At 45.9% G+C, this 144,179-nt stretch overlaps 1 protein-coding gene across 1 annotated transcript; it reads right to left on the reverse strand.

Annotated features, from left to right (window-relative positions):
* Positions 1 to 1,047: 1,047 nt before the first annotated feature.
* Positions 1,048 to 55,013, reverse strand: DDX23 (DEAD-box helicase 23). Its single transcript, XM_082245103.1, has 17 exons — positions 54,904 to 55,013; positions 50,147 to 50,357; positions 41,021 to 41,104; positions 15,980 to 16,079; positions 15,265 to 15,330; positions 14,779 to 14,917; positions 11,882 to 12,015; positions 11,069 to 11,181; positions 10,076 to 10,219; positions 9,526 to 9,751; positions 8,269 to 8,414; positions 7,042 to 7,219; positions 4,820 to 5,062; positions 4,585 to 4,736; positions 3,261 to 3,369; positions 2,817 to 2,991; positions 1,048 to 1,384 (listed from the first exon to the last, which is right to left on the reverse strand). Exons 2-17 carry the CDS (start codon positions 50,338 to 50,340, stop codon positions 1,161 to 1,163), a joined length of 2,427 nt encoding a protein of 808 aa, XP_082101229.1. The 5' UTR covers positions 50,341 to 50,357; positions 54,904 to 55,013; the 3' UTR covers positions 1,048 to 1,160.
* Between the last annotated feature and the right edge of the window lie 89,166 nt (positions 55,014 to 144,179).

Genomic DNA, 144,179 nt, shown 5'->3' on the forward strand with positions numbered 1-144,179 from the left:
CTTTGTAGCCAAAGACTTTGCCATCTTAGCCTTGATTTAGAGCAGTTACTATGGTGCTGCACATGTGATCAGCTATAACACCAGTCATGTGAGGAATTTAAAGTCTGGCTGACATAAGCAAACTGGCAACCGTGACAGTTTCCAGCAGAGGTATGCAATGAATGTAGTATTCACACTGTACATGCATTTAGACTGTAGTGCCACACATTAGGGGCTTTGGAGGAGGAGCCTTTTTGTGAACGACTCAATCCAATAACCTTCCTTCATTACATAACTTAATTGTTGATTTGCTCTAATCTTACACCCAAAGTAACTTCCACACATGATAAAAAATGACAAAGTAGGGTGATTGCAACAAGTGGAAATAAAAGGGCAGCAGATGATCCAGTTGGGACCTACAAATTGTTTTATTGTCCATGTTTTATTTAAAGGAACGTTCATTTACAAAGGACATATTGGGTTTGCCCCTCCTCAGCACACCAGGCTGGAGAGATTTATTATCTTACCAGCATGTCAGCCCTTCCATAAGTGAGAAGACTTGGATGAAGGGCTCTTTAGGGTGTACTGATAAGTACAGGCATACCCCGCTTTTAAGTACACAATGGGACCAGAGCATGTATGTAAAACGAAAATGTACTTAAAGTGAAGCAATACCTTTTTTCATTTCTCAATGCATGTAAATACACTAGCTCCATAGGAAATCTTGGTCAGCTTGACATGGCATTGCTCCCAAACCATGTGACAAGGACACCAAGCTTGGGGAGCATGTTAAGGGGATCCAGAACTATGACATAGTAGATTACCTAGGCAAGCTGGCCAGCCACAAATATGATATGTTGTAGTCCTGGGTCCCCTCTCAGTGCTCCCTAAGTTTGGTATTCCTGTCACTTATGGTTTGGGAGCAGTGCCATGTCAAGCTGACCAAGATTTCCTATAGACGCCAATGTTAAAAACCGGGAGTAGTGTCATGCCAAGCTGAACAAGCTGTGTCCTTACTCGCGAGTGTACTTAAAGTGAGTGTACTTAAAGCGGGGTATGCCTGTAAACAAGTCACTGTCATTAGTCTCTTATGTTCAGGGCACATTTTATCCATATAAAACTCAGTACAAAAAAGCACTGACAAGTGCTGACCAACACAAGATACGGTCTTTAGATACAGTTCAAGCAAAGATGGTCTCTTCTCTTCTCTTCTTGGTAAGAATGGTGCCAGGCTTGTGCTGGGCATCAGGATGATTAGCCAGCTCAGGTGGGCATGAGGACACTGGACTCTCAAGGATGGCTTGTTTGAGGTCATAGAAGACAGAACAATCTTCTTTTGTGAGGAAAGTGATGGCAACACCACTCTTGCCAGCTCTTCCAGTTCTACCAATGCGATGGATATAGTCTGTGGAAACAGAAAACACAAGTGAGCAAAAAAAGACTGACTGTACAATGCCATTTTGGATCACAATGTTCCTTATATTACACAATTAAACTCGGATAAGAAAGTTTTGGTTTTTTTTTAATCAGAAAAGCAAAACTTTCCTATGAAAAATTGTCATACAAAGATAAAGCACTATTAAGTACAGATTGAACCAATGACGAAGTAGTAACATTAGCAATCCAATAGAAGAACATCCAAATGGACACAGTAAAAAAAAAAAAAAAAAAAAACTATTTGTCAGGAGTAGGCAACATAAATAAAAAAATAGTATGATCCACGTGTAGCAGGAGGAGGACTTTGCACCTCAGGTAGTAAAGTCACAAGAGAGATGTCTATTCTCACAGTCCATGTACCATACAAAAAGACAACCATACATTAGTAAAAATGGAGACTACCCCAGGTTCTTATTCAACAAAAACATAGCTAACAAACTGAAGACTACAGGTTTCAAGTAGTTGTAACCAGCGGTTCCATATCTTGTTGTATTTAGTAGAGAAACCCTCATTTACATATATCCGCTTTTAAGAGGTATTATTGACTTCAGTTCTCCAGGTTTGAAGTGTCGGGGAAAAAGCCCTGCATTCAACTGCGGGCTGTTAACATTCTAGCGGTGAATAAGGTTTCATGCAAGAATATGGTCAAAAAATGTGTCAGTGTAGAGCCCCAACAGGCACTGTTTGGGGCTTAGGGACAGCGGTGACCCCATTCTGTCATGTAGGAATTGTATCATTAGGGACCAAAACCTCTGAATCTTAGGGAAAGCCCAAAGGGAGATGACAAAGTGTCAGGTTCAGTCAAGCACTTTGGGCATAGCAGGCTATGCCCAAAGTGTCAGGTTCAGTCAAGCACTTTGGGCATAGCAGGCTATGCCTAGGATAGAATTTTGTCATGCATATTGGGCTTAATTTGCTCCTGTGTAAAATATAAAGTTGAGTGAGGTGGTTAGACAGCTCCGCCCACACAGCTGCGTCATTCATTCAGTTTCTTGTGAATGAATAAACTACAAGTATTGTCATCCTTTTGCGGCAGATGGTACTTGTCATTTGAATGAACTGATCAGAGCGCCTGTAGTGTATTTACACTGGCTACAGCTCTGCAAACTCAGCCCATAAACAGGTACAGGCAACAGAGTTGTTGGCAGTGTGTGCGCAGAAGCAGGACATTGCACTTGCGATCTGCTGAACGCGGGTGCAATGCTTTCCAGGCTTCAGTTTTAAAACACTGCGTGCAAAAATTTTTACCTGCAAAAGGATGCCCATCTATAATTTTTTATTTAAAGGTGAACTAAGCCTTTACATAGTAAAATTCATGTCCCATCTTGCCAACAACAATTATGTTAGGCCATCAGTAAAAATATGTTTGTACTATGACAGAATAAAGATAAAGCACATACCTTCAATGTTTTTAGCCATATCATAGTTCACCACCATGGACACATCATGGATATCAATACCTCTTCCAGCCACATCAGTGGCAACCAGAATATCTTTAGCTCCAGCCTTCAGGTTAGACAGTGCAAACTCTCTCTGTTCCTGGCCTTTACCACCATGAAGAGTACAAGCATTGTACTAGAGAAGAAAGCACACACAGTCAAGAGATTTACCATTCCTTAATACGTCATCAAAAAACTTCCCAAACCCCTACTGTATGACTTTTACTGAAGCCATTGTGTGTCCTCAAATATGATTTGATATTGGAGAACACAAATGCAATGATTAGACCTAACATTTATATGTTAATTTAAATGCATTAATGAGCAAAAAGTGATCCAAGCAATAACCGTTAGTACACATACATATGGCATTTGATTCCCTGTTGCTAATTGTAATATACATACCCCCATCTTCTCAAGGGACTTGGCCAAAACATCACAACCTTTCTTCTGGTTGACAAAAATAATGATTGGTGGGTCAAATCCTTTCTCAAGGATGTTAAGAAGCTTCTTCCTAAAATGAGAACAAACACGAAACCATAAGCAAAAACATGACATATAATGATGGCAAATGAAAAATGCCATATTTTATTTGTATACTAAAACCTTAAATTTTTTCACTAACTGAGAAATCAGATTTAAAAAAAGGAGCGCTCAAAACCCAAATCATAGTCATATATGATATTCATGTTTTGCTATTAAAAATTAGTTAGGCTATGTTCCAACACAGAGGGGGGCCTAAAATAGGCATTAACGTTTAACTACTTCAATACAGGGCACTTTCACCCCCTTCCTGCCCTGGCCAATTTTCAATGACAATTACGCGGTCATGCAACACTGTACCTAAACCAAATTTATGTATTTTTTTCCCCACAAATAGAGCTTTCTTTTGGTGGTATTTGATCACTGCAAGGTTTTTTCTTTTTTGCTAAACAAATAAAAGAAGACCGAAAAGTTTGAAAAAAAAAAAAAAGTTTTGTTTATGTTATACAATTTTATAAATCGATACGTTTTTTCCTGCACTGATGAGGCCGCACTGATGGGGTGGCACGAATATGCGGCACTGATAGGCAGCACTGATATGCAGCATTGGTGGGCACTGATAGGCGGCACTGCTGGGCACTGATAGGCGGCATTGATAGGTGCCACTAATGGGCACTAATAGATGGCAATGATGGGCACTGGTGGGCATCACTGATGGGGAGGGCACTGGAGGGCATCACTGATGGGGAGGGCACTGGCAGGCTCCCTGAGCCCTGATTGCCATCCCTGGTGGCCATCCCTAAGGTCATGGGTGGGCATCCCTGGTGGTTCTAGTGGCGCCCCCCCTAATGATCTGCACTGGTAATCAATGCTCTGATTACCAGTGCAAACCCCCCCCCCCCCCCCCGTCAGGAGAGCTGCAGATCGACTCTCCTATACTCGTGCCTGTCAGGCACGAACTAAGAAAAGCCAATCAACGGCTCTTCCTGTGTACTATGTGACCAGCTGTGATTGGACACAGCTGGTCACATGGAAAAGAGCCTACGTCAGTGTGACACGCCGCCGCACCGACATTATCCTGCCGCCGTCATATGACGTCCGGTCAGGATAATGCAACCACTTTCCCGCCTTTAATCGCCTATAGGGGGGGCGGGAAGTGGTTAAAAGCAAAGCCCGCAAGATGATTCTAAATGTTGCTTCATGACCAGGTGTCTCAAAATCATTTTACTCATGAAAAAAAACTCACCTCTTTTCAGGTTCAGACATGAGGAACACTTTCTGTTCAACTCTTTCATGTGGTTTACCAGCAGAGCCAATGTACACCACTGCAGGGCGCCGCAAATAGCTTCTGGCCAGCCGCTCTACAGCTGGAGGCATAGTAGCTGTGAACATGACAGTCTGAATAAAGAAAAAAAATATATATTATTTTGAGGACGTATACAAAAAAACTGAAATTCTATTTGACTTCCACATGAACTCACTTGTCTGTACTTGTGCTTTCCAGACTCAAAGTTGGCAGTCATTTTTTCTGGGTCTTCTGCTTCATCTGTGTCTGGCTTCTGGTTGGTAACTGGCATATGTTCCAAGATCTTCTGGACATCTGGCTCAAAACCCATGTCAATCATACGGTCAGCTTCATCCAGTACTACGTATGTACAACGGCTCAGGACTAAGTAGCGATTTTCTAATACATCTATCAGACGTCCAGGAGTAGCAATCACAATCTTTAATTTGAGAAAAGAAAAGTCACTTGTGAATTAGTTAGGAAAATAAAATACTTACATTAGTTAATACCGATGTTTAGCTGTGTCTTCAGTTATGTACAGGGTGGATAAAAATTTGATTATAAAAAAAAAAAAAAAAAAAATTGAATTTTTTTTTTTTTATTTAAATCAGATTTTTGTTTTTTATCAAATTTATTTTATTAAAATGCATTTGGAGTAAAAAAAAAATATCTGAAAATAGTTTTCTATTTAGGATACATTATTAATTTGAAGTTCTTTTGCTTTTTCAAAGATATTTTGTTAATGCACTTCAGTTACTATAAATTGATGTTTAGGCAAATACAAGAATATGTAATATAATGTTATTATTTATTAAATAAAATAATTTAAGTATTTATCCAACTATGTGTGATTAACCTATTAATTTAAAGTCGGTTCCGATATCGCTGTTTTATTAACCTGACAGCATATTATTCTAAATAGGAAACCTTAGTTTTGTTTGCAAATATTAAAGATTCTAACTACCAGTAAGAATGAGTCCTACATTTAAAGAGCACCTGTCATTTCAAATCCATCATGGGAGCGCCTGTTAGCGGGCATCCACTCACCTGCTGCCGCCACACCCCTCACCTTGTTGTGTCAATGCTGCATCACCAGCCATCCCATTAAAATGAATGGGACTGTCGGTGAGTCAACAGTGGGTCAGAAGAGGAGCAGCTAAGGGAAAGATGACAGTTGCTCTTTAAAAATTATGATTTAAATCAAGCCTTTTTACTAGTTTAAAATCCACTGATTTAATTCAAATCCACCCTGGTTATGAATTACGGAGTACGAGAAAACACTCTTTGCAAATAAACATTTTGCATTTAAAAGGACAACTGCACTTTCTGTACAAATCATCTGATCTTGCCCTTGTAGTCTGTACAATAAATTAAATGCAATACCTGTTGTACTAGGATTAGTGTGTTCAACATATTGCAGTCAGCAACATTTCTCCCTCTTTAGTCTACCAAGTGCACACTCTAGTGGCCGGTGGGAGCAAATGCAGGCTGCACACATGCCAGGAGACCGCAGTATATGTAAAATAATCCTGGCAAGACTGGTAATGCATTTAGCTGACTTTTTGTACAGCCAGGCCAGGAGAATAATATGTACCGAAAAATGCAGATGCCCTTTAGTCCTTATTAGTGAATGGCACTAATTCTTTTCATAGTATTCTCCGTGTATTCATTCACAGGGCGTGGACCCAGACTCTGAACAAGGAGCAATGAAGGCCAGGTTGTAGAATGGATCATGCGCTGCCCTTTTTCTGCCTCATTCCCCCCATATTGTAGTTTATTTTAAAACTATAATTATTTATTAAGCACTATGTGGATCTTTTTGGCAGAATTACAAGGATGCAAAATTTTGACGGTTCCAATTCTTGCAATACATTATTGCACACGCTCCCACTGGAAACAACTGAAGGAAAAAAGTGTTGACTGAATATTCTTTTGGCGAACATTAGGAGAGCTGCCGCAATGCTTTCTTTACCCCTGCGACAGCTCTCCGTTGCTGGCTGCGCTAGGGGGCAGTGTGGTGCGCGATTTTACGCATCGCACTGAGTCTTTTTTTCCCTTCTGTAGGAGCTTTATTTGAAGTGTACAAAATGTAAACATCATTCACAGCTGTGCACTGTGCTGATCGACACTGCAGTGCGACTCGGGACTGTGCACTGTGTTAAAATGTTTTGCACCGCATATAATGTGAATTGGCTCTTAATTATTTCAACAAATTTCTTTATTTAAATATGTGGATTTTAAAGTAAGCAAAGTTCTTCTTGGGCAAAAAAAATGCAAACCCTTAAAAAGCAGTTCTAATATGTAGCCAGAAATTGATTAGCTCTACACAAATGCATTTCTATGTACATACTGAAACATAGTTGCCTTACTGCATGGTAGAACACTGAGAAAATGCAATTATACCAGTTAAACACTTACCTCACACCCCATTCGCAAGCGGAATCCTTGGTCCTCACGAGAAATACCACCTATAACAGCCACAGTTCGAATACCCAATGGCTTTCCAAATTTAATGGTTTCCTCCTCAATCTGTTGAGCCAACTCTCTTGTTGGAGCCAGAATAATAGCATATGGTCCCTGGTCTGATTCCTCAATCCTAAAAATCAGAAAAAAATAAGTAATACTGACATGTAAGGCTGCATATGTCACTGCTACCTCTTGGAGACCCACTGCTGTCTGAAAATTAAAGTGGTTCTAAAGTTAAAATGTTTTTTACCTTAATGCATTCCTTGTCCCACTACTTGTTGTGACTCCCCTCCCCGACTCCTCCACTGATCCGGTGCTGTCCCGTCTGCAGAACCACTGCCCCCTCTTCCTAGTCTCACAGGAGACCCTCAAAGCAGGGGAAGCCACAGACTCCAGCTGCTGTCAGTCAACTCTTGTGAATAGGGAGCATGGGGGCGTGGCAGAGCATGCTGTGTGTGTCTATGGACACATACAACTCTGTTCAGGACCGTGCCTACACAGGTGTCCCCTCAGCACTCCACTCAGCTTGCTTACTGAGGGAGCACCCACAGGAAGGAGGAGCGGACACAGTGCTGACAGGAGACCGAAAAAGAGGAGGTAAGCCACTGCTTGCAATACACACTGAACAAAATCATAGACGCAACACTTTTGTCCCTATTTTTCATGATCTGAACTCAAAGATCTAAGACTTTTTCTATGTACACAAAAGGCCTATTTCTCTCAAAAATTGTTCACAAATCTGTCTAAATATTCATGCAGTCAGCATGCCAATTGCACGCTCCCTCAAAACTTGCGACATTTATAGCATTGTGCTGTGTGATAAAACTGCACATTTTAGAGCGGCCTTTTATTGTGGCCACACCTGTGCAATAATCATGCCACAGCTGTGAGGTGGATGGATTATCTTGGCAAAGGAGAAGTGCTCACTAACACAGATTTAGACAGATTTGTGAACAATATTTGAGAGAAATAGTCCTTTTGTGTACATAGAAAAAGTCTTAGATCTTTTAGTTCAGCTCATTAAAAATGGTGGCAAAAACTAAAGTGTTGCGTTTATAATTTTTTCAATGTATTTGTACGAAGCAGGTAAGTATAACATTTCTTATTTTAATAAACAAAAATTATAAATAAATAAGAACTTATAAATAAGCTTTAGCATCACTTTAGCAGTCACCTAACCTGTCAATCTTGGGCAAAGTTGTGATCCAGACCAGTAAAGGAATAAGGAAGGCAGCAGTTTTACCACTACCAGTCTCAGCTACACCAATGATATCACGATTCTGCAAACCAATAGGAATGGCTTGTCTTTGAATAGGTGTTGGTTCCTGTAAAATACATTAAAAAAAAAATTCAGTTTTGATCATTGTCAAAAAATCCCAGTGATACGATTATACACACTGCCTTGTGGTTTGTAATTTTGCAAAAATAAAAGTGCTTCCTAATGAAATTTTTGACAATTTTTTAAACAAACTAACACCAATAAGCTTGTATGAAGTTTAGCTGCAGGCAGATTTGCACAGTGGCTGTCTGCAAGTGAACAGAAAAGGGATGGCCAGTCAGGTAAGCAAATTAAAAACATTAAATAAGAGATGAAACAATGGTCTATTAAAGGCTACGGAACAAGCTCTAAGGGCAGGTTCACACTGGGATAGCACAGAAACGAGAGAGAGAAGAGAAGGAAGAGAGAAGAGAGAAGAAGAGAAGAGAAGAGAGAAGAGAAGAGAAGGAAGAAGAGAAGAGGAGAGGGAAGGAGAGGGAAGAAGAGAAGAGAAGGAAGAAGAGAGAAGAGAAAAGAGAAGGAAGAAGAGAGAAGAGAAGAGAGAAGAGAAGAGAGAAGAGAAGAGAAGAGAGAAGAAGAGAGAAGGGAGAGAGAAGAAGAGAGAAGGGAGAGAGAAGGGAGAGAGAAGGGAGAGAGAAGGGAGAGGAGGAGAAGAGAGAGGAGAAGAGAGAGGAGAAGAGAGAGGAGAAGAGAGGAGAAGAGAGGGAGAGGGAGAGGTAGAGGGGGAGAGGGAGAGGGGGAGAGGGAGAGGGAGAGAGACCAACCACATCAACCTGTACAGAGGGAGGTATGTGGCTTCCATTACTGTGCTCTCCTTTTGAAAATACTAGTTGCCTGGCTATTTCTATGGTTACAAAAATGTATTTTCTGAAGCCCAGACATGGAGAAATTACACAGATAAAGTTTTGAAGTCATTCAGAGTTTCTGTATAAACGTGCCGGTTTTAAGTCAGTTTCTCAGAGTATTGATGTCCGACAAACTAGCAACTGGCATTTCTATATCAGCAATAACAACCTTTGCCTTTCCTCACAAAAAATGTACTTTACACATTACAAAGGTTATCACAAACCACGCATGAAGCGCTTCATATGTATGGGCAGGTATCTGTATTCACACTTAAAGATGTACAGTAATACTTCCTACTGGTGATAACACACCTTGTATCCACACTTGTCAATAACTTCCAGAATATGTGGTGGCAGGGAGGAGTCAATCCAGGAGCGGATCGGATTGGGAATTTTACCACCTTTGGTCGTGATACTGTAGTCCTCCCTGAAGATACGCCAATCCCTGTCTGTCATCTCATCAAGCTTTTTCTGAGACCAATGTCGGTCATCCCAGCGCTGCTTGGCTTCTTTCTTTCGCAGCTTGCGCAGACGAACTCTGTAAATGCACAATCACAAGTCACAATGACACCTTTAGAAATTGAGAAAGGGGGCCATTGTGTTCCTGAAACCCTATATTGGTCTGTATGGAACTCTAGTAAACTACTTAAGTGGAACTGGGTGTGCTGATACTTTTTTACCATTAGCAGTGATGATGTATGGGCTTAAGATTAATATAGTGAATATTGTAAATTACCAGTTTCAACTGGCACAGAAATACACAAATGTGATGGGTGTGAGCTAAACAAGTCTCATCATTGTGTTGTGTGCTGGATGGCATATAACTGTTCATAATATTTTTTTTTCTTTGTAGTCCACTTACTCCTCTTGTTCTTTCTCCTCCAACGTCCGCCTCCTCTCCATAAGGTCTCCATAAAACCGAGATTGTTCACGCTTCTGCTGTTTCAGGTCTATACCTGCAATGAAGCCTCGACCTAAAAGCTGGACATGGTGTCGTTCTTTGTATCTAGAAAAGTACAGACATGTAGTTGTTAATTCGATTTTGAGGTAAGTATGATATGGTGAGAATGAATTAAGGACATCAAGTGTTTGGGCAGCAAAGCACCTGCCGCTGAATTGCTCTAGAAAAACATAAGTAGCTAAGCCTGCAAACCCATTCTAGGGTTTGGGACGAAGCACCACAGCGCCCGAATGACAGGGCGTCATTTTAAACCACTGTTGAAAGGGCAGATAATGAGGGTCAGAACAGCCTGCCAAGAAAGTCCATGAAGTCCCAGGGGGAAAAAGCCACATCTACAAAAATTGTGAGAATAGCTTGTTTAGAAGTTTCTATTTAAGAATTCACGAGATTGAGACATCATAAATATGAAGTACATTGAATACATTATGCTAAATATTTTTTCCTCTAGTTCAAAAGCAGCAGTGAGCTTGTTTTATTGAATCTAGAAGTGAGCAGGGAGGCTGCACAGCACAGCAACTCAATCACTTCTACAAAACACAAACTGTGGGTGAGGGGGGGGGGGACGGGGTCAGGATGTTGATCTCCCAAGTTTACTTCTGCCTTGCCTGCTCTGCTGGTACTATCAGTGATGACTCCTTACCTTCTATCCTTTTGTATACAGGAAGACAAGTGGGGTAAACTAACACAAAGTCTTAAACAATTGCTAGTTCAGGGTCATGATTATCCTGGATGGCAGGGAACTATGAGATTGAGGACAGTGCCCTCAATACTCTTCACCCAGCCCAACTGGAGAGGCATTAGGAATCTGATCATTTATCAATCTGAACACACCAGTATGAGTTCCCCTCCCTAGTAACCATCACCACAGCAAAACATGGACCAGTGTTCACTTACAGAGGGTTGTAATCAATAGAAGTGTCTTCTGATGCATCCCATTCAAACACAAACTTCCTGTCGTTCAAATGCCGTGTCCGCCTTCTTTTCTTTATTCCTCCAAGGTAACGCTCCTAAAGAAATGTTAAAAGGATGGCTTTAAAACATTGCAGACCATTCTCCTCAAAGAAATGTGTTATTTCTCTGATAATCCCAGTTTGGGTATTTGGCTTAGAGAAATTCTTCTTGAAATCTGTAACAGTATTCCAAGATCAGTATAGCACACAAGTCTAGATTTTGGTTTATAAACTCACTACATATATACAAATTTATTTTGGTCTCCTGCACGTCAGGGACAAGTAAACACTCCCTGGTAATGCTCCCAAGCAACATTGTGCCAAGCATATAGGATCTGAAAGTAATGGCATCCTGAGAATCAAAAGTAAAATGATCAGCAGCATTTATTGACAGTGCAGAAGAATAACTTTACAGCTGCTGTGGACCCTGCATAAGCCATCTGAAGGACAGGCTATAAAAGAGCTTGGATCATAGCGGTCAGAGAAGCGGTTTTGGGACTCTCTCCTATGGCACATCTTGGACATTTCAGGGGAGCTCAATGCTCTTAACCTTTCTGTAAGTGAGAATTTTTTTTTCTACATTAAAACTACAGTTTTAACACCCTGCCTGTGCTTTCCTGTTTGTTTTCTTCTGCTTCAGGTTGGATCACTCCCAGACCGTGGAGAAGCAGCAGGGTTATTGTGCGATTCCTACTACTATTTCATACACCTATGTGTGCCGTTATATGTTATACTATTGACCACAGCTTTTATTTACCTTAATAGCCTGTAGCTCTTTGGTTTTATCCTTCTCTTCTCTGACTTTTATCCTTCCCTCATCATCCTCATTACCATTATTTTCCCGATCCATGCGCTCTCTCCGCTCTCGCCTCTCTCGTTCCTGAGGATCCTCTACAAATTAAAACCAAAGAATTTTAACAATGGAGATAATTTAAAAGATTTACCAATTACTAAAATTTTTACAATGCCAAATCATTATAAAAATAACAAAAACAAAAGTTGTTATATTTTTATAACATACAGGAACAGCTAGGATATATTTTAAAGTTGTGTTAAAGCCCGCTTTGTTATTTTTTTTTCCTACAGGTAAGACTATAATAAGGCTTACCTGTAGGTAAAATAAATATCTCCTAAAACATGCACCGTAAAAGAGGGCTCCTGGACGCATGCGAAGGAGTGACATCATCGCGGCTCCGGCTACTCACACAGCCAGAGTCCATGAACCCAGAAGGAAGACCAGGGGAAGATGGAAGCCCTCTCAGCGGTAACAGCGCACTGCTGGAGGGCTTTGTTTCAAGGTAAGTATTTCATAATGTGCTGGTATGCGATGCATGCTAGGGCATTATGCTTTTTTGCAGGGAAAAGGTTTTTGCTTTTCAATTGCAGCCGTTTACTACGGCTTTAACAGTCAAAAAGTGCCCAAAGAAATAAGCCAACACCAGACCAGAACTTCTGTTTTTCCTGGTGGTGTTGCTCTATATTGCTGTGATCTAGTGGCTCACTGGTAGAAAACCTTTCCCCTTTCAGTTACCCACTGCAGCAGGTCCCTGAAGGGCCCAGAGGCCATGTCAGAGATTGTGACATCATTTGACTGTCTGCCTGCCTCAGCCAATCAGGGGAAGGTTTGTATTGATTCACAGAACACTAAGCTCCCTTATGCATGGCTGAGCATAGCCCAGCCCCACTTTATTTGCTCCTGAAGCGGGACAGGAAGCTTGACGCTTATTTTGGGCATAACATAATTACACCATTTTAAAACATGACATACATGTAGAAATAGTTTTTTTGTGGCTCCTGGAGTTGGGCTTTTAAGCAGTGTAGCAGCAATAAAGACTAGTGCAAGAAGATAGATATGAACAAGAGAGGTATGTATAACAGTGATTAATCTGTCTTTTACATTAAGCACAAAGCTAAAATGTGTAGTCCTGGTCTTAAAGTGGTTCTAAAGCCTAAAGGTTTTGTAAAAGTGGTTGTAAACCTCAGACATGAAATATGAAAAAAGCATATCCTTCTATGGTGTGTAATTGTCTCAATCTAGAGAACTAAATGTAATTTCTGTCTGCTGCCTTGTTCCTCTGCCATCAGCATTAATTACTTTTGACATGTTTTCCTGACACCAAGAGAAAAAAGGTAACAAGAGAGGAACCTCCAGCTGATTGACAGCCTCAGCTATGTGCATGTGTAATGAGGGGCGGTGTCCTTCCCTCCAATTCTTTTTCAGAGCTCTCCTCGCTGAGCCCTGTAGATTGTAACTTCAGCTCTCTGCCCCTTGTTTCTGAACACTCAGACAAGATTTTAAAATTCTGGACTTTGGATGTAGAGAAGATAATATTGCAGATAAACAGGTACAACTTATGTAGGACGATTTGTTTCATCTCCGTGTATCACCTGCGACCAGTCACTTCACTAGGTATATGTAAGAGTTTACATCCCCTTTAATGCATTCTCTGCACCCAGATAAATAACCTTTCAAGTTTTTCTCCCCCCTAAATACTTACCTGAGCCCGATCACTATACAGTACTGTGCCTGAGAGCAGTAGCTCTCTCCTCTCTAGATATGGAGGCAGCAGTAGGAGCCATTGGCTCCACCTGATGTCAATCAAATCAAGAAAGGGAGTGGGTGGCAGGGCCGAGCTGCACTTGTGTGTCTACAGAAACACACAGCCTGGCTTGGTAGTGAAAAGAGAAGAGAAAGAAGCATCTCTGAAGTGCAGTATAAAAAAAAAAAAAAAAAAAAAAAACATTTACCAGGTCACAATTAAAAAAACACTCATGAGATGTGTGAAGATAAACGCTCGTCACAAGGAAGGAGGGGGCACTACTACTGATCCCAGACCTGTAGGACGCACCGATGTGCTTGCGTCAGCCGCAGATGCAAGGGAGAACACTAGGACGCTTTGTAGACATCCAAGTCCCTGGGGACAGCTTAAAATGCACATGTGGGCGGATGGGACACCACAGTTGGGGACGGACCAGTGTCAAAGCAAGGCTATGCACTCAGGGTTTACTGTTCCTTCTAAAGGCCTCAGCTTCTGCCCCATAGAAGTAGCTTGCTATGGGGGCAGACACTGAAGAGTGAGAGTGGACAGCGCTGGCAGGGGACCCGAGGAGAGGAGGTTCAGGGGCCGCTCTGTACAATACCATTGCACAGAGCAGGCAAGTATAATACATTTGTTATTTTAATTGAAACGGGGGGGGAAATTGGTTTAGTAAAGCTTTAACAAGGATTTACACTAATAGAAAGATAAACAATTTTTACATCTCTGCACCTAAAGTGCATTTAAGAACAAAACCAATATAGTTTTATACGTGGTGAGAAGTTAGCACCCGTGTCATGATTTTCATTATTCCTGGTGAGCAAAGCCACAAAGATTGAAAGTGAAGGACAAGCCAACATTTGAGTTTTTACCAGAATAGGACTAGGAGGAGAAATATTCCAATGCTCTTGTGACAAATATATTTAAAGGATTTTCTTAACTTTGTAGAAACAACAGGAAACTAAAATTAATATCTGACAGGAAGTGAAGGGAAATCTACCTAAATGAGACACAGATGCCAAAAAGGGATTTTACCTATTCCCTACCCTAGACAAAAAAAAGTTTTAAATACTGTTCAAATAACATGATACTGAACGTTATCGGTAAAGCACATTACCTAGCATCCGCCTGCCCTGCTCCTGGAACTGTTTCCTCTTTTTGCGCTCTTCTTCTATTGATTTCTGTCTGTCTTCTACCTCCAACTTTCTGCGTTTCAAGGCTTCAGCTTCCCGTTCTGCTTTGGATAGGAATTTTGGCTATGCAACAATGAAGACAGGCTTAAATGTAGAATTCAATGCTAATGTTAAAATGTCAGAGTATGAATTGGTGCTAATTTTGCTAATAAGTATACACTTCTAAATACATATTCGCAAAAAAAAAAATCTTCGGTGTAAAATATTTGCATTCTAAATATATTATGCTTTAGTACAGCATTAGTGAAAAACTAACTTATGTGGTTTCATATGTGAATTCTTGATTGACCATCACCAAACTGTTTTGTACAAAGGAAGATTGCCACAATAGTGTTCTATTCTGACACACCAAGACAGTAATGATACCAGTAACATTCAAGTTCTAGCAAACATCAGATGCATTTGTTTACCTTAGATTCAGCCTCCTCCTCTTTCTTCTTCTTTGCCAACAACTCTTCCAGTGAAAGTGGTTGTGCCTTGGATGCACAAAAACAAAAAAAAATGCTCAATTTGCAATAAAGAATTCAGTACCTATAAAAGGTCACAGTTTTTGAACAGTAATTTATGGCAATAGGTTTTCTTTATTAAACAAGGTATTATTAGCTTTAACTACCGTGTGCTATCTGAGCCCTCGGCTATAGCAGAGGAGGGACATACTTATTATGACCCAAACTACGGCGTTTACATCCATGCCCTGTGCAATGGCATGTTTTATCAGCACGGGAATGCACAGGTGTCGCGTGCATCCCCACGCTGACAGTCGCATTCATGTCTATTGGGACACAACGGCTGCACAGACAAAGCTGCTGTGTCACTGTATGACATCTGTGCAGGTGCATTCAGGGCGTGCACCTGCATGAATGTCATTTTGGGACACAGCGGCTGTGTTCGTGCAGACACTGTGTCCCAATAGACATGAATAGGACTTACCGTCACAGGGATGCACGCAGCATCCTCTTGCAGGTAAAACACTGCCCAAAATGGGGCACAGGTGTAATCACCCCATATGAATGAGGCCATACTCTCTACGGAGGACACTCCATTCAGAATTATACAAGACAAAAATTTTACACGTCTAACCCTAAATTACTGCTCAGGGAAATGCTGCATAAAAATGAAGCTCACCTTTAATTTCTTCTCAGCTTGAGATTCCTCCTCTGATTCCTTCTTTATATCCTTATCTTTTTTAACTTTGGCATCTTTATTGCGGCTAGGAGATGGGGACCTAAACAAAAAAAAAAACACAATATTGCACTATGCAAAATCAGTGATATCTTCGCGCGTGCGCGGTCCCCTTGGCGGCAACAATTTTGTCCAATGCCCTGAGTGGATCTGCTGCACAGGTGCATGATGTTCACCCCTGTGGCCAGTGTTATATGACGTCATCTATCAGCACCCGCGCACTTTTGAGGGTGCGGTCCATGCATTGGGGACGCCGGAGGGGTCTCTGTGTGAGTGTGGGTGGGGGGGTGATGTGCCCCAACAGGGAGTAATTGACACTTCTATATAAAATACTTAGATTTTAAGGCAAATTTAGACATCTATTTTGTGGTTGCCTCATTTGGTGGCCCCCGTTCCCGCTTACCCTTTGTGAGATTATGGCTCCACCATCCTGGGTTGGAACCTCTCTGAGATGAGCCGAGTAACCCTATACCTTAACTATCTGGTCTCTTTAAATATGCAAATATGTTCTGAAAAAGGTCTTGCTATCGTTATTAGCTATGTACTTTTATTAGGCCTATATACTCTGTTAATTGTACACTGCTCAAAAAAATTAAAAAGGAACACTTTGAAAACACATCGGATCTTAATGGGGAAAAATATCATGCTGGATATCTATACGAATATAGACTGGGTAATGTGTTAGGAGTAAAAGGATGCCACATTGTTTGATGGAATGATAATCGTCAACTTACAGAGGGCGAAATTCAGACACCCCGAAAATCAAAGTGAAAAAATGATGCAGCATGCTAGTCCATTTTGCTGAAATTTCATTGCAGCAACTCAAAATGGTATTCGGTAGTTTGTATGGCCCCCACGTGCTTGTATGCATGCCTGACAATGTCGGGACATGCTCCTAATGAAACGAAGGATGGTGTGTCCTGGGGTGTTTCCAACCAGATCTGGGCCAGGGCATCACTAAGCTCCTGAACAGACTGAGGTGCAACCTGGTGGCGTAGGATGGACCAAAACATAATGTCCCAAGAGGGGTTCTATTCAATTTAGGTTAGGCGAGGGTGGGGGCCATTCAATAGTATCATTTCCTTCTTCCTCAAGGAACTGGTTGCATACTCTTGCCACATGAGGCTAGGCATTGTTGTGCACTAGGAATCCCTAGCAATCCAGCTCTATGGTGCTAGGCAGTGGGCACAGGGCCCTCTAGAGGAGGTCGGCTCCTCAGGCCACCCTCATGAAGTTGGTTTCTGATTGTTTGGTGAGAGACATTCACACCAGTGGCCTGCTGGGAGTCGTTTTGTAGGGCTCTGGCAGTGCTGGTCCTGTTCCTGCTTGCACAAAGGAGCAGATACCGGTCCTGTTGAAAGTTTAAGGACCTTCTACGGACCTGTCCAGCTATCCTAGAGTAACTGTGTGTCTCCTGGAATCTCTTCCATGCTCTTGAGACTGTGCTGGGAGACACAGCAAACCTTCTAGCAATGGCACATATTGATGTGCCATCCTGGAGGATTTGGACTGCCTGTGCTACCTCTATAGGGTCCAGGTATCGCCTCATGCTACCAGTAGTGACACTGACCCTAGCCAAATGCAAAACTAATGAAAAACAGTCAGAAAAAAATTGGATTTTTGACTTACCGTAAAATCCTTTTCTCTGAAGTCTGACAGACGCAGCTCCATATTCTTCTAAAACCATTGGGTTATGCTGCCCTCTACAGGAGTAGGACACTAGGCAGGAAAAAAAAAAAAAAACCAAACAAACACTTTACCGCGCCTATGGGGCAGTCCCTGCAGGCATACACCCACTCACCCCATGCACCCGCTCCATATTCTTCTTAACCATTGGGACGTCCCAAAGTAGTTATGTGCATAAGGGGTGGGAAAACAACGCAAAGAAAGAACGTAATACCCCAAAGGCTAAACTTAACCAACAAGGTAACATGGAGCTCAACCAGGATCAACTGGAGCTCACCTAGAAACAACATACATCCTCAAAGAAAAAATGTCTATTTTAAAACAGCAGCCTACAAAACCTTGCGGCCAAAAGAAGCATCAGAGGATGCCAACACATCTAATTTGTAGAATTTAGTGAACGTGTGCACAGATGACCAAGTTGATGCCTTGCAAACTTGTATTACTGACGCCTGATGGCGAAAGGCCCAAGAGGCACTCAGCGCCATAGCAGAATGCGCCTTCACAGGGAAAGGTGGAACCTGACCCTTCAGTCAATATGCCTGTACCACCGTCTGCCTGATCCATCTGGATATGGTCAAAGCAGACGCAGCCAATCCCTTCAGAGGTCCTTCCGTGAGGACAAAAGGAGAGTCTGATTTCATTAAAGACTCAATAACCGCTGGGCAAACCCTAATTGCCTGAGCCACAGCCAAAGAATGCAAGGCCTTTTCCTTGGGCTTAGGACAGAGTGAAGGCAGCCTAATGTCTTCATTCAATGGAAATCAGAAACCACCTTAAGGAAGAAACGACTGATTAGGTCGAACTACCACTTAATCTCTGTGGACCACCAGAGAAGGAGAACGGCAGGACAGCGCCGACAATTCAGACACTCTGCGGGCAGAGGTAATAGCCACCAAAAAAGCTACCTTCTGTGACAGTATAAGCACAGGAATCTCCCTAAGTTTTCAAAGGGAGGTTTTTGAAGAACAGACAGTACCAAGTTAAGATCCCACAGGGGTAACGGGGACCGTAACGGGAGGAGCCACATGACAAACTCCCTGGATAAAAGTGCAAATCAAAGAATGCGTAGCTAGAAAAAAAAAAAAACACAGCCAAAGCCAACACCTGGCCTTTAATAGTACCAAAGTCCAACCACTGCTCAACCCCTCTTTTGAGGAAAGCCAAAATCCTAGCCACTGAAAAGGAGCGTGAATGCACCCTAATCAATTCACATCATGAGATGCACGATTTCCACGTACAATGATAAATCTTCCTGGAGGTAGACTTTCTAGCCTTCAACAGTGTAGGAATCACGGAGTCAGAAAGACCCCTATGCTTCAATACCTGGCTTTCAACAGCCACGCCGTTAAAGCCAGCGACTGTAAAGCAGGAAGATTGGACCTTGAGACAATAGATCTTCCCTGAGAGGAATTCTCCAAGGAGCATCGGCGCCCAACCTTACCAGATCTGCATACCAAGACTGGCTAGGCCAGTCTGGGGCCACCAGAATGACCGGAATCCCTTCCACCACTATTCATGCAGAAGCCTCGGCAGAAGTTTTAGTAGAGGAAACGCATAGATCAGCCGATACTGACCCCAAGGAGCCATCAGTGCGTCTGTGGCATCGGCCAGAGGATCCCGAGACCTGGCCACAAACCTCTGTACCTTCTAGTTGAGCCAAGAAACTAACAGGTCTACATCGAGTGTCCCCCACCAGACACTTAACAGGGGAAACACCTCCAGGTGCAGGGACCATTCCCCCTGATTCAAAACCTATCGACTCAAGTTATGCGCCTGCCAGTTCTCCACTCTGGGTACATGTACGGCGGAGAGGGCTGGGACAACATTTTCTGCCCATATTAAGATCTTGGCCACCTCCTGGGCTGCCAGGACACTCTTGGTGCCCCCTTGATGACCGATGACACAACTGTGGCATTGTCTGATTGAATCCGAACTGGACAACCCTGCAGATGATTTGCCCAGTGACTCAAGCAAAGCTTTATCACTCTGAGTTCCAGAATTTTGATCAGAAATCTGGACTCTTTCAGAGTCCAGGTCCCCTGGACACACAGCTTTCCAAGTACTCCCCCCTCAGGCCATGCTGGCATCCGTGAATACCATGGTCCAATATAATGGGAAGGCGGGACTTGCCCTGACGTAGGGCAAAGGAACAGAGCCACCACAGAGGAGCACTTCTTACGTTCAAGGCAGTCTATATGGCCATCCCCCCCAGGAGGGGGGGGGGGGGGCGTGGACGCCCATCCGCTGCTCCAACACCTTGGTCAGCAGCTCAAACAGCCTGGTCAGCAGCTCAAACAGCCTGGTCAGCAGCTCAAACAGCCTGGTCAGCAGCTCAAACAGCCTGGTCAGCAGCTCAAACAGCCTGGTCAGCAGCTCAAACAGCCTGGTCAGCAGCTCAAACAGCCTGGTCAGCAGCTCAAACAGCCTGGTCAGCAGCTCAAACAGCCTGGTCAGCAGCTCAAACAGCCTGGTCAGCAGCTCAAACAGCCTGGTCAGCAGCTCAAACAGCCTGGTCAGCAGCTCAAACAGCCTGGTCAGCAGCTCAAACAGCCTGGTCAGCAGCTCAAACAGCCTGGTCAGCAGCTCAAACAGCCTGGTCAGCAGCTCAAACAGCAGCTCGGACAGCTAGCCTCGAGTAGGCCACAAAGCTGCGGCCTAAATTTGGGGCCCAATCTGGTTGCAAGTCCGCCGTCAGCTCTGTCCACTTGATCAGCAGCTCGGACAGCCTGGTCAGTCACCCGGAAAGCTTGGTCAGTCACTCAGGCAGCCAGCTCTGTTAGTCGCAAGCCGCGACCTAAAGTTTTCCTCGATCCGGGCGTGCGAGGCACCCGCCGGTCAACTCGGTCAGGCACCTCATCTCGGTCTGCTTGGTTAGGCACCTCATCTCGGTCAGGTACCCGGACAGCCGTGAGTAGGCCGCAAAGCCAGACTAAATTTTCGGCCTGACCCAGACACGTGAGGCACAGACCCGCAGATGAAGAAACATCAGCTCCCCCAAGCCTATAACCACTGCAGGGAGCCCAAAGGACATCCCTGCCCCAGTCACTAACCGCCAGGAATTTGCTCAAAGGACCACCGTGTGCGATCCGGACAGCCAGGTCAGCAACAACCGCATCCACCCCCCTTACTGGAGCAAGTGGCAAAGCCAGCTGCTACTAACCCCGGGGGGGGGGGCATGGGGGTAGGTTTGAGCCAAAAGACCACAGTGACTGTTAGAGGGGCTGGGGGAAACGGAAGGGAACACGGGTGTCCGACCATCCCAAGGAGGGGCCTATGTCCACCCCGAGACCGCAAGAGCTATGGGGGGGGACACTACTCACCAAACCAACGACAATCGGATGGGCACCACTCCGGACAGACTACCTCTCCACTCGGGGTGGGGGTGCTGACGGCCAAGGGGCATGCTGCGACTCAGGCTGAACCAGGTCATGTGCGTCCCAGCAAGGTGTTTTACTCATGGGCCAGCCCCTGTCCATTGGGGCTCTGTCATGGCAAGGTCTAACGCTGGGCTATAACCTGCACACGCTCGCTGGCCTGACTGGAAGACCTTAAGGATCTGGAATATACAGTCTGAAACCCAGTCTCGCTGTCGATTGCAGTTCTCTCAGGAACATAACTTGCTAAAAAATTAAAATTTTAACAAAGGTTCCATTTAAAAGAAAAACAAGACCAAAGTCCCAACCAGAAACTAGGTACTACTCTTAAAAAAGCCAGGAACAAACTGAATCCTATAGCAGAATGAGTGGGTGTATGCCTGCCCCATAGGCGTGTTAACGTTTTTTCCTGCCTAGTGTCCTACTCCAGTAGGGGGCAGAATAACCCAATGGTTAAGAAGAATATGGAGCTGCGTCTGCCAATGAACGATAGAGAAAAGATGAGAAGCGAAAGAAACATTTTAGTGGCCTTCGCCTGTAAAATCATTCCCGTTTTGGGGTTGTCTTATTGTTGCCCATCTAGTGCATCTGTTGTTAATTTCATTAACACCAAAGCAGCTGAAACTGATTAACAACCCTCTTCGCTACTTAACTGATCAGATCAATCTCTCAGGAGTTTAATTGACTTGATGCTATACTCTGATTAAAAAGTGTTCCGTTACTTTTTTTTGAGCAGTGTGTATTTAAAGGGAGTTCCACCTGATATCCCCTGAAGAAGATTGTTTGCAATTGTAACTCTTTGGGAACAACTGGTGGCAACCAATCAGACATCTTTTTATGGTGTACATTTTTTTTGCTCCCCGTTGAACAAAATCGGTAGTAAACATCTTATTCATTGCTGTATGCTGTATACTATATCTACTCCAGATGTGAGAACAGTAGACCATATTGTCCAACCAATAGACCAGATTATTTTAATGTGAATATGGAATCTTTTTGTACAAAAAAACGTTTCTTTTAAAAGTGTTGGTTATAGCTTTTTTGCTGCCATAACGTCCTATGAGAGAGATGCTTTATCTTGTATATGATTGAGGGACAGAGCCTTCAACCCATGACTTACCTAAATTTACTGTATGCAAAAATCAGTGTTCAACGGAAATTTACAGGCAACAAAACTGAACGTCCTAACTGCAAACATCCAATATCAAGTTTGACTGCAGACTAGGCTTGTGACGGTATCAGATTTTCATGCTGCGATTAATTGATTAAGGTTTTGCCACGGTATACGGTATTATCACGGTATTCTATTATTAAATTTAAATTATTAAATTTCCACCTCACTTCAATTTCATTGCTGAATTTAGGGGCTTTGGTTCACTTATGCACATTATTATATAGTCAGTTAGTACAGACTCTGTGAACCAGGCCTAAAATAGGTCATCAAGCAGTGTCTGGCCTAACTGGTGATAACTGGTCCTGGCGCTCGGCTCCGATCCGATGGCCTGGTCATTAAGAGGGCAAATCCTTGTGGTCAAGAAGTGGTTAAACCTGAAGGAGGTGTTGTTTATAAATGACTTTACTATTGCTTTAGGCCTGGTTCACATGTATGCGGGTTGGTGGTTCACATGTATGCGGGTTGGCGGCCCACATTTGCACAGGCATAGCAGCCCATTGATTTGAACGGGCTGCTATGCCCTCATTTTCCGCAGAAAAAAGGTGCATGCAGCATTTTTTTTAAAATTCAGTGGCCTTGAAATCCATCCTGCTTTTGCACCATGCGACTAACCTGCAGTTCCTGCTCTGGCAAGCTTTCTGCATTTTTTGTAGACACTGCTTGATGGCTATATAATAATGTAATGTGGGCTGCTATGCGTGTGTGTGTGTATATATATATATATATATATATATATATATATATATATATATATATATTTATTAGAGCTGCACGATTCTGGCCAAAATGAGAATCACGATTTTTTAGCTTGGAATAAAGATCACGATTCTCTCACGATTCTCTGTGTAACAAAAAAAAAAAAATTGGGATAACTTTACTGTTACGTTTTTTTTTTTTTTTTTATTCATTAAAGTCTAATCATTGCGTTTGAAAGACTGCTGCGCAAATACAGTGTGACATAAAATATTACAACAATCGCCATTTTATTCTGTAGGGTCTCTGCTAAAAAAATATATAAAATGTTTGGGGGTTCTAAGTACTTTTCTAGCAAAAAAAAAAACTGATTTTAACTTGCAAGCAACAAGTGTCATAAAAAGATCCAGTCTTTAAGAGGTTAAACTTCCTTTCTCCCTGGCAGAGGGAAGGAAAAGATACAATGTAATCATTTTTGTTTATAGTTAGGAGACTTAATGCTGAAAGGGGTTAGCTGTGTGAGTGAATGAGTCATCCAGCTCACTGAAATGTATCAATTCACAAGTCAGGCAGACTTGACAGATAAACTCGGTATTTTAAAAATGCCACAATAACAATACCGTGGCTATGCAATACCGCGATATATCGAATTACCGAAAACCGGCATATGTCTACTGCAGACTATAATAATATTAAACTTTAGTTATCTTCTGCTTGTAATTATGTGTTTATTTTACAGTACCCAAAACTTTGTCTTTGGATGCAGTAGAAATGGCTTGGAAGCGCTGTTAAGACTTATTTTTCTGTCCTTTTACTTCTGCAAAAGGAATGAGGGGGAAATCTTCCCCAAACACAGCAAAAAACAAGTTTCATCAGAACTGGAATTGGCCTTTAAAAAGTATTTAAAAAGTACATTACAAGGCTTGCAAAAGGGCATTGATATCCTAGGTAAATGTATATTTTTTCCTGCCAGCAGACCTTAAAGCCAACATAAGAACAATATTAAGTACTGATACTAGTCAGTGGTGCAAAACAGCCCTTTCACTTTCTGTGGTAAAGAAAAACGGTCAACAGAACACACTAACAACGAGTGCGTCATCACACTGTTGGAACAAACCTGTAAGTATGTATCTGATAAGGTGCACTGTAGCACTAAATACTTTTGTTGCTCCTAAAACGAAAGCAAAATTACTTGAAGGTAGGGTTTTTTGTAGAATGCGATGCATACTAGTACAGCCGTGGCCAAAAGTTGAGAATGACACAAATATTAGTTTTTACAATGTCTGCTGCCTCAGTTTTTATGATGGCAAGTTGCATATACTCCACAATGTTATGAAGAGTGATCAGATGAATTGCAAAGTCCCTCTTTGCCATGAAAATAAACCTAATCCCATAAAAAAAATTTCCACTGCATTTGTGAAAAAGGCTTCAGGGTGCCCAACAAAGGCCAGCAAGCACCAGGACCATTTCCTACGATTGCGGGATCAGGGCACCACCAGTGTAGAGCTTCTTCAGGAATAGCAGCAGGTAGGTGTGGCCTGGTGTCAAGAAGGGGGCGACAAAGAAGCCACTTTTCTCCAGGAGAAACATCAGGGACAGACTAATATTCTGCAAAAGGTACAGGATTTGGACTGCTGAGGACTGGGGTAAAGTCATTTTGTCTGATGAATCCCCTTTCTGACTGTTTGTGGCATCCAGCAAAAACCTTGACAGGAGAAGAAAAAGATGGACGCTACCATCAGTCCTGTATCATGCCAACAGTAAAGCATCCTGAGACCATTCACGTGTGGAGCTGCTTCTCAGCCAAGTGAGTGGGCTCACTCACAATTTTGCCTAAGAACACAGCCATGAAGAATGGTACAAAAACATCCTCCAAGCGCAACTTCTTTCAACCATCCAAGAACAGTTTAGGGATGAACAATTCCTTTTCCAGCATGATGGGAGCACATTGCCATAAAGGAAAAAGTGGCTTACGGAACAAAACATCAAAATTTTGGGTTCATGGCCAGGAAACTGCTCAGACCTTAACCTCGTTAAAAACTTGTGGTTGGGGGGGGCGTGGCCTGGCACGGCATGCAGCGGGACGTGGGTGAACAGAGCTCCGCCGGACCATTATCCTTAACGGCCGATCCAGCAGCCCTACGGGTATTCTATTCTTCCTTGCTCCACCTCCCTCTGGTCCCTGGCACTCGTACCATCATGTCCCCGCTGAAGGCGGCCTCCAATGCCGCGGCGAAACTGGCCTCATTCCGCCAGCAGAAGGAGTAGGCCTCGTCCCAAGATGGCGCCGATCAGACCCAGGAGGCGGGGGCGGCCGCGGGACCTGACACAGCCAGAGTCCTGAAAGCTATTTCAACCTGTCAAGCCACACTGACATCAAAAATAGAGGCAGTAAAGGTAGACATTTCCTTAATCCGGCAGGACATGCAGAAACTAAGGGACAGGGTCACTGAGACTGAGCACAGGATTAGTGGCATTGAGGAGTCCCTCCCCCCCCCCCCCCTTGCAAAACTCCTCTGATAGACTGTAGCAGTAGGTTAACTTGATTCTCCAGAAACAAGATGATATGGAGAAAAGGCTGCGTCGCTACAATCTGAGGTTCATAGGGCTCCCAGAGGGGTCTGAGGGTGCCGACCCTTCTTCATACTTGAAACATCTGTTAATACAGACCTATGGAAGGGAGTCTCTCGCCCACATTTGTGGTGGAGCGAGCGCACCATCTTTCTGGATGTCCACCGCCACAGGGAGCCCCTCCATGTACTTTTATTGCAAAATTCTTAAACTACAAGGATAGAGAGGCCATACTGCGCTTGGCTAGAGAGAAGGGAAACATTCCAATTGGGAATGGCAGAGTTGCTATCTTCCCAGACTTCTCTGCGGAAGTCCAGAAATGCCGCAAGAGCTTCTTGGAGGCCAAACGCCACCTGCGAGTCAAGAATATCAACTACGTCATGATGTTCCCGACCAGCCTCCGGGTGGAAGGGGAAGACCGGGTCCACTTTTTTAAAGGACCCCAAATCCATTCTCTCTTGGCTGGAACATCTGGAAGCCCAAGGCTGAACAGGCTGCCGGCATCCCTCTTAAACTGGATGCTGTTGTTACCATCTCCCAATGTCCCCCTTCTGTACTCCCTACCAAACAATACTGTTAAGAACATCTCTCTTGGTTAACAGGGATTTTGTCTCCTTTACCATACCTACATCTTACTGCTGGATTACCCTTGTGCGCTTGAAGGCAGGAGTGGACTAAGGATCCTTCTGGAATAGTCGGTGTGGATTTACCCTCTCCCCCTGTCAAGACCTGTGGGCCCCTCTTTGGCCTGACATACCGGCGGAGCATGCCGGCTCCACAGTTGGGTTTAATCCCCCTTCCCACATTGTTCTCAGCCTTCCTACAGGCTTTGCTGCCCAGCTAAATTGTTTTTATTTTTTCACCCCCTGTGCCTGCTATGTGAGGTGTAAGTGCCCTGTTTTTTCGTTGCTTACTGCAGCCTCTGTTTTTATTTTACTCCGTGGCTGCCATACATTTTTCAGCCATGAGTCCTTTTGTACTTTGCACCCCTTGTGGTTCAGTCAGGGTGCCCTTTTCACTTCTTTCACTTATCTTATGGACACATTAGGGCCTTTTTTGCACAGGGTTTTTAAGGGGATCATGACCGCACAAGTTGGGGTTGGAGATTTTAAGAATGCACAAGTGTTACTACGGTGCAAATACCAATTAACTTTTACTGTATGCGATTCAGACTCTTGGAATGACCTTTTTCATGTTTATTTCTGCATTTTACCACTGGTGTTTTATGGTTTTACTGTTATTTTTGGAGGGACGGAGACTGAGATCCTGGGAACTTCAGCCACATATTTCCCAATACCCTTGACATGGCCACCCTTAAGTTGTTGACGTAGAATGTCCGGGGTATGAGAGACAAAATTAGGACGGCTGTCTTCAACAACCTAAAAAAATTAAGGGCAGACATATTGATTCTAGTAGAAACGCATCTGGAGGGCCGCATGCAGCTTTTCCCTCAAACGCCCTTGGGTTGGTTGGACGTATCATTCGGCGTTCACTTCCCACTCCAGGGGAGTGGCAATCCTAGTGGCCAAGACGGTACACTTCCAGCTCCTAGGATTTCAGGTCGACCCTCAGGGCAGATGTGTTACTCCGCGCCTCTATTTTTTGGGAGCCCTTGCAGATTATGGCCTTTTATGTCCCCCCCCCCCCTTTTTTTTTCCAGCACTATTATCCTGGATGGACAAGCCTTCATGTCACAGCACCCAGCACTGCCTGCGATTTGGTTAGGGGACTTCAATAATGTCCTAAACCCCGCTCTAGATAGATCTCATAATCCTCCTCAGCAACAGCCACTGACGTCACACACCAGGTTTGCTCGTCTACTAGAGGGATTCGGGCTGGTAGACACTTGGCGCACTAAATTCCCCCTGCAGAGATCTTACTCCTGCTTTTCTGCGACACATCACTCTATGTCCTGGATAGATCTGATTTTGCTGTCCCGGACCCTGCTACCTAGACTACAGACGGCGGGTTTCTCCCACCAGGACCCTGTCAGACCACTGTTCGTACTGGATTCTCCTGTCCTTGCCCGTAGTAGACCTTCCCCAGCTTGGCGCTTGAAGGCATTCAAATTATATGCTAGAGCAACATTAATATCCCGTGTCAAGGCCATCAAGGCGTGCGCGAGTGAGGCATACTATAGAGCAATGACAAATTTGGCTACGGCCGAACGTACCTATCTCTCTGACCCAACCCCGGCAAATGAATCACAGTACAAGTTGACCTCTAGTGTTGTAACCCAACTGGATTATGAGAAGGCAAAGACGAAACTATTCTTCCAGAAACAAAAACTTTTCGCACACGGGGAACGAGCTGGGAAACTACAAACCCAATTCCAAATAAGTTGGGACACTGTACAAATTGTGAGTAAAAATGGAATAGACTAATTTACAAATCTCATAAACCTATAGGTTATTCACAATATAATATAGAGAACATATCAAATGTTGAAAGTGAGACATTTTGAAAAATGTCATGCCAAATATTGGCTCATTTTGGATTTCATGAGAGCTACACATTCCAAAAAAGTTGGGACAGGTAGCAATAAGAGGCCGGGAAAGTTAAATGTACATATAAGGAGCATCTGGAGGACCAATTTGCAACTTATTAGGTCAATTGGCAACATGATTGGGCATAAAAAGAGCCTCTCAGAGTGACAGTGTCTCTCAGAGGTCAAGATGGGCAGAGGATCACCAATTCCCCCAATGCTGTGGCGTAAAATAGTGGAGCAATATCAGGAAGGAGTTTCTCAGAGAAAAATTGCAAAGAGCTTGAAGTTATGCACAAGGGTCAAGGCCGGAAAACCATACTGGATGCCCCTGATCTTCGGGCCCTTAGACGGCACTGCATGATATACAGGAATGCTACTGTAATGGAAATCACAACATGGGCTCAGGAATACTTCCAGAAAACATTGGTCGGTGAACACAATCCACTGTGCCATTCACCGTTGCCGGCTAAAACTCGGCTATAGGCCAAAAAGGAAGCCATATCCAATCATGATCCAGAAGCGCAGGCGTTTTCTCTGGGCCAAGGCTCATTTAAAATGGACTGTGGCAAAGTGGAAAACTGTTGTGTAGTCAGACAAATCAAAATTTGAAGTTATTTTTTGAAAACTGGGACGCCATGTCATCCAGACTAAAGAGGACAAGGACAACCCAAGTTGTTAGCGCTCAGTTCAGAAGCCTGCATCTCTGATGGTACGGGGTTACATGAGTGCGTGTGGCAAGGGCAGCTTACACATCTGGAAAGGCACCATCAATTCTAAAAGGTATATCCAAGTTCAAGAACAACATATGCTCTCATCCGGACGTCGCCTCTTTCAGGGAAGACCTTGCATTTTCCAGCATGACAATGCCAGACCACATACTGCATCAATTACAACATCATGGCTGCGTAGAAGGATCCAGGTACTGAAATGGTCAGCCTGCAGTCCTGATCTTTCACCCATAGAAAGCATTTGGCGCATCATAAAGAGGAAGATGCGACAAAGAAGACCTAAGACAGTTGAGCACCCATAAGCCTGTACAAGAATGGGACAACATTCCTATTCCTAAACTTGTGCAACTTGTCTCCTCAGTCCCCAGACGTTTGCAGACTTTTATAAAAAGAAGAGGGGGTGCCACACAGTGGTAAACATGGCCTTGTCCCAACTTTTTTGAGATGTGTTGATGCTATGAAATGTAAAATCAACTTATTTTTCCCTTAAAAAGGATACATTTTCTCAGTTTAAACATTTGATATGTCATCTATGTTGTATTCTGAATAAAATATTGAAATTTGAAACTTCCAATTGCATTTTGTTTTTATTCACAATTTGTACAGTGTCCCAACTTTTTTTGGAATCAGGTTTGTACTTGCATATCTAGTCCACTGAGGATAGACCGACCACCAGTAGTAATTACCCTTAGGGATGAAACGGGCACCACGATAACGAACCCCGGGGAGGTGACGGAACGATTTTGCTCCTTTTCCAGTGCTCTTTATACCTCTAGGGCCCCTGCAGACTGCACGGACATGCACGACTCCTTACGGACATTAGACTTTCCGACTTTAACAACTGAACAGGTGGCACTCTTGGAGGCACCCCTCTCCAAAGATGAAATTGCAGGAGGCCGTGTCCAGGTTCCCTAGATCCAAATCCCCAGGCCTAGATGGCCTCCCGGTTGAATTTTATGCCCAATACTCCAAGCTTCTCCTCCCCAAAGTACTCTCTCTGTTCAATTCCCTGTATGAGGATTTTACCCTGCCCCCCTCCATGCGAGAGGCTTTAATTGTCCTGATCCCCAAGCTGGGCAAGGACCTCCATCTCCCGGAGTCGTACCGCCCTATCTCCTTATTACGGATGTAAAAATCCTGGCTAAAATCTTGTCCCTTCGCCTTAACCAAGTGATTCTTTCACTTATCCACTCTGACCAGGCAGGTTTTATGCCTGGCAGGAACACCTTCTTTAATCCCTGCCGGCTACTTATGAACCTTCAAGCTGAACATGAGGGAGCTGGTAGAAGGGTGGTGGTCACCTTGGACACGGCCAAAGCCTTTGACTCGGTAGAGTGGCCCTTCTTGTGGGCATGCCTTGAAAACTATGGATTTTGCCCCAATTTCATAAAGTGGGTAAAATTACTATTTAGCGCTCCAGTGGCAAAAGTCCTAGCTAATGGCTGGACGTCTGCAGAGTTTCCTCTCTCAAAGGGCACTTGGCAGGGGTGTCCTTTATCCCCCTTGCTCTATGCTCTGGCGGCAGAACCATTGCCCATCGCCATTAGGGCTCATCCTGAGATCCACGGTCTATGCAAGGGATCTCTCACGGAAAAGATCAGCAAGTATGCTGATGATACTCTACTTTATCTGGAGGACTCAGACACTTCATTACTCACGGCTTGATCTGTGATTGAATGTTATGGTCGGTTCTCAGGCCTCCAGATAAACTGGGACAAATCTCAGATCCTCCCCTTAGATGAAAATCCCGCTGCCGTAAATCCTGCACACCCAACCCTGCAATGTGTGCCCAGATTTAAATACTTGGGAATTCATGTGAAGGCGAATCCTCAGGACTATGTCCCGGATATTATTCAGCCTTTATTCCCGCTAATCAAGACCAAAATCCAGGTATGGGCTAAATTGCCCCTGGGGGTGATGGGACGGATAAATTTAATTAAAATGGTCCTCCTCCCTAAAGTCCTGTATGTTATGTGGCATTCTCCAATATACTTACCGCTTAAATACTTTAAACAGATGGAATCTCTCCTTAAGGCCTTTGTTTGGGGATCTAGTAGACATAAGATATCCTGGCGAAAACTTAAAAATCATCGACTCTGGGCGGTGTAGCTCTCCCCAATTTTAACTTTTCCTACTTAGTGTCGCAGCTGTCCCAATTATTTCATATTGATAAAACTGATGGGGAGCGGTTTCTGACCCTCTTGTGTCCCAGGTGGGCCCAATCATCTTGAGACCCTTCTATCAGTCATGATGTCACGTGGCTCGGAGGAGAGGATGGACCCCTGGTCCCTTCTGTATCACTATAGTCGGGTCAGGAAGGTACTCATGGACAGACTAAAGAGTCCTCCAATACATGATCTCACACCCCTGTGGCACAATCTGGTCCGTCGGGAGTTCCTCTCGATCCCTGACCCGTCGTTGTGGAGTGGGAGGGGTATCTTCCTGCTACAACATATATTAACAGCAAACGGTCTGAAAACGTTTGAGGCTTTACAGGATAAATTCTCACTTCCCAGCCACATGCATTACAGATACCTACAGATCGGACATGCGTACCGCTCCCAGTTCCTGGACGGTTCACCCCGACCTGAATCTATCCCGACACTGGAAATTTTTTAAGTACACAGAACCCAAACATCTAATCTCCATATTCTACTCGGAGCTTCACACGTCCCCCTCCACTGCGATTGCATATGCTCTTAAGGCTCGCTGGGAGCAGGATGTGGGAGCTATAGAGGATGAAGAGTGGGAGGATGCGCTCGAGACATGTCAGAGGGTCTCTCCTAAACTGTCAGATAGACTGACCCAGACTTTCATAATACACCAGGCTTACCTCACACCCCTTTGAGTAGCGAGATATAAGACTGACTCTGACCCTAATTGCCCGATGTGCTGCACGGGGGAGGGCACCTTTTTTCATCTGCTCTGAAGTTGTCCTCAGCTCCAGGGCTTTTGGCGACAGGTTGTCACTTTCCTTCATGACAAAATGGGATCTCCTCTACAGCTTGCCCCTAAGGAGTGCCTGCTAGGCATATACCAAGATGCTGATATGGATAAATTCACTACTATATTTTTGCAGGAGACATTGTTTATGGCCAGGAAGCTAATTGCTAGAAGCTGGATGAGGAATCACCCCCCTACATTTGGGAATTGGCTGAGAGTTCAATAATGTTCTTCCCATCCACAGACTCTTGTACAAGCACAGAGGCTGCCCCCTCAAATTTGACAAGATCTGGGATAGATGGGTGCAATGCCCGGACACAAACTTGTAGTACTGCAGTCACCTGATTTGTTGCTCACCTCCGGTTCCCTTATGAGACTGGTCTGGTTGTTCCCATATGCACATTGCTGTTCTCTGTATTGCCGTCCACTCCTTTGTACTTGTACAGTTTTTTTTTTCCATTCATTAAACTGTTTTTCCCAAAAAACTGCATTTGAAAGATTTATGCGCAAATACAGTGTGACTTAACGATTGCAACAACCGCCATTTTATTCTCCAGGGCCTCTGCTAAAGCTATATATATATATATATATAACGTTTGGGAGTACTAAGTAATATTCTAGCAAAAAATACTGATTTTTTTTAGATTTACCTTCAACTATGTGGTGCAATTCCTGATTGCATGCACATTGAAAGGGTTTAGTTTTGGGGGCGTGGCCTGACCGTGATGGTGTGAGGACGCATCTCGTGCGAGCTCCTGCTTCCCTGAGCCTGCCGCTTGACCTGTAGCGACCACCGATCATCTACTTACCTACTGGCGATGCCACCGAAGAAGCGACCGTCCTCCCAGCCCCCCGGAGGGCTCTCTGCACGCTCCACGGACCTCCGCGATCTCTTCTCAGCAACCCCTCGGAGCCGCCGCGAGGCGGCCAAGATGGCGGCGCCCCGATCCTCCCCGGCCTCCACGCTGCTCCCGGGACCACCTTCCTCCTCTGGAATACAGCTATCCCAGGTACAGGGGCGCAGCCCCAACCCCTTCTTGCCATATGCTGCGGTGTCACCTCACTCCACAGACTCTGGAGACACGGAGGAGGACTGGGACTGGAAGGCCCACATTAAGGCCTTGCCGACCAGGACGGAGATTGTGCACCTGATCACCACTACGGTGGAGCAGTCGGTCACTCGGGCATTGGAGGGGCTGAGGGCGGATACTGAGGCTCTGGGACACCGGGTGGCCTCCCTGGAATCCGGCCAGGATGATATACTGCATTCTCTGTCCTCCTTTCAGGAGGCTGCTAGCACGCACGACACTGTCCTTAATACACTTATGGATCAGCTTGATGATTATGAGAACAGGGACAGACGCCAGAACATCCGCATTCAGGGGCTTCCTGAGGCCACCAGAGCTCCTGACCTGGTCCCCTCTGTTCAGGGTATTTTCCGCCAAATTTTGGGAAACAGAGCCCCTGATACCATTGACATTGACAGAGCGCACAGGGCCTTGCTTCCCCCACCGAAAGAGGGGGAGCCACCCCGAGATGTCATATGCAAACTTCATAAGTATGCTGTGAAAGAGGACATTATGAAGGCTGCACGGTCTATGGCTGTGATCGACTTTGATGGCGCACAACTTTCTCTGTTCCCCGACCTGTCTAGGCGGACACTTATGCAACGGCGCTCCCTGCGCCCCCTACTGGATACCTTACGCTCTCACCAGGTGGTGTATCGCTGGGGATTCCCCTTCCGTCTTACTGCCTCCAGGAATGGCAAGTCGGCCGTTCTCCGCACCAAGGATGACTTGCAACGCTTCTGTACTGCCCTGTATGTCCCCTTGACAGACTTTCCTGACTGGAGACTGCAGAGTACTCTTCCCTTGCCGCAACGCCCTGAGCGGTGGCAGCAGGTCGCCTCGCAAGGTGGGAAGCGTCGCAGAGGTTCGCGACGGGGCTCCGCCCGGGCCTCCCAGCACGACTGAACGTTGCTCACTCTCGCTAGAGACTTGCCGGACGGTGGGCTCAACTCAACTTCTGCTGCTATGGGGGACTTGTCTGGGTCCCTCTATTGTTATGGTGGTATTCGCACTAAGTTGTTAAATATGCTTGACTTATATATTGGTGGGTTCAGGGTGGGATTTTCCCCCCTGCGGACTGGGGCTGACCCGGGGCCCTTAGGGGCCGTGGGTCCCCCCCAGCCTGGCTACAGGTCATGTTTACTTCATTGTTGATGTTCAATGGCTCGGAGATGCATTGCTCCTCTCACTGGTGGTTCAGTCACTACCCCACAGTAGGTGGCCCCGTGGGTCTGGGTAATCCCGAGTCCTTGAGGGTTTTTTTTCTCCCTTTTTTGGTTATGGTTAGTTGGAGCTGCCCCCCCCTTTTTGGGGTTGAGGGGGCGTGTCCCTTCGGGATGGCTCTCCATGCTGGGGATGGTTTTTGTCTCCTGCTCTCTCTTTTCTACTCATCGTTTCCTCTGTCCTATGTTCTCTGTCTGTCTCCCCCCTGCCCTCTCCCCTCTTTTTCCCATCCCCTTCTCTCTTTTCCTTTTCTTGGGTGGTCTGGGGGGGGGCCTGAGGCCCACGGTGGAAGTGTGGAGCAATGCGTCTTGGAGTTCTTTTTGCTTCCCTTGCTGATCGGGGCGAGGCCTTTGATCGCATGTGGTTTACCGGTTCTTGCCGACTGCCCATCGCTATCTTATGGCTGATGTATTACGAGTGACCTCGTACAATGTACGGGGACTTTGCTCTCCCAATAAGAGGGGTAGGATGTGGCAGGAACTGCGTCACTTGCGCCCTGATTTGCTTTATTTACAAGAGACGCACTTCACTGCCTCCTCCACTCCCCGCTTACCTATCCAGATGTTTTCCCAGTGGTATCATAGTGTATCCCCAATTGCCAAAGCCAGGGGGGTTGCCATAGCCATCCACAAACAATGTCCCTTTGTACTCGTGGACTCCCTAACGGATCCTGAGGGGCGCTTCCTATTTCTGAAGGGTACGATCCATGGCCACACGTACACTCTTGCTAATGTGTATGCACCTAACTCTAGAACGGTCTCCTTTTTGTCCTCAACCCTAACCAAGCTCAAGGGGTTTCGGGAGGGTATTGTTCTCTTTGGGGGGGATTTTAATGTGGTACTTGATCCCTCCCTGGACTCCTCCTCGGGATGCTCTCCTCTTTCTTTTCGAGCTCAGAAGCACCTTCGGAGGCAGTTCAGGGCCCTGCATTTGGTAGACTGCTGGCGGATCCTCAATCCCGGGGTTAGGGACTACAGTTACTACTCCAAAGTTCATGACATGTACTCCAGACTGGATTTGTTCATGGTGGATCAGTACCACCTGGACTCTGTCCTTGCCGCTTCAATTGGGTCCATTACCCTCTCTGATCACTCCCCGGTCTCCCTGACGATCACGCCCCCCGGTGCTCACCGTGTGACCCGGACGTGGCGCCTCAATGAAAACCTCCTGGATGACCCCTCCATTTTGGATCAGATTACTGGAGAGGTTCGCTCCTATTTTGAGCTTAACTCTTCGCCTGATGTCTCCCCGTCCGCTGTCTGGGAGGGCCATAAGGCTGTGATCAGGGGGGTCCTTATTTCGCACGGTGCACGATTGAAGCGGCAACGACAGCAGGAGATTTCTGACTTGCTGGATCGTATCCACGATTTGGAAATCAAACATAAGCGTGCCAGGGCTCCTGAGGATGCTCGTTCCCTAGAGGAGCTCAGGAACACCTTGTCATCCTGCCTGGACAGACGGGCCCGGGATAAGCTGCGCTTCTGGGCACACCGTTTTTATGAGCATGGGAACAAGTGCGGTCGCTTGCTGGCCCGAATGCTACATAAAAGGTCGGAAGCCCGTCATGTCCACGCCTTGGAGACTCCTGAGGGCAAAGTTGTCAGTTCCCCTCGCATAGCCACTTGCTTCCAACGCTTTTACGAGTCCCTGTACCATCTCCCTCGGGCTGGGGGGGGTCAGCCGTCCGACATTCAAGACTACTTGGCAGACTCCGGACTCCCCAGGCTCCCGGATGGGGTCCTGGAGGAGTTGGAGGCTCCCATTACCGAGACGGAGGTGAGCGGGGTGGTATCTGGCTTGCCTGCAGGCAAGAGCCCGGGCCCGGATGGCTTCACAAACCACTATTATAAGTCCCTGTTCCCCGTTCTTGGCACCCATATGTGTACCTACTTTAACGCGGTGTCGGGTGAACGGCCCCTCCCACCTGAGGCGCTGTTGGCCCACATTGTTGTACTTCCGAAACCGGGTAAGGACCCCCACCACTGTGCCAGCTATAGGCCCATCTCTCTCCTCAACGCTGATACCAAGATTTTGGCCAAAATTATGGCGCTTCGCCTTCAAGACCATATCGCGTCCTTGATCCACCCTGACCAGGCGGGATTCATGCCCCTCCGAGAAGCCCGGGACAATACGGTCCGGGCTCTCCATGTGCTCCACTGGGCTCAGCATGGACCGGACAGACTTCCCTGTCTGGCTCTATCCCTGGATGCGGAGAAGGCCTTCGACAGGGTGGCCTGGCCATACCTGTCGGGGGTTCTTCGATCTCTGGGGCTCGGGTCCCGTATGTTGGGGTGGATCTTGGCCCTATATCACGGCCCAAGTGCCAGGGTCAGGGTGAACGGGTTGTTGTCGGATCCCTTTCCCATTTATAATGGCACCCGACAGGGTTGTCCCCTGTCACCCCTTCTTTTCGCCCTGGAACCCTTTTTGAGGAGAGTGAGGGCACTGTCTGACATTGCTGGTGTTACGGTGGGTGGTACGGAGCATAAGGTGTCGGCTTATGCCGATGACCTGCTGTTCTATCTTACCCGGCCACAGCTCTCCCTCCCTGTACTGGTACGAGAGCTGGATCTGTTCGGGCGACTTTCCAATTTCAAGGTCAATTATGATAAATCTGAATTGCTACCTATTCATGTACCCCCCGACCTGGCTTCGACTCTACGGCGATCCTTTGGCTTTAGATGGCGGGAGGACTACCTCCCATACCTCGGCGTGAACATCTCCCCTGACTTGAAAACTCTATATGACAAGAACTTCGGCGACCTGCTGGCGCGTATCCATCTTGACCTGGAATCGTGGGCATCCCACTCGGTAACTTGGTTTGGCCGCATCAATGTGCTTAAAATGACCATACTTCCCCGGCTGATTTATTTGTTCAACACGGTCCCCATGCATTTACCGGTATCCTTTTTTAAACGTCTGCGGCGGGCTTTTCTAAAATTCGTCTGGAGGGAGGGGAGCCCCCGCCTGGCCTATGCTGTCCTCAGGCGGACGAAAGCCGACGGTGGCGTCGGGCTTCCGGATGTTACATTGTACTATAAAGCTATGGCATTAGTTCGTATGCTGAATTGGGCGCACGACGGTCAGTCTAAACCTTGGGTCCCCTTGGAGAAAACGCTGGCGGGCCGGAATCTTGCGGGTGCCCCGTGGATTCCTTCGGGCGATCGTGGACTGTCGGCCTGGACGTCACCCCTGACTGTGGCCACACTCCGCATCTGGGATGGCCTTAATGCGTCTGGCGCCATGTCTTCCGGCGTGTCCCCTCTGGCTCCCCTGGGGGGGATTTCCCTGGTTCCCCCCGGGGGAGGATGTACGCTTTTTTCGCTCTTGGAACGCTGATGGCAAACTGTACTGCGGGAAATTTGCCCCGGCAGGCACTTTGCTGCCCCTTGCGACTTTGCGCGATCGCTTCGGCGATTTTCCGATGTCTGACTGGCGCTATAGGCAACTGACTGACTTTTTCGTCACACTCCCAACTGCTCCACGCCCGATCACTGGCCTCTCGGACTTCGAAAAGTGGTTTGTCGATCCTCCGGAATCCCGCCACCTACTGTCGCACATGTACAAATTGTTATTGAGCGGGGTCTCCTCCTCGCCTCCCTATTTCATGAAGGAATGGGAGAGAGAGCTGGGGGTGGAATTTTCCCCTCCGCAACTCTCTCGCATTCTGCGTTTGACCCATGTCTCCTCTATTAGCACCAGGATACAGGAGTCGGCCTATAAATTTGTGGCCCGCTGGTACAGGACCCCTGCCAAGTTGGCTCGGATATTTCCGGGCTCGGACCCCCATTGTTGGAGGGGCTGCGGTCAGGTAGGCACTTTCCTCCACATTTGGTGGGAGTGTCCCCTGCTGCAGCCCTTCTGGGACGCTGTACATCTTTGGGTATCCAAACTGTCGCTCACCCCTCCTTCCCGTGCTCCCCTTCAATACCTGTTCCATGATACACACTCCTCGATTAAACGCTACAAACGTAGTATAGTTCCTTTCCTGCTGAACGCCGCCAAGTGCCTCATACCGAGGCATTGGCGGAGTTCCGCCTGCCCCACGCTCTCTGAGTGGAAAAAGGAGGTCAACCTAGTGATGGAAGCCGAAAGACGTGTTCTCACGTCACAGGGTAGGGAGGAACGCTTTAAGGACACTTGGACGGGGTGGATGTATTACTCTGATGAGATCTCGGATGAACACACTTCTAATATTAGCGGCTGAACTCTAGGACTCCTACCTGGTCTTCTCCAGCCTGGGGCCCGCGCCCCCTCCCTGGACCTCCCTTTCCCTCCCTGTTTTATCCTTCATGTTTGTCTTTTCCTCTATACTATCTCTCCCCCCCCCCCCCTTTTTCTTTTTTCCCTTTTCTTTTCTTTTCTTGTCTCTCTGAGGCCAGTAGTCGATTCTGCGGCTGTATAAACTGTAACACGGACGTTAATGTGTACAGATGCTGGAATTGTGTGTGGTGTCTGTCGGGCCCTCCGGCCTCCTCTGCGGGGATCCCTTTTTTTGGGTGGCACTGACAGACACAGCGCATCCTGGGGGTCCATAATTGTATTTGCTGTTTGGCCGATATTGGCACACGCTTTCACAATGACTGATTAATTGATCCCTATGGACTTTTTCTTTTTGTTTCACTAATGATGTCCGGACTGAACATAATGCCGATTGTGCCTTTTCTGTGTTCTTTTTTTTCTACATGCACTTATGCACTTCCTTGCTATTTTATATTTCTGTAGGTTGTTTTGAATTTGTTAAATAAAGATTATTTAAAAAAAGAAAGGGTTTAGTTTTGACCTCATATTATAAGGTTTTGGTAAATCTAAAGGAAAATCGGATAAGAAAATTGTATAATGTATGGCCAGCCTAAGAGGTTAAACTGCCCTCACTTACAGACGGAAGTTCATTCCTTTGATTGAAATTCTAAAAGAACGAAATGGTACATTGTAAAACATTGTGTTTATAGTCATCTCCCAGCCTTTACAATGTTGATAAACATTTGCTGGAGGCGCTTCTTTTTTTTTGACAACTGTGAGTGAACAGAGAACAGTGCTGTAAGGGCTTCATGTACACGAGATGTTCGAAAAAGTCCTTTGAACGCTGGAACTTGACAGCTACAGAACGACGTTTAAAAACGCAAGTTGTGTCACGTTTGCATGCAGCGTTTGGACGCTTTTAGCGGCGTTTGCGCTCAGAGGCGTTTTTTGCAAAACACATCAGGAGACCCTCCCAAACACCCACAATGCAACAGAAATATAGGTTTTTCAGCCATTTTCATTTGTGTATAATATATATATATATATATATATATATATATATATATATATATATATATATATATATATATATATATATATATATATATATATATACATACATATACACATACACACACACACACACACTATATATATATATATATATATACATACATACACACTATATATATATATATATATCTCCCTAACCCAAAATCTGCATAGTTGGGTCACCCTGGCATGGCAGAGTCAGGTCACCCTTACATGGCAGCTGCATGAACCCCACTCTGCCATGTCAGGGTGACCGGTGTTTAGGGTGACCTGACTCTGCCATGCCAGGGTGACCGTGTATGTATGTATGTATGTATGTATGTATGTATGTATGTATGTATGTATGTATGTGTATATATATATATATATATATATATATATATATATATATATATATATATGGCCTCCTCTAAACGCGGGTGTACGCGTTTGGTCGCGTTTAACGATTAATCGTGCAGCTCTACTTTGACACTTACGAAATGTTTGTAATTATACTTCAGTATGCCATAGTAACATCTGACAAAAATATCTAAAACCACTGAATCAGCGGACTTTGTGAAACTCAATATTTGTGTCAATCTCAAATCTTTTAGCCATTGCTGTACATTGCGTCAAAAACTCACCTTGACGATGGTAGTTTAGTTCTGATAATGGCTGCCGATGGCAGATTAGTTAAAAGCAGACCTCCAGAATTATTTTCACCTGAACTGAATGGAATGATCAGTCCCAGCATAGATCATACCTCTGTACAATGTTGCTCTGTTCCTCTGGTTTTGTGGGTTTAGTTAAGGCTTTGTACCACGTGACACTCTGTATAGTCTGGATGTAGACTGAGGGGCCTTATAGCCACTTCCTGCTCAATCTCTAGCTTAGAACACACCCCTCTGTAGTTTTTCGTTCTGCAAATTATGTAACCTCCTTCACAGCTCTGATGGTAGGTGGGATGGAATAGATCCTAATTAGCATTCAATTCTGCCCAGTCACACCTACAGGAAGAGTCCAAACCTCTCAACTCCCTCCTCATAGATCACAGCATCATTCAAAAGGAAACCCCATTATACACAACCTGTTCTGAAAGCTAGCTGTGCTGCTGCTGGACAGGATTAAATTATTCACAATTACAAGTCAATCCTGCCCAGGTAAATATGCAGACCAGTGTGAACAGGGAGAGTCCCATCCCTCAGATTCCACCCTCCCAGAGCCCTGCTCTCTGTGATCAGATTAATTTACATATGAAGAAAACACCTTCATAATAACCTCCCATAGTCCCCTCTCTGTAGTTTTGCAGTAAGCCAATATTCATTATTCTTTTGCATGGTGCAAGACAGGATGACACATTTACACCTGCTTTGCAGACTGAAGAGTGATTTGCATTCGGACCCACCCACCTCAACTGCCAGAACTCCTACAAGTGACTCCCACAGCTCCCCACCCCCCCATGAAACTACAGAGGCTCAAAGCATGAAGGGACATGTAGTATCAGGACTGGTAAAGGAAGGAATTAGGAAGTCAGAGAACTTTGAAGGCCAGGAGAAGGAGGAGTGACATCATAGACACACAAACTTGCTTTTTACAGCTAAATAAGGTAAGATACACATAAAATTAGAGTGGGTTGTGATTCATTAAATGCACAATGCATTGGCTGTTATGAGGAGGAAAATCTGGAGTTATGCTTTAAGTGGTGATTCATGTATGAAAAAAAAAAAAAAAAAAAAAAAACCCCAAAATATTCTGTGTTTACCTGGATTTTTTCTTGTCCTTGTCCCGACGATGAGTATCCTTATCTCTCTCCCGATCTTTCTTTCTATCTTTCTGTCTTCTGTCCCTAAAAACCAAATCATAAAACTCAATGTTAGTGAACACTAATCCAAAGAGGTTTGTGGGCATGCGAGTCCTGTATCTCTACTACACTAAGGATATTTGTAAAAAAAAAAAAAAAAAATATATTATATATATATATATATATATATATATATATATATATATATATATATATATATATATGTATATATATGGGCTAGATCGCTTGCCTTAAAGTGACTGTAAACGCATTTTTTTCTTTTTTTTTTTTTTTATTACCCTAATACTTACCTGCTCAATACAACAGACTTGCACAAAGTGGCGCTGAACCTCCTCTTCTTGGATCCTCTGCTAATGCTCCTGGCTCGTCCACTCCAGTGAATGCCCCCATAGAAAGTCGCTTACTACGGGGGCGCTTCTGCGGGCTCGCTTCCGAGCCTCATTGGGCCAATGGCATCAGCAAAACCAATGAGGGGAGAGGGGAGCTGCAGACGTGAACAGTGCTGGATCAAATGAGGGCTCATGTAAGGACCCAAGCTACAAGTATAAAATAAGGTCCAGGTGTTTTACAATATTGCAGGAGAAATTCCTGACAAAAATAGATTTTTAAGGGTACCGCTTGGGCATGATTAACATTTCCAAATGTTAACTTTTTTGAATTCAGGCCCACTTTAAACTATTTGAGACATCACTAACAGCTAAAGACACAGTACAGCAAAAATAGCTCCCTTTCTGGCATTCCCTGCCTGGAGTCTGACAAGGGATGAGTCACTCCTATGACTCATTTGTTTTGTGTGTATAATTTAACAATGGAAAATAAAATGTTTTGATAGTGTGTTTATTTTTCGCTTTCCTGACCAAACGTACAAACAAAATATTTCCTATAAACTGCCTACACATATTAGAAGAAATACGTTTCTACAATTCTGCTAGTTTGAACATGCAAACTTCCATTTCTGCACCTATAGATGAGGGGGGAACACTGTGGGCACCTGTCTGTTTTAGGGGAAACAAGTGATCAGACAAGAAATCTATTTGGGCTTAGCTAAATATGGTCGGCCAGGGTCCTGGAGGTTCCTGATTTGTATATACATACATTCTCTGACCAAAAGCAGATAAAGGGGCAAACATCCCAAAAATTATTATTATTCACGTCTAAAATATTAAAAGCCTCTTTCTTAGGACAAGATGGAGATGGACAAAATGTTGGAAGAATTATTTCCTGAGTGATGAAAAGACAAAGACCTTCGGCAGGAACCATGAATCTGTCCTCAGAAAAACCTGGTCTGCAAAAATCCACAAAAAAGGCTCAATAGAGAGCCTGCAGCTTGCTGACTCTTCTAGCCAAAGTTATTGCCACCAATAAAACCATCTTTAAAGTCCAATTTGTAATTGTAACATCTTCTGGTGGCTCAAATGGTCTTTTAGTCAAACCTCATAGAACCACGGCAAATCCCATCTGGGAAATATTTTAAAGGCACTAGTCTGGATCTGGAAAGCGCCTTAAAAAAAAAAAAAAAAACAAAAAAAAAAAAACTTTATGATCAAAGGGTCTCATGATAATTGTCTTTCTAAAAAAAAAAAAAAAAAAACTGATAATGCAGCCACCTGAGCTTTTAAAGGTGCTAGCCGCTAATCCGATCTCCATTCTATCATGAAGAAATTCAAGGATGGAAACGACCTCCTGAGGAAAATAATTATTTGGCGTGCACCAGGAGTTATAGCAAAAGTAGTAATGATATTCCCATAGTACATTTTCCTGGATATAGCTTTAGGAGTAGTGGGTGCTGTAGCAACAACCAACTGGGAAAAAAAAAAAAAAAAAAAAATCACAGATCAAAATGTAAATATTTGCCATCACATCACAGATCATCAATTAGGTCAAAATCTATTGAAGGATGATCACAGCACAGAAGACATAGAGCAAGGTTTCTGAGCCACGCAGGACCCCTTTATCAGGCGTATGATGTTACCAGAACAGAAGTACCCCATGGAGTCCCCTGAACCCAGAAAACAGTCTCCTATCATTGCTGACCAAGGTGTGTCTGGTAGTCTTTTTTGTCTTAAACAACTGAATGAATGTATGCTGAAAAGCTGGAGACGGTGTGAAACTATCCAGGGGATGCTTATTAAGGTCCTTGATGATGAGATACCACCTTAAATACTGATTTGACTATGCAATAGAGTCCTTCTGTTCTGGTAAGGGTCCAACTTTTGTGGTGGTGACGGTGAACCAACTCGGCACATCAGTTTTCTGGCATCACAGCAGTGGAATGATTACAGCATCTACACATATCTGAACATCTACTTTTATCCCTGAATACCTATTTGGCTTATTTCAGGGACTTCACTATCACCAGTTTTACTTTATTGTTTTGACATTTGAGTGTTTACAACATGCGATTATCACAGCACCCTTAGAGCCGGTTCACACTGAGGCGACGCGACTCCTTACTACTTCGGGGGCGACTTGTGCATTACCATGCACCACGACTTCGGAGCGACTTGCAGGGACTTCACATAATGGAAGTCTATGCAAGTCGCTCCGAGGTCGCCCCAAAATAGTACAGGACCCTTTTTCTAAGACTTGTGTCGCTCCTATTAGAACGGGTCCTGTAGCGGTCAATGGACCGCGAGGGAGCGCGACTTGTCAGGCTGACAAGTCGCGCTAGTGTGAACCGGCTCTTATAATTTTGAACTTTTATATTTGTTTATTTTATTTATGTCACTATACAAGATGGTTTTTCATTTGGAAGCGCGGAAAAGCATTTTATACTCTTATGGCTGCTGCAGTGTGTCTGACTGTTTTTTGCCAGTGATTTTGTTTTGCAACCTGCTAGTACGATTTCTAGTGGGGTTTTTGGATTATCTTTGGATGAAGACGAGGTCCCTGGTACAGAAGATCCTCTCACAGAGGCAACATCCAATAAGGTTCTGCTGCTAAATTCAAAGGCGTTGAGAACCATGTTCTCTTGGTCCAACAGGGGGCCACCAGGATTAAGCTTGTGGATTCCTCCTGAAATTTCTTGAGAACCAAACCAGAGGAATCAATTAAAAGGGGGGAAGGGCAACACAAACAGAAAGGTCCAAGGCTGGGCTAATGCATCCAGACCTTCTGCTTACTCTTTTCGGTCCAGGGAAAAATAAGCTGGTAATTTTGCATTTGAACGAGTTGCAAAATAAAGTTCGACCTGAGGAATACCCTACTTGTAGGGCTGCAACTAATGAATATTTTCATAATCAATTAGGTTGGCCAATTTATTATTTTGATCAATCGGATAATAACCTTAAAAAAAAAAAAAAGTGTGATGTATAATTTAGTTAATATGTAAAGTTTTTAAAAAAGGCAATTTATTTCTAAATATCTCTATGCAGTGGTAAATCTAAAAAACCAACTATATGGTTAAAGAGCAAAATCTCTAATCCACTCTGAGAATAACCGACAGAGAGATATACTGTATATACTATTAGAGGTTGAATCTGGTAAATATCATCAAGAGATCAAATTTTTTATTTAAAGAAAAAAAAAGAAAAAATTAAAGACTTTGATTTTCAGACAGAAGTGTAATATATTATATATGACAGACTCCCTTGTCATAGGCAGGTGACTTGATAAAAGCTCCCTGCACCTGCTGTCACTTATTGTGGCCATACAAAAGCAATGTCTTCCTTCAAAAAAAAAAAAAAATTAAATTTCTAAGAACGCTTGTTCGATTTTCAAGTCGTTAGTGGGGTCAAATCGACGTTCGTTTTCGACCACGGTAATGGGAAGATTCCAAAGAGAAGAATAGAAAATTTCTTGGTTAAAGAAATTTTTAGACTGTATATGTGGTTTTCGTTCAGAAATTACAATAGTTTTAAAACTGAATGTTAAAAGCAAGTGAAAGCTTCAAATGACATTCTTTCATTCAGCGAATGTTTGAAGATTTTTCGTATGAACATTCTCGTCCGAAAATCGATGTGTATGGCTAGCATAATGCTTGGTTCACCCCTTTACAGCTTGCTTTTTATGCTTTTTGCTGTGAGTTTTGCAAACCAAGATTTTGATGCGATTTGCATTTGTTATGTTTTTTTTTTTTTTTTTTTGGCCAATTTGTTGTTGGGCAGATTAAAAAAAAAGAAAAAAAAAAAACAAACATGTTATACTTACCTGTTCTGTGTAATGGTTTTGCACAGAGCAGTCCTGATTCTACTCCTCTGGGGTCCCCCTGACACTTCTTGCTCCTCCTCCTGCCTTTAGAGTGCCTGTAGAACCACTTATTTCCTGCCCAGGACTACATGTCCCATGAGGCATTGCTCTTCACACATTCACAAGTTCTAAGGCACTTACTGACAACTATGGTCGGTGTACTGAGCTGCATGTGTGCTTCACTGTGTCTTCTTATATGTAAAGAAATAATGCATTCTGTATGCAGGCCAACTAATCAGCTGACCAACTAATCGATTATGAAAATAGTTGACAACTATTTTCAAAATCAATTAGTTGTCGATCAATCGACTAGTTGTTTCGGCCCTACCTACTTGCTTACAATCATCTAAAAAAAATCTTCAAGTTCAGGCTTCGTTCTGACTCCCGACCTCTTTTCCTGCTCAGGAAGTCTGTTATCCGATTCAGACTGCCCTTCAGATGTATAGCAGACAGAGATGCCAGATTGTGTTCTGACCACAACAGGATCTGGAGAGCTAGGGCAAGAACTCTGCTACTGGTGTCTCCTTGCTTTGAAACGTAGGCCAAGGTGGTTAGTATTGTCTGAAAGAGTTTGAACATGTAGCCTCTGATCATCTCCTTGATAGAAGCCCTAGAAGAACGACTTTTAGCTCTCTCTAATTGGAGGATCTCTTGGCGCTCCCGAAACCGAAGAGCTTGCATCCATAGGTAATCTTTTTGCGACTTGGAAGGTCCAGACCACACCCTGCATTTAATTTGTCCGATTCCTCCACCACCATAACTTCCTCCTGACCCGCAAAAGAAATTTTTATGTTTTTCCAAGAATTCCCAGTGATTCCAGTTCTGTAGAATTGTCTGCTGAAGATCCATCAAATGGAGGAGGGCGCCCTCAACAGCTGGGATACAGACCGTAAAGAGGCCCAAGGTTGACATGGGTAACCGAACAAAACTTGAAGTTTGTCTCAATCAGCTTTACTGCATTCAAAAACTAATTTTTTTTTCTTCTGGGAGAAATGTTTTTCCTTGAATTGATGGTGTATCCCAAAAACCGTATGACCTGGGAAGGAACCAGACTAGATTGCTCCTCGTTCAGAAGCCATCTCAATTTTCCAAGTGACACTATGTCCTTCGTAAGTTTGTCAACAACTGGTCTTTTGAGCTAGCAAACAGAAATAGATCATCCAGATAAGGAACTATGGAAATTGAAGATGAGAAATTGTGCCCCCTATGCCGATTGCTGAACGCAGATATTTTTGGAATTTATGTGAGATAGGGACATGCAAGTAAGCATCCCTCAGATCTATGGATGCCATGAAGCACCCTACAGTAAAAAGCTTTCTTTCTGAAAAAAATTGTATCCATCCTGAATTTTTTGTAACAAATGGATCTGTTCAACATCTTTGGGTTTAAAATCAAAGAAACCTCCCTGACTTTTTTGACAAGGAAAAAGTAAGAATAGAACCCTAGTCCTTCCTCATGGGACATGTAGTTCCTGGGGACCTGGAATGGTCACTCTGTTGCATTAGCTCCTGCAAAAGAGACATCGTTGCCAGGGACTTTTCCTGAATTCTGGGGACTTAAATCACAAAAAAAAAAAAAAAAAAAAAGACTTGGAGGGCTCTCTGAAAATTTCAGTCTGTAACCCTGAGATATAATGTTGTGGAAAAACAGACAGACCATCACAGTCTTCCACCGTGGGAGGAAGGATTGGAGTCTCCCTCCCACAGGCAGAAAACCATCACAGTTTTTTTTGCTGAATGGTCAGGTGGTCTGAACAAAACCCCTGCTTTGCCTCTCCCCTTCTGAGTATTCCAGGGCTTTTTATGACCCGATTCTTTAGAACCCTGGTTTTCTAAAAGGTAAGAAAATTATTTTTAACCATAGGTGCTTTCTTTTTTCTTTGCTGGGAAAGCCTTTTTGTCTGCCCTTCTGTCTAAGATGGTCTCAAGGACAGGGCCAAACAAAAGATTTCCATCAAACGGAAGACCACAGAGCTTCCCTTTTTGAAGCGGTGTCTCCAGTCCACAGCTCGACCCATAGGGCCCTTTGCGCAGAGTTTACTAAGGCTAAAGACCTAGCAGACATTCTGATGGATTCTGCAAAGGCATCTACCATGTAACCCAAAGCCTTCTACAGAACCAGGATGGTATCTAACAGACATTCCTTGGAAGTTCCAGCCTCAAAGTGCTCCTTGAACTGTTCAGTCAGTGTTCCTGGTCCCTGGTCACCACAGTTGAAGCCATACAAGATTGGCTAAAGTCGACTCCATGCCTTTTTTAGAACAGAATTCACCCTCTTATCCATGGCATCTTTTAAGATGCCCATATCCTCAAAAGTCTGATTGGAACTCCTTGATACCTAGGAAAAAGCCGCATCTAATCTGAGCTTTTTATTCCACACCTGAGATTTATCCTCATCTAAAGGGAATCGTCTTTTAAGTGATTTCGAGAAAAAAAGGAGCTCTCTTCCGATCTCTTTTCACAGCCTCTGAAAGGACCTTGTGTACTGGAAACACATGATTCTTGACCTCACCCAGGCCCTGGTATATATTATCATGGAGATATAATTGAACCTTGTCGTCTTGAATGTTCAGGGTTCGATGTATGGTTTTTAACAAATCGCACACATCCTCCAGGGACAGTTTGTATCTAGAGGATTTTTTTTATCCTTTTCTTTTCTCTCATCCTCGTCCAAGTCCTTTGGAGAGTTAGCAACGCTACCTCCCCCCCCCCCCCCTTCTTCCTCCAAGTCACTAACCTCTCTGGGAACAGAAGTGGGTGGCAGGGGACTGGCACATCAACCTAAATGCCGGACTGTGTTACTGAATGCTTATCCAGCAAAGAACGAAAAGATTGAAAAGTATCCGCAAGTTCCTTTGAAAAGAGACAAGAAGCTCACTGCACTGAGGAAAGGATTCCTGTTTAACTAAGTTAGCCACACAAGCCTTGCATAGAGGCTGGGACCAGGAATCCCTAATGGTGGTTTTACAGGAGGAACATTTTTTTTTTTTTTTTGAGGAGGAGATTGCTTGGTTTTCTCTCTGACTTTAGCCTGGCAAAACACAAGTGACAGACAAAAGGAAATAGCCTAGGCATAATGAACCAGGGATCCCTTCAAAAAAAGACCACCGCTAAAAAGTCAATGATATAGAAAAAAAATGAGCCATCCTATCACACTACCTAGAGAGGTAACCTTGGGAGTGTACTGCAGGCTTCCCTCCTCCCCGTACTCCCAGGGGAAGAGAAGAGGGAAAAAAATAGCCCTCAAAGAAAAAGATGACAGCAGCCTCTGCCCCTGCTTACCTGGGCCTGGCTGGTGCTCGTGGCTCCTGCCATTGCCTTCAGTTCCCCTGGCTCCATTGTCACAGAAAGCACAGCGGATATCAGGTGGCTCTTTTTTTATTTAAATACTCCCGGTCCTTTCACACCCAGGAGGACCAGAAATGTACCAGTCGGGGGCTTGCCCCATTCCCCCCACCACCCAGGACCCAGAGCGAGCAGATGCCCGGGAAGCTGAGATTCCTGTCCCAGCCCCCTGCCTTTACACTAACAGGATCAAAGCCAGAACGTCAGGCCAGCCAACACCCTCGCCAGGCTAGGAAGATGGAAGGAAACTCCGGAAAAACCCCCAACCGTCAGGGGGGTGCTAGGATAAACCCAAAAGGATAAAAGAGAAAAAAGGTATACCAGAAAATGACATTCCCTACCTGGAGAAAGCATAGCACGCCCAGTTCCCTGCAGCTATTCCATCATGGCGGAGGAAACACTACAACTGATGCCATGGTGGAAGTATCCTGTCTTTTAAAGACTGAGACCGCAGTGTTTCCAGGGATAAAAGGGTGGGCTACTCTCTCTCCAGGTGCTGTCCTGAAAAACGATTTAGGAAAACCATATTTATAAGCATAGCTATGGTTAAGGTACATGTTTTAAAGGCTGTTTAACCACTTACTGACCAGCCCATAGTAAAAACACGTCATTTGTTTGACGTTAAATACCGGGATTATGGCAGCTGCGAGCTGCCATAACCCCGGTATTTTCTTTTACTATAGCCGATTCGCTTTCAGAAAAAAGTGGTCCCGCAGGTAGATTCGCCACAGGATCATTTTTAGAAGCGGCAGGGGTGCCCAACCCCGCTCCCTGGTTGTTCCCGGGCCTACCTGACCGATCAATGAAACCCGGGAGCACTCTGATCCTGGCGGTAGCCACTCGTCTCTATGCCCTTGGAGGACTGGAGCTATTTCTCACGTCACTTCCAGGTCCCGAGCCATAATAAATATTTATTTTTCCCTCCACTGCAATTATGAAAAGAAGTGATTGGATATGATAGAATTGCAGCTTGCGGATGTGTTCTCACCTCCAAGCAAACTTCATCTGTTGGTTCAACAGTACATTGCAATGGAGTAAAATCTGAATGGTTTAGAGTGCTAACTCTTCCTCTCCCTACCTAAATGATGATGTGCGGGAGAGTACAGGAAGCCAATACAAAGACACATTTAAGTAATTTTTAATAAACACAATACTGAATTAAAAGGTGGTCTTTTAAGCATGCTTACACTTACATTTCAGGCCTGACCTGTTCATGCTGCCATTTTCCAAGCATATTAACCCACTGTAGAGAGGTCATAACACTATCTGACCCTACAGCTAGAACTTACCCTTTACCTGTCCCCTAATTACACCACCAAATTTGACACCGTTTAAACATATTCCTGAAAAAAAGACCTGTCAGTCAGTCCTATAGCATATGGATTGCTTGAGACAATTCTTTTTAGAGATGAATTAAAAAAAAAAAAAAAGGCACTGAGAGGTTTCGTAATTAAAACACAAAATAAGTGGCGTATTCTACTACAGCAAAATAGCAGAATCAACAAAACACTGTTGTCACATCATACACACATACCTTTCATTAGACTTTGAGCGAGAACGGGAATGGCTGCGAGATCTTCTTTCCCTAGATCGATGCCTCTTTCTGTCTTTTGATGGAGAAATCTTCCTGTCACGCTCTCGTTCAGCAGAGCGAGAACGGGACCGTTTGCGGTGCTTGGATGGCGACCCATCTCGGTCGCCGCGTTTATCAGTCAGCTCCCCAGCCATCTTTACAGAATGGCTAACTGTCATAAAGAAACAACAACAAACAAGTTCTTTTAATAAATAACAAAAAGGTTATGCATATGTACAGATATAACAAGAAGCTAATTTAAACATGTCGTAGACTACACTAGAAAATACCTGCTATATAACACACTAATACATAAAAGGTATACGGATCAAAGCATTTAGAAACAAAATTATGTAAAGATCAGTCACATACGTCTTCCACACCTCCTAGAATTGTGGAGAGGCCTGACAGACTGGGGTGACTACACAGACCCACTGAAAGAGATCTACCCAACTTTAGTGACCTTTAAAATAAACCTTGGCTAATTCAAACACCATACTATGAAAAAAATACATAAGTGGAGCTTACCTCTAATAAAACAAGTAAATAAGCAATAGGGAGGCTAAGGCAGTGATGGTTGTGGAAGATTTTAAATGAATATTCATCCATCTATATCTCTGGATATGCTGACCAATTGGCTGAGATGGGAGTGCATTCCTGTGAATGCCTGAACTACAACTACCATCAGCCATTGCAACTGACGGCTTGTACTTCCAAAAGGAATGTGAGGTTGCCTCGTAGTTCATTCACAAGCCCTGTGGCTTGTAAACAGTCAGCCCTTATGAAGGTATGAGCTAAAAGCTGCAGGGCTGGTCTGCAGGAGTCTGGCATTGCACCCCTGATCCACTAATCACAAGTGCAATGCTTTCCAGGCACCTTAGGGAGAAAATAAATGCACATTTTTTCCCTGCAAAATATATGCATCAATTATTTTTTCCCAAAAGGTGTACTTATCCTTTTAAAATATAAAAAGCAGCAGCAATACTACCCCTCTGGCACTGCCCTCCACAGACTCACCCCTTTTGCTGTACACCATCATTCAGTTCGCTATCTATGAGCCCAGTGACCTGTCACTAAGTCGCCCTGGGCTTACAGGAGATTGCTGAAGAGAAAGGCATCACATAATTACAGGACAGTGTTTGCTGCAGCATTCAGGACCTGCTCATGGCCAAAGGAACAGAATATGTAATGTCTGGTAACAAGATAAGAAAAGGTATGAAAGAAAAAGGTTTTGTTTTTTAAAAGAAGGATGTGCGGTCCCCAAACTTGGAGCTGAGCTTTAAAGTAGAAGTCAAGGCGCTAGCATAAAGACAATGAGGTTTATTTACCAAAGCTGGAGAGTGCAAAATCAGGCTCACTTCTGCATAGAAACGATTCAGCTTCTAACCTCAACTTGTTCAATTAAGCTCTGGCAATAAAACCTGGAAGCCTGATTGGTTTCTTTGCTGAAGTGTGCCTGATTTTACACTCTCCAGCTTTACCAAATAAATCCCAATATCTGCTGGAGAGCAACCTTTTACAGACATTACTAGGTATGCAGTGGAAGGAGTTGTGCCAGTTCCCCTAAAGCCCCATACACACACGCAGATCGTCGTCATACAAATGTTCATCTTTTCTCCCCGGGATGTCGGTGTCTGTTGAAAAGTGCAAAGACAGCACAAGGACAGCACAAGAATTTTGTCTGCAGACTTCAGCTGACTGCAGAAGTGATGTCATGTAATGGTTAACTTTCCCTGTGTTTTTTATTTTCTGAGCATGCCCAGTCTTGCAAATCTGCGGTCTGTCGGCTGATTTCTGTACTGACAGGCAAACAATTGTCCGTTCTGGTGTCTGCAGACAAAAATTTTCATGTTTGCAAGAAAGACTCTTGTCCGCAGATTGTGTGCAGACATCTGTCGGAGGCACCATACTAACACGCATACAATCGGCAGATCTTTCGTCCGCCGACGTTTGTATGAAGACGATCTGCGTGTGTGTACGGGGCTTTATCCACGCCCTTGTCTTCAAACTGGTTGCTAGGACACAGACAGCTGGGCCACACTGCACCACTGGTTGCTAGGACATAGGTAGCTTAGCCTATGTCCTAGCAACACCCATGGGTGTGAACACCAATTCAATGTGATTCAGGTGCAGGGAAAAAAATAAAGTGTCCTGCATTATTTTGGTGCGAATGTGATTTGAGCCATATAAAACGTATGGTTCAAATCACACCACACAAATATCGCATGTGATGTGCACAGGAATGCAGTGCGATTCCTGTGCGAATCACTTGTGGTGTTTTGCATGCACCAGTGTGAATCTAGGCTAAAAGTGAAAGTAAAACCTACATTTTGGGTTGTCCCCAGAAAAGTAATACAGGGGTAATCTTCCAATGGGGGCACTAGTTCTGGTGACCTTGGGGTCCCTAAGGAATTCCTTAATTTGCAGGGTTTTCCTCTCACTTCCAGTTTTGCTATGGGACAGGAAGTGAAGGGAAATCTCTGCAATGGGACACAGATGCCGAAAAAAAAATCTACCTTTCCTTGATATATCCAAAATAAAAGGTTTGCCTATAGTTGTACTTGAACTAACACTACACCTTTCCTGCTGTACTTACCTTTGTGGGTGATGAGCTGTCAGTGCCCATGAAGCGAGTGTAGCAGTCTGGGGATTTAAAATCCCAGTTCTCCTCTGTCTTCTTTCTGCAGGGTTTCTGGGATGGATCAGAGTGATGCTCTGTGCGAGCCCTGCCCAGACAGAATCGCTATGATCTGTCCCAAAAATGCTGCAAGAAAAAGATGACGACGTGCCGGGATTTCAAATCCCTGTACCGCTACATCGGCTGCATGGGCTCTGACAGCTCATCACCCATGGAGGAAGGTACAGTGGGCATTGGGGAGGATGTATGGTGTTATTTTCACCTACATTTCTTCTGAAAAGGAGAACTAACCCATAGGCCCCTTCACACAGGGCCGATCCGTCCGGTTGGAATCCACCTGCTCAGTGGGGGATCTCTCTGCTGATCCCTGCTGAGCAGGTGGATGACAGATCCAGGTCCCTGTCCATTCCACTATGCAGAGCAGACAGGGATAGAGCCTGCTCTCCTCTATAGGGCCGTTGGATGGAATCAGACTACATGTCCGTTTCCATCCGATTGTCAACTGATCCGACCCACTGGACGGATAGCGAACGTATCGCCATACGTCTTTTTTCAGCAGATCTTGTCAGATTGGATGCCTGGCGGGCCATAAAGGACAACGGGCCTGCCTTAAAAACGGACAGGTGGACAGCATTGGTCCGCTGGTGTGAAAGGGGCCTTAAACTTAAATCTCAGAGCTCTGATCCTGAACTGCCATGCCTATTCTGATTAATCATCTGCAGGGTCCACGCACTGGGCTGTGTCTACAGTTCCTGGATACAAATAGGAGGAGGTGCCGGGACTTTACATTGCTCATTACCCTAAAACAGTAGCATGTATGGGGGTGGGGGGAGACTTAAAGAGGAAGTAAACCCTCCTCTGCAAGTTGTACCTATAGGTAAGCCTATGATAAGGCTTACCTATAGGTACTGTAAATATCTCCTAAACATGTACCGTTTAGGAGATATTTACCTTACATGCAGCCAGTGACATCATTGGCGCATGCGATCTGAAGGAACGGCCGCTCGTGCTGTTCCTTCAGAGCTCCGTGACAGTCGGCTCCCACACGCGGGAGTGACGTCACCGCAGCTCCGGCCAATCAGATGGCCGGATGCCGCGATCCCAGAAGACGCGCGACTGGACATGTCGCCCATCATATAGGTAAGCGGACAGCACGGCGGGGGCTCGTTCTAAGGTAAGTATTGCATAATGAGCTAGTATGCGATGCATACTAGCTCATTATGTGTTTCTCTTGCAGGTGGCAAAAAAAAATATATATAATATGGGTTTACAACCTCTTTAAAAGCTGTGTTCCGCGGAGTCTTGCGCTCCCCCAAAAACAAAAAACATAGTCAGCAGTTACACATACTGTAGCTGCTGATTTATTAGGACACTTACCTGTCCTGGAGTCCAGCGATGTCGGCACCGCAGCTGATGTTTCCATCAGCTGTTGGGGGCTGCTGCCCCGCCGCTATAGCCGGTCAGTTAACCCGGCAGTCACGGGTGGGTCCCTACTCCGCATGCGCAAAGCGTGCTGCACATTCGGATTGGCTTGGTGGCGGTGGAAGGAGGAGGGGGGCCGAACTTCCGGGACGGATCTCCCGGAAGTGGGGAAGGGTACCTGTCAAGAACAGGTACCCTCCCCCCTGAAAGGTGCCAAATGTGGAACCGGAGGGAAGGAGGAAGCAAATGAGCGGAAGTTCCACTTTTGGGTGGAACGCCGCTTTAAAACCCATTCAGTCTGTTGTCACATGTGTAGCTAAGTCACCATGCTGTACAGTGTAATACAGCTGATGGTGTCCAACTCTGATCTCCAGTCTGGACATCCTCCTCCAGCATCATAGGACCGAAGCTGTACAGGTACGCAATACACAGGGCAGGTGAACTAGAGGGAGAGAAGTGAGGCATAAGGCGCACAGAGCCTCAGAGATGTGCCTAGTCCCTATAGAACTGTTATGGTGCTTCCACTGTGTAAAGGGACAGGTCCTCTTTGAGAGTCCAGTGTCTGGTCTGTACAATGTCAGGTGGGTCTATGAGGAAACCCAATACATTCAGTCATAGCTGTACATCCATGGCCTCCCCCTTCTATATCATTTCTCACCTCAACTCCGCCACTCTTCTCTCCTGGGACGTAGCTTTTCCGTTCTCACCAGGCCGCCATCTTACTTGCACGGTGCATGCTGGGAAAACAGGACGGAACCTACGTAATACGCAATAATTACCGAAAACAAACTACAAATCCCGGCATGCAATTTGCTAGGGACGACACAATAACGACTTTGTTTACAAGTACGGCGCCCCCAGTGGCAGGGAGTAGAACTCGCAGCTGTCACTGCTTTTTGTCGGTCTGTGACAGTGAATGCTGAGCGTACACCTTCCCTGTAGAATGAGCCTGGGTATTAAATCACCCACTGCATCCACACCACGTCTGTTTTTTCTCTAAATATTATATTCTTGCTAGCACGACTATAAAAAAAGTAAATGAATCTATCAGGGAATACAACACATCTGTCTCCAGGCAGGAGGAGCACAATATAGTGATTACATCCCAGTTGGCATAGGTGTCCCCAGCCTTTAGTATTAGGGTGTGCACCCCGAAGTTCGAACTCTCATGCCTTTCTCTGCAGCCTCAGTTGCATGGGGGAGTGAATGAATGGGAAGAGCTCTGTGCTGAGTGGCTTCCTGTTTATTCACAAACTGAAGCATAGCAAACATAGTTTACTATGCTTCAGTTATGAATGAACACAGTGAGTCCCGGTTCAAATAAGTGTGATGTCAGACATTGCATGTGATTCGCAGCGCACTGCTCTGAAAATCACATGCGATGTCTGTGCGATGCAAATTCAGCCGTACATGTTAATGGCTGAATTCACATCGCATTCGGACACAACTTACACAGGACCCTTTATTTGGGTCCGCACCAGAATCGGATCGAATGGGTGTTCATACCTATGCAATCCGATTCATGTCTGAACAGACAGTTCGCACTGCGATATGCGAACTGATCTGGGGGTGTCGTTAACTTTGTATTGACACCCCAGCGATTCGCATACAGTAGTGTGAACTGCCTGCGAGTCGAGTGCGACGTGGGAACCCGCAGTGGTTTTGCAGGGTTCCCGCATTGCATATATGTGAACCAGCACTAAGTGTGTTCATTTAGAAAAGGAAGGCGCCAGTAAATTACGTATTTACTAGCCCCTTCCCCCGCTCTCCAATCCGAAACGTAGTGATTTGGGTGTGCCCAGGCACACCTGGCATACCCCCTGCGCACACCTTTGCCGGTTGGTGAAATAAAGAAATGTGATGTATGGCTATTAATTCACCAGTCTCGATTAAAGTGACACTAAACTCTGGTAAACAAATATTCTTTTCAGATATGTATTCTTAAAGTGGAACTTTACCCATAACAGCTTGATAATGTTCTTTAGTAAGGAACATACATTCCACATTAATAATTATGCTACCAAAATTATTGTGTGCTGTAAATTGCCTCCAGCATTGCTCCTGTTTCTTCTTGCTGGAGGCTGCCATTTTTCTGAAGCCGGGAGCCCCTGAACAGCAGTAAATCTAAAAGCAGAGCTAAACCCATTAATTTAACGATTTAAAAAAACAGTGACATTCCTGAAATGCCGGGATCGCTAATTGTCACATTTGTTTGTGTCCTCAAACAAACTGTCAAATAATAAAATGTCTGTTGTCATACTTAATCACATGTGTAGCACCGTGGCAGTTGCAGATCAAACAGAAGCAGCTTCCTTGGCTGTAAAGGATAGAAGGGTTTAATTTTGCTATAGGACTATCAGCAGATTGGCCTCTACAAACTCGGCAGTGCCTAAAATTAGAGAGCAACTGAGCATGTGCAGAGCAAGGTGAGACAGTGTACAGTATTACTGGGTTTTACACAGTATAGACACTTATTTTTAATGATTTACAGTGCCTTGCAAAAGTATTCGGCCCCCTTGAACTTTGCGACCTTTTGCCACATTTCAGGCTTCAAACATAAAGATATAAAACTGTAATTTTTTGTGAAGAATCAACAAGTGGGACACAATCATGAAGTGCAACAAAATTTATTGGATATTTCAAACTTTGTTAATAAATAAAAAACTGAAAAATTGGGCGTGCAAAATTATTCAGCCCCCTTAAGTTAATACTTTGTAGCGCCACCTGTTGCTGTGATTACAGCTGTAAGTCGCTTGGGGTATGTCTCTATCAGTTTTGCACATCGAGAGACTGAAATTTTTACCCATTCCTCCTTGCAAAACAGCTCGAGCTCAGTGAGGTTGGATGAAGAGCGTTTGTGAACAGCAGTTTTCAGTTCTTTCCACAGATTCTCGATTGGATTCAGGTCTGGACTTTGACTTGGCCATTCTAACACCTGGATATGTTTATTTGTGAACCATTCCATTGTAAATTTTGCTTTATGTTTTGGATCATTGTCTTGTTGGAAGACAAATCTCCGTCCCAGTCTCAGGTCTTTTGCAGACTCCATCAGGTTTTCTTCCAGAATGGTCCTTTATTTGGCTCCATCCAAAAAATGACAGTTTTATATCTTTATGTTTGAAGCCTGAAATGTGGCAAAAGGTCGAAAAGTTCAAGGGGGCCGAATACTTTCGCAAGGCACTGTACATAGCTATACCTGCAAAAGGGGTCAAAGTTCCAATTTTAAGTGGTTGTAAACCTCAGGCATGTGTAGCACTAACCTGCAAGGGCTGCGGGTAACTATTTCCCCTATTCTTGCATAGCCAGGCACCATGTATTTTCCACTTACACCTGGACACAAGAAGTCAGTCTCTGGGCTTATTTTTTTTATCTTTATTTTTTTATTGGGGTAAAAGTTTGGATGTGGTAGATTTGTTATGGGATGCCCAACCTGAAGAAAAATGAATGGGGACAATTTCCTTCCTCTGTACAAAGTAAGGATCCTGGACTGTTCTCTGTCCTAGACACCTTCAGCCCTTACAAAGCAGCAGCAAACAATCCCTTGGGGATTAGGAGCTCTTAGTCCCCTTTAGAAAATAGCACAATATGTTGTAAACTGCATGCAGGAGTATCTCCTCTCCTTTGTGAACTGCTCCCAGGGTGCCAATACATTGTAAACAGCACCCTGAATTCAGGATGTAAACGCAGTGCATTTGCAGGCACCAGATTGTAGGGCAGTTGGCCTTGGCTTGCAACCACGCACTGAGAGCCGCAGACCCCTGGATGGATTCTGATAAGATCTTTGTCTGGAGTGGCTCGAAGATGTCAGCCGACACCGGCCTTTACCCGGCTGCTGGCTGAGGTTGGGTCACAGGAGAGCAAAAGTAAGTGCACTCCTGTAACTCAGAAAAGATGTATGGCCAAAAAAGCTTTAGCCATACTTCTCTTTTAATAGCTGGCCCTTCATATGAATGAAATGGATTTTTTTGCAGCATGCACCAAAGTATGCACTTTAACCACTGCAACCTAGGTGCCATCCTCATGAAGAAAAGAGCAGAGCTTTGCTCAGATTGGAAACCTATTATTGAGTAACCCCCCCCCCCCAATTTCCCTCTTGTTGGGGGCCTGTGTCAACAGGTTTTGTGTTGATGACACCAGTTTGACTTCAGCCCTAAATCACACCAGTGCGACGTGTCAATGCGATTTGACAGTTCAAAATCTCATGACAAATCGCACCCTATTGCTAGCAATGGAATCGTTCAAATTGTTGCGACTCAAGTCCCAGCAACTTTGAAAAAGTTTTCTGCACTACTTCTTTGCGATTTCATCGCAACTTGCATTGACTTCTGTTAAATTAAAGGGATTGTAAAGGCAGAAGGTTTTTTATCTTAATGCATTCTATCCATTATGGTTAAAAGCCTTTTGTGTGTAGCAGCCTCCCCAGCACCCCCCCATTAAACAAAGAAATATACAAAAGTGCAGCGCTAAAAATGACAATGTGCATATATTAAGGTATGATATGATATGACAGTCCATAAAGTCCACAGCAAAATTAGGAAGTCTCCAGTGCAGGAAAGGTAAGCGATAAACACCACTAAAACCGTGACTCCTTCACCACAGAGTATTAAAGCCTCTCACCTCCAGCATTCAACCACTAGGGGTCACTATGCTTTGTACAATCACTGTGGACAGCAATCTTCTTAAGGGCTCTTTCACACGGGCGTTCCTTTTTTTTTTTTGCCCGATCAGGTCCTTTTTTTTTTTTTGTAACGGACACGGATGACACTTGTGTCATCCGGTCCATATGTCCGTTTTTCATCCCATCCGTTTGCGGATGAAAAACTGACATAATGCATGTCTATGTAAATACGGATGTCTGCGGATGACACCACTGACATCCGTTTTTGCTTCCGTTCCGTTTTTTGAAAGGAAGAAAAAATAGGGTTCTCCTCCGTTCAAAAAAACTGAACTGAACTGAACTCAACTGAACTGACAAAAAACGGATGTCAGAGGATGATCATCCTCTGACATCCGTATTTACATAGAGATACATTATGTCCGTTTTTCATCCGCAAACGGATGGGATGAAAAACGGACATACGGAACGCCCGTGGGAAAGAGCCCTAAGAGATCTCAGGCCAAAGCAGACTTATTGAAGACATATCATCCAAAAAAATAAAAATAAAGAAGATCTAATGCTCCCTGTCAATGACATTTTAATGGTAAAAAGTATAAAATCACACTTACAGACATGGCACTGACACAGTGCTCATTGCAGGCATGTAAAGACAGTCAGAACATCGGGTGGCCGCGGGTGACGTCAGACTCCTCCCCCCATACGCGTTACGTCAGTGGGCGTGGTCCCCGCTGACGACGTAGGTGCACAGGAAGTGACGAGGGTAGGGAATTTTCACGGGTAGGGTTAGCTCCGGTCCTCCAAGGCCATAGAGTCGAATGGGGACCAGCTTGCCCTCCCTCGACTTCCTGCCTAGGAAGGGAAAGGACCTGATCGTTTTACCCACTACCGACAGGCACCTCTCCCGCCGCCCATAAAAGTAATCCCGCGGCAAATCCCCTGTTGGGACCACTTTTATGTTAAAGCAGACCGCCCTCCATTTACAAAAATACCGGGTTTATGGCAGCTATCTGCTGCCATAACCCCCGGTATTTAACGTCAAAGTTGCGATGTAAATATGCGGCGGCGGTCTGCAAGTGGTTAATAACTCATCCTCCTCCCTCCTTACAGCTCTGTCAGGGCGGTGCTACCATAAGGGGGCTTAGGGCAGCTTCCTTAGGGTAGGGATAGGGAGGCGGTGAAATCCGAATCTCCAGCCATTTGCTGAGGATTCGGATTTTTAGAGTGCTGCAGTCTTATGTTTTTTACACAATACTGGCTATAGTGATTAGGAGTGTGTGTTGGCTTTCATGTGGAAGTGATACAAGCGGCTGTGAAGCCACCTATCAGTTCCACCACCGCTGCGATGTTGGTCCCCTATGTGATAGCAATAAAAGTTATGTAACAAGAAATAAATAAAAATGAAACCAAAAAAATGTTTTAAGGAGACATACAAAATGTATAAAATAAAGTTAGACCCCCCCCCCCCACCCATCTTAAAAAATGCATGATTGAGGCACCTACGTAAGAGAATTTACAATTGTCCTACACATGTTATAAATGAATGCGCACCCCAGAGTGAGCACAATCATTTTAGCAGAAGTGTTCCTGTGTAACTCTAAACTGATGACCTGTAGGGGCCTTTAAAGCGCTGCAGGCGCATGCAATTTTAAGGTTTGACATGTTGGATATCTATTTACTCGGCACAACCTCATCTTTTATATTTTACCAAAAAGGTAATAGATAATAAATTGCCTTTATATGCCCAGAAATTAACTTTAATGTATTTTTTACTGAAATGTTGTGCTAATGTCGTGTAACATAAAAAATTTGAACTGCCAACATTTTATTCTCTAGGGTGTCTGATTTAAAAAAAATATAAATAATATTTTGGGAGTTTTAGGTCATCTTCAGGCCTAAAATGTTTTTTAAAATGTAAACAAAAAAATAAAAAAATTTAAAAAATGGCTTCAAGACTGCGGAGAGGATGGTGGGAGGACAGTGCAGGGAGGGGGTGGCGGAAGGATGATAGGGGGTGGAAAAACAAACCTTCTCCTAAGTAGGCAAAAAAATCCTTGCACAGGCCCTGAGCTCTGTCCAAGGTTTCAATCAGAGACAGGACGTCTGAAAGGAAATTCATTGTACTCTGACAGTCACTTGTCATGAATTAAATATTTGTCACTGTAAATCCTGTAGTATTAAAAAAACTTGAAATCAAATGTAACACTGTGCCTGTGCTCCTGTACCTCATCCTCCACACACACATACTCAGCCCCCATTTTTTCCACCCCTCATTTCTATTTGCTTGGAATGAGCAGTGCATGTTAGTTGAGCTCATGTGCTGTGCTCTATGCACACTGCAAATCCCTTCCATAGTCCATCTCAGGAGCAAGCAAAATGGGTGGCTACGTCCCTACATACAGTTAGACCATCAAGAAATAATGCAGAAGCCACCCTCTAACATGAAGTTGGAACACAGCATGGAAAAAAAAGGAAATAAGAGATTTTTTTAGGCCCCTGGGAGCAATAGAACATATTTTTGTTGGTATTAAAGCAGTATTAAACTCAAAACCAAAAATGTAACACATTGCAGCTTACCAATCATTAGAGGTAGTTGCTGCTTTAGTTTTCCTTTTTTTTTTTTGGGCTTTTTTCCCTCTCTGTTTTCACCTTGTGATCTAATCAGTACCACACCTCCTGTATTACTGTGCCCCTAATCTGGATGAAGGTGCACAAGGGGCACCTTTGGACAGCAGCATTGTCAATGAAAGAAGGAGTGGAGTGTTAGATGCACTAGCAGATTTAAATACACTTACAAACTGAAGCCAAACTCCAGCTCACATAATATAAGCAGTTACAGCAAACTGTTTTTTTTTCCTTTTGGGATAAAGTTTTTTTTTTCTTCTGCCATAATGGAAATACTGTTTTTTAGATAATTTGTACAAGCAAAAAAAAAAAAAAAAAAAAATGTTATCATACAGAATGTGTCAAACAGCTCTTAAATTGGAGGAATGGTAAATACATTACAAATACAGTATGTAAGATTCATCTGATAATAATAATTTGTACTCTTAGGCCTTGTTCACATATAGGCATTTCAGATCGTGGGCAGAATTGCCACGATTCTGCATGGGAATCTGAACCATTGCAAGTCGAGGTACGCCCAAGTGATTTCTGTGACTTGCAATGACGCCCGATACCCAAAAGGAGTACAAGAACTTCTTTTGGGCGTCAGGTGTCCCCCGATTCGCGTGATTGTACCGCGATTCTTTGGACGACAATCGTGGCAAAATCACGCCGCATTTGGGGTGCTATTACAAGTCACTGGAATCGCTCTGGCGTCCTGCAATTTGCACTGGTTCGGCATTGCGGGCAGAATTGCGGTAATTCTGCATGCGATCCTAAATGCCAATATATGAACGGAGCCCTAACATAATAATTATTGTTAAGCATGGATGAACAATTCAACCATTTCACCATTTAACATTTTAACAATTCTATATTTCTTGTCAAAACCCATTCTAACTGAGTAGTTTAGAGTATAAGAAAAAAAGATGAAAATAAAAATAAGAATAAAATAAAAACAAAAACTCTAAAAACAAAACAAAGAAAATAAATAAAAGCCGATCAATGTAAGCACCCCAGTCAGTGGTAAATGGTTTTACTCAATCTTCTGCACATGCAGAGCAGCTTTAACCACTTAAGCCCTGGAGGATTTGGCTGCTCAAAGACCAGGGCCTATTTTGCGATTCAACACTGCGTGACTTTAACGGACAATTGCGCGGTCGTGCAACGCTGTACCCAAATGAAATTGACGTCCTTTTTTTCCCACAAACAGAGCTTTCTTTTGGTGGTATTTGATTACCTGTGCGATTTTTATTTTCTGCACTATAAACAAAAAAAAGAGTGTCAATTTTGAAAAAATAACAATATTTTTCACATTTTTTATATGAAATTCCCCCCAAAAAAATTTAAAAATCTAAATTTTTTAACATTTTAGGCCAATTTGTTTTCTGCTACATATTTTTGGTAAAAAAAAATCGCAATAAGCGTATTTTGATTGGTTTGCCCAAAAGTTATTGCATTTACTAACTACGGGAAAGATTTATGTCATTTTTTATTGTTTTTTTTTTTTAACTAGTAATGGCGGCGATCTGCGATCTTTTTTTTTGTGGAACTGCGACTTTGCGGTGGACAGATCAGACCCTTGGCTGACATTTTTGACACTTTTGGGGGTACCAGTGACATTACTACAGTAATCAGTGCTATAAATATGCACTGTTACTGTAAAAATGACACTGGCAGGGAAGGGGTTAACTTTATCAGAGATCCAGGGGTTAAGTGTGTCCCTAGGGGTGTGCTTCTGTAAAGGGGTGTGGCTTTTGATGTAACCACAGAGACATACGATCCTACATAGCAGGATCGTATGTCTCTGTTCTTACATCAGGGAGAATGACAGACGGCTTTGTTTACATCAGCCGCCTGCCTTTGTCCCTCTCCAGCGGGAGCTCGCGAGTGACCGGCGGACATCGAAGCCGCCGGTCACTCGCACGGGGATGCCCGTGAATGAGCGGGGGCGGGACGCGCCTCCGGCGGTGCGCGCTCGCCCCCTATTGGCTCGCGGGCGAGTGACGTACCGATACGTCACTTTGCCCAGGGGGGGGGCTGACCGCCGCAGTATATGTACTTGCGGTGGTCGGCAAGTGGTTACAAAAAAAAAAAAAACTTACAGACCAGATCACCAGGTGGAAAAAAAAAAACAGAAAGCCTAAAAAAGAAAACAAATGCAGTCATCACATCTAAGAACTGGTAAGCTGCAATATATTACATGTTTGCTTTGTGTTTAATACCACTGTAAGAGTACATACTTAATATAGAGTAGATTTTTTTCTTTTAAATTAGAGTTTGTTTAGGGTCACTTTAAGTGAAACATTGCTGCAAGTACAAAGGTAAAGGCCCGTACACACGTACCGATCGTCGGCATACAAACGTCGGTGGACGAAGGATCTGCCGATTGTACGCGTGTTAGTATGGTGCCTCCGACAGATGTCTGCGCACAATCCGCGGACAAAAGTCTTTCGTGCAAACATGAAAATATTTGTATGCCGACACCAGAACGGACGATTGTTCGCCTGTCAGTACACAATTCGGCCGACAGACCGCAGATTTGCAAGACTGGGCATGCTCAGAAAATAGAAAACACAGGGAAAGTTAACCATTACATGACATCACTTCTGCAGTCGGCGGACAAAATTCTTGTGCTGTCCTTGTGCTGTCTTTGCACTTTTCAGCAGACACCGACATCCCGGGGAGAAAAGAGGAACATTTGTAAGCCGACCATCGGTACGTGTGTACGGGCCTTAAGTCTGATGATGTTTTCCAAACAGTTGCAGTCATCTGTTCTGGATTTCACATGCAGGTTTCACAAATGCACACAAATCCTTAATACCGGTTGCCCTGGAAGATATTGGGCTGATTGATTCTGTCGGTGTACTCTTTGATGAATCATTCTCAATGTGTACATAGCATAGCTTTCATTTTTAAATGATCTACCACTAGGTGGCTCTGTTCTGTTAAAGATAGTGAGGCGTATTCTCAACACAGATTCTGTGCACAAAAGTTGTTACTAGACTGTCAGTAAGTCCATAACTCCCAACTGTCCCTGATTTTGAGGGACTGTCCATGATTTGGAACAAAGTTCTTCTGTCTCTCTTTCCTCCTCATGTGTCCCTCATTTTGGTCTGATCTACAGTATCTCACAAAAGTGAGTACACCCCTCACATTTTTGTAAAGATTTTATTATATCTTTTCATGTGACAACACTGAAGAAATGACTCTTTGTTACAATGTAAAGTAGTGAGCGTACAGCTTGTATAACAGTGTAAATGTTCTGTTCCCTCAAAATATCACACAGCCATTAATGTCTAAACTGCTGGCAACAAAAGTGAGTACACCCCTAAGTGAAAATGTCCAAATTGGGCCCAATTAGCCATTTTCCCTCCCTGTTGTCATGTGTCTCGTTGGTGTTACAAGGTCTCAGGTGTGAATGGGGAGCAGGTGTGTTAAATTTGGTGTTATCACTCTCACTCTCTCATACTGGTCACTGGAAGTTCAACATGGTATTTCATGGCAAAGAACTCTCTGAAAAAATAAATTGTTGCTCTACATAAAGATGGCCTAGGCTATAAGAAGATTGCCAAGACCCTGAAACTGAGCTGCAGTACGGAGGCCAAGACCATACAGCAGTTTAACATTACAGGTTCCTCTCAGAACCGGCCTCGCCATGGTCGGCCAAAGAAGTTGAGTACATGAGCTCAGCGTCATATCCAGAGGTTGTCTCTGGGAAATAGACGTATGAGTGCTGCCAGCATTGCTGCAGAGGATGAAGGGGGAGGGGTCAGCCTGTCAGTGCTCAGACCATACGCCGCACACTGCATCAAATTGGTCTGCATGGCTGTCGTCCCAGAAGAAAGCCTCTTCTAAAGATGATAAACAAAAAAGCCTGCAAACAGTTTGCTGAAGACAAGAAGATTAAGGACATGGTTTACTGGAACTATGTCCTGTGTCAAAAGAGACCAATATAAACGTATTTGGATCAGATGGTGTCAAGCATGTGTGGCGGCGACCAGGGGAGGAGTACAAAGACAAGTGTGTCTTGCCTACAGTCAAGCATGGTGGTGGGAATGTCATGGTCTGGGGCTGCATGAGTGCTGCCAGCACTGGGGAGCTACAGTTCATTGAGGGAACCACAAATGCCAGCATGCACTGTGACATACTGAAGCAGAGCATGATTCCCTCCCTTCGGCGACTGGGCCTCAGGGCAGTATTCCAACATGATAACGACCATAAACCACACCTCCAAAATGACCACTGCCTTGCTAAAGAAGCTGAGGGTAAAGGTGATGGACTGGTCAAGCATGTTTCCAGACCTAAACCCTATTGAGCATCTGTGGGCATCCTCAAATGGAAGGCGGAGGAGCGCAAGGTCTCTAACATCCTCCAGCTTTGTGATGTCGTCATGGAGGAGTGGAAGAGGACTCCAGTGTCAATCTGTGAAGCTCTGGTGAACTCCATACCCAAGAGGGTTAAGGCAGTGCTGGAAAATAATGGTGGCCACACAAAATATTGACACTTTGGGCCCAATTTGGACATTTTAACTTAGGGGTGTACTCACTTTTGTTGCCAGCAGTTTAGACATTAATGGATGTGTGTTGGGTTATTTTGAGGGGACAGCAAATTTACACTGTTATACAAGCTGTACACTCATTACTTTACATTGTAGCAAAGTGTCATTTCTTCAGTGTTGTCACATGAAAAGATAATAAAATATTTACAAAAATGTGAGGGGTGTACTCACTTTTGTGAGATACTGTATATAGTTGTATATAAAATTAACTTTTCCTAGAGCTAAACCTTTTATCCAATTTCTAAATTGTTGCATTTATAAATTTCAAATGCCAGTATAAAGGAAAAGTAGTGGTTAAAAAAAAAAAAGAAAAGCTTGTGTATTTAACCAATATTTTTTTGTGTAATTCTCCTTTAAAGAGACATGGCAGGGGGTGTGTCCTATGCCTACATACTTTTGCTAATAGGTGTCCCTCGTTCCCATCTCAAAAAGTTGGGATGTATGTAGGTCTACAACATGTATTATTACACTCACAGCCACGTTTTCAAGTTAATTCCCAGATTTCCAAAAACATGTTTGTATTCTAGAAGAAAGCATGTGTTATGGCTGCACTGCAAATCTCCTTTAACCACTTCTGGACCGGAAGGATTTGCCCCTTTAATGACCAGGCCATTTTTTGCGATTCGGCACTGCGTTACTTTAACTGACAACTGTGCTGTCGCTGTACCCAAATAAAATTGACGTCCTTTTTTTTCCCACAAACAGAGCTTTCTTTTGGTGGTATTTGATCACCTCTGCGGTTTTGGGATTATGCGCTATAAACACAAAAAGAGTGACATGTTTTTTAAAAAAGCAGGACTTTCTGCTATATAACATTACCAATAAAAAAAATTTAAAAATCAAGATTTTTCATAATTTTTGGCCAATTTGTATTTTGCCACAAATTTTTGGTAAAAAAAAATACCAATAAGTGTATTTTAATTGGTTTGCGCAAAAGTTATCACATCTACAAACTAGGGGAAAGATTTATGTCATTTATATTTATTAATGTATTTTTACTAGTAATCAGTGCTTTAGGTGGGCAGGTATGCACTGGTACTCAGTACCGCCACTTCCAAATATGGCTCTTGAGCATACCGCCACCTCTCCGTGCGCCTTAGCGTACCAGTACGCTCATTTTGGACATCTGTGCCCTCAATTGCCCCCACCAAGAATATTTCCCACTCCAGAGCCAGACCAGTCACCACCAGTGAGTCTCCCTGCTCCGGAGTCCCAGCCCAGGCCAGGGGGCTGCTCTGTGGGGACCCTGATGTTGGGTGAGGGGAGGCGACAAAATTTATAGGCTATAATAGAGTACCGGCACCTCTTTTGGGCCACTAAAAGCACTGCTAGTAATGGCAGCAATCTGAGATTTTTAGCGGGACTGCGACACTGTGGCGGACATATCGGACCCCTAAATGACATTTTTGAAACTTTTGGGGTACCACTGACATTACTATAGTAATCAGTGCTGAAAATATGCACTGTTACTGTAATAATGACACTGGCAGGGAAGGGGTTAACACTAGGGGCGATCAAATGGTTATTGTGTACCTAGGGAGTGATTCTAACTGTATGGGGGCCAGACTTGGTGGATGGAAACAGGGCTCCTGTGTTCCGAGATAACAGGAACACAGGAGCCCTGTTTCAATCAATGACAAATGAGCGGTGTGCTGTGTTTACAACGGCACACCGCCTTCTGTCAGCCCCTGCAGTGATTGCCGGGTTCCCGGCGGCCATCACGGGCACCGGACCCGTTGCTAAGCTGCAGGGCTAGAGAGCGGGCGCGCGCCCGAGACCCGCTCTCGCGAACGGCTCTTGGGGCACTATTGATCCCACTGGTATGAGACACTATTCTGACCTCTGACACCAAAAATGGGGCATAATTCCTGCCACTGGGGGGCACCATTTCTTCCACTGACACCAACAATGGGGTGATATTCCTCCCCTAATACAAAAGATTGGGCACTGTATACTCTCACTGAGGCCAGAGAAATCTTCTATTCCGCCTGGCCACAGTTAATCCCCCTTAAGGTCTGAGGGACAGTAAACTGGCCCTTAGTTTACAAAGTTTGGAGACCCCTCATTTAGAGGGACGGTTCTTGGCTTGGCTTAAAGTGGAACTAAACTCACCTACTCTCACCCCCTTGCCAGCAACCAACATCTTCACCCACTCTTCTTCTGGGTTTGGTATATTCTGACACCTTGATTTGCTGGGCCGGAATGACATAAATCCCTGGGGTGCCTTGAGGTTTCTTCAGGGGCGCCTTGGCAAAATGCCTAAAAATTGTATACAAGCCAGCAGGTGGATAAAGTTGGCCTTTTAGTTACACAAAGCAATAGGTTTTCATTGTGCACCATTACGACTTTGTAGACACTGGCATCCTAACAACCATAGACATTATCAGTTAGCAAGGAGGATGTCTGTTGCCTCCACAGCATCTTTGTTTGAACCTCCAATACCCCTCTCCCTCAGCACTGGGGTGACATTAGCTGACTGGTGGAGAGAAATTGAGAGAGAAGAGAAACACTGGAATACTAGTCAGTACCAGAGTGCAAAAGTGTATTTGCTTTGGAAGAATAAGTCACCTCTAACGTTGGGTGTCCTACGTGTGGATGTTGCTGCATTGTGTAAAGCTATTAGAATCGTTTTTTTACATTTTAGAAAGGGGTGCCTCGAGAGATAGTCCATTATTTTAAAAAGTGCGCTGAGATTGTCTACAATTTTAAAGGGTGCCTTGACTGAAAAAAGTTTGAAAATTACTGGTCTATATCTTTTGCCTGCTATGTAGTTACTATGTGTACTAATCTTAAAGACTGCATCAGATTGGCTCGGGGACAGTGAACAGTGCTTTTGTCCATAGGGCTTAGCGCTTGGGACACCTTGTTGACTTATTGTAATGTGCATCCCAAATACAATTCAAAACATTGGCATAGCAATCATTTAAAAAATGTCATGATTGTCATATGAGTCCATGATGGTACTATTGAATGCTCTGATAAATCATTTTTATTTTTTGAATGTTTGAACAATATTCTACTGGTCTATGGGCAGCTTAAGAGTGAAGTATAAGAACCTGAAGGGAGATCGTCCAACAGGCTGAGTGCCTCTGACAGCCTCTAAGCCAGGGCCGGAGTGGGACTCATTTTCAGCCCTGGATTTTCATGCCTTAGACCAGCCCACTTTAGTTCATGACTGACTATATTAAAATAATGTAATTAAAACCTCAGAATATAAGTTTGCAATGGCTGTGGACATGGTACAGGAGAATGCGGGGCTGCAGGCATGGTACAGGAGAATGCAGTGCTGCGGGCATGGTACAGGAGAATGCAGTGCTGCGGACATGGTACAGGAGAATGCAGGGCTGCGGACATGGTACAGGAGAATGCAGGGCTGCGGACATAGTACAGGAGAATGCAGTGCTGTGGACATGGTACAGGAGAATGCAGGGCTGCGGACATGGTACAGGAGAATGCAGGGCTGCGGACATGGTACAGGAGAATGCAGGGCTGCGGACATGGTACAGGAGAATGCAGTGCTGCGGACATAGTACAGGAGAATGCAGTGCTGCAGACATGGTACAGGAGAATGCAGGGCTGCGGACATGGTACAGGAGAATGCAGGGCTGCGGGCATGGTACAGGAGAATGCAGGGCTGCGGACATGGTACAGGAGAATGCAGGGCTGCGGTCATGGTACAGGAGAATGCAGTGCTGCGGACATGGTACAGGAGAATGCAGGGCTGCGGACATGGTACAGGAGAATGCAGGGCTGCGGACATGGTACAGGAGAATGCAGTGCTGCGGGCATGGTACAGGAGAATGCAGGCTGGCTAGCATGGTACAGGAGAATGCAGGGCTGCGGACATGGTACAGGAGAATGCAGGGCTGCGGGCATGATACAGGAGATGCAGTGCTGCGGGCATGGTACAGGTGTACCATGCCCACAGCACTGGATCTCTTGTAGTATGCCTGCAGCCCCGCATAATGGCAGGCAGTGGAGGAGTCTCACCTGTTCCTGAGGCCACATCGATTTAAAATTGGCGCCGCCCGGCGCCAACACGTCATTGCGCATGTGCCGCCGCCACTCGGGAAAGCTTGTATATGTTCGGCTATTCTCGGGAACGTGTACGGCCTTTTCCGAGCGGCGGCGGCGCATGCGCCGTGACATGTTTAAATCAGGCAACCCAGTGGAACGGCCCCCAGGATCGACCGGCCCACCGGGAGAAGTCCCGGTGCTCCCAATTGGCCAATCCGGGCCTGCTCTAAGCCCACCAGAAACACCACAATATTGCAAGCAATGCTTAATGCTGGGTCGATTGCATGCTTTTTTTGAGCTGTATATGGTCAGCATGACTGCCAAATGCTCGAATGCCTCAGTGGAAATTATAGGTATTGGATGTTGGGTGGCTGTTGGCTTGTGGGTCTCTGCACATTGGAGTCACAAAAGCCGGTAATCCTCTTGGGTTTCCTCTCTTCCTAAAGAGAGAATAATCAAAACTGATAGTGCTAATAGTTTCACATTATCCTTGCTATTAGGCTCTAATCAGTTCTCGGAGGATTTGCCGCCCTTATTAACAGGATTCCTGCTCATTCAAGGCTTCTGGGTTACAATGCTGTGAAAAGCCCAGGGTGTCTTTTGAAGTGCTAAGAACTTTGCTTGCTGAGACGGAGTCACACTCAGCAGGGATTGCTATGGGGAGGGGGCGTTAACACACAACAGAGGTCCTGTTTTTCGGGCTCTAATATTCCCACTTGTGCTTTATTTACAGTGTACTCAGCAAACCTGGGGACTACCTTTCAACTGTAGACCCATTCATTGTGTCACTTTTGCTAATTAAACAGAAAACATGTACAATGGGGCTTTTGATTCTTGTGCATCCAATGGCATGCCTACAATGACAATAGCTGTACAATATAATATGTAGAGTGAAGTGGTTTGGGGTTAGGCCCCGGTGACACTAGTGATCCTGTTAATGGTAGCAATTCCCCCAGAATCCATAGTGGCCAAACCAATGAAGTCTTGCTTCATCTCTACCTCCTTGCTGGTAAATAATGTCAGCCAAACATGGAGCAAATGTCTTTCCTGAAAGCAAGGGTTGACAGTGGAATCCTTCTCACTAAACTATTGTATTCCCCCTGCAGGGTTGATCAACTTGGACACATTCAGCCTGCCTATACATGGTTTAAATTTCGAACGGCCCAAGATTCAAATCGTCTATGGCTGGCCTAAGATACTGCATCGTTGTGGCCAGCGGGAGAATGCTACTATAGAAGCATGGGAGATGAGTGCTACCTTTAGCAATCCTGTTGCTGGTGAGCTGCCATTAGATTGACACACAGACAGTGTTGACAGTGTTGAAGGGGAAATCCCTCCCGTTGGGCCATTGGGTTCTCCAATGTTGAAGGGGAAATCCCTCCCATTGGGCCATTGGGTTCTCCCAGCGGAGATAATTTTCTCCTCCCCCCCTCCCCGGCGGGAGAACCCAATGGCAAAGAATAGCTGCTAGCAATAATCGCATGTAAAATCTGACAGGCTGGTTGTACCCAAGCTGATCGATCGATCAACTTGGGTACATTTAGTCTGCCCATGCATGGTTCGAATCTTGGCTGGTCCCTGCTGAACCGGCCAAGATATATAAGCTTACAAAAAGAGTGCATGTAAAATAACACACACAAAAAAAGCACACCTAAGGGGTGTGTTTCTATTCCACCTCCTGAAGAAGTAGGACTCTATTCTGACCTCTTGGTTGGCAAGGCTCCTGACAGGGACAAGGCTAAACCTGTTCCACCCATCCTAAAGGCCTGGCGTCTTCAGGAATCCCTGAAGGTGCTGAATGGCTTAGCAGGCTGTTTACATTGGTGCCGAGCTTGGGCACATCAACAAGTGAGTGGAATATTTTATGTTTTATACACCTTGTCTTAATAAATACTAAACTTTGACTACTTTTTTAGCTTAATGTTAAGGTGCCCCTGGAGTATAAATTGAAGAATTCAAGGTGGTTTGAAAATCTGCACATGTGTGGTGTGATCGATTTGGAGTGAACCCAATGCGCCTGTAGACCTTTAGTAATATAAAGCTCACTGGATTGATAGTGAGTGTGCATTTCATACAGTCTGGTGATTTGTGGTGGCATAGCTGCAAGATTTCATAAGAGCAAGCTAAGGATTTAAATGCATGGTGGCTGTTTTCATTGCATGCATATGGACTTTTTTTATTACTCTTTTATTACTTTACACAAAAGGACATTGAGTTCTACTTTTATTGAAGTATGGTTTTGCATATATGAGTGTTAGCGCCTTACCTTTCTTCTTTTTTTGGCAGCTTCACAGTTTTATTTTATTTTTAAGCAGGCGTCTTTAGTTATGTTATTCTGCAGAAAAGGTATGTATAGCGATTTTTGCTTTACAGGGTTAGATAGATTAGAATTTGGCTGCGAGTAGATTCAGAGTTAGTTAGTTTTAGGCTGAACCTCTACTGCAAGGGCCCCACCAATGTACATCCACCATCATTCACATTTTCCAGTGATGAAGATCCATGTCAATCCTGATGCCCGACACTCGCTAAAAGAAAGAATCCACCAACTGCTGACACGTCAGCTCCTGTCACTCCATTCCCACCAAGCGATAGGCCTAGCAGACGACAGCTGATACACTGTATATATACGATAGCTTTTCAATGCATTTTTATCAAGCAGTGAAGAGGCAATATTTCACTTCCTCACTGCCTGTTTATACCTCCAAAATGCAGCATCATCATGCCGTAATTACGTGCAATGCATACGGTTGTGGAGCACTTGCAGCGCAGCCCCATTCAACTGAATGGGTCATATTTGGCAGGGGGTATAATCTAGGGATCGACCGATATAGTTTTTTTCGTTGCTGATACCGATATTCTGGCCATCGCATATTGGTATCGGCCGATATGGGCCGATATTTTGTACATTTAAAGTTTTGAAAAATAAAGACATTTTTTGACACAAATCTGGTACTGAACATGTTAATTTTTGTATAATGTTTAATGGCTGGCTTGCTGGCACCCTGTGGTGGGTGGCTGGCTAGCTGGCACCCTGTGGTGGGAGGGTGGGTGGCTGGCTGGTACAGGGCCTGTGGGTGGCTGGCTGGCTGGTACCCTGTGGTGGGTGGCTGGCTGGCTGGGACCCTGTGGTGGGTAGGTGGGTGGCTGGCACAGGGGCTGTGGGTGGCTGGCTGGTACAGGGTCTGTGGGTGGCTGGCTGGTACAGTGCCTGTGACTGGCTGGTACAGGGCCTGTGGGTGGCTTGCTGGCTGGTACAGGGTCTGTGGGTGGCTGCTTGGCTCACTGATACAGTGCCTGTGGCTAGCTGGCTAATACAGGGCCTGTGGGTGTGGGTGCCTGGCTGGCACCAGGCTGCTGTGGTTGGGTGTATGGCTGTTATACACTCCCACGAGACTAGTCCCGACTCCAGACAAGGCTGTCCAAGGCCAGGGAGGCTAAGGAGGCAGAATGATGTCACAAAAATATCGGCAATATCGGTAACTTCCGGGGCGATTCCGATATATCGGGGAAAGTGCATATCGGCCCCCGATAATCGGTCGGTCCCTAGTATAATCCCAGCTTTAATCACAAAGCATCACAGTCACAGCATGTGTACAACCCTGGCCACTGCTTCTGCAGTTAAAAAGGAAGCAGCTGGGGGTGGTAAAAAAAAGAGACTCAACCGAGTTTTTCCATCCCTCATGTGTGAACCTGCACTTAGACTGCGGTGCGTCGAGGCTAAAAATGCTTTTAAAGGGTGTCTTGGCTGAGAAAAGGTTGAAAAACACTGATCTATGCTGTGAAACCTATGCAGTATTGAAATGATTGTACTAAAAATACGGCACCTAATTGTTAGAGTACAAAGAATAATGAAACTGGCAAGAAACAGGTACATTTGTGTGTGTGTGTACCATGCTCAGTGTACAATGCCAATATTCAGCTATATAGCAAATACACAGTCAGCAGAGTGTTTGCCTCCTTTTGTTCTGCATCACATAGCATGAACATTGACTGTAGAGGCAGTCTGCTGCAGTGACGCTGCAGCCTCATTTAATTTGATAAGTTGCTCGTTAATAGTGACTATGTAGCCCACATTGAAAAGAACATTTGTCGTTTTCAGCCTGTCTGTCCTAAATATTTGCATATGCATACATGGGGTTTAATCTACATTCAAAGCTTTCTGTCTTTTAAGTGTTTACCAAGCAAAGTCAATTAAGGGTGATTCCATTACTAGCTAACTACGTGAAATGTCAATCCAATCATGTTTGAACAAATGGCCAAAAATAGTTTTGTGTGAGTGACAAATAATGCAGAAAGTTCAAATTATCAGCAATCCTTGACTCCTTATTGAGAGGATTTAGCTGTTCTCAGACGACCAGATTTAACAAAATGATAAGCAGTTATACTATCTCACATGGTATATAGCTTTAAAGCCACATGCTATTTATTACTCCTTATTTACAATATATAGTGGCAGTTTTTTCTTTATATATATATATATATATATATATATATATATATATATATATATATATATATATAATTTTTTTTTAACCCACAGTGGTCTGCAAATTCTAAACACATAAATCTGGCCATAGACGGAGCAATTTTATTTCCAGCATCCCCAGGTTGAAAATCTCTTGATTCCCACACAGCCAGCAGGGGGGGAGGGTGGTGCCGTCCCCGCAGAGAGAACACATTGATTAAGTGCTAGCGGCTATAATCGTCGCTACCAATAATCGCTTGTAAAACCTGACAGGCTGGTTGTACCCAAGTTCATTGATTGATTAATTGATTCAAATTATATATTCAAATCGTGTCCAGTTCCTGCTGAACCGGCAAAGATTCGAACCATGTATGGCCAGCATAAGTGTACAAATAAAAAGCAATTGAAATAAAACACACACAAAAGCACTTAAAGCATTTGTTACCCCAAAACTTCCTATTCCTAATATGTACCTGTTGTACCATGTACTTGTACGAGAAAGTATCCTTTTCTCTTTGTATTGCTTCCCTTATGAAATTCCTGGTGTTTCAGCTACTCCCCTTGCCTTCCTATTAAAAACTGACTACACTAAACAGGAGAGCACACCATGGTCAACTCTTTAGCTATACTGGGAACTCGGTGTACTCTCCTCCATTGATTAAACTTGTCCTGACACGCCCCCGCTGCATAGCCATTTACTGGGAAGCTCAGTGTGCTGTTGCTTCTCTTCCTCCCAGCTCTTCTGCAACTAAGAACAGAGGGAATGTGATCACTAAACTAAAAAAGGGAAAAAAGGTATTTATAAAGTATTTGTATATCTATACAAAAACGTTTTGCCTTTCACTTCTATTTTAAACTGAATGCGTTACATAGTTACATAGTAAGGTTGAAAAAAGACACAAGTCCATCTGGTTCAACCAAAAAAAAAAAAAAAAACAGTATTGAAAACCCAACCATACAATCCCATATACACAATCCTATACTCGCAGTTGATCCAGAGGAAGGCGAAAATCCCCAGCAAAGCATGATCCAATTTGCTATAGCAGGGGGAAAAAATTCCTTCCTGAACCCACGAGAGCCAATCGGATATTCCCTGGATCAACTTTCTGTAAAAAAAAAATGTATTACCCAGTTATATTAAGTACACCCAGGAAATAATCCAGACCTTTTTTAAAGCAATCTAGTAAGCTAGCCAGAACCACCTCTGGAGGGAGTCTATTCCACATTTTCACAGCTCTTACGGTGAAGAAACCTTTCCGTATTTGGAGAGGAAATCTGTTTTCCTCTAGATGTAAAGAGTGCCCCCTTGTCCTCTGTGTTGACCTTAAAGTGAACAACTCAACACCAAGTTCACTATATGGACCCCTTATGTATTTATACATTTTGATCATATCCCCCCTTAATCTCCTCTTCTCAAGAGAGAATAAATTCAGTTCCTCTAATCTTTTCTCATAGCTGAGCTCCTCCATGCCTCTTATCAGTTTGGTTGCCCTCCTCTGCACTCTCCAGTTCCCTGATATCCTTTTTAAGAACTGGTGCCCAAAACTGAACTGCATATAACAGATGAGGTCTTACTAATGATTTGTACAGGGGCAAAATTATATCTCTCTCTCTCTGCAGTCCATGCCTCTGTTAATACAAGAAAGGACTTTGCTTGCTTTGGAAACCGCAGCTTGGCATTGCATGCTATTATTTAGCTTATGATCTACCAGAACACCCAGATCCTTCTCTGCTATGGATTCCCCCAGTTCTAATCCACCTAGTATGTATGATGCATGCATATTCTTAGCAAGGTAATCATTTACCATTACTTTAAGGGCGTGTTTCTAGTCCACCTCCCAAAGAAGTAGGACTCTACTCTGATCTCTTGTGGGGGCAAGATTTCTGACAGGGCAAGGATAAACTTGTTCCACCTGTCCAAAAGGTCTGGTGGACCCCTCTCCTCCTGGCTGAAGCCGACCAATGAATACTGGGTCTCCAAAAAAGAGACACCCCTGGTTCAGGGGTGTAAGAAACCTAATGGACACACAATCTGCCCCTATACTTCATGGTAGGCCCAAGGACCCAACCCCTTCAATGCAAGTGAAAGAAATGCAGACAAAATGCAAAGTGACAAAATGTGAGAGACAAAATAAATTAAATATATTGTGCAAGTGCAAGTGCATTGGCTAGGACTAACGGCCTGGTAGCAAAAATTGCCCCGTACTTAGCTAAAAGGCCTAGCTCCCAGAGGTGTAGTGACCTTTTGTTAATACACACAGTGAGTTTCCCAGGCACATAGTGTTACTAAGAGCACCCCAGGGGCAACCAACTCCCAGGGGGCACAGACACTACGGGTTCTCTAAAATCCCAGCTCATGACCAGACCAGGCAGCACCACTCAAACCAGGAGGCATTGGGCCTCTCGAAACCCCACACTCCAAGGGTGTACTCCTGATCACGCCTTACATGGTGCAGGGTCATTTGGTTTTCTCGCCTATCAGGAAGGCTCCTTAGGACCCCCATCATACCAGCAGTGTACCACCAGCCATTCCTACCAAAAGGCCAAAATGATGGTGTAGCACTCCTACTGGACACTGATAAGACCAGGTACTACACTTGATCTTAGCCAAAAGGCTGAGAAGTTGCATTAACTACTTCCGGTCTGCGCTATAGCCGAAAGACGGCTGCAGCGCGGACCCACATTTTCGGGAGGCCGTCTTTTAACGGCCTCCCAGACACAGGCCCCCCGCGCGCTCCCGCGAGCGCGCATCGGGGAAAATCTGTGTTGGCCGTGTCCCTTGAACACAGCCAATCACAGATCGTGGTAAATGACCAATCACAGTGGCCATTTACCACGTGATCGGGCCGTGCGATGAGAGATAATCTCATATGTAAACATATGAGATCATCTCTCATCGCCAGCACTCCTTCCTCACACGGAGACTGCAGTGTGAGGAAGGAGGAGAGCTGCTCAGCCGCCGGGGACACAGAGAAATGTAATCAGGGCACTGATCACCAGTGCCCTGATTACTAGAGGTAAAAAAACAAACACAGTGCCCACCATCAGTGCCCACAGTGCCCGCCATCATTGCCCCCCATCAGTGCCCACAATCAGTGCCCATAGTGCTGCCAGTCAGTGCCCATCAGTGCCTGCTCATCTAGGCACTGATGAGCACTGACTGGCAGCACTATGGGCACTGAGTGTGGGCACTGATGGTGCTGCCCATCAGTGCTCATCAGTGCCGCCCATCAGTGCTCATCAGAGCCACCTGTCAGTGTCCATCAGTGCCATCCGCCAGTGCCCATCAGTGCCACCTATCAGTGCCCATTAGTGCCGCCCATCAGTGCCGCCTCTCAGTGCCCAGCAGTGCCACCTCTCAGTGCCACCTCTCAGTCCCCAGCAGTGCCACCTCTCAGTGCCCATCAGTGCAGCCTATCAGTGCCCATCAGTGCCGCCTCATCAGCGCACATCAGTGAAGGAGAAAAATTTATTTATTTTCAAAATTTACTCGCAGAAAATAAGAAAAACTTTTTTTTTTTTTTCAAAATTTTCTGTCTTTTTTCTTTTTTTTTGTAAAAAATAAAAACCCCAGAGATGATTAAATACCACCAAAAGAAAGCTCTATTTGTGTGAAAAAAATGATAAAAATTTCATATGGGTACAGTGTAGCATGACCGCGCAATTGTCATTCAAAGTGTGAGAGCGCTGAAAGCTAAAAATTGGTCTGGATGGGAAGGGGGTTTAAGTGCACAGTAGGCAAGTTGTTAAATGTATATCTAGCCAAAACTATTTTTTTTGTTTTTGAACCCTGTCAGGTTTTTCTTTTTGGATATCGGTTTCCCATTGGGGAGATTTACCCTAACTTCCTGTCTATTTGAATCATCAGGAGCTGAGAGGAAATTTCTCCAAGTAAGGGAAAATGACTTACACTATGTGAGAGTTGTCTTTGGAGCACGTGTCCTCTTTGTAGGATTTCTCCTCACATTCTGTTCTACTGACAGGAGTACAAAAATAGAGAGTGGATCTAGCCAGCAGAGTCTGGGACGGCAATAAAAATATAGTTATAGTTCTAACTGTTCCCTGCTCTAATCAAACCTAAAATGTAAAATTTTGGCTAGATGGCGGCACTGTGGCATTGCATGAGCAAGGCGTTAAGGTGGATGCCATATGTCCTAGGTGTAGCAGCACTACCGGGTAGCTGGGCTGATAAAGATCACTATGAGAACACTTTTAGTGTCCCACAGTGATCCAAAGGGCAGCAATAAAGTGACGCATCATTGTCCACTAGAGCATAGCGCCAAGGGGAAGAAGAGAAGCCACCGCATCGACCAAATGTGTCTGCAGCTTTCGCTGACATTACTATACTACTAATACCAAGGAAAGTGAGCCACCAAAGTATGTTTGGCGCAAGAGGAAACTGTCTTTTGGTAATTCACAAGGGTCACTTTCTTTTGATTTGTCCATTAATATAAGATCATGAGTGTCATCAAGATGAACAGAAAATACTGCTCAGTGCTCAAGCAGTATCACGTGTGTTTATTGAAGGACACTCTTTATGTAGTCACATGTGTGAATTTAAAGTACACCTGTCATTAGTTAAATAAGGAGACTGTCAATACTAATTACTCATCCATTATGGACAGTGCTGGGTACACCCAGAAACTTTTTGGAAATGGTGAAATAGAGATTATTCCTGGTTGAACAATCTTATTGTTTCTTCTTTGATAAACTGGTGCCAGAGGTGTGCTGCAATGGTTTCCCCCTCCCCTCTTTGTAAGGTATTCGTACATGCTTAACTAGGCCATCAATGAATGTACATTAGCCTTCAAACAGAGAGAAGAGTGGATAATAAGTGACTGGGTATGGGGGGTTTGCCTTATTAGGAGAGTATAAATATTTACTATGGCAAAGGGAAGAATAAGGAACAAAAATCTGAATGAAAGATTATTCAAGATTATTTGGCATTTCAAAGTTGATTTCCAAACGTAGAACTAGACCACTCATATCTAGGTAAATGTTTAAGTTCTATTGTTAACAGAGTATATAAATGTGCATCTAACAATACCTCTTTCCTAGATTAACAATGCCGCAGTCCAAAGGTGTCTCAGTTGCTCCTCTAGTAAAGTAGAGACAATACACTGGACAGAAAGCGTGTTACTGGCCATATCAATAGGCAAAAATAAAGAAGGAAAAATGTCTATTAAAAAAAAGCAAAATATTGCAGTCACTACATTTAAAATTATATTAAAGGCACTTTATTAATAAAATAAAAAAGAAGTTATACAGTACCTACCTGTTCTGTGCAAATGATATTATACAGGGCGGTTCTTTACCTCTTTTTTGGTGGTCCCCCACTGGTGCTTGGTGCACCTTCTGCCTCTGGGTGCCCCTTCGGCAAGCTGTGTCCTGAGGGGGCACCCATGCGGACAGGGGAGGACTGGGCCAGGGGACAGGGGGGCAATTGCCCCCTGGGCCGCTCTGATGCTCTGTAAAAAGGCTGCACTGCTTCTGCCACAGACATGCCTAAATGATTCCTGGTGAAGAGAAGTAAAAAGTCCCTGCCACTGACTTACTGAGTGCAGGTTGAAAACAAGGACAGGGTGCAGGGCTCGCACCCCCCCCCCCCCCAGCACGGATGGTGTAAACTGTGTCTGAGCAGAGGCCAGTTCCATGCCCCACTGAAGACTCTTCTCCCCCCGCAAGCCCCTACCAAGCTGTCCCAGCTCTACCCAAACAACCCCTGCTGGCCAGGTCGGGAACCCGGATTCAGGCGGTAAGTAGAGATTATCTGAAGCAGGGCTTCAGCTTGGAATGAGGGTCAGGAGGGTGACGGAAAGAGGGGGAGTGGGAGGGGGGCAGAGTCACTGCACCATGGGCCTCTGGTTTGTACTTGCCCCCTGGGCCGAAAGTTGCCAGTCTGCCCCTGCATGCGGACATGCTCCCAAGCTATATTATGTGCATCCATAGACACACACAGCACAGTTCAGCTATGTCCCTTGCTCCCTCCTCGCAGGATTTGACTGACAGCAGCAGGGTCTTTTATTTGAAGAGGAAAAGAGAGCAGCCCTGCAGCAATGGACAGTACTGGAGCTTAAGATGAGACAGGTAAGTGTTTTTTGGGGGGGGGGCAGAAAAAAGTTGTGGGACGTTTTTACCTTAATGCATAGCCATACTTCTCCCTTAGGGTAAAAAAACTTTTTGGCATTATAACCACTTTAAAGATTGGTAAGCTGCAGTGTATTATTTTTTTTGGTTTTGGGTTTTATACCACTTTAAGAATTGGTAGGCTGCAATATATATATATATATATATATATATATATATATATATATATATATATATGTAAATGTCATGGTGCGCTTTTCAATATAACGTGAACATAAACAAAATTTTATGTATACAATAACTCAACCTATATAAATGTGAACCAAAAGTCCCATAGAATTCAACTTAGATGTGAAATCACAATAATGCATAAAGAAATAAATACCCTTTAATTATGGTGATATTAATTTAACTGTGAGTGGAAAGTCCAATAACAAATCGCTGCGGTGATAAAGTGTTCCCTCCCCCTGGTGAAATGCCTCCTTACCGGGCGGAAAAAAGGTAAGTGCCTGAAAATAATTCCTGTGAAGGTGATTCCTGTTCCAATATAATTTTATGCAATTTTAAACACATTTTAACCATTTCAAAATAATGTTTTTATTTTTAATAACATTTAATAAAATTTTAATCCGTTAGGATACACATTAAATAATGATTTTAATTTTTTAATTTTAATGGATTTTAATAAAATATATTTATGTATAGGTAATCCGTAAATGTTAAAATGTTAAAGATTGGCACGATTCTAGTAATAGAAATCTGTAAACATAGGATTATATAAGGGGTTTTCATTACATACAGGAAGTTATCAAGGATTCCTCCTTCCGGTGTCGTGGTAATCAAGTTACACAAGATTTGCCCAGTATATAAGAGAATTGTAAAAAGAATTATTCCAACACATTGCGGAATTATACACAATCTTTACATTGTAAATTAGCATTGATAAGATGTATACTGAGCTAATATGAAGCGAACTATCACAATAATGGACACTTCCGGTTTCGGTACATTCCTTGCAGACACCGGAAGGTGGAGGAGACTCCTTTCCTGTATAAAAGGGCGGAAATTACGGCGCGCGCCTATCTCCCATCTCAGTCGAAGCCCTATTGGAGGAAACGCGTCAGGAGGGAGGCGTGCCGTCATTACGTCACTCGGAGTCCGTGCTGCAGCCGGTGTTCCGTGAAAAAACCATACCCGTGAGAAAACCATACCCTCGTCACTTCCGGTGCAGCTACGGAGGGTATGGATTTCTCACGGTAGTTAAACTTGCGGCGCTTACATTAAAACAGCTCCTCTGCAACAAAAATCATCTCCGCTCTTCCCCCTGTCACTTCCCTCATCTCCGGTAATAAATATAAAAGCGGATCACGGAGCCGCGATCGCCGTCATTTACATCTCATACACCCGCCGCTGCTTTTATATTTATTACCGGAGATGAGGGAAGTTACAGCGATAGCAGAGGAGATGATTTATGTTGCAGCCGAAGTGTTTTAATGTACCCGCCGCAAGTTTAACATTAGACACAGTGCCGTGATAATTTCATGCCCACCGAGCATGCGCACTTGTCTAATTCTTTAATGTTCAATCTTGTATCCGGGGCTCTGAGCATGCGCACTGCTGCGCTGCTCAGATGTTTCAGCCCGGAAGTGACGAGGGTATGGTTTCTTCACGGGGTATGGTTTTTTAACGTTACACCGGACCCGAGGCATAACAGAGATCCTCTGCCTGAATCTTACCCTTTTTTCCTGCTCGTAACACTATTGAACAAATGTAAGTGCAATCTTATTCTTCAATAAATCTTTTAAAAAGGTAATGCACTATTAGTCCTCTTTATACCCCACATGTATCTTATTGGAATACCGCGGGAGGCATTGCCTATATAAAGAGCCTGAAAAGCTACTGTCATTTGATATATATTGGGAATAAATGCAAGCTATCCAGTCACACTCTTAAAGGATAAATCGAGTGCCTACAGCGTTATCTACCAAGTGAGAGGCCATTTTTCCTCTACTATTTGGTAAGAGGCTTGCATTAGCTTTATCACCGGTGTGATTGTGCACGTTTGGTAAGGGATATTAAGGAACAGGAATCACCTTCAGAGGAATTATTTTCAGGCACTTACCTTTTTTCCGCCCGGTAAGGAGGCATTTCACCAGGGGGAGGGAACACTTTATCACCGCAACGATTTGTTATTGGACTTTCCACTCACAGTTATATTAATATCACCATAATTAAAGGGTATTTATTTCTTTATGCATTATTGTGATTTCACATCTAAGTTGAATTCTATGGGGCTTTTGGTTCATTGATCATCTTCACCATTTGGAATATTATTTGGTTCTTAGCACTGTCACATCATTTATATATGTTGAGTTATTGTATACATAAAATTTTGTTTATGTTCACGTTATATTGAAAAGCGCACCATCACATTTACACATTTACACTTTTTACAATCTGGTTGCAGCCTTTCATTCAATCAGCGCACCCTTTTCTTGCCCATATATATATATATATTTTTTTTGTTTGTTTGTTTTTGGTTTTAGATATGCTTTAATGAACTGAGTGAGTTTAATGAGTGAGATTTAGCAGTCTTCTAAATTCTGACTGTGGTCAAGGTGTCTATGAATAACCCTTTTCTGAGGAGGGTCTCAAGCAGTGGAGGTATTTCAGATAAGCCTAAATTAACAGAAATACACATATGTTGATATATTTTGAATATCTTTTCCCAAAGTGACAATCCTATTACATATGCAAATGTATTTGTTTTTTAGAGCTTCATCTCAACCAAGTTACCCAGACATCTGGATACATTATGGTTAGGGGGCGCTCTCCCTGGCAAAGATCTTATCACTTTTCTGTGACTAGGTAAAATAAGAGAGGTTATGGGTGAGAACTAAGGATTAGTGTCATTCTGCAGGGTAGAATGTCACTAAATTTAAATGCTGGGCACTGCAAACAATTTGAATAAAACACATTTGTTCACATCTATTGAACAGATAATTAAATAAACCATCTACACCAGCCATTCTTAACCAGGGTTCCGTGGAATCCTAAGGTTCCTTCAGAGGTTGCTAAGGGTTCAGTGAGCAATGGCTGATTGACCTCACATCCAATGGTGCCTGCTTAGTTCTGTTTACTGTGCCACCTAGCTGAGCCAGCGGCATGACACCAATGTTTTTTTTTAGCTGTCAGTGGTACCACCACTGCAAGAGGGCATTCTTCTCACTGATCACCAGTGTAGGGGGCATTCTTCCCATTGCCCCCAAAAAATTGATTTTAGTGGTGGTTTCCTGAAACCTAATTTTTTTTTTTTAATTCTTTGTTTAAAGATGTAATAGACGGGAAAACAAAAGAAATGCCAACAGAGCCTGTCCATAAACAATCGACTGGGTTGATTGTGTTTAAAGACTACAAAAGAAAGCATGGAAAACTCCTGGGGGGGGGGGGGGACTATATACAGTATACAGATAGAGATACATGCATTAAATCCAAGGGAGACCTAAAATGTATTTTTAAGGGTTCCTCTGGGGTAAAAAGGTTGACAAAGACTGATCTACACTATATTGTCAAAAGTATTGGGAAGCCTGCCTTTGCACGCACATGAACTTTAATGGCATCCCACTCTTAGTCCATAGGGTTCAGTATTGAACTTGGCCCACCCTTTGCAGCTATAACAGCTTCAAATATTCTGGGAGGGCTGTCCACAATGTTTAGGAGTATGTCTATGGGAATGTTTAACCATTCTTCCAGGGGTTCGCCCTGAAGACACCAGCACTGGAATTTAACTCCAAAGGACTTTAGACTTGCATGAAAGAGCCTATAGAGGACTAGGATTTTTGGACTGCACTGTTTCAGGTATGCCAGGGCAGCCCTCCATCTGTTGGTATAGTTAGGGAATTAGGAAAAAATAATGCCTTCCCTGGTGCACTGTGAATTGTCTATTTTGCACTTTTTCTAAGTAAAGTTTTGAAACGTTCACCTTGCCTGGTCTGAAGTTACTAAAGAGGTGTATTGCAAGTAATCGGCACTCATTGTTCACAGAGTAGATTTTAAGCACATTGGTGTATGTAGACATCTATGTGGAATGGAGAAGTGTGAAGACACAAGTGGTTATCTAGAGTAATGAAAACTTAACAAGCAGCCTGTCGGTAGCGTGTACCTGGCATGGCCTCTAGCAAAGAGGGAGATGTTGATGGCACTCCTTCCGCCAGTGGTCTGTCTCCCATAACAGCTGGAGCAGATTGCACCGCAGAGGTTCCCCATTCTGTGCAGAGGTATGGACGGTTCAAGAGTCAACTTGAGTGCACGTGTGGTACCCTTGTGGAGTACACAGCGGGGCCCACTGTGCTACTGGGGCCAGTGTACATGGTGTACATTCCTCTCTGAGTGTAGAGGTCCTCCTTAAGGTCTAGTATTCCCCACGGCAACCTCAGCCCTGTCCCAGGGAATTGGTGAAAACAGCACAAAGCAAAGGTACCCTATGTATAGTAAAGTGACCCTGTACAACATAGCCCAGAAAAACCCACCCCAGGGTAGATCTCTTACATGTCCCAGTGCTTAGTGCCCAACGAGTCAATGGGAAGCATGGAGAATGTGACGACCATACTGTCACCCGGAACCTGCTCCACACGCCCTCCGCCATGTTATGGAGTTAAACAGGGGTGCAATTACAGAACATAGCAAAATTTGATACTGGCATCCCTGTAAAATGCAATGTGTTTGTGTTGTATTGCTGGCAAGTGTGCCATTATTGGTTGTGTTGGAAAGTTCTGTTAGGAAATGACACCTATAAGGCATGTGTTTATAATTGAAAAATATTATTTTATTTTTATATATACATCAAGATAGGAAAATCTCTTGCCATGAGTTACTTTGCTAATTGTTTATATACTGAAGTTCAAGATCATTTTTTGTCTCTTTCCAATGGGGCATTGCTAGCCAGTATTCCACCAGTTTAAACCACTTGCCACCGTATCTTCCTTGCTGGCATACAGAACTTGAAACATATTCGGGTTGAAATAATAAAGGTTTGCCAGAAAAACTATTTACCCTTACTGTTAACCCTCCTCTATTGAATTGTATTGTGGATGTATTGTCTCCCTTTATTTTTTAAAGCGCTGCACAAACTGTTGGCTCTATATAAATTGTGTACAATAATAATAATAATAATACTGCAAATAATTATTACCTAAAAAGGGTGTGTGTGATCCTGTGTATGACAACCTGTAGTTACCATCCAAGTAATTCAGGCTGTAGACACATGAAAACATGCCAATCACAGCACAAATCTGCTATTGAGGCAGCTGGCAGGGTAATCTGTTTCTGCTGCTGCATCTGCTGACCCAAATGTAAAGGTCTGTAAATGTACAGTGAAATGAGCGGTCTAATCTTATGCAGCTTTTCTGCTAAACTAATGGGATGCTCGCCTGCTTTTTGTCTTTGGTGATTTCTTCCACAGCTTGCCTGGAACCAACCATTTAGTTGATTCTGTTTAATCAGGAAAATAATCCTAAATCTGTGCATGTACTTAGAATATAACATATTAGATATAACTATAGTGTACATGTAGTATATCTACACAGTATATACAGTGCCTTGCGAAAGTATTCGGCCCCCTTGAACTTTGCGACCTTTTGCCACATTTCAGGCCTCAAACATAAAGATATAAAACTGTAATTTTTTGTGAAAAATCAACAAGTGGGACACAATCATGAAGTGGAACGAAATTTATTGGATATTTCAAACTTTTTTAACAAATAAAAAACGTAAAAATTGGGCGTGCAAAATTATTCAGCCCCTTTACTTTCAGTGCAGCAAACTCTCTTCAGAAGTTTAGTGAGGATCTCTGAATGATCCAATGTTGACCTAAATGACTAATGATGATAAATAGAATCCACCTGTGTGTAATCAAGTCTCCGTATAAATGCACCTGCACTGTGATAGTCTCAGAGGTCCGTTTAAAGCGCAGAGAGCATCATGAAGAACAAGGAACACACCAGGCAGGTCCGAGATACTGTTGTGGAGAAGTTTAAAGCCGGATTTGGATACAAAAAGATTTCCCAAGCTTTAAACATCCCAAGGAGCACTGCGCAAGCGATAATATTGAAATGGAAGGAGTATCAGACCACTGCAAATCTACGAAGACCTGGCCGTCCCTCTAAACTTTCAGCTCATACAAGGAGAAGACTGATCAGAGATGCAGCCAAGAGGCCCATGATCACTCTGGATGAACTGCAGAGATCTACAGCTGAGGTGGGAGACTCTGTCCATAGGACAACAATCAGTCGTATACTGCACAAATCTGGCCTTTATGGAAGAGTGGCAAGAAGAAAGCCATTTAGGGTAGGGAACTCACGCTTATGGAGTATTGGATGTGATAGGCAATATAGACTGCTGCCTCCCTATATTATAGTCCAAAGACTATATAATATGGTGAAAAAAGGGGGGTAGGGGATGGCGCTGTCTATTAGCTGGGAAAGGTAATAAAGTGCCAAGTATGAAATGACTATTTACATGTGATAAAAAATGTACATAAATAGATAAAACCGATGTGTAAATTCTGATAGGATAAACTGTGCATCAAAGTGACATGTGCATATAATTCGCCGTAAAGGTGTCGTGTGCTATGTAGGTAAATAGATGATTTTGAAATAAATTGATTGGCAATGTTCACCTGTTAGTATATATGCACTATGAAAATAATATGAAAAGTAATGTAATCAATGGATAATCATAAATAAACATAAGTGCAACAGTGCATAAAGTGATCCAAGTGGCAGCCCCAATGTAAAGTGACTTATGCTAAAATAAATATATATATATATACTGTTTTGATGATCCAAACAGATGCAGGTGAGGTATATCAGCAATTGATATATAAAGATTAATATACAAAAAATTGTTATTACCACAAATTGTTAAACATAGATAAATATAAGTGCAACAGTGCTTAAAGTGTCTCAAGTGGCCCCCAATATTAAAGTGACATATGCTGTATAATATATATGAAACCAAGTGGTAAATTTCTACTTCACAAAATATGTGTTGCAGAAAGTGACGTGACTATAAGGTGAACAGGAAAAAATAAAAAGGGGGGGGGGGGGGCAAATTAGTTATGCAGTGATAACTGTAAAGTGACAAATGCTGAAACACCCAAGTGATGTGTCCAATTTCCAAATAATGAATCAATAAAAATCAAGCAGAACAGTGGTGAGTGATAAGTGATCTTCCTAAAAGGGGTGTTGATAAAATTCTTTGTGTATCCCGTACACAATGCTGAATAACCACGTGGTGGGTGGTGAGGTGCGCAGTGACCCCTACAACAGGTAGCACACTCACCAGAGATACCCACCCCACACAGGGGTACAAGGCGGGTATGTTAAGATGTAGAGCTGGTGGATCCTCTCTCCTTCTCCAGGTCCAGGTAGGGATGGCTGGAAAGGTCCCTGGTGGTCCAAGGGTTAAAAGATACCGGCTATGTACTATGAAGATCTGGTGGGGGTTCAGGGATATCCGTTCCGGGGGTCCGCAATGGTATGGGGTAAGGGATCAGACAATAGAGAGGCACATAGCGTAATACTGTAAATACAGCTATTTATTTGAATAAACAGGGTAAAAAGTACTCACAAACATAGATCATAAAAAGGCAGTGAATCCAAGCGTCCGGAGTGCTGTGCGGTCCAAGCCTCGCTTTGGGAACCGGAAGTGATGCCACACGCTGTACCGGTTTCGTAATGATACGTCCTCAGCAGCGTCCCTTTTTACTATCAGTTTTGCACATCGAGAGACTGAAATTTTTGCCCATTCCTCCTTGCAAAACAGCTCGAGCTCAGTGAGGTTGGATGGAGAGCGTTTGTGAACAGCAGTTTTCAGTTCTTTCCACAGATTCTCGATTGGATTCAGGTCTGGACTTTGACTTGGCCATTTTAACACCTGGATATGTTTATTTGTGAACCATTCCATTGTAGATTTTGCTTTGTGTTTTGGATCATTGTCTTGTTGGAAGACAAATCTCCGTCCCAGTCTCAGGTCTTTTGCAGACTCCATCAGGTTTTCTTCCAGAATGGTCCTGTATTTGGCTCCATCCATCTTCCCATCAATTTTAACCATCTTCCCTGTCCCTGCTGAAGAAAAGCAGGCCCAAACCATGATGCTGCCACCACCATGTTTGACAGTGGGGATGGTGTGTTCAGGGTGATGAGCTGTGTTGCTTTTACGCCAAACATAACATTTTGCACTGTTGCCAAAAAGTTCGATTTTGGTTTCATCTGACCAGAGCACCTTCTTCCACATGTTTGGTGTGTCTCCCAGGTGGCTTGTGGCAAACTTTAAACAACACTTTTTATGGATATCTCTAAGAAATGGCTTTCTTCTTGCCACTCTTCCATAAAGGCCAGATTTGTGCAGTATACGACTGATTGTTGTCCTATGGACAGAGTCTCCCACCTCAGCTGTAGATCTCTGCAGTTCATCCAGAATGATCATGGGCCTCTTGGCTGCATCTCTGATCAGTCTTCTCCTTGTATGAGCTGAAAGTTTAGAGGGACGGCCAGGTCTTCGTAGATTTGCAGTGGTCTGATACTCCTTCCATTTCAATATTATCAATTGCACAGTGCTCCTTGGGATGTTTAAAGCTTGGGAAATCTTTTTGTATCCAAATCTGGCTTTAAACTTCTCCACAACAGTATCTCGGACCTGCCTGGTGTGTTCCTTGTTCTTCATGATGCTCTCTGCGCTTTAAACGGACCTCTAAGACTATCACAGTGCAGGTGCATTTATACGGAGACTTGATTACACACAGGTGGATTCTATTTATCATCATTAGTCATTTAGGTCAACATTGGATCATTCAGAGATCCTCACTGAACTTCTGGAGAGAGTTTGCTGCACTGAAAGTAAAGGGGTTGAATAATTTTGCACGCCCAATTTTTCAGTTTTTTATTTGTTAACAAAGTTTGAAATATCCAATAAATTTCGTTCCACTTCATGACTGTGTCCCACTTGTTGATTCTTCACAAAGAATTACAGTTTTTATATCTTTATGTTTGAAGCCTGAAATGTGGCAAAAGGTCGCAAAGTTCAAGGGGGCCGAATACTTTCGCAAGGCACTGTATATAGATCAGTGTGATTTTATTTTTATAGAAGTTCTAACAAACATCAGACCAGGAACAGGATCCATCCCTTGATAGTCAGTCTTAAAAGAAAGGCTTGCTGCATCTTACATTGGGATTATGGCTTGTAAGGATATCTAAACCCCAAAACAGAAAAAATATATATATACAGTATATTACAACTTTCCAGTCCTTAGATGTGGTGGCTGCATTTATTTTCATTTTTCAGGTTAAGAACATTTTTTCAAATATACATAAAATGTCTGTTGATCTTCTTGTAAATGCAGTGTTCTTATCACTGCTGTTTTTTGGCGTTTTTCAGCGTTTTTTTAGCTGTAGCGTTTTTTAGATTTTTTTAACAAAACTATACTCCCACAAAAGCGTATGGCTCAAAAACGCTGATAAATGCAGCTGTGTTTTTCAGTGTTTTTTTTTTTTTTTGCTTTTTAAGCTTTCTTTCAGCTTTTATCAGAGTTAGAGCGTTTTTTTAGGTGAAAAACTCCTCTCAAAACCCACTAGTTCTGGGGTTTTTTTTTCCAGCCAGAAAACGCCCCTGCCAAAAACTGCTGATAACAGCCTATGTATGCATGGACACATAGGATAACATGCTGGGGAGTTTACTGGCTGCAGAAAAAAACAAAAACAGCCGCTGTAAAAACATCCAGTGTGCATGAGGCCTAAAAAGAAAGCACAAAGAACCTTATCTTCCCTGTGTAAACTACTAGTCCCTTTCATCCACCATGTAATGGAGATTAACGAATACAAAATGTTTGAAAACCAGTCTATGTGACAACCAAGGGTCCCTTCATAAAGTAGAGGAAAAAAAGCGTAAATATGAAGGGACAAGAAGTGTCACAGGATTACTCGTAAAAAACAACGTCTGAAAAAAGGAAACGAATGCAGTCACTACATCAAGGAACTGGTAAACTGCAATATATTACATGTTTTTTTTTTGAGTTTAGAGATACAATACACTTTAAAGTGGAGTTCCACCCATTTTAATAAGTTTAGATGTACGTAATCCCCTTTAAAAATGCTTTTACCAATGTAAACTATTTATTTTTTTTCAAGGAAATACCTTTTTTTCTTCTTTATTCATCCGCACTTCCGGGTCCGGCCACCTATAGGCGATTACGTCACTCAGCGATTCGCAAGGGCTCAGTGGCGTACCAATGGGGGGGGCGGCCCGCCCCGGGTGCCACGCTCTGGGGGGTGTCAGCCGGTGTCCTGCCTGGTGTGTTCAGACAGATCCCCAGTGTGAAGGCAGCTGCAGTGGCAGCTCCTTCAGTCCGTGCTGCTGGGGGGGGGACGGAGCCTTGGCGGGAATAAGGGGGCGGAGCCTCGATGGGAAGGAGGGGGCGGAGCCTCAGCGGGAAGAAGGTGAGTGCCCATTGCCCAGGTGTGTGTGCTGGATAGGAGGGGGATGGGGCTGCTGCATATAGAGGAATTCATCTTTCTCTATTCTTCCTGCAGCTGCCTGCTGAATAACTGATTCTCCTCCTCTCCCTCCTGCAGGAAGAATAGGGAAAGATCAATTCATCTATATGCAGCTGCCCCATCCCCCTCCTATACAACTTCTTTTGCTGGCCCCCCTCCAGTGCTCCTAATCCCCACCCCCTCGGTGCTCTTAGCCCCCCCAGTGCACTAGACCCCCCCTGTTCTTTAGCCCCCCCATGCTCTTCAGCTCCCCACAGTGCTTTCTCCCGCCCCCCAAGTGCTCCCTGTCCCCCCCCAGTGCTCTCCACCCCCCCTGGTTTTCCCTGCCCGCCCCCCAAGTGCTCCCTGTCCCCCCCAGTGCTCTCCACCCCCCTGGTTTTCCCTGCCCGCCACCCAAGTGCTCCCTGTCCCCCCAGTGCTCTCCACCCCCCTGGTTTTCCCTGCCCACCCCCCAAGTGCTCCCTGTCTCCCCCCCAGTGCTCTCCACCCCCCTGGTTTTCCTTGCCCACCCCCCAAGTGCTCCCTGTCCCCCCCAGTGCTCTCCACCCCCCTGGTTTTCCCTGCCCGGCCTCCAAGTGCTCCCTGTCCCCCCCCCCAGTGCTCTCCACCCCCCTGATTTTCCCTGCCCCCCCTGATTTTCCCTGCCCACCCCCCCCCAAGTTCTCCCTGTCCCCCCCAGTGCTCTCCACCCCCCTGATTTTCCCTGCTTGCCCCCCAAGTACTCCCTGTCCCCCCCAGTGCTCTCCACCCCCCTGATTTTCCCTGCCCACCCCCCCAATTGCTCCCTGTCCCCCCCCCCAGTGCTCTCCACCCCCCTGGTTTTCCCTGCTCGCCCCCCAAGTGCTCCCTGTCCCCCCCAGTGCTCTCCACCCCCTGCACCTTCCAACCCCCTACAATGCTTTCCAAACCCCCTCTAAATTCTCTCCAGCCCCCCCCCCTGCCCTTCAGCTCCTCCAGTGCTTTTCTGCTTCGTCTGTGCTCTCCGGCCCCCCTAGTGCTCTTCTATCTTCTATCTTGTCCTCAGTCTCTGAGCATCTCTTGTATCATGTCTGTAGTCTCTGACCATCTACTGTTTTATGTCTGCAGTGTCTGACCATCTACTGTATCATGTCCTCGGTCTCTGACCATCTACTGTATCATGTCCTCAGTCTCTGACCATCTTCTGTATCTTGTCTGCAGTCTCTGACCATCTCCTGTATCATGTCCTCAGTCTCTGACCATATCCTGTATCATGTCCTCAGTCTCTGACCATCTCCTGTATTATGTCCGTTGTCTCTGACCATCTACTGTATCATGTCTTCAGTCTCTGATCATCTACTGTATCATGTCCTCAGTCTCTGGCCATCTTCTGTATCATGTTTGCAGTCTCTGACCATCTCCTGTATCACGTCTGCAGTCTCTGACCATCTACTGTATCATGTCCTCAGTCTCTGACCATCTACTGTATCATGTCTGCAGTCTCTGAGCATCTCCTGTATCATGTCTGCAGTCTCTGACCATCTGTTGTATTATGTCTGCAGTCTCTGAGCATCTCCTGTATCATGTCTGCAGTCTCTGACCATTTATTGTATCATGTCTGCAGTCTCTGACCATCTACTGTACTAATGTCTGCAGTGTCTGACCATCTCCTGTATCACGTCTGCAGTCTCTGACCATCTACTGTATCATGTCTGCAGTTTCTAAGCATCTCCTGTATCATGTCTGCAGTCTCTGACCATCTACTGTATCATGTCTACAGTCAGGGCCGGTTTTAGACGGTTTTAAAAGTGGGGCCCCAAATTTTTTTATATTCTACCAAAAATATAGGCGCATTTAATCAATTTAGCCAAATAAAACATACAACTACATGAAAATATGCTTTAATTAAATAACATTAAATAGAATAAATAAAATATAACAAAATCAATGCAACTATGAATTTTTCATCGAGAAAAAATCCAGTGTAGACAGTGTAGACAAGGCTTTAAGGCCACAGGCAGCACAGCGCTGCGCAGCGCATTGTATCCACCTGCCGGCACATAGCGGAGCGGAGGCAGCGTGACACTGACAGGGGGCGGCTGGGGGCCCTTTGGAAGATGAAGCCGGCTCTTGACAGTGACGGGGCCCCTTTGTAAAATGGAGCCCGCTGCTGACAGTGACACGGGGCCAGGGCCGGACTGGGTATGAAAACCAGCCCTGGAAAAAATTACATACCAGCCCCATAGCATTGCGTCGTCATACCAGCACAACGTTGATTTCTTGTTCATAAAAGGTAAAATCATGCAGTGCGTGCCCCGTCAATGCAGACTGACCACAGCGTGCCCCCTGTCAATGCAGACTGACCACAGCATGCCCCCATTCAATGCAGACTGACCACAGCGTGCCCCCTTTCAATGCAGACTGACCACTGCGTGCCCCCTTTCAATGCAGACTGACCACAGCGTGCCCCCTTTCAATGCAGACTGACCACAGCGTGCCCCCTTTCAATGCAGACTGACCATAGCGTGCCCCCTTTCAATGCAGAGTGACCACAGCGTGCCCCCTTTCAATGCAAACTGACCACAGCGTGCCCCCTGTCAATGCAGACTGACCACAGCATGCCCACTTTCAATGCAGACTGACCACAGCGTGCCCCCTTTCAATGCAGACTGACCACAGCGTGCCCCCTTTCAATGCAGAGAGACCACATCGTGCCCCCTTTCAATGCAGAGAGACCACAGCGTGCCCCCTTTCAATGCAGAGAGACCACAGCGTGCCCCCTTTCAATGCAGACTGACCACAGCGTGCCCCCTTTCAATGCAGACTGACCACAGCATCAGTATAAGGGGCCCTAATACAGGACTGACAGCCAGCAGCCTGTGTATAGGGCCCAGGGCTGCCATTGGAGTTGATTTAGGAATGTGGCACCTAGGGGAGTGACAAAAAGTTGCTGCTGATCCCGGGACTTTGCTGTGGCCTGGGATACATGCTGGTAAACCCAGGGCACACTTGCTACAAAGTACTTTACAAATTTCTGTTGCGTTGGAAGCCCCAAGGCAATGTTTTCTTTGAAAGACCATATGCCATATGTGCTATTGCTACAGTGGGAGAAAAGTCAGAGTGTTCCCGGCTAGCCAGTCTTCCCTGGTTTCAGCTATAATGTGATCTAGAATTGCAGTCATCACCAGCTGCTGCAGCTGCTGAAAGCTGGCTTGAGACGGGGACCATTTTGCTGGCCACTGGGGGACCTCTTGAGACATGGATCAGTGGTCACCAGTGGTGGGAGACCTTTGGCCACCATTTTGTTTATCTCATTGTATTAGGGGCCCTAATACAATGCTGACTCTCCCCCCCCCCAGCCAGTTTACTCTTACCTGGCTGAACAGGGCAACATAGGGCAGGCTCTGCTTCGCTCACTTGTGTGTCTCAGACGACCTCCTGCTGCTGGCTGCTGTCTGTGTGGGAGGAAAGGGAGAGATGGATGGTGCGGCCCGTCATGCAGCGGCGGACTTAGGAGAGGAGATCCGCCGCCGCGCAGCTGTCCACCGGATATGACGTCATGCCGCTCACAGCGGCTGGTGTAGGAATTTGAAAAAAATCCGGCGGCGGCGCTCGAGTGCAGCAGGCCGGCAGCGGGCATCCGTCCCTATCTCAAATCGGCCCCATCTCAAAGCGGCCCCAGGGCCGACGGCCCACCGGGAAAATTCCCGGTATCCCGGTTGGCCAGTCCGGCCCTGGCGGCATCTTAAAGCGGCTCCATCTGAAAGCGGCCCCAGGCATCCCGATTGGCCAGTCCGGCCCTGCACGGGGCCCCTGGACATTTGGGGCCCTGGGCAGTTTCCCAGGTTGCCCCCCCTAACGCCGGCCCTGTCTGCAGTCTCTGACCATCTCTTGTATCATGTCCGCAGTCTCTGACCATCTACTGTATCATGTCTGCAGTCTCTGACCATCTACTGTATCATGTCTGCAGTCTCTGACCATCACTTGTATCACGTCTGCAGTCTCTGACCATCTACTGTATCATGTCCCCAGTCTCTGACCATCTACTGTATCATGTCTGCAGTCTCTGACCATCTCTTGTATCACGTCTGCAGTCTCTGAACATCTACTGTATCATGTCCTCAGTCTCTGACCATCTACTGTATCATGTCCTCAGTCTCTGACCATCTCCTGTATCATTTCCTCAGTCTCTGACCATCTCTTGTATCATGTCTTCAGTCTCTGACCATCTCCTGTATCATGTCCTCAGTCTCTGACCATCTCTTGTATCATGTCTTCAGTCTCTGACCATCTCCTGTATCATGTCTTCAGTCTCTGACCATCTCCTGTATCATGTCTTCAGTCTCTGACCATCTCCTGTATCATGCCCTTAGTCTCTGACCATCTCCTGTATCATGTCTGCAGTCTCTGACCATCTCCTGTATCATGTCTGTAGTCTCTGAATATCTCCTTTAGCAAGTCTCCAATCTCTTACTCAAACTTAAACACATTGCTAATAATATTAGCTATCTATTTATGCTGAAGGTAGGACTGTGCAGGGGAGGCAGAGAGTGCAAAAGGGGGAACTGTGATTAGAGAGACGGAGGGCAGACTGCAAGGGGCACTGTGATGGGGGGCTGTGAAATTTGTGCAAAAAATATTCTTGAACACATTACAATTTTTGTGGGTGTTTTTACATTTTAAAGTTGGGGGGGGGGAGGTGCCAGATATAGGATCCGCCCTGGGTGCCAAATGCTCTAGGTACGCCACTGCAAGGGCTCGAGGGATAGCGGCGTCATTTATCCCAGCATACCTTGCAAATCGCCTAGCGACGAAATCTCGCATTATTACACTGGCACCAGCTGTACTCAGGGATGTAATGCTTTGAGTCCGCGCTCCGCCCCGCCTCCTCTCAGTGAGCTCTACGGGATGTATTGCTTTGAGTCCGCGCTCCGCTCCGCCTCCTCTCAGTGAGCGCGGACTGAAAGCATCACATCCCGTAGAGCTCACTGAGAGGAGGCGGAGCGGAGCGCGGACTGAAAGCAATACATCCCTGAGTACAGCTGGTGTAATAATGCGAGATTTCGTCACTAGGCGATTCGCAAGGTATGCTGGGATACATGACGCCGCTATCCCAGGAGCCCTTGCGAATCGCCGAGTGACGTAATCGCCTATAGGCGGCTGGATCCGGAAGTGCGGATCAATAAAGAAGAAAAAAAGGTATTTCCTTGCAAAAAAAAAAAATAGTTTACATTGGTAAAAGCATTTTTAAAGGGGATTACGTACATCTAAACTTATTAAAATGGGTGTAACTCCGCTTTAAGTGTAGCACTCTCCTAGACAGGTGCTAGGTAAAACCATCTAATGCTCCTGCTGCTTATCAGGGGAGCCTGATCCTTAGTTAGGCCTGCTCTCTGTGCTCAGTGTGTATTCATCTGGTCTGAGGGAGTGTCCCCACTGTGGCCAATGGGGAGGCCTGTTGGACAGTGGAGGAAACCTGGCCAATGATACACAAGCTTTTGTAACTGTCCCAGTGGCTTGGCACCTGGAGAGGTGCTTCATGGTATTGGTGATAAAACTGGAGGGCACATGAGGCAGGGTGTCTTTTGGCGGGAGCAAAGTCCCAGGAGGAGGTGGATGGCTGGCTGCCTCTCCTCCTGCAGGTGTGAGGAAGGTGGTTTAGGCGGTCGGCCTTGTGAACCAAGCTGTGGAGCTGAGCTGCAGAGGATCCAGAGCGCTAACAAGTGGAGCTGCTGGCAGAGTCATCTTGGGAAAAACAGTATGAGTACAAGGAGATCTGCCTAGGGGTCCACCTAAGAGAGGGGACCACTCCAGAGAAGTCAGGAGATCAAGGAGCTAGCTCACACAGGGAGTGTATCAGTAAAGGGAGTGCCGTGTAGTGGACCCCGAAGATTAGGAACAAAGGGGGTGCCAGGAAGGGCCCTGAAGTTGTTCAGCAGTACAGTTCAGTTGCCTCAGAGTACAGATTACCTCAGGAAATTCATTCAGTTCTGCGTCACAGTCCGTGACAAACTGAAACAGTGGCCTAGCCGTGACTAGCGTTACTCAGCGTTATCCAGCGCTATTCAGAATTTTCCAGTTGTCCCAGCATATTGTGCATAATGTATAAAGTTGGAGTATCCCACTCATTCCCATCTCCCATCCAAGTTCCAAATAAAACATAAAAACCAAAGCTACTGGGCTGTTTCCTGACTGAGCCAAAATCACTTGGAAAATGCCTAATTGTCATGCTGTTGCTAATGGTAACCCAGGGGAACCCGTAACCAGCAGCTCCCATGGGAGTATTGCTACATAAGATTCTATATTTTTCTACATAAATGATTTAACAGTTATGGCCAATTGCTGATGTGTGGGTATAGAGATGAGTTAAAGTGTCCATATGCTACATCAGCCTTTTTCAACCAGGGTGCCCAGGCACCCTGGTGTGCCTTGAGGTTTCTTCAGGGGTGCCCCTGCAAAATGCCCCAAAAATGTACCAAAAGTTGTATACAAGGCAGCGGGTTGATGAAGCCTGCCTTTTACGTTACACAAAGTCACAGGTTTTCATTGTGCACCGTTACAACCCTCTAGCTGCCAACCTGCTAACGACCTATGACATCATCAGTTGAATAGGACAATGTCAGTCTCCTGCGTAGCATCCTTGTTTGACTCTCCCCTGCTTCTCTCCATAAGTTTTGGGGTCCTATTAGATAAGTGATGGAGAAAACTGAGGAAAAAGAGAAACATTGGCATACTAGTCAGTACCAACTTGTACCTCTAATGTTGAGTGTCCTACGTGTGTGTATGTAGCTGCATTATGTAAAACTATTAGAATCGTTTTTACATTTTAGGATGGGGTGTCTCAAGACTGTCCATAATTTTAAAGGGTGCCTCAGGACTGTCCATAATTTTAAAGGGTGCCTCAGGACTGTCCATAATTTTAAAGGGTGCCTCAAGACTGTCCATAATTTCTGGGGTGTGCCTTGACTGCAAAAAAAGGTTGAGAAATACTGTGCTAAATCATATAGAGTATCTTGCAGCAATCACTGTGATTTTGACGCTGGAATAATAAATTATCTTTTTTTTCTATATGTAGGGCCAGCTTTATATTTCCATATTAGCCTGCTGTTCTGAACAAGGTGTATCTCGGGAATAGGCATTTAGAAGAGTGAGGGCTGCATTTTCAGAACTGACAGGTGCTGCATCTTATGTTTATTTCAGATGGTGCAGAATGCAGAAAAGAGAACACTTCACAGACAGCTCTTGTGTGTTGATCCATTGCCACTAAATACACAAATACACAATACCATCCCTAAGGAAATACTGGCAGAGAATGCACGCCAAGAATCCCATTTTACTGCACACGTGTACAAAGCCTTAGGCTGACCATACATTAAATAACTGTACAATTTTCCTTTAGATTTACCAAAACCATATATTATGAGGTAAAATCTAAACACTTTCAATTGGTATGCAATCAGGCAGGCCCCTGCAATACATAGTTTAAAATAAATCTAAAGGAAATTGAACAAGAAAATTGCATAATGTATGGCCAGTTTTATTCCATCATTTCCATTTATATGATCTATGTGTAGCACCCTCCTAGGTAGGTGCTAGAGAGTGAGTATAGTTTTGGCTCTGTCTGCCTATCAGAAGAGCGACAGGCAAAATCTATATTGCTCTTTGCTTAACAGAGAGCAGGATCTGTGAGTTAGGTCTGCTCATGGTGCTCAGTGTGTGATTCATCTGGTCTAGGGAGTGTTTCACACTGGTCCAATAGGGAGGCATATTGGACAGTGGAGGAAACCAGGCCAATGAGTACACAGGCTTTGATACAGTCTCAGTGATTGGCACAGACTAGTTGTCTCGGTGCATTCTGGGGTGTGGTATAAAAGCCAGGAGCACATGTGCTCGGGGTCCTTGGCTGGTGAGCAGAGTCCCGGAGGGATGGTGGCAGCTGCTTCCTCCTCTGTAGCAGGTGGCATATGGTCACAGGCAGTCGGCCTGGGGACCAGAAGGAAGGAGCTGAACCCAGAGGTCCAGGAGAACTGACTGGAGGGGTTGAGACACTGGAGACCCTGGAAAAACAGTATTGTGAGTACAAGGGATCGTGTCTAAGGGCCTGACCTGAGAGGGGGCTACCCCGGAGTAGTGTAGTCAGAGTACGGGTGTCGGCTGGTGGAGTGAAAGGCAGTGCTAGACGAGTACCCTGAAGATAGTAATGCAATCAAATCTTCTACTCAGAGACATAGTTCTAAAATTCATCTGGTGGCAAGGTGAATCTGCAGTGTGGCTGCATCTACAGACAGGAGTCCTTATCTATTGTGAATAGTTCAATTCTGGAGTATCCCACTCTTCCCTTCTCCCATCCCAATTTAAAATAAAAGCACAAAATCAACTACAAGCCCTAGACAGAGAGGCCCGGAGTAAAGGAGAGAAGAGACATGGACGGAGGGCCGGCATGACAGGGGTTAAAGGGGTTTGGGACAAGGAGGAGTTTTCAGCCCAGTACAATAGAAAATATAAGTGGTGGGACTTTTAATTCCTGTTTTGGCCAGGAAAGGGTGGAGCTACAGGGAGAGGTCAAGCTAGGGGCCTCAGGAAGTCTTCAGTCAGAGGAAAGCTGCATTGGAGAATATTTCCCACCCTCCCTCCCATTTTCTTGTTTTTTCTGACTTTTGGTTTTGTGGTCCGCTGCCCTTGTTTTTGTTTTAACAGAGGCTTTCTTCTTTTGGGGTGTTTCTTTGTCATGGCAGCAAGCGGGGTACAAGGTCCTGGTAGGTTAGTATGGTGCAAACTTATACTTGGTAGGGGCCCGTCTGAGGTTTTGCAGAAATCCTCTGAAGGGGAAAAGCTCTAGCAGCAGAAAAGCTGTTTGCGTCACTAAGGCTGCATTCACATGTCAGCGTTTGGATCGCGGGCAGAACCGCCGCGGTTCCGCCCGCGATCCGGAGATTATTGCAAATCGCGGGACGCCTAGCGTTGCCCGTTGATTTGCAATAGCCCCCCAAACGCCAAGCGATGTTGCCGCGATTTCCGCCTGCCGAATCGCGGCAACATCGCGCAAACAAAATCGCGGGACGCAATACGCTCCAAAGAAGCTCGGCAGGCGGAAATCGCGGCAACATCGCGCGGCGTTTGGGGGGCTATTGCAAATCAACGGGCAACGCTAGGCGTCCCGTGATTTGCAATAAATCTCCGGATCGCGGGCAGAACCGCCGCGGTTCTGCCCGCGATCCAAACGCTGACATGTGAATGCAGCCTTAGTGACGCAAACAGCTTTTCTGCTGCTAGAGCTTTTCCCCTTCAGAGGATTTCTGCAAAACCTCAGACGGGCCCCTACCAAGTATAAGTTTGCACCATACTAACCTACCAGGACCTTGTACCCCGCTTGCTGCCATGCTGATCCATACGCTCACATGTGAACGGAGCCTTACAGAACAATTGAAGTGGTATTAAACCCAAAACCCAAAAATTTAAAAAATTGCAGCTTACCAATCTGTAGATGTGATGGCTGCAATCGTTTTCTTTTTTTTTTTTTTTTTTAGGCTTTCTATATTCACCTGCTGGACTACAGCATTGTCAGTCTGGAGGGAGGGGAGTGTTATATGTACTAGCATTTAGTCAGGTGGCCTATTACATGTGTAGTTAGCAATAGGGATAGACTGATTATGGGCGAGGCCGATATATCGGGGAAAGTGCATATCAGTATCGGCCCCGACACTGCCCGATATTGCCGATATTTTTGTGGCGTCATTCTGCCTTCTTAGGCTGCCTCCCTCACCTTGGACAGCCTCATCTGGAGTCAGGACTAGTCTTGCAGGAGTGTATCACAGCCATACACCCACCCACAGCAGCCCGGTGCCAGCCAGCCACCCACATCCACAGGCCCTGTACCAGCCAGCCACAGGCAATGTACCAGCAAGCCAGCCAGCCACCCACAGGCCCTGTACCAGCCAGCCACAGGCACTGTACCAGCCAGCCACTCACCCACCCTCATGCCCTGTACCAGCTAGCCAGCCACCCACAGGCCCTGTACCAGCCAGCCACCCACAGCCCCTGTGCCAGCCCTCCACCCACCACAGGGTGCCAGCCAGCCACCCACCACAGGGTGCCAGACAGCCACAGGCACCCACAGACAGGGTGCCAGACAGCCAGTCACCCACAGGCCCTGTACCAACAAGCCGCCCACAGCCCCTGTGCCAGCCACCCACCTACCACAGGGTGCCAGCCAGCCACCAACCACAGGGTGCCAGCCACCCACCCACCACAGGGTGCCAGACAGCCACCCACCACAGGGTGCCAGACAGCCACCCACCACAGGGTGCCAGCAAGCCAGCCATTAAGCATTAAACAAAAATGAACATGTTCAGTACCAGATTTGTGTCAAAAATTGTCTTTAAATGTACAAAATATCGGCCCATATCGCCAATACCGATACGTTGTGACCAAAATATCGGTATCGGCCCTGAAAAAACCATATCAGTCTATCCCTATTTAGCACCCCCCTTCCCAGGTCAGGGGAAAGGGTTCAATGTTTCACCACTTTTCCTGATGTGTTTGCGGACTTTCTCTGGGGTCCAGCCTCCCTCCTTTTTTTCTATAAAAGGAACTGATCAAGTTCCCAGGGGGACAAGTAGGGATATGTGCAGAGACTTCCTGGGTCCTGTGGTTCTCTCTGGAACCCCAATTTGTCGGAACACCCCAAGAACATGAACGTCTCCGTTCAAGCATTTCCAAGTATGGACTTTTCCCAAAGAGGCTTCACCTTTAGAGGTAACCTGGGGCAGCCTCAGTTAGGTTTAGTTAGGAGAAAGACGTTATTGCATGTTATCCATGTTGTGCCAAGTTTACAGTATAAGTTGATTCAACTGCTCAGTCATTCAGAAGTTATTTAAGGGGTGCATGTGAGGTAGTAATGCATTCATAAAGAACTTAGGCCCGTGACAATAATATGGGAATAAGTGTAACATCACTACGACGATGTTTATTCAGCAAGACAAGGAGGAAGAGATAGTTGCCATGAATAATTGCAAGGCAGAACTGCAACCAGTCTTTGGTGTTATTACTGGTTAGGTGACCGGTCCCCCAGTAGCGAGGGGGTCTGAAGCCATCCCCACTGGGAGAAGACAATGATTATTGCTAGCGGCTATAGCAGCCGCTAGCGATAATCACAACTGAATCCGGCAGGCTGGTTGCACCCAAGCTGATTGATCAAACAACTTGGTACATTCAGTCTGCCCACACACACAGTTCAAATCTCGGACGGTTCCTGCTGAACCACCCAAGATTTGAACCGTCTATTGCCTGCCTAAGTGAATGTGATATGATACATAATTCTGCAAGATTGTCCATACTGTTTAAAAAAATTATGAGCTATCCTCCCATTGCTCATACTATGGCAGTCTATAGACATTCCATGAAACTTACATAACAAAGAATGGAAAGGTGATTTTGATGTCTGTGGGCATCGTTAAACCTCAGCAAATACCAGCATCTACCCCCAGCAGATTGGGGGGCATTGGGTATGGTTTGTATTTTGTGCTGTGTGTCATATGCATGCTGAAAGCAATTGTTTCTCACCAAAAGAAAAGCTTTCTTTTCTTTCTTTCTTTCTCTTTATCTTTCTCTTTCTTTCTTTCTTTCTTTCTTTCTTTCTTTCTTTCTTTCTTTCTTTCTTTCTTTCTTTCTTTCTTTCTTTCTTTCTCTGTCTTTCTTTCTCTTTCTTTCTTTCTTTCTTTCTTTCTTTCTTTCTTTCTTTCTTTCTTTCTTTCTTTCTTTCTTTTTCTTTCTTTTCTTTTATTTTCTTTTCTTTTTCTTACAGTTGAATCAGCAATCAATGTTCATGAACACTAATGTACGAAAATGTTGCATGCAGTACTGCAGATGCCGATCAGGAAGATCCAGCAAAATTTTGGGGCAGGAGTGTCACGCAGGGGGCCAGCAAGCAAACCAGCAAAGATTGAAGGGGCTTTGCTGTGGTTTTAGAACTGCAAAGTCCAACATTGACACTAGCAGGTAGACAGCAGGCATTCACTGTACATAGGAGCCTGCAGCTGAATCTTGGGGTGGTGTGCCTAGGCACTTCGCAGTAGCGCGGGGCAAAATCAGAAAGCAGTTTAGGGTCATAAACAAAACCGAGGTTGAAAACTAGCTAAGCAAAGGTACAGAGCAGGATCCAAATTCAGGTCAGGGGAAAGCCGGGCCAGTAACAGGAAGCATATGCACAGAACACAGATCAGGATGCAGGGAACAAGCTGAAGAACAATCAGCATTAACACTAAAACTGGCCATCCTTTTAAAAGGCCAATTTATGCCAACATTAACCCTGGGTATGCACACACATTCACGCACACTGTAAAGCATGTGCACTCCTGCACTCAGGTGTGCAAACAGCCAAAACTTTATTTGCATAGCGACCAGCAAAGACATGTGCATGTTGGCTAACAGGTATTCATTGATATTGCCCCTTTTCTGAGGGCAGTCTCCAGTTGATCAGATGGAGCCACTTGCCCAACTGAAGGCATAAATAGGCTTGTAACAACCATAGAAATAGATACTAGAAGATGGTTCCTAGAAGTTCTCCTTCAGACAGAAAACCTTCCATTTGATGAGGAACTGAGTCTGACCTCTTTTTGTCCCCAGTCTAGGGTGTCAACAAGTTGATTTTCCTTTTAATCGGAAATGTGCCCATGTATCTTTGGACAAGTTTCTTTGAAATACAGAGTAATCTTAGATTTGCTGTAGGCAGCCACACATTTTCTCTTGGTTTTAGATTTTGGCTTCCCCTTCTTTCATGTCTAAGATTTTCTTGCCACCTAAACAAGTCTTAGGGATGGCTTGTAAAAATTGGTTATTGGAAATAAAGAACTTCAGTTTTTCATGCACAGATGATACAGAAGATTCCAGGGGACATTACTATAATTAGCATAGAAGGGGGATTGCTTAGTGGCCGAATAGAGTGAATTAATATAAGAAAAGTATGCCAAGTGGAGGAGAGATACCCAGCCATCCTGTGAAAATTAGGAAAAGCATTGTAAGTATTGTTTTGCGGTTTGCTTTGTCCTCTCAGTTTGTCCATTTGTTTGTGGGTGGTAAGCAGTAGATAAATGCAGCTCAATGTTCAAGGCTTCATACAAGGCCTTCCAGGAACTGGACGTAAACTGTAAACCTAAGTCAGAAACAATGCTGTCAGGGACCTTATGTAACTGCACAATCTCTTAAACCAGTATCAGAAGCAGAGAGTGCCATTTTAGACAAGCATTCAATAATGACAAAAATGGTAAGCCTTCCAATGGGGTAATTCTAAAATAAGGTCAACAGAAGTCATGCGCTAATGCTTTTCAGGAACTGGGGGAGATTCCGGCAGACCCTAAGTTCTGGCTCTATCTGACCTTTTTCTTAGGTAAACAGTACTAGAATTAACATAGTTCCTACAGCACCGCATTAGGCTTGGCCACCAAAATGAACAGAAAACCAAATCTGAAGTCTTGTGAATTCTAAAAGGATCCAACAAGGAATGATCATGACACAAGGTCAGATTAAAGAAGTAGAAGTTCTTAGCTGGTAATATCATGTCAGGTTCATAGGGCAAAACTGAAGCAATAAACATGCAGGAAAATACATCTGGCTTGCAGTGTTTTGATCCAGGACGATATGTTATGTGAAATACTAAAAGAAAAGTGCCCATTTTGCCTGACAGTGTCTTAAACCTCTTGCAGTTCATCTTCTTCTTCCTTTCTCTCTCTCTTACACATTAGTTAAAAAAATAAATAAAAAGTAAAAACTTTTTTCCTTATTTTTATTTTTGAAAACTTGGCTTAGGCCATGATGACATCACAATGCAAACAAGTGGCCACTTCCCCTACTTATAACTGGTATTTGCATCAAGGAGCTCTGGAAGGGCGACATATGTCAAACAAATACAAAGAGATTTCCAAGCTCAAACTTACCAATCAGCCAGCAACCAACCAAATTGACCTGTCTAACAATATGAGTTAAGAACAGGGGTTTAGCCAGCACACATTTGCAAATACAAAGCTGCAGGCCCCTTTTTCTGTAGTCCCTAACTTTAACTTCTGAGAGTCTCCACAATGAGACCACATGCATTTTAACCACTTGCCGACTGCCTAACGCCAATCTACGTCGGCAGTCAGCCCCTCACAGGCAAAGTGACGTAGGGCTACGTCACTAGATTGTGAGGGTCTAGGGAGCGAGCGCGCGCCCCCGGAGGCGCGCTCCCGCGTGGTCACGGACCCCCCCCCGCGCGTGTGACCCGATGTCCGCCGGTCACTCGGCGATCGGCGGGGGAGAGGGAGAATGTCAGGCAGCTTGTGTAAACAAGCCACCTGTCATTCTCCTCGCTGTAAAAACACTGATCACACGGATCTACTATGTAGATCCTTTGATCAGTGTCCTTACAGCTCAAGCCACAGCCAATCACAGTAGAAAGCACGCCCCTAGGGACACACACAGCCCCTCCCTCCCAAATAAAGTTAACCCCTTCACTACCAGTGTATTTTTACAGTAACAGTGCATATGTATAGCACTGATTACTGTAGAAATGTCACTGGTACCCCCAAAAGTGTCAAAAATGTCAGTCAAGGGTCCGATCTGTCCGCCCCAATGTCGCAGTACCGCAAAAAAAATCGCAGATCGCCGCCATTACGCGTTAAAAAAAAAAACAACAAAAATGACAAAAGTCTTTCCCTTTGTTAGTAAACGCGATAACTTTTGCGCAAACCAATCAAAATACGCTTTTTGCGATTTTTTTTACCAAACATAGGTAGCATAAAACAAATTGGCCGAAAATGTGAAAAAAATTTAATTTTTACATTTTTTTGGGGTGGAATTTCATATAAAAAAATGTGAAAAATATTGCTATTTTTGCAAAATTGATGCTCTTTTTTTGTTAATAGCGCGTGATCAAAAAATCGCACAGGTGATCAAATACCACCAAAAGAAAGCTCTGTTTGTGGGGAAAAAAAGGACGCCAAATTTGTTTAGGTACAGCGTCGCACGACCGCGCAATTGTCCGTTAAAGTCACGCAGTGCCGAATCGCAAAATACCCCCTGGTCGGAATGGGGGTAAAATCTTACGGGGCTTAAGTGGTTAAAGGATAGGCAGAGGGCAAGTGAGCCTGAAAGGAGCCCACCCCTCCTTAAGGGTACATGGGCACACTGAACACCCAGCACATAACACTATGGCAGCAAAGTGTCAGTGCATTGCCTGACCAATATATTGAAAATACAATTAAGTGGCCACTGCTCCCACCTATTACAGGTCTTTGCAGCAAGGAGCAATGGAATGGTGCTGACAGGGTCTTAAATATCTCTCAGATCCTAAAGGGGAACTTTCCTAATTCTTCTTAGTCCTTTCCCTCTCTCCTACACATTAGTTAGAAAAAATAAAAATAAATAAAAACATTTTTCCTTATTTTTTTGAATAATATAGGAAATAGTGCAAACAGAAAAAACATCAACAAAATCAAAGTCTTTCCAGAGATCTCAGATAAAGTGCTTGGTGCTCCAAATTCCCTATCAAGATGCTGAAGTGCTTTTTTTTTTTTTCATTGATTTTTATTTCTAAAAGATATATGTATATATACTGTATATTTTTTCCCATACAAAGGAGCTGAAGTGCTTTTTTTTCTTTCAATTATTATTGTTTCTCTTTTTTCATTTTTATTCCAGCATATGTATGTGGAAGTGGTGTTTGCATATATATTTTGGAGCCCATTTCTGCAAAATACAGGGTTTTTATTGATTGTTATTATTGTAATGATACAGTTTATAAGAGATATTGTAACACATTCAGGAAGTGATGTCTTTTGAGTAGAGGAAGGGAAGTGTGTACACCCATTAGAAACTATATAATCTTATTGATTAACGCGAGAGGGAGTTCTTTCTCATCGTGTATAAATCAGACTATTGAGAAACCGGAAATTATGTCCTTGATGATGCTCTGGAGGAGGGGCGAGATGCGTTGACGTAATTTCCGGCTCCGCAACCAACAACGTCACTTCCGCTCTCCGTGGAACACACGCCAAGCTGCAGCGTACCCAGAAGAGCCTCGTGATTGTTTTATGCCCATTTTTTACTGGAATCTTGTTAGTGAATTCATGTTATTGCGCAAGTATTTCTTTTTTTTTTCAATTCATCTTTATTTTAATTTCTTTCATTTTTCCCAATTACAGAATGTCCATACAAAAGCATCATATTTTACACAAACACAAGCTTCTACATCCCCCCCCCCCCCAACCCACCTCTATTTACCTTTTAAAATATTTAAACACCAACACAGACTTACTATATGTTCTCAACCTCGGGAAGCGGTCCTAGGGCATCAATCAATTCTCTCCATAGTTTTTCAAATCTAGTTACATTACCCCTCCTCCTAGAAAATATTTTTTCCCTCACTATTGTATTATTAGTCCTTTTCTGCCTCTTCCGGGTTTGCTGCAGCTTGGCGTGTGTTCCATGAAGAGCCACATAACAATTCACATTAAAAACTGAGGTTTTAGTTGCACACATATGTAACTGTTTGCATATAGCAAGTTGTTGGTAAATGTGGTGACAATTTTTTGTCTGTTTGTTACTGGTCGAATTTCCACCCATACATGGGCAGGGAGGCTGTGCAGAAATGAAACTACCAATCAAATTCTGTACAACTGCCCTGTCAGATTTTTCCTGCTTGATCTGCCCTGCAGGCTATAGGCTACAACACTGATCAGTGTATTCTGGCAGTGGGGGAGTCTTCCTGAAGTCAGAGAGCAATAGTTCAGCAGGGGGGATTTCCCCATCCACATCAAATGCTTAGATGGCAGAAATCGAGTCAGTTTTTTTTTTCGTTCAACTCACTAGTTGAACAAAACAAAAAAAAAAACTGACTGATCTATGGGCTGCCTAACACTGTGTATGCGCCCTTAAAGTCAAGCCTGGAGAATAGTCGTGCACTTTTGAATCTCTGGAAAAGTTCTGGGAAGAGTGTCAGAGGATAACTTTGTTTAATAGTGATTTTGTTAAGGTCTCAGTAGCAGTGCTACCAATCCCCTGAAGTGAAATTTACTGGCAAGACACCAAAATTTACAAACGGCACCAATTTTTTACTGGCAAAAATCATGAAATTACTGACAGAGCCACATTTTTTACTGGCACTGCAAAAAAGTACCTAAAATGACCATTTTCAGTGCTAAACAGTGCAAAAATCAATATTTTAACTATAAACATATAGCTAGTGCGATTAGCAATGTGTTTAAGTTAAACTAATGTCAAAAACTATATTTCTTCATTTACATGAACGTCAGGTTACTATAACTCAGCCAGCACAGAGTTCCCCCTTACATCAGAGTCTGCAGGAATCCCCCTTACTAGTGGAAGGGAACTCTTATGTAAAGAGGAACTGTCAGAGACTCAATACCCTGCGCAGGCGCTGTTAGTAAATGCTTCCTGAGCACACTGATGTGCTGTCATGAGTCTCCTAAAGGGTTAACCTAGAGCAGACTAATTGCTGTAATTGGCAAACAGGCTGCCTTATTTAAACAGCCCAGCAGCACTGCACTTTGCTGTGTTGTCTTCAGCTCTCCTGTATCCTGTGCCTGTTATATCTGCTGTTCCTGTTTACCTGACCCGGCTTGTCTTTGGATTCTGATTACCTGCTGCCCGCCCTGATCTTGGCTTGTCCTGACTATCCTCCTGTCTCGTCCTGATCTGTTTACCTGCTACCGGCTATTGGTCCTGGATCTGTTCCTGGCTCTCCCAGGGAATCCGGGGGGCCGCGACCTGGTGTTAGCAAGCAGCCAAATCCATCCCCACCTTCTGGGGCCCTGGTGAAGACCGGCTTACACTTAGACTCCGCGCCTCTGGTGAACCTGTGCCACGCCAGTTACCCGGTAAGCCACTCCTCTTACGTCAGGCTCTGCCACGTTACCCCGTGACAGTCCTGGTGTTAGCAAGCAGCCAAATCCATCCCCACCTTCTGGGGCCCTGGTGAAGACCGGCTTACACTTAGACTCCGCGCCTCTGGTGAACCTGTGCCACGCCAGTTACCCGGTAAGCCACTCCTCTTACGTCAGGCTCTGCCACGTTACCCCGTGACAGTACAACACAGCCAAGACTGAGCCTGCTAGAGGAGCCTCTCCTATGGATGACATCTGCCAGCACCTTGCGGCCCTTACCCAAGCCGTTAAGTCCCTGCAAGAGGGCTATACCCAGCTGGAGGGGCGTGTTCAGTCCCTGACCCCCTCCACGGACCCTACAGTTTCTGCTGCTTCCATGGCTCCCTCCGGTCCGACCGTGGTGATGCTGCCTCCTGAGCCAAGGGTCCCTACGCCGGAAAGGTTTTCTGGGGATCGGAGCAAGTTTAGAGCCTTCCGCAATGCCTGCGAGCTGTACTTCTCCCTGCAACCCCGAACCTTCTCCTTGGAAGCAACCAAAGTGGGGTTCATCATATCCCTGCTTCAAGGTGAACCTCAGTCCTGGGCTCACCGCCTGCTTGAAGAGCGCAATGACCAGCTGGACTCCATGACGACTTTCTTTAACGCAATGGCGCAGTTATACGAAGACCCGCAGCGCACTGCTACCGCAGAAACCGCGCTTACTTCTCTTCAACAGGGCCGTAGAGCCGTAGAGGATTACGTCACTGACTTCAGGCATTGGAGTACGGACACTCACTGGAACGACGCAGCCTTGCGACATCAGTTCCGCCTGGGTCTTTCAGAAAACTTGAAAGATGAACTGGCCCGAGTGGGTATACCCGAGACCTTGGAGGCATTAATCACCCTGGCCATACAGATAGACCGCCGGCTCCGTGAACGTAGAGCAGAGAGGTCCACGCAGCAGACCCGCCCAGTCTGGATGTTGCCACAGGTTCCTAATCCCGTCCACACCTTCTCCTCTGGTGCCCGTTCCAGCAACACTGCTCCGCTTATTTCTGAATCGGATACGTCGGAGCCGATGCAACTTGGGCTTATGCGTCCTTCCTTATCAACAGAAGAACGCTCACGACGATGTCAGAACAACCTGTGCCTGTACTGCGGAGAGGCCGGACACTTTGTACGCTCATGCCCAGCAAAGATGCGTAAGCGTCTTTCTATATCCCCCTCAAGTTATCCAGTCTCTGTCAACAATACCACTCACCTGGCTCTCTCTATCTCATTTCAGCTCCCAGAAGGCCCGATCCCGGTCACCGCTATTATTGATTCCGGGGCATGCAGCTGCTTCATTGATCTTACCTTTGCTGCCCATCAACGCATCCCACTTCGACCCAAGTCGCAGGGACTCTCCATCTTCCTAGCAGATGGGTCCCACATCAAGTCTGGGCCAGTTACCCAAGAAACCCCTCCATTGCCTGTGGCCACTCTCGAAGGGCACAAGGAGTTGTTATGCCTGGATGCCATCTCTTCTCCCTTGTTTCCCGTTATTCTGGGGTTACCCTGGTTGCAGGCGCACAACCCGCAGATTAATTGGACTTCTGGAGACGTCAAGTTCCAGTCCCCTTACTGCCAGAATCATTGCCTGCCAGTACGCCATAGTGCTCCTAGCACCCTACTCTGTATGGACGCTGATAAGGAGATACGTTCCTCTGTCCCAGTATCTTATCACGAATACTTGGATGTCTTCAGTAAACAGGGGGCTGAGACCTTACCCCCCCACCGCCCCTATGATTGTCCAATTGAATTGCTTCCGGGGGCCGAGATCCCTTTCGGACGTATCTTTCCTTTATCGGAACGAGAATTGGGTACCCTTAAAGACTATGTGACGGAGAATCTAGAGAAGGGATTCATCCGACCCTCTACTTCTCCGGCAGGAGCTGGGATCTTTTTTGTGGAGAAAAAAGACCATTCACTTCGGCCATGTGTGGACTACCGTGAGTTAAATAAAATTACGGTCAAAAACCGGTACCCCCTACCCTTGATTCCTGAACTTTTCCAGAGACTAAGAACCGCCTCTGTATTCACCAAACTGGACCTACGGGGAGCCTACAATTTGGTCCGTATTAGGGAGGGGGATGAATGGAAGACAGCATTCCGCACCCGATTCGGGCATTATGAATATTTGGTGATGCCTTTCGGGCTCTGCAATGCCCCGGCCACCTTCCAGCACTTTGTCAACGACATCTTCAGAGACTATCTGGACATCTTTGTTATTGTCTACCTGGACGATATCTTGGTCTTCTCTTCCTCCCTGGCCCAGCACCGAGAACACGTTAAAAAGGTACTCCACCGACTCCGGCTACACAGGCTCTACGCAAAACCCGAGAAATGCGAATTTGAACAGCAGAGTATCCAATTCCTCGGGTTAATAATCTCCTCTGAAGGGGTCAAAATGGACCCTCAGAAGGTCTCCGCCATCCTGGATTGGCCCGCACCGGTGGATAAAAAGGGGATTCAGCGTTTCATAGGATTCGCAAATTTCTACAGGAAATTTATCAAGGGGTTCTCTTCCATCATCGCCCCTATTACCCTGCTCACCAAACAAGGTACCCGCTTCCACTGGTCTCCCGAGGCGCAAGTCGCATTTACAGCCCTGAAGGAGCTGTTTACTTCTGCTCCTATCCTCAGCCACCCGGATCCCGCCCTGCCTTACATCCTTGAAGTTGACGCCTCGGAAATCGCAGTAGGAGCAGTCATCTCCCAGCGTCAAGGTCTCAAGGACCTGATTCATCCGGTAGCTTTCTTCTCCCGTAAGCTTTCTCCTGCGGAGAGGAACTATGATGTAGGGGATCGGGAGCTCCTTGCCATCAAGACCGCCCTGGAGGAGTGGAGGTATCTATTGGAAGGGGCGGCACATCCCATACTCATCTACACGGATCATAAGAACCTGGAGTATTTGAGGACGGCCAAACGCCTGAGACCTCGCCAAGCAAGGTGGGCACTTTTTTTTTCCAGATTTACGTTCCATATAACGTACCGACCGGGTTCCAAGAATACGAAACCCGATGCTCTCTCTCGAATGTACGACAGTTCTAAAGAAACCATTGTACCTGACACCATCTTAACCCAAGGTAACTTTCTGCTATTACAGTCTGACCTTCTTACCGCTCTGAGACAAGTCACAGTAAATGCTCCCCATCCTGCTGGAACTATACTGGTACCCAGAAATGGACTGCTATGGAGAGGGGATCAAATTTTCGTTCCAGAAAGTGCTCGTGTGTCCATCCTAGGACTGTGTCATGACCACCCGATGGCTGGTCACTTCGGGATCCATAAGACCCTGGATCTTGTGCAGCGCACGTTCTGGTGGCCCGACTTGGAGAAGTGTTGTAAACAATATGTTTCCTCCTGTACTGTTTGCACACGAAGTAAGGCAACCCGAAATAAGGCATGGGGCCTGCTCAGACCACTACCAGTCCCTGACAGACCATGGAAGATGATTGCCATGGATTTCATTGTGGAACTTCCTCCATCAGACGGTTATTCTGCAATCTTCGTGGTAGTAGACCGTCTGTCGAAAATGGCTCACTTCATACCACTAAGAGGTACACCCTCCGCGCTTGAGACGGCACAGGTCTTCATCAGAGAAATTGTAAGACTTCACGGGGTCCCAATGAACATTGTGTCGGATAGAGGTGTCCAATTTACTTCTCGCTTCTGGAGAGCGTTATGTGATTCACTGAAAATCAAGCTGTCAATGTCCTCCGCATACCATCCCCAGACTAACGGGCAGACTGAGAGGACCAACCAGACCCTCGAGCAATATATCCGATGCTTCACCACCTTTGTTCAAGATAACTGGGTCTCGCTACTTCCATCAGCAGAGTTCGCATACAATAACGCCAAACACTCGGCTACAGGTCAGTCCCCATTCTATGCCAACTACGGGTTTCACCCATCTTTCTTGCCCTGCTTTATTCCTGAATCTACAGTGCCAGCAGTCCGGGATATCTTGGAGTTCCTTAAGGAGAACAACAAAATCTTACAGGATGCCATGACCAAGGCTCAGACCTCCAATAAAGAGTTCTTTGACAAAAGAAGGAGAGGTGAGTTGGTTCTCCAGCCCGGCAACCTGGTATGGTTAGCCACCACCAATCTCCGATTGGCATGCCCTTCCAAAAAACTGGCACCCAAGTTTATTGGCCCATTCCCTGTGAGGAGAAAATTAAATGAGGTATCTTACGAATTGACGCTTCCCGATTCCCTCCAGATCCATCCAGTCTTCCATGTTTCACTCTTGAAACCTGCAGTACCTGACTCCTTTCCTGGTAGAAGTTCAGAACCACCTGCTCCTGTCACCATCAACGGGGACGAAGAATTTGAGGTGGAGGCCATCCTAGACTGCAGAAGGCGGAGGAACCAGCTACAATACCTGGTTAAGTGGAGGGGCTACGGCCCCGAAGAAAATTCCTGGGAACCGGTACAGAATTTCCATGCCCAGGACTTAATCCGGAATTTCTTCCGCAACCATCCCCACAAAAGGAACCTTTTGGGCACCCGGAGGTTGCCCTTAAGGGGGGGGCAATGTCAGAGACTCAATACCCTGCGCAGGCGCTGTTAGTAAATGCTTCCTGAGCACACTGATGTGCTGTCATGAGTCTCCTAAAGGGTTAACCTAGAGCAGACTAATTGCTGTAATTGGCAAACAGGCTGCCTTATTTAAACAGCCCAGCAGCACTGCACTTTGCTGTGTTGTCTTCAGCTCTCCTGTATCCTGTGCCTGTTATATCTGCTGTTCCTGTTTACCTGACCCGGCTTGTCTTTGGATTCTGATTACCTGCTGCCCGCCCTGATCTTGGCTTGTCCTGACTATCCTCCTGTCTCGTCCTGATCTGTTTACCTGCTACCGGCTATTGGTCCTGGATCTGTTCCTGGCTCTCCCAGGGAATCCGGGGGGCCGCGACCTGGTGTTAGCAAGCAGCCAAATCCATCCCCACCTTCTGGGGCCCTGGTGAAGACCGGCTTACACTTAGACTCCGCGCCTCTGGTGAACCTGTGCCACGCCAGTTACCCGGTAAGCCACTCCTCTTACGTCAGGCTCTGCCACGTTACCCCGTGACAGTCCTGGTGTTAGCAAGCAGCCAAATCCATCCCCACCTTCTGGGGCCCTGGTGAAGACCGGCTTACACTTAGACTCCGCGCCTCTGGTGAACCTGTGCCACGCCAGTTACCCGGTAAGCCACTCCTCTTACGTCAGGCTCTGCCACGTTACCCCGTGACAGGAACGCAGCAGATCATGATCTAAGGGGGTAACTCTGATGTAAGTGGGTCTCTGGTGACCAGAGACCACCTTATATTAGAGTCCACTGTATCCCCCTTTACATCAGAGTTCCCGATTATGTCAGGGTCCGTAGAGTTACCCCTTGCCCAGTAAGAGGGAATCCTGCAGACTCTGATATAAAGGGGAATGCCAGGAACTCTGATGTGGAGGGCACTCTGGTGACCAGAGACCACCTTCCGCAGAGTGAATACACTAAGGTAAGGGGGGATTACAAATATAGGGGGGACCTTTATATCAGTGCCCCTTTACATTATTGTATTCACTTCCCCCTTACATCAGTGACCCCCCTCCCATCAGACTGGCCTGGCGGTGCTGTCACTGACCTCCTATCAGATGCACTGTGCAGGGTTCAGTCAAATGGCTCCCGGTTGGTGGCTCTGGTTTTATCCTATAGTCTCCTTTCCACGGTCCACACACAACTGACTTCGTCTGTGACCCCCATCCCGGCGGTGCTCTCACTCTTGACTCCTCTTCAGACTCCCCTCAGAAAGTGCAGACATGATAAAAGACAAGAGATGGTCAGAGGTGGCAGACATGTTACTTGAAATGATTATAGGCTGCAGACATGTACAGGAGATGGTCAGAGACTGGGGACATGGTACAGGAGATGGTCAGAGACTGCAGACATGGTACAACAGATGGTCAGAGACTGCAGTCATGGTACAGGAGGTGGTCAGAGCATGCGGTCATGGTACATGAGGTGGTGAGAGACTGCGGTCATATTACAGGAGGTAGTCAGAGATGCAGTCATGGTACAGGAGGTGGTCAAAGACTATGGACATGGTACAGGAGGTGGTCAGAGACTGTGGACATGGTACAGGAGATGTTTAAAGACTGCAGACATGGTACAGGAGGTGGTCAGAGACTGCGGTCATGGTACAGGAGGTGGTCAAAGACTCCGGTCATGGTACAGGAAGTGGTTAGAGACTGCAGACATGGTACAGGAGGTGGTCAGAGACTGCTGACATGGTAAAGGAGATGGTCAGAGACTGCTGACATGGTACAGGAGGTAGTCAGAGGCTGCACAGACATGGTACTTTCCTCCTCTGTCCTCCTTCATGTTACCCCTCATCATCAGGCGCCAGACGGTGCTATTATGTAACTGCGCATGTGCCCACCCGGCTGAGTTTGTACTAGCTTTTTCGAGCCCGGCAGGCGTTGGAACCATCTTTTTACTGGCACCGCTGCCAAAAACGGGCATTTACGGGCAGCCCGAAAATGGGCTGACATTTACAGGCTGCCCGAAAAATTTACAGGCAGTTGGCAACACTGCTCAGTAGTCCACACAAAGCTGATGGGTATAATTTTTCCTTTTAATGGAAAAGATACCAGCTCCTGCTGGAGAGGTAGACCGTAGGGCCAAATAGACATCTTTTCAAGGTTGTCACTAATATATTTGCATAGAACTTCTAGTTCTGGTTCAGAGAGAGGAGGTTATATCTGGCCAAAAGCCATAATTTCCTTTGGTAAAGACATCCAGATATTTATGATAAACTGCAGGAACAATATTCTGAACTTGGATGAATACCTTGAAAAGGGGCGGTCAAGATGGATGTAGGCAGTAGCTGGATGTAAAGGTGACCTCCTTGATAGACCAGTCAACGCAAGGAATATGAGCCAACAACCAAAGCATGCCAAAGATAACAAAAAACAAGGAAGATGTGACGCCCAGGCACAGAAACTCTAGATGTCCTGACAAGATACAACAAGAAATAGAAAAAGCCTCGTGAGTAAAGCCCTGTACACATGATCAGAGTATCGTACAAAAAATCTTGTTTTTGACGCGATCGTACGATAATCTGATCCTTAGTACACAGCTTTCATCCAAAATTTTTGGAAGAGACAAACACTAAAAATTTTCATGTGTGATAACAAATCGTATGATTTTCGTTTTAATCAGTACCGTTTTTGTCTGAAAATACAATACAAATACATTACACCACTTCCAAATTTTTATACTGTCGTACGAGAAATTTCGTACTTTAACAACCTATTTGTTTTCAATATGGAGACATGGAAAATATAGAGAGCTGATAATCTCATTGTATGTACTAGGCTTAACAGGGGCAGATCTAATTTCAGAGCTGTCAGCCAAGTGTAGTGAAAACCCCTGTTTCTTTACACAAAGAGAAGGTCAATGTTGTAAAGCATATATATAGAGCCCACAAAACAACTGCAAGCTCCAGAAGTCTATGATCACAGGAGAAAACACAGTCCTTTCAGGTAGCTTTAGGCCCCTTTCACACAGGCGGACCGTTCAGATCCGCCTGTTCGTTTTTTTGGCGGATCTGACCGGTCCCCCCATGCATTCTTATGGGGCATCGGATGTCAGCGGAGACATGTCCGCTGACATCACACCCGATAAGATCCGTCAAATCTGGACAGATGGAAACCCTATTTTCCATCCGTCCGTCCAGCGGATCGGATCGGATGAGAACGGACCAACGGTCCATTCCCATCCGATTTCCCCCATAGAGATGCATGGGGAACTGACAGCTGTATCTCCGCACACAGCGCTGAGACACAGCTGTCATCCTTCTGCTCAGCGGGGGATTGGCGGCTCGATCCCCCGCTGAGAAAAGCGGAGTCCGTTTGACGGACATAGTGTGTGAAAGGGGCCTAAGGGAAACCCAGAGGGTTATGTGAGCCTTTGCCTAAGCCAGCTAGCTAACAGGTATTCCTTTTTTTTTTTAAAGGTATTTTATTGAACAAACAAAACAATACATAACAGAGAAATAACCGGAATCATGTCAATTGAGGAGCCAAAAGAGACACACACAAGACTCCATTTCACAACAAAAGCCATGACCAAAATAACATACATAACTGTCAGCCGTACCATTAGTATAGAACCCTCCCAGCCGAAATAAAAAATCTTCCAGAGGCTGTAAGACCATTGTCTATGCAGAGTCAGAAACTGAAGAGGTAGTCCGGTCAGAGTCCACCCAAAAAGACCAAATTTTCCGGAACTTCCTGGGGCAGCCTCTAGCCTCATACGTCATTTTATACAGAGGCAATGCCTGATTAATGAGAGCAATCCATAATGGAACGTCAGGGGGAGCAGTAGACTTCCATCTAGTAGCTATAGTCTTCCTAGCATAAAAGAATGTCAAGCGGAGAAACAATTTAGTACGAGCAGGGACGTCCTCGTCATCCACATAACCCAGCAGACAACGAAGGGGGCTACAAATATTGGATAACTGAGAGATATCTGCAACAAAAGCTGTGACTTCCGACCAAAAGGCCCGGACAGGTGGACATTCCCAGAACATATGAAAAAATGAACCATCAGCAGCAGTACACTTGGAGCATAGCGGAGAAGGCAATGTACCCATTTTGTGCAGGAGTACTGGGGTATAGTACGCCCTGTAAAGAAGCTTCAATTGGATAACCCTATCCCTAGAGGAGATAACAACAGGTATTTGTTCCGGAAGGACGTCTTGCCACACCTCATCCGACAATTCCGGGATATCCTCCCGCCACTGAGACTCAACCACCGCGAGCCGTTTGGAGTGAGAATGTAAAAGTCGAGTATAATATGTAGAGACCAGCTTCTCATGTGAAGAGTCAGAAAGAAGGTTTTCCAAGGGGGTCGGTTCAAGCGAGACATCACGGAGGCCAAACTGTGCGGCCGCCGTGTGTCTCAATTGCAAGTATCGGTAGTAAGCCGTGGGGGGCAGACCAAAGGTAGATTGCATGTCCGCAAAGGACCTGAAGGTTCCCCGGACATACAAATGAGAAATAGATTTCACCCCTAGGCGGGACCAGAAAAGGCCATCATCCCGACTAAAGAACTCCTTCAGCCGCGGATTGCTCCAAAGGGGGGCATTGGGGGAATGCAGCTCTGGAGGGTCGGAACCATCCAAGGCCGCAGCCGCGAAAATCCGCAGGGTGACAGAAACAAGAGCAGTGTTCGGTCTGCCCATAACGGACCTTCGATGTACCAAGTTTTGCAGTGATTCATAGGAGGTGAAAATAGCTGCCTCCAATGAAGCCGCAGCATTAGCATCCTCCGGGTGGAACCACCAATGAGCATGGGCCAATTGAGACGCGAAGTAGTATAGACGTAAGTTAGGCGCAGCCAGCCCGCCCGCGAGAACCGGCAGCTGCAGAGCATCCCTGGCCACACGCGCCGCCCGACCCCCCCAAATAAAGGAGGTCAGGAGCGAGTCAATGGCCTGAAAGCGGCGCTTAGGGACATATACCGGGGAATGGCTGAGCACATACAAAAAACGGGGGAGAAAAATCATTTTAAAAATATTAATCCGGCCTAGCACCGTGAGGGGAAGCGTAGACCAAAGCCGCAGCGAGGACCTAAAACGGGCAACCAGGGGATCCAAGTTGTTGGAAAAGAATCGAGACAAGGGGAGCTGAATCTCAATCCCCAAATATCGAAACCGATCCACAACCTGGAGGGGACAAGAAGCAAGGGAAGGGGGCAGAGCCTGGGGATCCAGGGGGAACAGCGTGGACTTACTCCAATTCACCCTGAAACCAGAGAAGTGACCAAAGCGTTCGATAACATTCAACAGAATAGGGAGGGATTGATAGGGATCCGCCAGATATATCAACATATCGTCCGCGTACAGGGAGACCTTTTCTTCCAAGCCATTGATCACAAAGCCCGCAATACCCTCACAAAGGCGGATCTGCGCAGCCAAGGGCTCAATGGCCAGGGCAAACAACAGCGGAGATAGCGGACACCCCTGCCTGGTGCCCCGAAAAATGGGAAAGGGGTCCGACACAAAACCGTTCACCCGAAGACGAGCACGAGGTAGATAGTACAGAAGGCGGACCCAATTTATAAATCCGGGCCCAAAGCCAAATTTCGCCAACACTTCCAATAAATAAGGCCATTCCACGGAGTCGAAAGCCTTATGAGTGTCCAGGGTCACAACGACCCTGGACCCCACAGAGGCATGAGTCGTCTGAAGGTTAGTAAAAAGTCTACGCAGGTTGATCGATGTAGAACGGCCAGGAATAAATCCCGACTGATCCGCACCCACCAAGTCCGTGACAACCGTATTCAGACGCCTCGCGAGGACCTTGGCGAGAATCTTGACATCAGTATTAATAAGCGAGATCGGGCGGTATGACTCACAGAGAAGGGGGTCTTTACGTGGCTTGGGGATGAGCACAATGAGAGCTTCTGTCATAGAGGGTGGCAGACGTCCCTCCTTCAGAGCACAATTGAACACAGTCAGTAAATGGGGGACCAGCAATTCCCTATAGTGCAAGTACCATTCGATAGGAAAACCATCCAGGCCAGGTGTCTTATTGTGTGCGAAAGTGGCTAGGGCCTTGTTTATCTCATCCGCAGTCAGGGGCGAATCCAGAAAACTAGATTGGCCGGCCGACAACTTAGGCAAAGTAATATCATATAAGAAATCATCAAGTTCAACAATGGTATAATGAGCTCTAGATTGGTACAAGGAGGAATAAAAAGCAACAAAACTGGCCAGAACATCGGGGGTTTGTTCCACAATGACACCGGCGTGGCTGGTAATCCGAGGGATGACACAGGGCTGGTATTCCGGCCTAGCTAAATAAGCCAAGAGGCGACTGATCTTATCGCCCAGTTCAAAAATGCGCTGACTTTGATAAAGGAGTTTCTTCTGTGTACGCTCCACAACCACCAGATCCAAGTCCCGGGCCCTGGCCCGCCAAGAAGCATGGTGCTGGGGAGTAGGGTCATCAGTATATTGTCGCTCAGCCGCATGCAGCGCCAGTTCGGCGTCAACCAACTTAGTCTGGCGAGCCTTCCTGGCACCGCCCACGGCAGACGAAAAGGTACCTCTCATGGTCGCCTTAAAGGCCTCCCAGGTCAACAATTCAGATCCAGCTTGTTTATTGAGTGCCCAATATGAGTTCATCTCCGCCGACCCCTGGTCAGTCACTGCCTGGTCCGCCAGCCACAGGGGGCTGAGCCTCCAAAGTTTATAATTAGGGGGGGACCCCAATGCGAGATCCACCAGTAAAGGGGAGTGATCCGATACTGCGCGGGGCAGATACCTGACACCCGAAAGAAGACTTAGCAGTTCCCGAGGGAGCAGGCAGAGATCAATGCGGGATAATGTATTATGGGAGCTGGAATAACAGGAATACTCAGTAATCCCCCCATGTTTCCATCTCCAGGCGTCCAGGAGATCTAATTTGTCCAAGTAGGAGCATAAAGGAGTTGGTGCGGAGGAGACAGCTCCAGACCTGTCCAGAGTAGCATCGAGGACCGTATTAAAGTCACCCGCCATAATAAGGGGACCCTCAGCCATTTCCAAGACCAGACCCAGCACACGGTCAAAAAACTGTCTAGTAAACGGCGGAGGGACATAAACGTTAACCAGGGTATAGGGCTTACCCAGAAATTCGAAGACAAGAATAATAAAACACCCAGAAGGGTCAGTCTTCAAATGCTTGATGGTAACAGGGGCTGATTTTGCAATTAGAATCGAAGTACCGCGAGCATACGAGGAATATGTAGAGTGTAGCGCGTACGCCACATGCGCCCTCTTTAGGGCCATCACCCTGGACCCCTGGAGATGGGTTTCCTGTAATAAAACAATGTGTGGGTTATGACGTTTTAAATATTCGAAAACCAGGGAACGCTTGACTTTAGAATTTAGCCCCCTGACGTTCCAAGAGACTAAACGGAGATTAGACATAGTGATATGTTAAAAATCAGCGTTGGTGACCGGGGGGGTCCCAAAAAAGGGGGAGGCCCCCCCCCGAGCACCAAGACCTCACAATATGGCAGGCAAAACCATTGGCAGGCAATATGCATAGGAGGAAAAGGCACAGACAAGAACCAAAATATTATCAAGTACAGCAAGGCAGAAATGAAAATCGTAGCACCTAGGCGTAAAAAAAATCCCTGATAAGAGTCCAAGAAGACATGACGGAGTAAACGCAAATCAAAAAAAGGGGGGGGGGGGAGATCCCCACAATCCCAGATAAACACAAAAACAATAGTAACCCAACACCCACCCCACCCTAACCCACCCGGCCCTCAGTCCCCAACAGTTGAGAGCTTGAAATCCCATAACCAAAAAAACAGTGTAGTTCAGGGAAACGTGGATCTGCTCGTCCTGAAGCAGACAGGAATGGTAGCAAAAAAAAAGGAAAAAAAAGGGGGAAGGGAAGCAACCATCCCCAAAAATGCCCTTCCAGAGGAACAAGGAGGGTCCCCCCATTCAGGAGGACACCCGACAATCACAAAAAAGAGTTGCAAGGAGGATCATAGAATATAAAGGTGTATCCCAACGACATCCAGGAGGAAGAAAGGGAAACCCAGCAGCAGTTGCAAGACACAGGCCAGCGATCACCGACGAGGAGACCTATGATCCTGGGAGGGAGGGGAGCGGCGTCCCAAGGAATCCACCCACTGCGCAGCGTCCTGAGGATCCTGAAAAAAGTGGGCTTTACCTTGATAGATGACCCTCAAACGAGCCGGGTACAGGATACTATACGGCAATTGTAAATCCCGCAGTCTTCTCTTAACTGCCATGAAGGAGGCCCGCTGTTTCTGGGTCGCAGCAGAGAAGTCCGGGAAGATAGATACAGCGTGGTTATTATACAGGATTCGGCCCTTGTCCCTAGAGGCCCGGAGCACAGCCTCCCTATCACGGAAGTGCAGGAGCTTGATGAGAAGAGGACGGGGTGGGGCCCCGGGCGGCAAGGGGCGCAATGGCACTCTGTGCGCCCTTTCAATGGCAAACAAGGGGGAGAAAACTTCCTTCCCAAAAGTATCGATAAGCCAATGTTCCATGAATGATTCAGGATTTTTACCCTCCGATCCCTCCGGAAAGCCCAAAAAACGCAAATTATTGCGCCTGAGGCGGTCCTCCATGTCCGTTAGCTTGTCTGTAGTAGCGACATGACCCCTCTGTAACTCTGACACAGTGGACTGCATGGGGCGGTGGGCATCTTCCATGTCACTAATACGCTGCTCCGCGTTGCCCACCCTGTGGCGAAGATTGTGCACATCTTGTTTGAGGAACGACATGTCCATCTGAACAGACTCAATCTGTGTGGCAAGCGAGGTCTGACAGTGCTGGATAGCGTCCATTATGGCAGACAGGGTAGGTTCGGGCCTATCCACAGACAGAGCAGGCTCCGAGGGTACGGGGGAGCCCAGGGGAGGAGAAAGGGCACCACTTACAGTCACCGCCAGCTGAGACGATCCAGGAGGGACTGCTTCCCCATCCACAGAGGCCGATGCCGTCCGTACAGCCGAGGAGCGAGCGACCTGGGAGGAAGGGCCCGCAGCGCGCGCAGGGCCGGCGCCATCTTGGGATCGTGGCAGCGTGAGGTCCGGCGGGCGGATACCGAGTGCCTCTGGACCGGGAGGACCTATTTTGACCATCGCCGTGGGTGCACCGGGATATCAGGAGACAGGAGACGTCGGAATCAGGTGAGTAGGATGTCGGGTTCCAGCAGGATCACGGAAGGATCAGGGCAGATAGGACAGAGCTCCGGAGCCGCGCTGCTTTCACATCCGAGTTCCGGCCACCTCGCTAACAGGTATTCCTAGATGCCTGTATAACCTCCTCCACGTCACAACTGGAAGTTTAACTTTTTACTCCCCCTGCAGCCAAATGGAGTGATGAGGAAGAAAAGGAAGTGGGAGCAGCTGGGGAAGAAGGGCTAGCATTTTAAAATTAACTTGATGCTTTGTACTGCATTGGCATAGAACAGGTTCACTTTCAGCAAAGCTCAAAGATGAAACACCTGAGTATGTAAGAGAAGCTTAGAGCACCTTCTGTTGGCTGAATACAATGATGCATATTATTTCATATAGGTGAAAAACAGAAAATTACCATTAAAATATGATAGGGGTGGGGGTTAGCAAGGTATCAGTGCTGTGCCAGGTGTGATGAGGATGAAAGGGAGTGGGGTGTTAGCAAGGTTGCAGTGGGGTGCCAGGTGTGATGAACATGAGGATGACAGTTGTTGGGGTGTTAGCAAGGTTGCAGTGAGGTGCCAGGTGTGATGAGGATGAGGATGAGGAGGAAGGGTGTCTGCAATGTTGCAGTGGGTTGCTAGGTGTGATGAAGATAAGGATGACAGGGGGTGGGGTGTTAGCAAGGTTGCAGTGGGGTGCCAGGTGTGATGAGGATGAGGATGGCAGGGGGTGGGGGTGGGGTGTTATGAAGGTTGCAGTGGGCAGGCCCGGACTGGGACAAAAAATAGGCCCGGGCATTTTGGACTGAGCAGCCCAGGAGGGGGGGGGGGGGCGTTGCGGGGGCGTGACTGGGGCGTGGCGTTCGTCGGGATGGTTGATGACAGAATTTAATGTTCCAGGATATGTGGATTCGATTACGGTACCTTTTTTAGATTAATCTGATAAATTGGGTCCAATTTAGATCAGAGCTGCCATATGATGCTGTTTTTTTTGTCTTACTTTAATCCTGTTTTGATGGTTGAGTCCTAAAAATGGTATGAAGCAGCACAAGATGAGGGTTACTCTAAGCAAGGGGTAGAGGCAACCCGAAAAATGTTTTCAAAGAAATTGGGAGTGCCAGATACATAAAAATCAACTGTCAGCTTCATATAAAGTAACTGCTGTAAACCGCTTGAATAATAGTAAGAAATCAAGTGAGCTTTGCACCTTCACACCTCAGATCACCCCAATTCCTGCACTATCACACCTCAGATCACCCCAATTCCTGCACTATCACACCTCAGATCACCCCAATTCCTGCACCTTCACACCTCAGATCACCCCAATTCCTGCTCCTTCACACCTCAGATCAGACCCAATTCCTGCACCTTCACACCTCAGATCACCCCAATTCCTGCACCTTCACACCTCAGATCACCCCAATTCCTGCTCCTTCACACCTCAGATCAGACCCAATTCCTGCACCTTCACACCTCAGATCACCCCAATTCCTGCACCTTCACACCTCAGATCACCCCAATTCCTGCACCTTCACACCTCAGATCACCCCAATTCCTGCACCTTCACCCCTCAGATCAATCCCAATTCCTGCACCTTCACACCTCAGATCACCCCAATTCCTGCACCTTCACACCTCAGATCACCCCAATTCCTGCACCTTCACCCCTCAGATCAATCCCAATTCCTGCTCCTTCACACCTCAGATCACCCCAATTCCTGCACCTTCACACCTCAGATCACCCCAATTCCTGCACCTTCACACCTCAGATCACCCCAATTCCTGCACTATCATACCTCAGATCACCCCAATTCCTGCACTATCACACCTCAGATCACCCCAATTCCTGCTCCTTCACACCTCAGATCACCCCAATTCCTGCACCTTCACACCTCAGATCACCCCAATTCCTGCACCTTCACACCTCAGATCACCCCAATTCCTGCTCCTTCACACCTCAGATCACCCCAATTCCTGCACCTTCACACCTCAGATCACCACAATTCCTGCACCTTCACACCTCAGATCAGACCCAATTCCTGCACCTTCACACCTCAGATCACCCCAATTCCTGCACCTTCACACCTCAGATCACCCCAATTCCTGCTCCTTCACACCTCAGATCACCCCAATTCCTGCACCTTCACACCTCAGATCAGACCCAATTCCTGCACCTTCACACCTCAGATCAGCCCAATTCCTGCACCTTCACACCTCAGATCAGCCCAATTCCTGCACCTTCACACCTCAGATCAGTCCAATTCCTGCACCTTCACACCTCAGATCAGCCCAATTCCTGCACCTTCACACCTCAGATCACCCCAATTCCTGCACCTTCACACCTCAGATCACCCCAATTCCTGCACCTTCACACCTCAGATCAGACCCAATTCCTGCACCTTCACACCTCAGATCACCCCAATTCCTGCACCTTCACACCTCAGATCAGACCCAATTCATGCACCTTCACACCTCAGATCACCCCAATTCCTGCACCTTCACACCTCAGATCACCCCAATTCCTGCACCTTCACACCTCAGATCACCCCAATTCCTGCTCCTTCACACCTCAGATCACCCCAATTCCTGCACCTTCACACCTCAGATCAGACCCAATTCCTGCACCTTCACACCTCAGATCACCCCAATTCCTGCACCTTCACACCTCAGATCACCCCAATTCCTGCACCTTTACACCTCAGATCAGTCCCAATTCCTGCACCTTCACACCTCAGATCAGTCCCAATTCCTGCACCTTCCCACCTCAGATCACCCCAATTCCTGCACTATCACACCTCAGATCACCCCAATTCCTGCACCTTCACACCTCAGATCACCCCAATTCCTGCACCTTTACACCTCAGATCAGTCCCAATTCCTGCACCTTCACACCTCAGATCAGTCCCAATTCCTGCACCTTCCCACCTCAGATCACCCCAATTCCTGCACTATCACACCTCAGATCACCCCAATTCCTGCACCTTCACACCTCAGATCACCCCAATTCCTGCACCTTTACACCTCAGATCAGTCCCAATTCCTGCACCTTCACACCTCAGATCAGTCCCAATTCCTGCACCTTCCCACTTCAGATCACCCCAATTCCTGCACTATCACACCTCAGATCACCCCAATTCCTGCACCTTCACACCTCAGATCACCCCAGTTCCTGCACCTTCACACCTCAGATCAGTCCCAATCCCTGCACTATCACACCTCAGATCACCCCAATTCCTGCACTATCACACCTCAGATCACCCCAATTCCTGCACTATCACACCTCAGATCACCCCAATTCCTGCACCTTCACACCTCAGATCACCCCAATTCCTGCACTATCACACCTCAGATCACCCCAGTTCCTGCACCTTCACACCTCAGATCACCCCAGTTCCTGCACTATCATACCTCAGATCACCCCAATTCCTGCACTATCATACCTCAGATCACCCCAATTCCTGCACTATCATACCTCAGATCAGTCCCAATTCCTGCACCTTCACACCTCAGATCACCCCAATTCCTGCACCTTCACACCTCAGATCAGTCCCAATTCCTGCACCTTCACACCTCAGATCACCCCAATTCCTGCTCCTTCACACCTCAGATCAGTCCCAATTCCTGCACCTTCACACCTCAGATCACCCCAATTCCTGCACTATCACACCTCAGATCAGTCCCAATTCCTGCACTATCACACCTCAGATCACCCCAATTCCTGCACCTTCACACCTCAGATCACCCCAGTTCCTGCACCTTCACACCTCAGATCACCCCAGTTCCTGCACCTTCACACCTCAGATCAGTCCCAATTCCTGCACTATCACACCTCAGATCACCCCAATTCCTGCACTATCACACCTCAGATCACCCCAATTCCTGCACTATCACACCTCAGATCACCCCAATTCCTGCACCTTCACACCTCAGATCACCCCAATTCCTGCACTATCACACCTCAGATCACCCCAGTTCCTGCACCTTCACACCTCAGATCACCCCAGTTCCTGCACTATCATACCTCAGATCACCCCAATTCCTGCACTATCATACCTCAGATCACCCCAATTCCTGCACTATCACACCTCAGATCACCCCAATTCCTGCACTATCACACCTCAGATCACCCCAATTCCTGCACTATCACACCTCAGATCACCCCAATTCCTCTTAGGCCCCTTAGTACAAACCCCACAGTACAGGCCCCCCTAGCACAAACCCCACAGTACATGCCCCCTTTCAATGCAGTGACCAGCATACGTGGTGCCCCCGATGCAGAGATCAGTGTGCGTGCCCCCAATGTAGTGACCAGCATACGTGGTGCCCCCAATGCAGAGATCAGCGTGCGTGCCCCCAATGTAGTGACCAGCATACGTGGTGCCCCCAATGCAGAGATCAGCATGCGTGCCCCCTTCATAGCACCAGAACAACTGACTGACAGGACAGTGTGCGGGGCGGGGGCCCCCCCCCCCGCCGAGGCTTCATTCACTTACCGTTACCGGGCAGCCTTCAGGTAGAGGTAGGGACGGTCACTCACTCACACTCGACTTCTTCTGCGGACTTCCACTCCGACTTCTTCTTCCGATCCGACTCGACTTCTTCTGCGGACTTCCACTCCGACTCCGACTTCTTCTTCCGATCCGACTCGACTTCTTCTGCGGACTTCCACTCCGATTCCGACTTCTTCTTCCGATCCGACTCGACTTCTTCTGCGGACTTCCACTCCGACTCCTTCTTCCGATCCGACTCGACTTCTTCTGCGGACTTTCGATCCGACTCTGTCGCCTCGCCTCAGTCAGCTCAGTCCCGACCTCAAGTCACGCGGGCGCGGCTCTCGCTCTCATGTCCTCTCTCTCTCTCTCTCTGGAACGGAAGGTGATCGTGATCATGGTGGTCATGGTGCGGGCATGTCACAGGTCATGGTGCGGGCATGTCACAGGTCATGGTGCGGGCATGTCACAGGTCATGGTACGGGCATGTCACAGGTCATGGTACGGGCATGTCACAGGTCATGGTGCGGGCATGTCACAGGTCATGGTGCGGGCATGTCACAGGTCATGGTGCGGGCATGTCACAGGTCATGGTGCGGGCATGTCACAGGTCATGGTGCGGGCATGTCACAGGTCATGGTGCGGGCAAGTCACAGGTCATGGAGCGGGCATGTCACAGGTCATGGTGCGGGCATGTCACAGGTCATGGTGCGGGCATGTCACAGGTCATGGTGCGGGCATGTCACAGGTCATGGTGCGGGCATGTCACAGGTCATGGTGCGGGCATGTCACAGGTCATGGTGCGGGCAAGTCACAGGTCATGGTGCGGGCAAGTCACAGGTCATGGTGCGGGCATGTCACAGGTCATGGTGCGGGCATGTCACAGGTCATGGTGCGGGCAAGTCACAGGTCATGGTGCGGGCATGTCACAGGTCATGGTGCGGGCATGTCACAGGTCATGGTGCGGGCATGTCACAGGTCATGGTGCGGGCATGTCACAGGTCATGGTGCGGGCATGTCACAGGTCATGGTGCGGGCAAGTCACAGGTCATGGTGCGGGCAAGTCACAGGTCATGGTGCGGGCATGTCACAGGTCATGGTAAGGGCATGTCACAGGTCATGGTAAGGGCATGTCACAGGTCATGGTGCGGGCAAGTCACAGGTCATGGTGCGGGCAAGTCACAGGTCATGGTGCGGGCAAGTCACAGGTCATGGTAAGGGCATGTCACAGGTCATTGTGCGGGCATGTCACAGGTCATGGTGCGGGCATGTCACAGGTCATGGTGCGGGCATGTCACAGGTCATGGTGCGGGCATGTCACAGGTCATGGTACGGGCATGTCACAGGTCATGGTGCGGGCATGTCACAGGTCATGGTGCGGGCATGTCACAGGTCATGGTGCGGGCATGTCACAGGTCATGGTGCGGTGCGGGCATGTCACAGGTCATGGTGCGGGCATGTCACAGGTCATGGTGCGGCAAGTCACAGGTCATGGTGCGGGCATGTCACAGGTCATGGTGCGGGCATGTCACAGGTCATTGTGCGGGCATGTCACAGGTCATGGTGCGGGCATGTCACAGGTCATGGTGCGGGCAAGTCACAGGTCATGGTGCGGGCAAGTCACAGGTCATGGTGCGGGCATGTCACAGGTCATGGTGAGGGCATGTCACAGGTCATGGTAAGGGCAAGTCACAGGTCATGGTGCGGGCAAGTCACAGGTCATGGTAAGGGCATGTCACAGGTCATGGTAAGGGCATGTCACAGGTCATGGTGCGGGCATGTCACAGGTCATTGTGCGGGCATGTCACAGGTCATGGTGCGGGCATGTCACAGGTCATGGTGCGGGCAAGTCACAGGTCATGGTGCGGGCAAGTCACAGGTCATGGTGCGGGCATGTCACAGGTCATGGTGCGGGCATGTCACAGGTCATGGTGCGGGCAAGTCACAGGTCATGGTGCGGGCAAGTCACAGGTCATGGTGCAGGCAGGTCATGGTGCGGGCATGTCACAGGTCATTGTGCGGGCATGTCACAGGTCATGGTGCGGGCATGTCACAGGTCATGGTGCGGGCATGTCACAGGTCATGGTGCGGGCATGTCACAGGTCATGGTGCGGGCAAGTCACAGGTCATGGTGCGGGCATGTCACAGGTCATGGTGCGGGCATGTCACAGGTCATGGTGCGGGCATGTCACAGGTCATGGTGCGGGCAAGTCACAGGTCATGGTGCGGGCATGTCACAGGTCATGGTGCGGGCATGTCACAGGTCATGGTGCGGGCAAGTCACAGGTCATGGTGCGGGCATGTCACAGGTCATGGTGCGGGCAAGTCACAGGTCATGGTGCGGGCAAGTCACAGGTCATGGTGCGGGCATGTCACAGGTCATGGTGCGGGCAAGTCACAGGTCATGGTAAGGGCAAGTCACAGGTCATGGTAAGGGCATGTCACAGGTCATGGTGCGGGCAAGTCACAGGTCATGGTGCGGGCAAGTCACAGGTCATGGTGCGGGCAAGTCACAGGTCATGGTGCAGGCAGGTCATGGTGCGGGCATGTCACAGGTCATTGTGCGGGCATGTCACAGGTCATGGTGCGGGCATGTCACAGGTCATGGTGCGGGCATGTCACAGGTCATGGTGCGGGCATGTCACAGGTCATGGTGCGGGCAAGTCACAGGTCATGGTGCGGGCATGTCACAGGTCATGGTGCGGGCATGTCACAGGTCATGGTGCGGGCATGTCACAGGTCATGGTGCGGGCAAGTCACAGGTCATGGTGCGGGCATGTCACAGGTCATGGTGCGGGCATGTCACAGGTCATGGTGCGGGCAAGTCACAGGTCATGGTGCGGGCATGTCACAGGTCATGGTGCGGGCAAGTCACAGGTCATGGTGCGGGCAAGTCACAGGTCATGGTGCGGGCATGTCACAGGTCATGGTGCGGGCAAGTCACAGGTCATGGTAAGGGCAAGTCACAGGTCATGGTAAGGGCATGTCACAGGTCATGGTGCGGGCAAGTCACAGGTCATGGTGCGGGCAAGTCACAGGTCATGGTGCGGGCAAGTCACAGGTCATGGTAAGGGCATGTCACAGGTCATTGTGCGGGCATGTCACAGGTCATGGTGCGGGCATGTCACAGGTCATGGTAAGGGCATGTCACAGGTCATGGTAAGGGCATGTCACAGGTCATGGTACGGGCATGTCACAGGTCATGGTGCGGGCATGTCACAGGTCATGGTGCGGGCATGTCACAGGTCATGGTGCGGGCATGTCACAGGTCATGGTGCGGTGCGGGCATGTCACAGGTCATGGTGCGGGCATGTCACAGGTCATGGTGCGGCAAGTCACAGGTCATGGTGCGGGCATGTCACAGGTCATGGTGCGGGCAAGTCACAGGTCATGGTGCGGGCAAGTCACAGGTCATGGTGCGGGCAAGTCACAGGTCATGGTGCGGGCAAGTCACAGGTCATGGTGCGGGCATGTCACAGGTCATTGTGCGGGCATGTCACAGGTCATGGTGCGGGCAAGTCACAGGTCATGGTGCGGGCAAGTCACAGGTCATGGTGCGGGCAAGTCACAGGTCATGGTGCGGGCATGTCACAGGTCATGGTGCGGGCAAGTCACAGGTCATGGTGCGGGCAAGTCACAGGTCATGGTGCGGGCAAGTCACAGGTCATGGTAAGGGCATGTCACAGGTCATTGTGCGGGCATGTCACAGGTCATGGTGCGGGCATGTCACAGGTCATGGTGCGGGCATGTCACAGGTCATGGTGCGGGCATGTCACAGGTCATGGTACGGGCATGTCACAGGTCATGGTGCGGGCATGTCACAGGTCATGGTGCGGGCATGTCACAGGTCATGGTGCGGGCATGTCACAGGTCATGGTGCGGTGCGGGCATGTCACAGGTCATGGTGCGGGCATGTCACAGGTCATGGTGCGGCAAGTCACAGGTCATGGTGCGGGCATGTCACAGGTCATGGTGCGGGCATGTCACAGGTCATTGTGCGGGCATGTCACAGGTCATGGTGCGGGCATGTCACAGGTCATGGTGCGGGCAAGTCACAGGTCATGGTGCGGGCAAGTCACAGGTCATGGTGCGGGCATGTCACAGGTCATGGTGCGGGCATGTCACAGGTCATGGTGCGGGCATGTCACAGGTCATGGTGCGGGCAAGTCACAGGTCATGGTGCAGGCAGGTCATGGTGCGGGCATGTCACAGGTCATTGTGCGGGCATGTCACAGGTCATGGTGCGGGCATGTCACAGGTCATGGTGCGGGCATGTCACAGGTCATGGTGCGGGCAAGTCACAGGTCATGGTGCGGGCATGTCACAGGTCATGGTGCGGGCATGTCACAGGTCATGGTGCGGGCATGTCACAGGTCATGGTGCGGGCAAGTCACAGGTCATGGTGCGGGCAAGTCACAGGTCATGGTGCGGGCATGTCACAGGTCATGGTGCGGGCAAGTCACAGGTCATGGTGCGGGCAAGTCACAGGTCATGGTGCGGGCATGTCACAGGTCATGGTGCGGGCAAGTCACAGGTCATGGTGCGGGCAAGTCACAGGTCATGGTGCGGGCATGTCACAGGTCATGGTAAGGGCAAGTCACAGGTCATGGTAAGGGCAAGTCACAGGTCATGGTAAGGGCATGTCACAGGTCATGGTGCGGGCAAGTCACAGGTCATGGTGCGGGCAAGTCACAGGTCATGGTGCGGGCAAGTCACAGGTCATGGTAAGGGCATGTCACAGGTCATTGTGCGGGCATGTCACAGGTCATGGTGCGGGCATGTCACAGGTCATGGTAAGGGCATGTCACAGGTCATGGTAAGGGCATGTCACAGGTCATGGTGCGGGCATGTCACAGGTCATGGTGCGGGCATGTCACAGGTCATGGTGCGGGCATGTCACAGGTCATGGTGCGGGCATGTCACAGGTCATGGTGCGGTGCGGGCATGTCACAGGTCATGGTGCGGGCATGTCACAGGTCATGGTGCGGCAAGTCACAGGTCATGGTGCGGGCATGTCACAGGTCATTGTGCGGGCATGTCACAGGTCATGGTGCGGGCAAGTCACAGGTCATGGTGCGGGCAAGTCACAGGTCATGGTGCGGGCATGTCACAGGTCATGGTGCGGGCATGTCACAGGTCATGGTGCGGGCATGTCACAGGTCATTGTGCGGGCATGTCACAGGTCATGGTGCGGGCATGTCACAGGTCATGGTGCGGGCAAGTCACAGGTCATGGTGCGGGCATGTCACAGGTCATGGTGCGGGCAAGTCACAGGTCATGGTGCGGGCAAGTCACAGGTCATGGTGAGGGCATGTCACAGGTCATGGTGCGGGCAAGTCACAGGTCATGGTGCGGGCAAGTCACAGGTCATGGTAAGGGCATGTCACAGGTCATGGTAAGGGCATGTCACAGGTCATGGTGCGGGCATGTCACAGGTCATGGTGCGGGCATGTCACAGGTCATGGTGCGGGCAAGTCACAGGTCATGGTGCGGGCAAGTCACAGGTCATGGTGCGGGCATGTCACAGGTCATGGTGCGGGCATGTCACAGGTCATGGTGCGGGCATGTCACAGGTCATGGTGCGGGCAAGTCACAGGTCATGGTGCGGGCAAGTCACAGGTCATGGTGCAGGCAGGTCATGGTGCGGGCATGTCACAGGTCATTGTGCGGGCATGTCACAGGTCATGGTGCGGGCATGTCACAGGTCATGGTGCGGGCATGTCACAGGTCATGGTGCGGGCATGTCACAGGTCATGGTGCGGGCATGTCACAGGTCATGGTGCGGGCAAGTCACAGGTCATGGTGCGGGCATGTCACAGGTCATGGTGCGGGCATGTCACAGGTCATGGTGCGGGCATGTCACAGGTCATGGTGCGGGCAAGTCACAGGTCATGGTGCGGGCATGTCACAGGTCATGGTGCGGGCATGTCACAGGTCATGGTGCGGGCAAGTCACAGGTCATGGTGCGGGCATGTCACAGGTCATGGTGCGGGCAAGTCACAGGTCATGGTGCGGGCAAGTCACAGGTCATGGTGCGGGCATGTCACAGGTCATGGTGCGGGCAAGTCACAGGTCATGGTAAGGGCAAGTCACAGGTCATGGTAAGGGCATGTCACAGGTCATGGTGCGGGCAAGTCACAGGTCATGGTGCGGGCAAGTCACAGGTCATGGTGCGGGCAAGTCACAGGTCATGGTAAGGGCATGTCACAGGTCATTGTGCGGGCATGTCACAGGTCATGGTGCGGGCATGTCACAGGTCATGGTGCGGGCATGTCACAGGTCATGGTAAGGGCATGTCACAGGTCATGGTACGGGCATGTCACAGGTCATGGTGCGGGCATGTCACAGGTCATGGTGCGGGCATGTCACAGGTCATGGTGCGGGCATGTCACAGGTCATGGTGCGGTGCGGGCATGTCACAGGTCATGGTGCGGGCATGTCACAGGTCATGGTGCGGCAAGTCACAGGTCATGGTGCGGGCATGTCACAGGTCATGGTGCGGGCAAGTCACAGGTCATGGTGCGGGCAAGTCACAGGTCATGGTGCGGGCAAGTCACAGGTCATGGTAAGGGCATGTCACAGGTCATGGTGCGGGCAAGTCACAGGTCATGGTGCGGGCATGTCACAGGTCATGGTGCGGGCATGTCACAGGTCATGGTGCGGGCATGTCACAGGTCATGGTGCGGGCATGTCACAGGTCATGGTGCGGGCATGTCACAGGTCATGGTGCGGGCATGTCACAGGTCATGGTGCGGTGCGGGCATGTCACAGGTCATGGTGCGGGCATGTCACAGGTCATGGTGCGGCAAGTCACAGGTCATGGTGCGGGCATGTCACAGGTCATGGTGCGGGCAAGTCACAGGTCATGGTGCGGGCAAGTCACAGGTCATGGTGCGGGCAAGTCACAGGTCATGGTAAGGGCATGTCACAGGTCATGGTGCGGGCAAGTCACAGGTCATGGTGCGGGCATGTCACAGGTCATGGTGCGGGCATGTCACAGGTCATGGTGCGGGCATGTCACAGGTCATGGTGCGGGCATGTCACAGGTCATGGTGCGGGCATGTCACAGGTCATGGTGCGGGCATGTCACAGGTCATGGTGAGGGCATGTCACAGGTCATGGTAAGGGCATGTCACAGGTCATGGTGCGGGCAAGTCACAGGTCATGGTAAGGGCATGTCACAGGTCATGGTGCGGGCAAGTCACAGGTCATGGTGCGGGCATGTCACAGGTCATGGTAAGGGCATGTCACAGGTCACAGTGTTTGTAATTTTTGCTGCTGCTGGCCTGCAGTGCTGCCCTTTCCTTACCTTGTTGTTGTTGCAGCAGCCAGGCCTTGGCTCGTGTGGCCGTGGGTGCCTGGGTGCCGGGTGGTTGTTGATGTTGTCCTTGTCTCCACGGTCCACCCGTCTCTGACTCCACACTGTCAGACAGTCTGCGAAGCGGTGCGGTGCGGCGCGGCGCCAGTGACGTCACTTTTCCACTTCTTCCCGACAAGAAGGCAAGCAGGGGCCCCTCTAGCTCCACCCCCGGCCTTCACTCAGAGTCACCTGACGGTTCACGGTCCACCCCCTCCTGAGCTACGCAGCAACGCTGGATGCCGCTGCGGAGCTTAGGAGTGGGGACTAGTCAGGGACAGCGGCGGCCGGCGGGCGGCCGAGATTGCTGTAATGCGGCCCAGACTCTCCGCGGAATCGGCCGCGGAGAGGCCGGCAGCAGCGGCAATGGCCGAACAGGCGGACACACAGACTGTCATATCATGGCGGGGAGGCCTCGGCCCACCGGGCATATGCCCGGTCCTCCCGATGGTCAGTCCGGCCCTGGCAGTGGGTTGCCATGTGGGATGAGGATGACAGAGGGGGGAGAGAGAGAGAGAGAGAGAGAGAGAGAGAGAGAGGAAAGGCACAGAAAGAGAGAAACAAGAATTACAAATATGATAGAAAACAGAACACATTTTGCCATGATCTGAATTGTTTATGAATTTAGAAATTGGGAAATAAATTTATTATAAAAGTTTAGAAATATCTATGCCCTCAATATGCACGTCTGGAGGCTGCCTGTAACTGTTGCTGTTGAGAAGTGAAAAAAGAACACTGCAAAAACATGTACATTACAGGGGTGTTATCTCCTTTATGGAATCACTGCCACTTGAAATCCACTATAGCCTGTGTCCTCATGCTTTTATGGGAGGCGGATCATCCATCAATCAAGATGTGACATCCCACCCACTGTGTTCTTTTTTAGTTATTGGGCATGGAGGAGGAGGGAGAGACTGGGCTGTCATTTAGAATCTGTACACACGCCCAAATGTGTGATGTCAATATCATGTGACCTGAATAGCCCAGCTAAAACCACAAAGTGTTCTCTCCAGCAATAGAGACCAAACTGAGCATGTGCAGCTGTACTACACTTACTTTATGTTATCTGGACTTGTCCAGAGTGACATTGCAGGAGGGGGAGGATCTGTGCATAAAGGATCACACAGCCTTTTTACACAATGCAGAGGATTAATCACTTAAATTACACAGTGATTATAACAAACATGTTATTCTCTATCTACAGTCAAATTTTACTGTTCTGGGTTTAGTAACACTTAATACTTCAGATCACAGTCAATGAACATATCAGATTTAACAAAAGTCGATTGCTGAGGATCCAGTCACTCATTCTGAAATTTTTGGAACTCCTCAGTTTCTGCTGGCCGTTAGGATAGACTGTGCATTTCGTAAAGTGCAGTTGTACACTGCAAGAACAGTTACTCCAGAGCTTAGTAAATGTGCAGAAGCCCTGCTGACTTCCATCATCCAATCATGTGCAAGCAAAAATGCTGTTTTTTTTTTTTTGAATTTTCAATGCATGTGATTGGGAATTCTTTGCAAAGCGAAGTTTACCTCATTTATTAAGTTCTGTCTATTTGCCTTTAGTAAATCAACCCCTAGATATCTAGTTTCAAATGCATTTCCTGTATCCACTACATAAATAGGACTGTATCCTTTGACTTTTGGTGGCCAGATTTGTTGTCACTTACATGTTTGTTGCCCTTTATCACGACTAATAGGGTGAACATGATTATCAGAGAAGTAGGAACAGTAGATAGGCTGCATCGCTCTCTCTCTGGTGTATTTCTTGACACCTTTTTAAAACAGTAAATACCCTTTAGCAACAATCTGCTAAACCTGACACCAGCAAACCTGGCATTGCTGAAATGTGCATTTCCAAGCAGCCTTGCCTGTTAGAACTCTACTATTCCCCCAATACAGCTCCTTATTGCAGAGCACACAAGAAATCCCTGAAGGAATACATTTGGCTGCTATCAGATCATGTCATTCTTCTTTTGAAGCTGCGGTAATTAGGTAATTAAAGAAAGATATCTTGATTGATCGGAGTAAAGAAATATTTATACATTTTAGGCTTTTCTGCTTTGAATGTTAGTCTTGTTGGAGGTCTTAAAGTGTGCCTAATGGAAGTGGACAGCTGCCCAATGGCAATTCCACTCACCCCAAATATGTCACAATGTGAATATTGTCTGAATAGCTGATACTGACATGAAGATTACATCATACACAGAGGCTGTCGAGCAGGTATACACAGAAAAGTCGAAAAAAAATTTAACCGGGGAAATGCATTATTTTTTAACATTTTTTGGATATATTGTACATGGCCAGCTTATAAAGTCAGTGCCAGCTGCATCAGCTACAAATGCTTCCCATCCCTTCACACTCCTGCTTCTCCATCTGGCCCACCAAACATGATAAGAGTTAGCCCTTTGCAAGCTCTACATTTACACTTTATACATTACATCAATGTAAAACTTTCAGTTTTAAACATAGCAAATAAAAATGCCAGGACAGTACAAAAAAACCAACATAACCCCTTTTTGGAAATTAGACACCCAAAGGTGATCTCATTTTTTGCCACACTTTTTTTTTGTAAATTAAGAAACAAGCTGTTATTGAAGGTGTTAAAACATGGAGTTTGGTAGTAGTGGTGCACTAGATACAATAAATTGAAAGGTCGAATACAGAGGGATCAGGAGGTAAAAAGGTTAATGTGGAGATCACATACAGCAGAAAGATGGAGATGAACGGGTTAACCACTTTACCACCGGAGGATTTTGCTGTCTTACGTCCAGGCCACTTTTTGTGATTCGGCACTGTGCGGCTTTAACTGACAATTGCGCGATCATGCAACGCCGTACCCAAACTAAATTTACGTCCTTTTTTTCCCACAAACAGAGCTTTCTTTTGGTGGTATTTTATCACCTCTGCACTTTTTATTTTTTGCGATATTAATAAAAAAATGTGAAAATTTTGAAAAATAACAATATTTTTCTACTTTGACAGTTAAAAAATATTCAATATATTTAATTTTTGTCATATATTTAGACCAAAACGTATTTACCTACATGTCTTTGGCAAAAAAATTCTCAATGAGCGTATTCTTAACCGCTTTAAGACCGAAAGATTTTACCCCATTCCTGACCAGGCCATATTTTGCGATTCGGCACTGCGTTAATTTAACGGACAATTGCGCGGTCGTGCGATGCTGTACCCAAATTAAATTTATGTCCTTTTTTTCACAGGATCACCTGTGCACCTGTGCGATTTTTACTTTTTGTGCTATAAACAAAAAAAGAGCGACAATTTTGAAAAAATAACAATATTTTTTTAAATTTTTTTATATGAAATCCCCCCCCCCCAAAAAAGTAAAAATCAAAATTTTTTAACATTTTAGGCCAATTTGTTTCTGCTACATATTTTTGGTAAAAAAATCGCAATAAGCGTATTTTGTTTGGTTTGTGCAAAAGTTATCGCAGCTACTAACTACGGGAAATTTATGTCATTTTTATTGTTTTTTTTTTAACTAGTAATGGCGGCGATCTGCGATTTTTTTGCGGGACTGCGACATTGCGGCGGACAGATCGGACCCTTGACTGACATTTTTGACACTTTTGGGGGTACCAGTGACATTACTACAGTAATCAGTGCTATAAATATGCACTGTTACTGTAAAAATGACACTGGCAGGGAAGGGGTTAACTTTTATTGGTGATCAAGGGGTTAATGTATGCCTGGTGCTTACTAACGTGTGTGGGGGGAGGGGACTGAGTGACACAGGCACAGATCGCAGGTTCAGCTATGCTGAATCCTGCAATCTGACCCTGCCTGTCACTTAGGAGATCCGCCCGCTTTGTTTACACAAGTGGGCGGATTTCCACACTCGATCCCCGACGATCGGGGAAGAGCGGCGGTGATTACCGCCACTCCTCCCCTGGCCCGACTCCCGCTGTGACTGAATATAGCGGGAGCGACCCTCCGGCAGCACGCGCGCGCCGCCCACAAGGGGAGGAGTCCAGCGACGTAGGTCTACGTTGCTGGACGATAACGAGCCACTTTACCACAGTACGGTCAACATGACCGGTCGGCAAGTGGTTAATAGGTGTGTGAAAGAAAGGAGGGCTTCCTGATCATCAGCCAGTATATTATTATTATTATTATACAGGATTTATATAGCGCCAACAGTTTGCGCAGCGCTTTACAGTGTGGGGGAAGACAATACAGTTACAGTACAATTCAAAACAGGAATCAGAGGGCCCTGCTGGTTAGAGCTTACAATCTAGAAATGAGACATGACTGCTAATAGCAGGCTTTGTTTACATGTTGTGATGCTGTGATTGGTCACAGCACTCACAAGGCACAGAGCCACTCTTGTTAGCTCTGTGCCTTGTGTTCCTATCTTGTGGCAGTGATCCGCTGTATCCAGTCACAGCATGGTCACAGGACAGTGCCAATGCAGGCACACACAGAAGCACGGTTCAGAGAGGACTTACTGGTACATCCTTCCCCAACATGAGGGGATCAGATATTGAAACTACTTTCTGCTGAGAACACTGAAAATTAGTTACTCCACAGTGACTGCAGCTACAGAAGTCAGTGATTATTTATGGATTGTTATTTAATAGACAATACCTGGGCATGGTTAAATTTTTTATAATCTCAAAAAAGAGGTTTATTGAAAACATGCAGCAAGATACAAACAATTGTCTGTTCCACAGAGATTACAACATGCATGACTATACAGCAATTGCAAATTTCAGTATTGTTACATCATCACAATGTTTCAAAACCATTCTAACAGCAGTACAACCTGTTATTCTAGCACTGACTCCAATCATACTGACTATACCAAAGTACACTTGGCACCAAGTACATCACAAAAGTCTGTGCAGAATTAATCTACAGGGGATAGCTCTGGCATTTCTAGCCAAGGAGACCAGAACATTTGGTCTTTACCTGTATTTTTCTAGGCTTCTAGGCATAGTGTGTTGCCCATTTGTACTACCCACTCCTTCCACGAGGGAGGGTTCTGTTTATGGGCATGAAATAGAGCCCTGGCCATAGCTTGTTTAGTAATATCTTCTACCTGAAGATCATCCACAATCCCCAATAGACAAAGTTTGGAATCTGTATTAGGATCAACTGTGAATATTCTGCAAAGTGTATTAATGACTTTCATCCAATATAGGTGTCATTTTGGGCATCTCCATAAAAGATGAATTAAGTCACCATCACCTGGTACATATAGGGTCCTCTCTCATCCCAAATTTGAATAACCTCCCAGGTGTAAGGTGAACCCTGAGGAGAATATATAGCAATGGAAACCACTGGGTGACATTAAGGGAACACATTTGTACAGCCTGCAGCGCTTCCTCCCACTGCGCCTCCTTAAAGGATCCCACATCTTGCTCCCATCTATGCTCAGCTCTAAACTGAAAACCCTTCAAGAAAATGAGCAGCAACATGTAATAACACCTGGATATAAAACCATAGTATACTTCCACCTCTGACATATAATAAAATATAGGGGTAGGTGACATTACCCCAAGGTCCACTCTGGGCTGAGCCCTTATGGCTTTTTGTAGTTGTAAGTAGTAAAAATTCATAGATTGTGGGAGGCTGTGCTTGGCTTGTAGAATGCGGAAAGGACACAGTTTACCATTATCAAATAGGTGTGTTATACCATAATGTTTCCACTTAGCCCCATCTATTAAAGACTTCAACTCAGTGTAATGCCCATTACCCCATAGTGGGCTTAATGTATTGAACCCAGTGACCTCTGCCTTGTCTTATTCCATACCTTTTGCATGACAGCATATGTAGGGAAAAGCTAATTGGGGCACAGGTATATTTTAAAGTGAACCTTAACTCTAAAAGTGAAGATTTGCTATGGTAAAGTGGAACTTTACGCTCTCAATCAACTTTGACTATTTTTAATCCTTATGCTATTAGCATTAGTAAATAGAAAGGAAAGTATATAATATTTACTTGTTTTAAACTTTTTTTTTCATTTCTTCAGTTACTTCCTGGTTTCCATGCCTAGGCAAATGATGTCATACATCCCCAGAGTCTTCAGGAGGGGAGGAGGGGCTTTCTCAGCTAAGCACATACTCCTGCCTTCATGCCTGTGCTAAGGACAGATAGATTCCAGGAAGTAAATGCTATACAAAGCATCTGCCCCTATTCAAGATGGCCACAGCCAGAAATGCTAGGGGGTGTTTTTCAAAGTGATTTCCCAGCAAAGTAAAGCATGGAGACATATATGGCTGGGAGGGGGGGGGGTTGTTCTCAATATATAAAAATAATAATTAGAATTTTTTTGGTTTGTGGTGCTTAGATGAAGTGCAGTTCCATTTTAAAGGGGACAATAATGTTTAACTTTACCAAGTAGTAATCTGAAAAATTGATCTTTTGTCCCACATTCCTCCTGAAAAATCATAGCACACTCTCCGGGGTTATGTGGGTGCTCAGGCACTCCTATGTCTACAGCCTCATAGCTTTACATCTGCAGCGTGAGATCTAAGACATTGCTGCCTCTGACTGCTAGTCTCAGAAGATTTGGAGTTATCAATATTGTGCTGTTCATTTTTGTCTGTGCTGGAGGCTCTGATATGAGGAAGCAAAGCTCTGCTTCTACCAAGTTGGTCACCTCCTCACAGATGGATAAATCTGGAATTGAATTGTTGAGACTAAAACAGGTATATTTCAAATATGAATTCTTGAAATTCGGGGGATGTAGACTTTCCCCTTAATCAGGGTTAGAACAGTGATTTGGCATAGCAACATTCATAAGCAGGGTTTAAGTAACCAGTAACCAGTTGCTGTACGTTGCTTTGCTAATTCAATTTATGCTTGAAATAAACCCACTTTTGGACTTCAATATTATGGTGTGGCTTTTTTTCCAGATTTACCTATCCCATCACAACCTAACGTGCCTGTAGTAACCCTTCAGTGTGTAGAGCATGCCTACCTAATATTCAGATGCCCCAAAGTTATACTATCTTTTTACTTTTGGACAACAATAAAAATATAAAACCAAAATTTAACCACTTGCCGACCAGTCACATTGACTGTACTGCGGCAAAGTGGCTCGTTATCGTTTGGCGACGTAGACCTACGTTACCAGACAATTCCCCTTCTCGGCGGCGCGTGCGCCGCCGGAGGCTCGCTCCCGCTGTATTCAGTTACAGCGGGAGTCGGGCCAGGGGAGGAGTGGCGGTGATCACCGCTGCTCTTCCCCAATCGTCGAGGATCTAGTGTGGAAATCCTCCCGCTTTGTTTACACATCTCCTAAGTGACAGGCAGGGTCAGATTGCAGGATTCAGCATAGCTGAACATGCGATCTGTCCCTGTGTCACTCAGTCACCTCCCCCCACACACGTCAGTAAGCACCAGGCATACATTAACCCCTCCCTCTCCAATAAAAATTAACCCCTTCCCTGCCAGTGTCATTTTTACAGTAACAGTGCATATGTATAGCACTGATTACTGTAGTAATGTCACTGGTACCCCCAAAAGTGTCAAAAATGTCAGTCAAGGGTCCGATCTGTCCGCCGCAATGTCGCAGTCCCACAAAAAAATCGCAGATCGCCGCCATTACTCGTTAAAAAAAACCCACCAAAAATGACAGAAATGTTTCCCTTAGTTAGTAAACGCAATAACTTTTGCGCAAACCAATCAAAATACGCTTATTGCGATTTTTTTTTACCAAAAATATGTAGCAGAAGACAAATTGGCCAAAAATGATAAAAAATTTAGATTTTTACATTTTTTTGGGGGGGGAATTTCATATAAAAAAAATGTGAAAAATATTGTTGTTTTTTCAAAATTGTCGCTCTTTTTTTGTTTATAACGCAAAAAGTAAAAATCGCACAGGTGATCAAATACCACCAAAAGAAAGCTCTATTTGTGGGGAAAAAAATGACATAACGACGTGAAAAAAATAACGTAACGCAGTGCCGAATTGCAAAATATGGCCTGGTCAGGAATGGGGTAAAACCTTCCGGTCATAAAGCGGTTCAAAATACGCTCATTGAGAATTTTTTTGTCAAAGACATATAGCTAAATACATTTTGGCCTAAATATATGACAAAAATTGAATATATTGGATATTTTTTTACTGTCAAAGTAGAAAAATATTGTTATTTTTTCAAAATGTTTGCATTTTTTTATTAATATCGCAAAAAATAAAAAGTGCAGAGGTGATCAAATACCACCAAAAGAAAGCTCTGTTTGTGGGAAAGAAAGGATGTAAATTTCGTTTGGGTACGGCGTTGCATGACCGCGCAATTGTCAGTTAAAGTCGAACAGTGCCGAATCGCAAAAAGAGGCCTGGACTTAAGACAGCAAAATCCTCCGGTGGTAAAGTGGTTAATGAAACATCAGGGTTCCAGCGTCTTTACTCGCTTCTTGAAGCCTCCAAATAGAGACAGTGCAGACAAGGTGTGGGAAATCAACCGTATGGAGACCACAGGCAATACAGGGACTAGTCCCTAGCCTTCTGCCTTCTTTAAGAACAGCTTCCAAAGTTCAGTTCCTTCTCAAAGTTAGCCATATATGGATTAACTTTCTGGTGATTCCTGCTGAATGAGCTGAAATTCGTTTTATGGTGCCCCCCCCCACACACAAAATGACAGAAGTCAATATTTCAATTAACATTTGCCAATTGAGCGAGGTAAATAAAAATTCTTGGCAGAACCGTATCTGCATCCAAATTAGATGAGTATCAGAATACCATAGCCAGGACTGCAGATTCCTCCATCCATGCTGTTTAGTGTTGATAGGGAAATCTTAACATGTATGGACCATCTTAAGGAATAAATGTTGAAGAGATCACATATGCCATGGGTACTATTGTTACTCTGTTAGTTCGAAACCCATATATTTATGGAGTAACAAAAAGCACAAAAGCTGCAAGCGATCTTTTGTATGCAACATTTATGGTGGGATGCTTAGCCTTCAGCTGAGACACTGACATCTCCCACGTCAGGTATATTACACAGCTTGCAATGACTGTATTTGCCTTTCAATTTACTGCCCGCAAATTTTAGATTAAATAATTCAAAGACTAAACCAAAGGTCATATGCAGATTAATGCGTAATTGCAATACAAAATGGTGATAAAGAAAGGTAGCCAGAGGAGTTGACCTCATATCACATAGCTGAGTGATGAATCATATTCATACTACTCATTGAAGGAAATGAGGTAGGATCAATAAGTAAACGAAGGGTAAAAACTAGTTTCAGGTGGCTCACAGTTTTATGAAAGTGACACATCAAAGGGACTTTTTTTTTAGACATAGTCAAAAGTATTCAGACCTTATGATGTCAATGAATATGCCGATCCCAGCCTGATCTGACATCAAAATACTGCTTTCATTTGAGAATTGAGGCATTTAACAGCACTCCTAGATGGTAATAAAGACTGCTTCCAACTGCAACTGAGCTGATTCTTACCTTTTATGATGAAATGAGAGAAGAAGGTGTCAGATCTCATGGGCTCAGTTGCTTCTGGTTGGCCAAATTTTAGCTGAATTGCTGCAGTTTTCATGCCTGAAAGATTGGGCAGAGAGACATCTGCTCACCTGTGGCAAGTAATAAATTGTGTATATAAAGTGTCTAAACCATCGAACAACAGTTGTCACAAATAATACACTGAAACT

This window comes from Pelophylax lessonae (genome assembly GCF_965119305.1).
Source record: "Pelophylax lessonae genome assembly, chromosome: 2".
NCBI lineage: Eukaryota > Metazoa > Chordata > Amphibia > Anura > Ranidae > Pelophylax > Pelophylax lessonae.

Coding starts and splice junctions, on each gene's coding strand:
- DDX23 (XM_082245103.1), bottom strand. CDS start 50,340: ATGGCTGGGGAGCTGACTGATAAACGCGGCGACCGAGATGGGTCGCCA. Junction 11,182..11,881: donor AAGAGCTACAGGCTATTAAG/GTAAATAAAAGC, acceptor ACATTTCTTTAG/GAGCGTTACCTTGGAGGAAT. Junction 2,992..3,260: donor AGTCCCTTGAGAAGATGGGG/GTATGTATATTA, acceptor TTTCTTCTCTAG/TACAATGCTTGTACTCTTCA.